General features: G+C 37.2%; 2 protein-coding genes across 2 annotated transcripts in view; both read left to right on the top strand.

Moving 5' to 3' along the window:
* hmgcs1 (3-hydroxy-3-methylglutaryl-CoA synthase 1 (soluble)) overlaps positions 1 to 7,346 on the top strand; it is an 8,207-nt gene extending 861 nt beyond the window's left edge. Inside the window, 9 exon segments of the mRNA XM_042732110.1 lie at positions 897 to 1,354; positions 2,456 to 2,581; positions 2,765 to 2,905; positions 4,457 to 4,649; positions 4,864 to 5,034; positions 5,128 to 5,231; positions 5,689 to 5,832; positions 5,907 to 6,064; positions 6,271 to 7,346. Coding sequence (XP_042588044.1) covers positions 897 to 1,354; positions 2,456 to 2,581; positions 2,765 to 2,905; positions 4,457 to 4,649; positions 4,864 to 5,034; positions 5,128 to 5,231; positions 5,689 to 5,832; positions 5,907 to 6,064; positions 6,271 to 6,360 — 1,585 coding nt within the window. The 3' untranslated portion in view covers positions 6,361 to 7,346.
* Positions 7,347 to 12,798: 5,452 nt separating this feature from the next.
* On the top strand, positions 12,799 to 97,785 carry tln1 (talin 1). The gene is made up of 60 exons (XM_042731971.1): positions 12,799 to 12,973; positions 42,949 to 43,111; positions 47,026 to 47,084; positions 48,303 to 48,432; positions 48,917 to 49,069; positions 49,435 to 49,577; positions 50,491 to 50,618; positions 51,132 to 51,192; positions 51,508 to 51,612; positions 51,702 to 51,857; positions 53,374 to 53,475; positions 55,531 to 55,607; positions 55,748 to 55,928; positions 56,114 to 56,227; positions 57,238 to 57,346; positions 57,481 to 57,689; positions 58,929 to 59,027; positions 62,731 to 62,898; positions 62,982 to 63,276; positions 65,163 to 65,329; positions 65,412 to 65,540; positions 67,511 to 67,624; positions 68,731 to 68,844; positions 68,931 to 69,065; positions 71,682 to 71,904; positions 72,299 to 72,308; positions 72,377 to 72,447; positions 72,772 to 72,980; positions 73,207 to 73,326; positions 74,325 to 74,522; positions 74,651 to 74,790; positions 75,895 to 75,988; positions 77,076 to 77,165; positions 77,264 to 77,384; positions 78,150 to 78,167; positions 78,213 to 78,318; positions 79,165 to 79,348; positions 79,443 to 79,583; positions 80,138 to 80,319; positions 80,556 to 80,688; positions 80,782 to 80,883; positions 80,960 to 81,130; positions 82,078 to 82,325; positions 83,292 to 83,412; positions 84,362 to 84,508; positions 84,592 to 84,758; positions 85,606 to 85,789; positions 86,548 to 86,673; positions 87,232 to 87,348; positions 87,487 to 87,662; positions 87,983 to 87,992; positions 88,104 to 88,219; positions 88,758 to 88,770; positions 90,314 to 90,419; positions 91,757 to 91,881; positions 92,245 to 92,370; positions 92,487 to 92,549; positions 92,812 to 92,994; positions 96,827 to 96,952; positions 97,575 to 97,785. The coding sequence occupies exons 2-60, from the start codon at positions 42,982 to 42,984 to the stop codon at positions 97,707 to 97,709; spliced, it is 7,680 nt and encodes a 2,559-aa protein (XP_042587905.1). The 5' UTR covers positions 12,799 to 12,973; positions 42,949 to 42,981; the 3' UTR covers positions 97,710 to 97,785.
* Positions 97,786 to 101,065: the final 3,280 nt, after the last annotated feature.

Raw genomic sequence — 101,065 nt, 5'->3', positions numbered from 1 at the left:
TATTTTATTTTTTATTTTTAAGGTAGTAATATTATTACAATTTAAAATAATTGTTTTCTATTTGAAAATATTTAAAATATATATATATATATATATATTCCTGTGATCAAAGCTGTATTTTCATCATCATTATACCAGTCTTCAGTGTCACATGATCTTCAGAAATCATTCTTATGTTGATTTGCTGCTCAAGAAACATTTCTGATTATTATTAATGTTGAAAACAGTTATGCTGCTTCATATTTTTATATAAATATTATGACACACTACCATACAGAAGTATGGGGTAAAAATACATTTATTCAGCAAGGGCATATTAAATTCAACAAATGTAACAGTAAAGATGTTTGTGATGTTACGTGAGATTTCTATTTCGAATAAATGCTGTTGTTTGAACTTTTCTTTTCTTCAAAGAATCCTGACAAACTATCATGGTTTCCACAAAAATATTGAGCAGCAAATCAGCATATCAGAATGATTTCTGAAGATCATGTAATGATGCTGATGATTAATGATGCTTAAAATACAGCTGTGTATCACAAATATGTATATTATATATTTTAAATATATTCAAATTGATAAAATGTTTTTTTTTTTTTTTTAAATTGTAATATTTTTTTACAATATTACTGGTTTCACTGTATTTTTAAATAAATAAGTGCAGGCTTGGTGAGCAGAAGATACATCTTTTAAAAACATTAAAAAGTCATAATTCAAACATTTGTCCAGTAGTGTATATCTGCATTCTATCTGTTATCCGTGAACCTGTTTTCTTAATATGAGTCTTGTCTGCTGAAGGGTCAAGCACTCAGTGGGACTGAACCTGTAATAACCTGGTTTATGCGGGTCAGTGTTAAGCAGACGTCGGTCTAAAAGCTTGCACGCTCTTGTCTCAGTCCGTTCAGGATGCCTGGATCACTCCCTGCTGTTTGTGAGGCCGCGTGGCCCAAGGATGTGGGGATCATCGCCATGGAGGTGTACTTCCCCTCCCAGTACGTGGAGCAAGCGGAGCTGGAAGAGTTCGATGGAGTCGGAGCCGGTAAATACACGGTGGGGCTGGGCCAGGCGCGCATGGGCTTCTGCTCGGACCGCGAGGACATCGGCTCTCTGTGCCTGACGGTGGTGCAGCGGCTGATGGAGCGCAGCGGCCTGTCCTACGAGAGCGTGGGCCGGCTGGAGGTGGGCACGGAGACCATCATCGACAAGTCCAAGTCCACCAAGACTGTCCTGATGCAGCTGTTCGAGGAGTCGGGCAACACTGACGTGGAGGGAGTGGACACCACTAACGCCTGCTACGGAGGAACCGCCGCGCTCTTCAACGCCCTCAACTGGGTGGAGTCCAGCTCCTGGGACGGTGCGCTTCTCAGACACACTCTACTGACACATACAAAATTATATATAAAAACTTACCAAAAGAAAAATTAGATTTAGAATTGGGTCAAAGATGTCTGCATCAAAAGTAATTTACAAAAGTGATTTTGTGTCCATATAAATCACATTAAATGTAAGTAAAGTGTCTGCTTTTAAGGTTTCGAATAAGTTTTTGAAGAATAAAATGTCAAAATTTGGTTGAAATAATGTTCTGTTGTCATTCAGTGTAACACTTATAGTTATGAAAAAATTCAAACAACATGCTTATTCTGACATGTACATATTAAAATATCTAAAAGAATAAGGGAGCATATTACATTTTATTGTGTTTTAAATTAGTAAAAAAAAAATCTGATATATGGGCAAAACCTAGGATAGTGGCAAATTTAAAAAAAATGTAAAATAACCAGTTAGTATTTGGGGTGAAAGTAATTAGTTTTTTAATATGTTATAAATTGATTTCATTGTAAATATGCCTGACAAGATTGTTACACTGAATGACATTTTACTGGGTGTCTTCTGTTATTTATTTTTTGTTTTATGTTTTATGTTATTGTTTTTTTAATATAAAATACAATTACATGAAACAGAAAACTTTAAAAAAAAAATTTTTTTGTTTTTTGAAAAACAACAATTGAAAGCAGTATTGTTTTTATGCTTAAACCCTTTTTCGTCTTTCACCCACTTACATTTTGCTTAAAGAAGATGGAGTCTGTTATATTTATTTATTTATTTATTACAGTTAAGCACATTTTTTTATGTTATATTATATTAAATATATACAAGTTGCATGGTAGCATTTAAAATACAATTATAATATCATTTTTTTAAATTACATTAGAGTAAAAATTACAAAGTAAAAAAAAAGTATTAATTATTATGTGAACAATGTTACAGTGCAAAAAAAAAAAAAACTGTAATGGTCCTTAAACACTTCATTATCTTCGATGCAAAATAACTTTTGGTGTTGTTTTTATTTAAGCTATTATTCGGTGAACATCAAGCACTAAAAAATATTGCTGCTTCATGTTGAATTGTTTGCCTGTTGAGTGTAGACTCGCTCTAATGTGATCTGATGTGGCAGGCCGGTATGCTCTGGTGGTTGCGGGTGACATCGCTGTTTATGCCACGGGCAGCGCCAGGCCGACAGGAGGAGCCGGAGCCGTGGCCATCCTCGTGGGACCCAACGCCCCTCTGGTCTTCGAGAGAGGTATGAGGCCTGCAGTAACCTCCAGCGTTCATGACCTTTGTCACAGTAACCTAGAGCACTCTAACAACACTGGGTTTGTTATCTTTGTGATACCAAGGTTAAAGACAACACTTTAATTTCCAACTATATTTACAGATATATATTGTATTTCATGAAGTAATAAGTAATCCCTTATTTTAACAGGGCTTCGTGGGACACATATGCAACATGCGTATGATTTCTATAAGCCAGATATGGTGTCTGAGTATCCAGTGGTGGACGGCAAGCTTTCCATCCAGTGTTACCTCAGCGCTTTAGATCGCTGCTACTCCTTCAAAATGAATAGCCTTTATTTAATTAATGAATTGATTGATTTATAATCTGAATCTAAAAGTTACATCATTCAGTTTCTTTAGTCTCATGTATTTATTTATTCATAATCGGAATATGAAAAAAACATCATTATTATTTAGCCATTTTGTGAAAGTCAGTATTGACACAATTCGCCAAACAGAAAAAAGGTTAAAACACATCATTAAAAAGTCTTGGCAGAAAATAAAAATTCTAGACACATTGGGATGAAAAAATAAAAAATCTGTCAGTATTATATTTTTTGATGTGATGTTTGGAAAAAACATACTATTCAACTAGCTGGTATATCCCAGTAGTTTCTCATAAAAGACAATCCTCAAGATCAAGAGTCAAGTTTTCCCGACTTTCAGCATGATTGCAAATGTGATACTGATTTTATACAACCGTAGTTCAATAAACAAAGAATATTAACTGACTTTTTAGACACATTATTGATCGTTTTTGCTCCATTTCACTAACGAAGATAGTTCTAAGCAAAGCCACAGCAGAACAGTTGCGCATCTCCGAGCTACACACAACAGTCTTTCATTACCGAATGATTCAGCATTTTTGAACGAGTCAATGATTCAGTGAGCCATTCATAAAGACTGTCACTTGCTTCATTTATTGAGTGAATCAGCCGTTTGAACGAATCGGTTGAATCAATGATTCACTCATCAAGACAGTGGCTTGCCACCACCTACTGGTGGTTTAATTTCATATTTAAAAGTATCATTGCATTTTTCCAACATTTCATATTTGTATGTCAAAAAAAGTAAAATATAATCTAATAACATTATGCATTTGCATTTTTGCTTATGATAATGAGAAGATAATGCATCTTCATTAAACAGTCTGAGTAAATACATCTAAATGGCACTTTCGAGGCAGTTTCTGTTTCCTCTGCAGTGAAAAGATGGAGTTTGTTGATACTGATTTCATTTGAATAGCAACAACCATATACTGTCTTATTATTATAACTTAATGTATTGATCAAATTTAAGAATTTGACATAAATGGTGACATGTACATTTAATCAGGTTAAGGAAAATAGTGTCCTTCATAAAGTTAAAAAGTGTAACAGCAATCAATTTAAGGCAAATATCACAAATATGCTGATTAAAGTAATACCTGATAGAGCACTGATGAGACTATTGCTTCAGAATAAATTACATTTGCGCCAAAAAAAAAACCACCTTTTTTCCCCCAGACAAGTGAATGACTGATTTACTTGTCCGAAGGACAAGCACATGTCAAAGCTTAATGTCGAGCCCTGTTGTGTTATAGCCAAATAAACCACCATCATTGATCATGCACATGTTAGTGTAATGGTTTGTGTCCACATTATCAGCCAGTTTTCAGAGACCAAACCATCAATGCATCTCCAGTAAATATGATTCATGCACTATATTGCAAATCTTCTGAAGCTACAGTAAATGACACATTTGTGAGGTGCAAACTGAAATCTAGGTTGCATCTTTCTTTTCTTCAGGGTCCATGAATACACAACAGTTATCTGAAACTTGCACAGTGTCTGATATTATGAGTTTGTTTTGTCTTGTGTTTCAGAGGGCCTTGAAAAGCATTGCAGTCTTGAAGACTTCGGCTTCATGGTGTTCCACTCTCCTTACTGTAAACTGGTGCAGAAGTCTCTGGCTCGACTAATGCTCAACGATTTCCTCTGTCATCCCAGTCCAGACACACAGAGCGGGCCCTTCAGCGGACTCGAAGCTTTCAGGTTAATTCCTCTTTAAGAAGGGTCTCACAACAGACAGTGACATCACAGCAGCCGCTTTCAGTGAATAGTTATTTAAATTTGAATTTTTATTTAATATTTAGAATTTTATTTGGAATGTTTGCAGATTCTTCTCACAGCTCTTTCCTGTAAAACAGCAGCTCACAGTGAGCACATCATGGTAAAAACCAAACATTCTCCTTCTCGTGTTTTGCAGAGATGTGAAGATTGAGGACACGTATTTCGACAGAGATGTGGAGAAGGCCTTTATGAAGGCCAGCTCAGAAGCGTTTGAGAGTAAGACAAAGGCGTCTCTCCTTATCTCAAACCAGAATGGTAACATGTACACACCATCAGTGTACGGCTGCTTGGCTTCAGTTCTCGCTCAGTAAGTGTCACATGTGCTTATTTTCATGAGTGTGTGTGTATTACAGCCTTTTTGCTTCTTAAAAAGTCATTTTTAAATGTTAAATCTCTACAGACATGCACCGCAGCAGCTGGCAGGACAGAGAATCGGTGTGTTTTCATACGGCTCAGGCTTTCCCTACACCATCAAATCCACAAAAGACACAAAACATGCTACACACACAAAAAAAAAAAACAAAACACACACACAAAAAAAAATGTTTCTATCAGAGTGTCATTACACTAAACTAGTGTGGGCGGTATGACCACACTCACAGTTAGGGTATAAGAACTTGTCACTTGTATAACAACACAGTTATTTTATCTGGAAAGTCAACCTAAAAATGTTTTAGATATATTGTAATATTATAAAATGCATTTCAATAGTGTGAATTAAATGAAAGGAACTTCATCTTAATTTAGAATTAACCTACTATTAACCAAAAAATTATTAAGCTGCACTTAATTTAAAAAGAAAAGACTTGTTTGGCCGTAGACACATGTTTCCTTCTTGTCTACAGTAAACACGAGCAGTGTGGTGTTCGCTCCCATGATAATCATCAAAGCTGCCTACAGTTATATAATCTAGTCGTACCGCCCATCGACTGATAACTCAGTTAATGTACGTCTTTCTGATCAGGATCTGCTCTGGATAAGCTGGTCTCCAGCCTGTGTGACTTGCAGGCCAGACTGGACTCCAGAAAGAAGGTTTCGCCCGATGTTCATTCAAATAACATAAATCTCAGACAATAAAACCACCATCAAAATACATCAAGCCTCAGCCCTTCGGTTCTTCTCTCAGTAACTGAAATCTCGGATCTGTTTGACATTGTGATGTTCCTCACATTTCCACAGCAAACTACATCCCTCAAGGCTCGGTAGAGGAACTCTTCCCAGGAACATGGTACCTGACTCGTGTGGACGAGAAGCATCGCAGGCAGTACGCCAGGCGCTCGATGAGCGATGACCGACCGCTGGAGGCCGGACTCATCACTTCCTGCATTGCAGCTGAGGTAGGTGTATGTCATGGTTTTCTTTGTTAAAATAGTTTCCTCCATCCACCTGTTTTTTTAACACAAGTGTGGGTGCAGCCTTCTGTTGTCGCTCGCTTCCAGTTATTATAGCGGAGAAAAAAACAGTCTGTTATATTGGCTAATATTGAAAACTGGTATTTTAATGTGTTGTCATCATCATAATAAACACATTGTGTCTTTCTCAGCATATTCCCAGCCCGCTTAAGAAGATGCCCCGCATCCCAACTACCACCGCTGGCCCTGAGGGGCTCGTCATTAGTAACGGGGACCATTAACTTTACCTCTATGAGGTGCACACAACGGCAGATCACACGATCTGGAAAAACAACACGCTAAAAAGGGCCCCAGGACTTCTGCAGCCAGATCACTTATCAGTGAGTGATATGAAACTCAAAGCTTTTTAATGTTCCAGGACAGACTCCGCTCGACCATCACTGTGTGGAAGATGGCAGACGGTAGTTTGGAAATCAAGTGGTGAGCTCCCACCACTGTCTATGCAGATATCCCCAACAGTTTAATCCTTTTAAGTTCAAATATCTACCTGTTGACATTTCACAAGCTCCATTTGGTCTTTTTTTAAGCATTAAACCAACCCTGTCATGTTTTAAGACGGAAAAGAACATCAAAACGTGAATGTCTTGAAGAAGAGCGTCCCTGGTTGTTTTTAATTGATCTGAACGCTGTATCGCTCGGTTCTCGTCAGCTGACGGCCGTCAGAACTCCTGTTTTTGCTAAATTGTTCTCTTATAAAACTCCTTTCTAGTCAGTCTTATCACCATGGATCACATGAGCCATTAACTTGAACTATATAGCCGCTGCTAAACGGGCTTCTGTTAGCATCCATGTCCTTCGAAATGAGAATCATTTATGTGACATTCGTTCTAGCCAAAGTAGATGTGTTCATTGATATGAACTCAGATGAGGAAATAAAGTCATGATTATTGTATAGAGGACAGAAATGTGATGGTAACTTAGTGGCAATGTGTTAAAAGCTATGAAATAATATCATGAAGTGATATAATATAATATCATGTCAGCTGTGTAATTTACTCGCCCTCATTTTGCTCCAAATCTGTACACTCTCAGAAAAAAAGGTACCTAATCTGTCAATGGGGCAGGATCTTTTCAAAAGATACACCTTGGCACATAAAGGGTCCATATTGGTACTATAAAGGTACATATAAGTACATATTAATACCTAAAAGATACAAAAGTGATAGCTCGGTCACTTTTTTTATGTGAGTGAAGGACTGACTGATTTTTTTTTTTTTTTTTTTTTTTTTTTGCAACATAAAGAAACATATTTTGAAGAATGTTGGCAACTAAACAGTTCTGGATCCCATTGTCTTTTATTGTATGGACCAAAAAAAAAAAAAAAAAAGTCAACAGTGAATGGGAAATGTAACGGTTTGGTTACTAACATCCTTCATAATATCTTTCATGATGCACAGAAAAAAGTCTGTAATGCCGGTTTGGAGCAACATGAGTAAATGATGAGAAAAATGTGTTTTTGGGTGAACTGTCCCTTTAACTCACTCTATATCAACTATATGTAGATCACAACTAACCCTAATATTTCTTGATCTGTTGAAAACTTGCAATCTGAAGAGATTTCATATTAATGAGAGCTTATATGATCAAATGTTCGGCCTGTGATTGTTCCAAACTACAGAGCACTTCTCAGTCTCTTATTTAGAGATTTATCCATTTCAGATTTATAGTGGGAGAGAAGCAATATTATTAATACTACGGTATTGTAAATGTTAGCACCTTAACACCTTGATGCTAAATGGTTTAGGGCAGATATACTAGGCTAAAAGCCAAAAAAAGATATTTTCAGAAAGAGATTGTTCTTGATTGCATAAACACTGATAGTAAGATGGTATTTCCTTTCAGAACATTCTTCAATCCGTGGGTCCATGTTAACATCTGAATAACGAGCACTTCTGCTCCGACTGCTTGAGAAGCCTTATTCTGGGCATGTACAGAACACACAAATATAATCTGAAAACTGTATGGAGAGATTTCTCTTTTTCATTCTGCTGCCAGGACATGTTGACTGTATAGAGTTATAACTTGAAGCAGCCAATGTTTACGTCTCCCTCAGATCAGTTCATACCAATAATTGGTAAGTAATGTACAGCGCTAACTTATATTTGTAGATGGACAAAAACTGGTATGTGATCAGGTGTAACTTGCAGAAAACAAGCTGTATGTGGGAATCTGATAATATATGAACTGAGGATTAAATGTTCATTTGCTGAAGTCTCTGTTTATTCTTTCTCTCTGGAGGTTTGGATTTGAATGCTTTGTATCCACAGAATTACTGCAGAGCTAAAGTAATGTGTATCACAAATATTTACATATTTAACACTGAGCTCTTGCCTTTGTCAGCGGTTTGGAGACAGTGCTATGGAAAAGAGATATCAATTGATAAATGGCCCTAGAATATCTATTACTTTTGATAAAACTGGGAATAAATCTATTTATGAATTTAAATATTTTATATGAGATTATAAAGTACAAAAATTCTGTGATTGAATCATTTCCCCAGTTTCAGACAGCTGACAGGTTATATGTACACAAGCCTTATCTCTTTACCTTTACCCCACAGAAAGGCTTTAGGACACTCCAGGATTGCACCATTCACAGTTTTGACTTCCTGTCTGCCAGCAGCCTGCAGAATGAATAGCTCCTCAACTACTCCCTGATTCACACCCACTCTGTGTTCTCTGAATCACTTCATCTTCCAGTTCCGCATGTGCTATGAGAATCCAACATTTTTGGGGAAGCTGATGTTTAATATTAACCAACCAATAAAAGATAAGCAAGTCATATATGTGTATATATATATATATATGCTAATAATCCTGGTCTTGTACCCAAATTTTATGGCTCACTCTCAAAATATGGTGACAAACCTGTCCAGTAACTTGAATAATTAAGTTTTTCAAAAGTAAAAACTATAAAGTTTATAATATTTTTTTTTTGCCTGAAGAACCCTTGTCCTCTTCATTTATAGTTATTATACTTATTTTTTTAATCATTTTGTTTTCTGGGGTAAAGCATATGTGAAAAAAAAGAAGAAAATCAAAATATGCTATTAATAATTTAACAATTTATAAATACTTGTTTTGCTTTTTGTCTTGATGTTTTGAAAATACAAAAGCTGTCGAGGTAAAAGTTCATTTTCCCAACATGTTGAGTAAACGTTATATTTAATTTTATTCCATTTAGTTCATTTTAATGTGTCGTCATGCTTTTTTGTAAAAAAAATATATATATATATATTTAATTTGGAGTGAGCTTTATTTGGAGTTCATATTGAAAATATTACTGTTTTATTATAATTTTGCAACTGTATTTTAGTTTATGGCACTTCTTATTCATTCATCTATAAACAGTGATTGACTGTTGCATTCCAACAGTCACATTCTGGCATTTTGCTATTCCAACAACACTTATTTCCGCCGTGCATATTCAACCCCAATTACAAAAAAGTTGGGACATTTTGTAAAATACAATACAAAACAGGAATCTGTGCTTTGTTCACTCTCTTTAACCTGTATTTGACAAAAGTACAAAGAAAAGATTTCCAGTGTTTTCACTGACCAACTTTACTGTATTTTGTACATGCAGTGTAACAAATCTTGATTTTGATGGCTGCAACACACTCTAAAATTGTTGAGAGGCATGTTTAACACTGTCATATTATATATCAATTGTCGCTTCCCCTGCTGCCATCTGACTATTTAAGAGCAATTTTTATAGAGAGGATTTTGTGCCAATATTCATCAAACAAATCCAGCGTTTTGCAAATAAACACAATCTGCTTTGCAAAGAAAAACTCGGCTTTCAAACAAACACAAAGTGATTTGCAAATACAAAACTCTATTGAGAGAAAATGCATGGACAATGTGTTGTGTGTTACAACAGTGAGACTCATTTGCCTTTTTATGAAGAAACTTGGCTTGATTTTCTCACAAATGCGTGCAGGCAGATTTTCTCACAAATGCAATTGAACAAATCAACTTCCCAAAAAAAAAAGAAGCAGATGTCGCTCAATTTAAACTAACCCCATTATACCCAAAACCAAAACACCTATTTTTGGTACACAATATTGTCGCTATCCATAATACATTTGCATTTTAGTATTACAATATTTTGTGACACAATATATTGTTACACCCCTGCATTGTTTTGAATGTTGAACACCTGTATCAACATATGCAGCCTATATATTTTATATCCCGCGATCCAACAGAGGATAAGAGGTACGAGAATGGACCAGTTTTTGTAGAGAAAGACTGCCTAGTTAAATGTTTAGCCATGTCACTACTGGTTTTTGAACTAATCAATCATGTTAACAACTTTACAGCACCTACTGTCAATTTCAGGTCGCTTTGTGAAAACATCTAAATGGTTAATTATAGATACAGATAGTTACTGTTCCTCACTCATACTCATGTTGGTCTGCTTTCCCTGAAAAGGGAAACAAGTGTTTCAGGTCTCGGGAGACTACTGTAGCTTAAATTGACCGACAGGGCCATCTACTCTTTTTGGAAAAGAAAGTTGCTCAATTGCATTTGTGAGAAAATCTGCCTGCACCCATTTGTGAGAAAATCAAGCCAAATTTCCCTTATGAAAAGGCAAATGAGTCTCACAGTTGTAACACACAATGTTTGTCCATACCTCTGCATTTTTCAAATAGTTTTTTTAAATTTGCAAATCACTTTGCATTTGTTTGAAAGTCGAGTTTTTATTTGCAAATCAGATTGTGTTTATTTGCAAAACACTGGATTTGTTTGATGAATATTGGCACAAAATTAGCTCCATACAATTTCCAGAGCAAATTTCCACAGCAAATTGAGAAATGTGATTTTTTTTTTCTTTCATGGAATTAGGCACAAAGTGGCTTTGCTGGCAAAGATTGAGATGCTCCTTTTATAACCAAACATGATCCCCTCATCTATTACCAGTTCACCTGCTTACTATGAACTGTTTCAAAACAGTTTAACTTGGATATTCTATAACCTTTTCACTTTTATTTTTCCTCTGTTCCAACTTTTTCTGAGTGTGTTGCAGCCATCAGCATCAAAATTTTCAAAATACAATTTAAGTTGGTCAGTGAAAACATTGAAAATCTTTTCATTGTACTTTTGTCAGTTAAATAAAGGTTAAAGAGAATGAACAAATCACAGATTCACTGCATTTTGCAGAACTTTTGGGAATTGAGGTTGTAAATAGCAGAAGGTGGTAACTGAAAACATGATGCTTTTCAATTCATCATGGAAGTGAAGGGGAAAGCGGTTTCTGTTCTTCTGCATTTAATACATTTTGAATTCCTGCTTTATTTGGAAATGACTCCTGTGATCCTTGAAAGGAAAGTGAAAGGAGCCCTTTAAAAGCAAGACTTGGATATGGGAGCTGCAACATAAAGAGTGGTGTAGTTACTGAGCTCAGAGACGAGTGCTTCTGTCTGCCTATAAATGAGAGACTTTCCAAACAAAATGTGTTGACCTTGTGTTCCCAGCCTTATATCAGCTGGTGAAAATATAAACTACACTATCAGTTTGCACAGCCACTTAAGCAGGTGAAGTCCAGACTGAGGAGTCTCTGAGGACGAGAAAGCATGATGATGTTTGGCATAGAGAGGGACATTCCTTTCACAAAGAGGACGTCCCAGCATCTTTAAACAGACGGTTTCCAACACAAGGTTAAAGGTGTGAGACCAAAACGTCAGTTCACAGTTCACCAAGCATTATGGAAAAACATACTAAAGCATTTATTAATCTTAGTTAAATGTTAATTTCAACATACATTTTTTTTTATAAAAAGTTGTATCTGTTAGTCAGTGTTGGGAAAGTTACTTTAGCACCTCTTTTAACTTTGAGATCGCTCTGAGGTCAAATACAGGTTTAACATCATAACAAGATATACTTTATTAGCTATGATGCTGTTTTTTAAATCAAATATTTGCATAGTTATGAAGGAAACACTGACATCTAACAATAAAAATAAAAAAAAAATAAACCATATGCATAAATCCAAATAAGAAATAAAACAGTTACCAAATAAGTGTCCTAAACTCCTAAAACACTGGTGTCTCATATTTTATAGCAGTCAATGCAATTTGAGGAAATCAAAAGTCAATCAAATCTGTATGTGTGTGAAAATATTCAGATGTAACCCCTTTTGTAATCGTTAACATTTTTAGAAGTAACTGTAATTTAATCACACATTTGTCACAGTAACTGTAACAGATTACAGTTACATTTATTTTGTAATTAAACCACGTAACTCCGTTATATATGTATCTATCTACTCCTTCCCTATCAAGAACAGTAGAGGGTTTTCATTACTGGGGTGTAAACTATATATTCAGCACAAGATGGTGCTATAATCATGATGCTTGTTCCGCCCCCAACATTTAAAGCTATATTAATAAAGTAATACCGTCTTCTGAATAAAAACACTCTTTAATTCTTTAAGCCTCTACATTAATAAAACCTGTCGAAAGGTATATTATATTGTCGTAACATAAACCAAAAATGTTACCGTTTTGGATCTAAATTTCCTACATTCTTACATTGTGTCGTTTTCCGACAGTAGTAAAGTAATTACAAAGAAGTATAAAACAAAATGTGAGTAAATAATTTGCGCGGACTGAGGCGAGTCAGTGATGTGTGCGTGCGTGCGCGTGTGCGTGCGCGCTCACTGCAGGGTGGAGTTTAACACAGCGCCTCAAAGCAACGGTGCAGAAATCACTTCTGTTCTGACATTACAGACTAGCATTTACTTAATACAGACTTTCTGCCGGGGGACAGGGACTGTTAACATATTGGTTATTGTCCGAAGGTGGACAACTAGTGATCGAAGAAAGCTGAGGTAAGAGCTAAAAACCAATTCGACGCACTTGAGCTAAAGCTGCTAAACTTTTTCAAGGTTGGGAAGTTTCTTTCCGATGCGAAGATCTTGAAAACTCAGATATGATCATCAAAACGACATTGAATTTACGCGTTAAAAGGAGGTTTGGGTCACAGTGGGATTTCAAGAAAACGCCTTGGTTTGGTGATAATTCTGGAGAAGCTGTGAATAAGGGTTTAAAGGAGACTTAAGCTCAGTTCACAAAAGTTCACGTTTTTTTCCTCCTCAGGCGAATATGCAGCATAGTTTATAACGGAAGAAACGGCGTTTAACGGTTAAAAGCGCTTTCAAAATAACGTACATTCTAAAAGAACACTTTTGTCTGTTCTTTCCTTTAAGTGGTTTATTATGATGGCCTACAGCTTTGTAAACTCTGAAGTGTAACAGTCGCACGTCACGGAAGGAATGAAGCCTTGAGATACTGTAACTGTAAAAACTTGAGGAGAAACGCGGCCTACAGCGACTGGACGAACCGTCACCAGTGCAGATGGGCTGTTAGTCCTCTCCTGGTTTTGCTGTGATTCATGCATAAACACACAGACGCTCCAAATGGGTGTCAGATTATTCCATATGTTTATATTCCCTGCGAAGTTGAGACCGTTCACAAGTGTGGCTTGCAGAAATGATATTTTCTTATGGAATGTGTCTGTGTTGGTTTGAATCATTTGGGCTCTGTCTTTTCTTTTGCGATGTGTTTGAAGTACAGAGTGCTCTGGTAGAGGAAGTTGTGTTGGAGGAATATGCGCCCTCGGGGCTGACTAAACAAAGACATGAAACTTGCAGGAAGAAACAGTTGTATGATATTATTGAAATTGTTATTGATTTAATCCAGGATTGAACCTAATCGTCCTCCCCTATTCTGTGGAATGACAGAGATGTTGCACTAGTGTCTGTGAGCTGCTGTGGTTTCTGCTCTTTGCAGCAGTGTGTTGGTGCTTGAAAGAGCATTCAGTTCAATTACATCTCAGAGGCTCTTATCTGGACATCCCATTCATTTCTGAAGTAGTAAATGGGTTAAAGGATGCCACACCAAGTGTTCTGCGTGCTAAAATCTGGTCACTTAGCTGTTTTAACACTAATGCATCACATGTAATAATAGTGAGAAAATGTGGCATATAAAAGTTCATTGAACCTTTAAAAAAAAAACAAAAAAAAAACCATTTTTTAAAAGTGTGAATGTGTCTTATGTCATATGTGATACATCTGGCTTATATGTTGTATGATGTAGTTAAAATATGAAGCAATTTTCAGAGCTGAAAGTATGAAATTCTGATAGCTTGGAATGTAAATCAATGAGATCTTTATGACTGCTTACATAAAATACATATGAATATTAGTTGCTACTCTATCTCCCAATAATCTTATCTTATTATTAATAAAAATATATTTTACTACTTAAATGCTCTGCAGTTTTATTTGTCAGGGATTAAACATATGATGCAGTGCAATGCAGTGATTTTTGAGAGATTAACGTTCCTCAAAATGTCTGATGAGCATTCATGTTTAACATAAATGGCCATCTTGAAATATTAATATGAATTTAAAAGTTATTCTTACATTTACTTTAAAAATTATAAGAGATTTCACAAAAAAAGACGTTATGAGACCATGATGTTTTTACAATTCTACATAAATTATACTATTATTTGCTCAAAAACAGTTTTTTTTGCGGAAGTTTTTATTTATTTATTTATTTATTTTTTGATCATGTTGTTAATTTAGACGCCTTAGAAATTCATATATAAAGGAAATACAATACAATACAGTATGTTTTTTTTTTAATGGTTAACAATATCATGTCATGACAATGTGGCACCAGGTGCGACGCAAATGTTTTTTTGCTAGTTTCAGCCCGACGCAGTTGTCATTTTCACGTCCTGCGCCACGTTGTTTAAATAGCAAATGCATTTGCACCCATTTGTGCACCCATGGGCGTGCTGGTCTGAAATTGAGGTGTGTTCAGGCGCATTGCTATTTTGAGGCAACTGAAATAGACTGCCACATTGACCAAAAAAAAACCAGGGGCCGGTTGCATATAGGTTAAGACTAGTCTTAAAAGTTAGTCAGCTTATTTTTGTCATCAAGACTGGTCACATTTTTTAAATTCTGTTACATAAACGCATAGATTAGTCCAAAGTTGAATCCAAAAATAAGACTGATTACACTTTGGCTACCTGCTAGCTGGTCAAACTTGTACTTAAGACACTGATTTGACATAGAGGCTAAGTTTATGCAGCTGGCCCCTGGTCTAAGTTCAACGTTAAACTAGCAGAAGTGGATTTGGACACGCCCTGAGAGCACCTGCACCGTGCGCTTCATACCATATTCTTAGAACATTAAAACACATACCATTCCTTCTCTCATGGTTTATTCGGAGAAGATGTCTGCCCATATGTTTCCTGCTATTGTTCTCAAGAAATCCCAAGACATGTCTGTAGTGTTCTTCTTTATTAAAATCGAGGACACACACACACACACACACACACACACACACACCCACACCCACACAGAGTCCAGTGCAATGTGAATGATGCTCCAGACGAGCTCAATGCGGCTAGCAGCGTGTGTCTCTGCTCCCACCCCATCGCGTAACAAGCCTGCCATTGAAGGCACACTGGGCAGAACTGTGGTGGGCTTCAGAGACATGAAGGGCCCCTTTGTGTTCAGGGGTCCGAGAGGGTGTAGAGACGGAGCGGATGATGACCTGTTCATCCTAACTAACTCAATCCTTCGCATCCAGCAAGCACATCTGATCTTCTGTTCACCATATATGTGGATCAGTCAATGTTTATATGTGAATAAAAGCCTGAATTAAATCTGTTCATTACAGAAAATGATCATGACTCTTCAGGAGAAGCATTTGGATTACTTGGATCACTGTGGAGTCGTTATGAAGTGTTTGTGGTGTCTAAGTTTTGGTGGAATTGATCTTTCAATGGAGGGACAGAAATCACAAGGATTCATTAAAATATCTTCATTTGTGTTTTAAAGATGATCAAAAGTCTTTTTAATTGTACTTATAATCTTTCCTGCCACCATCAGTGGCACTGGTGCAAATTCAGACTTGTGGTGTTGTGTTAGGTCATGTCACGTGTCATTGCATTGATGTCAAGTGTTTAAATGCACCGTATTTGGAAGGATATGAATACAATGAGAGAAAAGCACATTTCAGTCTGTTCAGCATGCAAAGACATTAAGAGTATTTTTATTATACTTCTTTAACTCTTTCCCTGCCAGCATTTTTGAAAGAAGTTGCCAGCCATCGCCAGCGATTTTGATGATTTTCACTAACATTTTATGGCCTCCAGTATATTTTGCTGTATGAATATTTGAATATGCAATACACCAAAATAAAAATCAAGTCCTATCCTTTTAAACAAAAAAATATTTTTTTAAATTTTTATCAAAAACTACATCTGGATAATATTCAGTACGATTATCAAAGCATAAATCCAGTAAATCGATTCCAACAACCCCCCCTCAAAGCTTGCACAGACATATACCACTTCCTAGATCAACATTTTACTGTGTAATATTATGCAGTTTTCATTTATATGCTGTCTGTTGCTGATGATTTCATTATTTTTAATATGCATGTTTACATTAGAGATCGCTTGTTTCTCCGTCCTGTTCATGTGTGTTTTTGTTCGGGAGGTTTTGTACTCATTCAGAAGATGTGTAATAGCGCCCCCGAGTGTATAACAATGAAAACACGAAAAGACGTAAATACGAATCAATGGTGTGGAAGCGTTGTCTTCTAAAAGACAAGATAACTCCTCAATGGCGGGAAAAGAGTTAAAAAAAAAATGTTGTGTCATTTTGAAGCTATGTTTCACTTACAGTATATGCAAATGAGTCGTCAATACATTCTTTAAAATTGCTCCTTTTGTGTCCCATGGAACAAAAAAAAAATGTGAAAGAAGGATGACATGATTTTCATATTTGGATGAAGTATCCTTTAACCAGGATAGTTCATGGTTAAAGGATAGTCAGTTTGGTTTGCGCTGCTTTGTCCTTTAGAAAATCAAAGAAATGGATAAACCCTGTAGTGATTGATGTGGCTTAAGAGTTGAATTGTATGAATGTCTTGGTGGTAGTGCGGAGTTCTTCTGAAGGAACAGGATGTGCTCTGTCTTTCCCCGGGGAAGAGCTGTGCTAGTAACACTCAGATCAACACACACAAGAGGAGCTTTTACTGGTGGGACAAAATGACAGTTCTGCATTCAATGTGGAGCATGTGTTTATCAATTTATATTCAAGTACTTTTAACAGAGGCGATCTGTCTGTCAGATGTTTAATGTCTGTTAATCATCAATGAAATTCATAACACTTTTATGATTTGTCGGTTTGAACAGGTGACAGGTGCTGGATTTATGTCCCTACGTTCACTCCTGTTTAGGAGATCTGCACTGCTGGTTTGTTTCTCTTGCCAGTATTTGGAAGCAGCCATATTTGGTCAAAGCAACTTGGTCTGTTATTCCAGTGGCAAACTTAAAACTCCAAATCCAATTCCTAATCCCCCAAAATATAAAACATAGACAGTTCATCCAATCCAATAAAACAGTGATGTCTTATAATATCAAAGAATAATTGGCTGGAACGCACATACTATCTGATCTACTCATGTGTAGTGCTTTAATAGGTAAGTTAGCTCATAACATCATAACTGGATCTGAATATTTATTCAACATTATTGACACTGAAGTGTTTTTTGTTGTTGAATAAATGTAAAATGTTTATAGTGTGAATGTGATAAATTTGGATTAGTGAATGTTAGTTCCTCCTCTTTATCAGTTAACATTTTGTCTGTGCAGTTGTTTTTCTTTATTATCAATTGTTATTATTATACAACCCAGCTATTGGGTTGTTTTGACCCAGTGGTTGTGTTACTACCCAGAAGGTTGGGTTAAACATTTAACCCAGCCACCGGGTCAAAACAACCCAGTTGATGGGTTTGTCCATATTTCACCCAGCATTTTTTACAGTGAGGTTATATTCGCCAGCCTATTAGTTTTTTGGTTGCCTTCAAATAGCACATTGTTTGGGCAAGATGTGGAATAAAAGTTTAGTAAAAATGGATTAAAATTAATTTATTTTGAAACAAATTTTTTTTTTTTTTAATAAAGCTGGTTAATCAAATAAATAACCATCAGATTAATCAGTTATCAAAATAATAATTAGTTTCATGTCCCACCTAATAGCCTAATACAACTCTTAACTGAGGAAAAGGCTGAATTAATTGTTGATTTATCATTGTTATAATGATTAGATCAAAATAAGTTATTGTTCATTGCAGTCATGCTTGAAGAAATGACTCAGAAGATCCACGACCTGCTGTATCTGGAGTTCATGACACTGCATGGATGGATGATGATGCTTCTGCACATCAGCAGTGGCTGCTGGAGAGGTTCTCATGTGTTGGTAGACTGCTTTGCACAAAGTGACATTAACAGTGTACAGAGCAGCATTCAGTGTCTGGATCAGGAGAGGTGTGAGATATTTGGGATGACCAAAATGTGATAACTGCAGTGTGAGCACATGCTTATTAAAGTGTGAGAGGAGAAACTGTTGAGTTCTAGTTCAAAAAGTGCTTGCTCCAATACAACATATATTACTGATTACTTTTATCAATACATCAATACTTTGTTTTTTCACTAATCTTGTTGAATTGTATTCATTTGGTGTGAAATGCAATGCGTCTTAAAAGGCATGTCCACATAAACCGTCTATGTAGACATCTTACTAAGCTTATGAAATAAACCCTTAAATCTAACATCTAAATCTCAGTTCTATAAAAACATCCATATCTTCTACCGTATTTTTAGCTAGAAGCTGTGACATGTAACGTTTGGCTCTCAGTGTTAGGAGATGAGCGCTGTGTTGTAGCAAATGGTTTTTGTGTGTTAGGGAGAGACAACAGCTGCGTTTCTTAGATAGCTGCATAGAAGTCCAGTACATGACGGAAGAGCGATTGAAGACTTCCTGTTTGTGTTGGAAAGTGACCAGAGGAATGTGGTTTCATATCACTGGGCATATCTTCCCATGATCCATGAGATGTCACCTCAGTCACTGCAGACACATCTGAGGACACAGATCAGTACAAGTTCTAGTTTCAATAGAGATTTGGAGTCCAGTTCTAAAATCTATTATATTCCTGACTTGCATTATTTTTGATTGAAAGGCAGATTGCAGTATGTTTTGTGTATTGTTTATATTTTTGAGGCAGTTTCTTCACTTTGGTCATTTGTTTATGTATTTTTAAAGTAAAAGTAGCACTATTTTGTCCTCAATAATGTGCAAGTCACCATTATTGGGATGATGTTTCTTCTAATGTTTCCTCCAAACAAAAGACGGACGGCGTTCAAATGTTTTATCTACAAGAGATTGTATTTCCTTTGCTATTCTGTTTTCAGTTCTAAAGTTTGTTCACAGCTGCTTTTCTGAATGCACATTAAGCATATTAAGCTCATATCAAGGTGGCAAGCTGACAAACATACACCTGCCTGTAGGGATTCACCCAAATGAAAATTCTTGGCCAAAGCCAAACAAAATGAAATTGGTCCAAAGGCCGAATACGAACACGTTGTTTTCCCCCATGTATTTTGCAATTTATTTATTTTTTTTACCATTGCATACATTAAATTGCCAAAATATGCTTTTTTTTACAGTTTTGTCTTGCTTTTCAAAGAAAAAATCAATTACAAAACAATTAAAAAAATATTTACTTAACACTGAACCTTTTTTACATTCTAGCAGACATTATACCAACAAAGCACAATTTAACTAAAAAATAACAAGTTAGTAAAATAATATTTTTTGGCCTCTTTTGAGACCTCCTTCTTGAATCAGGCATGTATTTTTTACTGTACAAATAAATGCAGCCTTGCTGAGCAGAAGAGACTTATTTTAAAACATTAGAAAATATTACAGATCTCAGTTTGAACACTGTGTGAAAGTTATAATAAATGTATTAATAGAGCTGCTGTTGTTATTGTTTTCTTTTTTATTTTATTTTACAGAACTACAGTAAAAGGGGGAAGTTGTGGCCTGGTGGTTAGAGAGTTTGACTCCTAACCCTAAGGTTGTGGGTTCGCATCTCGGGCCAGCAATACCACTGCTGTGTGTGTGCCCTTTGGATGAGTTAAATGCAGAGCACGAATTCTGAGTGTGGGTCACCATCTTGTCTGTATGTCACGTCACTAAAAAAAATTACAATACTAACATTTATGAATGTTGATGAAGTTGTTGCTTTTTCTCAGCTTTTATTTTGGCAGAAACTTGCAGGAAGACCTCCGTGTTTTTTGTTGACAACAGCAGATTTATAAATTACGTTTGTCGCACGTATCGCGTTGTCACATGCCTTTAAAAAAAAAATCATAAAAATGTGACTGAGCAACTGATTAGTAACACTGCTTCAGCGCAGATTTTCCTCGCGCTTTGGACTTTGAACCCTGGCGCTGTGAGGTCTTGCAGCACTGTTTGAACACATGCAATTCGTGCTTGTATTAGAAAGATACCATTCTGCAGTTTATTTACTAATTGATTAAGGCCATTTTGCGATTTTAATCATCATACAGTGCATCATACTGCGATGCAGTACTAAACCGTCTCTTGGTGTCAGTGCTTGTGATGATTGTTGTGTCTTTTTCGGACACTTTTAAATGCTTCTAAACTGCCGACATGTTTGCTGCCTTAGTGTGCAGATATGTTATTTGCAAAACGTGCAGTTTACAAGTGTACAAATTTTGTATTCTGTTTATAAATATGTCAGTTGTGATGGACGGTGTATAATTATGAAAGTTTAATTTTTCAGGCTGAATATAGCCTGCGGGAAAAAAAATGTTCTTGTGTCTGGCTTTTCTGGTGGTCAGTGCTCTGTAGTTACGACCAGAAGGCAACAGCTGGAAGAGAGAGTTGGTTGTGAGGGGCCCAAGGTGATTTTTTTTTTTAGCCCTTTTCCTCACTCTGGAGATGTTGGAGGCTGGGCAGAGGGGCACCAATGATCCTCTCAGCAGTCCTGACTGTCCGCTGTAGTCTCTTGATGTCTGATTTGGTAGCTGAACCAAACCAGACAGTTATGGATGAACACAGGACAGACTCAGTAATAGCAGTGTACTGTTTCAGCAGCTCCTGTGGCAGGTTGAAGTTCCTCAGCTGGCGAAGGAAGTACAACCTCTGCTGGGCCTTTTTCACAATGAAGTCAATGTGAATGTCCTGATAGATGGTGGTTCCCAGGAACCTGAATGACTCCACTGCAGTCACAGTGCTGTTCATGATGGTGAGTGGGGGGAGTGCAGGGCGGTTTCTCCTGAAGTCCACGATCATCTCCACTGTTTTGAGCGTGTTGAGCTCATAAATACACAGCATTTTTGGACTGCTTGTTTTGTTGCATTGCTGATGTTCAACTGTTACACAAATCTATAAATACACAGCATTTTTGGACTGCTTGTTTTGTTGCATTGCTGATAATAAAATGTTACACAGTAGTTCATGAGAAATAATGCTGATAATATGCATATATATTAAAATAGTGGCCTACAGCTACATAAAGCTGATAACAATCACAAAAAAAATGTGATGATACGTAGGCCTATACACTAGCTGTCATAAGTATGGAATAAGGCTTTGATAAGGAATAAGTGTGGAATATTGAAGCTTTTTTGGTTTGTTTTGTTTTTGAAAGAAGTGTCTTATGCTAACCAAGTCTGCATTTATTTAATCTAAAATTGTGATACATTATCATTCAAATGTTTGAAGTAAGTATAATTAAAAATAAACAATAAATACAAAATATGTAATAGTTTTATTTAGCAAAGTTGCATTAAATTGTTCAAATGTGACAGTAAAGGCATTTATAATAATAAAATTACTAAAGATTTATGTTTCAAATTATTGCTGTTCTTTTAAACTTTGTGTTCATTAAAGTTTCAAGTAAGTAATTGAGCATCAATAACAATTTATTGAAATTGAGCTGCAAATCAGCACAATATTACAAATCAGTAACATTTCACAATATCACTGTTTTTATTGTATTTTGGTTAAATAAATGCAGCTTGTGTGTATGAGGTTTCTTTCAAAAACAATTATTTCAATCTTTGTTTTGACCAGTCTTATTCCAGTTATATTAATTGATTAAACAACATCATTAACCAGATTAAAATATTTTATAACATGACACCCATATCTGCTGCTTGCCTAAAAAGATGAGTTTCCCCTGGAAATGGTTTACCCTTTGCCTATGATGAAGTTAAGAATTAAAATAAATTTTGTAATCTGCTGTCTGTGTTTTCCCAAGTCCAGGTTATTGTAGCACTAAACGTACACTATTATAGGGCCCTATGAAATCAGTTTTATTTTTTTCCGAATTCCGTTTTTTCCGTTTAAATTTTTCTGGATTCCGTTTTTTTCCATTTTAATTTTTCTCTAATTGTATTAATCAAAAAGCATGTCTAATAAATTAAAATCATGGAACATACATTTTCACATCAATTTATTAAAAGTTTAACAAAAATTACGTTAAGGGCCCTATGAAATGTTATATTTTTCCTTACCATATTTTTTATTGTTACCAAATTCTAGTCTAATTAACTTGATTAATTTTTTTCTTTCTTAAAGTAGCCTTATGAATTTCTTTTCCCTCAGAAATTCTGTGTTGTGTATTTAATTTTTTCTGGTTATCAATTGAAGGCATAAAACATTAATCCTTTACATTAATAAAACATTAAAAACATTAATCCTACATTTATCCTTTAATTATTGAAAATTAAGCAAACTTCATTTTTTGGCAAACAAAGGGGATTGACTATTAAAATTAAAACCTGGAGAAGAAATGTTGTGTGATTATTCCTTAAAATAAATTTTAGTAGTAGTAGTAGTAGGTATGTAGTATGTACATATATGTACGTTCTACTGAAAAATAGACTTCAAATCAAACAGGACTTTTATTTTGACGGGTTGCCGTGAATACCTTTACAGTTCTGTGTATGAGATATGACGCTAGTTTTACTGAAATCAAACAGTCAAATACTCATGAAGTGACTCTCAGAGTAGTTCTGGAGATGTTGTTCATGTGTTCACGTCCTCATTTAGAGAGACGGCAGACGCTGAAAACACTTCGAGTGTCACGCGTGATTCTGTGTGTGTGTGTGTGTGTGCGTGTGCGTGTGCGTGTGTGTGTGTGTGTTGTTAATGAATCCGCGCATCTGTGCCATTCATTAACAGAGACAACGCAGAACATACAGGATTCATATTCAGATTTCGACTTTTGCGGCTTAATAGTTATAGATACTAGTCCATATCGCGATTTGATTTGAATGTAAAGACCTACTTTTTATTAATTCATTAAAAAATTTGACAAATTCTGTGACATTCTGCGTTAAACGGTGAATTCTGTTTTTGTGAGTGGATTCCGTGATTCCATCCACGTTTTCTTCATCGCGGAAATCATAGGGCCCTAACTATACCTTACAAGTACAGTAGCACTTGAACACACATTAGTCACACGTCAGAGCAGATACGCCTCTCATCATTTGTAAATACCATATCTTTTATGCAAGATATCATCATCAAATGGTGTTTACACTAAACATGATTCAACCAGGATCAGTTTACACACACACACACACACACACACACACACACACACACACGTCTGCTTAGGTTATTTGTTCACATATTGGGCCTATTTTACGAGGCCAGTCTCTCAGTGTATGTCTACTTTTAAAGTGTAAGAGGAAGAGGAACAGAAATCCTCAGTATTTGCGCTCACATGTGTTGAGGCTTTTTGAAGTCTGACTGGCTTTTATCATGGTGCTGATATGACTTTAGAGAAAGCTATTCTGTGCTAATGTGTGCAGTAGGATTAAAGCGGCTGGATTTGTCCTGCAGATTACATGCCAGCAGATGTTCAGCGTTCCTACAGAAGTCATCAGATGGTCAGACCTCACACACCACTGTGGGAATTCAGTTTGATGGCACACCGAGCTGACCATCGGCCAATATCAGGCCATCATCGAGAGCCTGTTGACCTAGTTGTCGGCCTGTATATCCGCAGTCCCAGCTTTTCCGGTTTTTAATGACAAATACAGACTATTGGCATCTGCTGGTATGGAGAGTTATTTCCTCTCACGCAGAAGCAGAAAGCATGTGCTAGTTGGTTGTTGGCTGTATTCTCTGTGGTATGTTTAAATGCATCCTTTTGGCACAGTTTCTTTGCCGCTAGTTTTTGATGTCAGTTTGGTGTGGTACAGTGCCCTCCACTAATACTGGCAGCCTCTGTGAACATGAGCAAAACAAAAAGTGGAAAAATGTCTGTTGTTTGTCCCTTTGGTCATTTTCTCTAAAATATTTGTTGCCCCTTTTAAATAAAGAAAAAGAAAAGAAAAGAAAGAATTGCATGCAAATGAGACTTGTCATAACACTTGTATATCATTGCTCTTTTGTTGATTTTGATTGCTTCCATTGTCCTCATTTGTAAGTTGCTTTGGATAAAAGAGTCTGCTAAATGTAAATACTGAGCTGCATGCATGGTGTGCTTTACAGTTATTTCATGGAAAATAGTATGGAAAAAAATACCATGGAAGTCAATGGCTGTCATCGATTGTTTGGAACAACTTGAGGTTGAGTAAATTATGGCAGAATTTTCATTTATGGATAAACTTTCCCTTCAAGGTACATCTTAATTGTAAAAGGCACATTATCATCTTAATTTTGAATAATTCAGAGGACTTCAAAGGATGTATTCTGTTTCAAATGTAGAAGAAATTAAATCTGCAACACAGGGCTTGTGTGCTGTGTAAATACATGCTGATTTTCCACATGATTTGAATGTGTCTGTGTGTGTGTGTGTGTGTGTGTGTGTGTGTGTGTGTGTGTGTGTGTGTGTGTGTGTGACACTCACACAGAACACTTCATGTCTAATGGCCCATCAGACTCTGCCCCACATACATGATATTAATACAAACAAAGTTATCATGACAGCTGACTCCATCCTGTAGTGAACCGACATGTCACTCAGATCTGAGACGCTTCAGCCTGCCAACAAAGATAGAAATGGTGTCATGGACACACTGAACTCTACATGGTTAAAGCATTGTTATAAAGTCTTTGGAGCACTCACAGAGCAAGTAGAGACATTTTCACAGAGTATTGCTGACAGATCACACCTCACATGTGTTTTATGAAGTGCACATTAAAAGAGCATTCTAGATACATGAAGAAATCAACTGCGCTATATAAGTCAATTTTATTTGTACAGCACTTTTCACATTACAATTTGTTTCAAAGCAGCTTTACAGGAACACCTTAATGCCTCAGACTTAAGCCCGATACACACTGCACTATTTTCGGCTGTCCCAGACAAAAGATTGGCATTGTGAAACAATTGTTGTGATTTCTGTGATCGTGGCTCCTAATCGGTGGTCCTATGTCGTACAGTGAGAGAGGTTCAAAGATGGTCGTTTTCACGGTCTTGCGACCAAAGATAATCTGCGATAATTTTCTGGCAGTGTCAGAAACTCAGCATGTTCATCGCACAATGTGTTTGCAGTTACGACCCAAGTTTACTGACCAACCAGTAAAAATGTGACATGAAATCAACATGAATTCATGGTGCTAAAACATAAAACTGCTTACCTCAAGCTCTAATGTCTTCCTCTTTCGCCGCTCCCACTTTTTTTCAGCACACATAAAAACTACAATTGTCAAAGTGTGATTCATTATGCTAATGACGTTTTATTCTTCTATAGAAACGTGCGTCGTAGCCTACTAGTCGTTAGGTGTCATCATGGTACAGCCTACATGCATGTCGTACCCAAGTTTATTAGATCCATGTCACACAGTGTGACCAGCAATGATCTTATAGGATTGATAAAATCCATGTGTGTAGAAGGCTTTAGAGTCCACGCTGAGCAGTTTAGAGCAGCACAATAAGACCAGGCTTAAATATTCATTATATATTTGCAGTTATTCTCATGCTCTTTAAATCAGTTTCAGTGTTTGTTTGTTTTTTTTTCACTTGCCATTTCTTAAAAATAACCATTTTAGTAAAAATTCACAGAAGAAATTCACAGTAACCATTAAAATGTGTGACAGCAGAGACAGGAGGAGTTTTGGAGGAGATGCTGTTGAGGTTAATTGAGGATGCTGAGATGGATCATAGATCCAGTGCTCGGAGAGGGACTGTCTGCTCTGGGTGTGGAAGAAATGACATGCTGAATCATGCGGAAACTCCAGTTTCTCAATCTCCTGTCATGTTTAAATGTGTCATTGAAGGCTCTGGATGGGGATTTTTCTCTATAATTAGGGATGCAACGATACCATTTTTTCAGAACACATCCAATCTGATACCAAAAATTCTGAGTATGTGCCGATACTGAACCAACTCAAAACCATCTCAAAATCATCTTTAAAACAAATTTCCATTAGTCTGTGTGTTGGCCTGATCATCACTCTTTTGTGTGTTAAACACAATACACTAAATATAAACAACTTAATTTTAATTAAAAATAACAAATGAAAAAATATATAATCATAATCTATGACAAAAAATACTATTATAAACAAGGTTAGTGGATAATTCAGCAGCAAAAGATACTCTAGTCTAGAAGAATCATGAGTGCACAATAATTTCATAAAATCTGAACATTTAGTGAAACAACATTATTTAGTGGAGAACAAATAATGTGAATAAGTGTAGGACTAAATCTGGTAAAATGTTAGACATTGCTCTTTGTATTGTTGTGAAATACATTCATGAAAAACAAGTAAATATATTTATAAATGTATACTATAAATTAAAAGACATTTATTTTAAATGTATAGCACAGTAATGACGGCAGCAACATATGATAGATAGAACAGAACAAGAAAGACTATTAATAATCTTTCATTGAGTAAAAGTATTATACGAAATACGAAAGGGTATGGCTCCAATACAGAGCGGCACAAATCGTTTATGCGCATCCCTTGAAGCAACACGCACAGCATAGAAAAGTTCAAAGCAGAAAGGGAAGAGATATTGATGTGTAGTGTATTGTATCTGTGCAATAGTTGGAGCCTTTTCTTTTAACAGTTTGAAATCTCAGTTATTGAGCATTTGACTGTCGTAACTGAACGTGACACGCAGTTTGAATGCTGAATAGAGGATAACAGACAGCTGTAGCGGAGAGAAGAGTTTACATTAGCTTCAGAACACTTGAAATATAGTGCACAAGAACTTTATGAAGTTTAATAAATTTTTTGTGCTTTCATGGGGCTGTTAAGCGCCATTTTGGCAAATCTGAGCAGTAAGCAGGCGGCGTACGCTCTTCTGTACCAGCCACGCCACAAGAATACATTTTTTTACCTGTATTTAAGCTTTGGTTTGAAAGAAAACAGCGCATCAGCACAGCGCGGCTGACACAGAAGAGTGTACGCCGCCTGCGTACTGCTCAGATTTGACAAAATGGCGCTACGCTGATTTGGAGAGACACAGAGGAGAGGAATTATTTTGTGTACAAAAAGTATTCTCGTTGCTTCATAAAGTTACGGTTGAATCACTGATGGCAGTTTATTTGGCAGTCTATGGGACAGTTTTCATCCAAAATATCTTAAATTGTGTTCCGAAGACAAACAAAGCTTTTACGGGTTTGGAACGACATGGAGGTAAGTGATTGACAAAATTTTCATTTTGCGGTGGAGTAACCCTTTAAGTAACTATAATATAGGCCATACAATGAAGAGAACAGCATGTGTGTGCGTTCATGTACAAGGTCATATAATACGTGTGTTTGTGTGTGTGTGGACAGGGCCTGGACATTAGAATATAATTGTGAAAACGCATTTGCTGAGTGTTTATAGCTATATAAACACTATACTATAGTTTATATTATAGTTTATAGTATTTATAAATATGAATAAGGTTATGGAAGCTCTGAAATATAACATTTGTTTAGGGTTAAAAAATGTGGAAACAAAAATCTAATTTTTCACAAATATATAACATTGTGTTACTTTACACATTTATTCTGCTTTCTGTGGCAGGAACACATGCACGTGTCTTATCAAATACCCAGTTCTTGGGTTCTAGTCATCAACACACATGTCCGTGAGGAGACCACAGTGAGAACAGCCTCTGACCTTCCTCAAGCTCCTTCCGTTCTCTGCACTTGCTCAGTTACAGTCCTGGTCCTGTAGGAAGTGTGTGTGTGTGTGTGTGGCTGAGAGGTCATGTTCTCTAAAGCGGTCAGACAGATTGAATTACAGGATCTCTGACTGTGATCTGGTGCCTTCGTTGTCTGCTGTGACATCAAAGGACTGAGATTTCTGATGTGTTCGTGAGGACTTGGATTTTTTTTTTTTTAACCACATTGCCGCATCTGCAGTAACTTGGAGTAGTTTAGTGAAACCAAAACTAAATCTCAGTAGTAACATACCACAAAACGTGCTTGTGCATTCTGGAGCGAGAAGAAAAATCACATCACAACAGCTGTATGAATGCGTTTTACACAAGTGCGATCAGAAATGTAACAACACCTCTACTGCAGTATGATGCACATTATTCTGGTCACCATATATTTGGCATCAGGCTAATATTTGAAGCAGACAGTAAACTTTCTTTCAATACCAGTTATTTTTACATTACATTATATGTTGTAATGTTCAATTTCCCTTGATAACAAAAATCATGAACTATTGTACAGCCCAGACTTTCTGTTTTCATGTTTTCCTGTTAGCATGCATGTTTTGATGTGCTTTGTTTTGTCAGAAGTGTGATATGCATCATCTGTGACAATAGCATAATTATTCACTGTGTTCATTTACTGTGTTTTTACTCTGGTGTTTGCAGCGTCTCAGAGCAGCTCGAATTGCAAACTCCTTGTCTGCATCTGCATGTACATGGCTGTATTCATTTGGGAACAACCATCTTAAGGTACCTTCAGGCCAAAAAAAAATTATTTCCATATCAGTCCACATTGATAATTATCACAATAAACGTCAAATCTTTTTCTTTCAAGTTTAATGCCAGATTTTTGCTCCAAAGTGAAAGTTTTAGAAACCAGACCATTAATTTTCCTTAACAAAATAAATATTTAAATAGAAAAATTAATTTCTTAGTTTCTGCATGTTCTAATAAGTGATATTATTTCAAATCAAGAAACAGGTTTGAGTTGCCTGATAATATTATTATTATTATTAATAATAATAATAATAATATCGCTTTTTTGTCTCTTAGAAATGCACATTTGATAGTAGCTTGAGTTAGGATGCAGAGGTACATTTTTGTTCATTATCGAAAACAGTAACATCTGTAAAAATTGTAGCAACCTCAGTTTTACAGACGTGTAGATTGAAAAGCCTTCTGACTGTCTCGTTGCACACAGTGTTTCTCCTGTTTGGCTATGAACTAGTGTAAATCACAGGGTCATTTGTGTTCATCGCTGAATTCAACTGCTTCACATCTGGATCTCACAGCGCTGTTTAGTGTCGCGTGACCAAGTAAACACATCTGCTCTAGTCAGCTTGCGCTGCGTGGCTAGGGATATACCGGTATCAAATTTTCATGTTGTGATTAATTGCAAATGCTTTTATAACGGTATTCGGTATTATCACGGTATTGAAATTTAGTTTTAAAAAAGTGGTCATAATACAGTATAACAGGTTTAATAACTTTTTATCTTATAACAAAAATAACTGAACATTTAAATACAATAAAGCAATACAGAAAAATATATATAAAGTTAAACGTTTTACACAGATTAAAGTACAAAAGCACTATTAAGACCAATAGGTATCACTTTACAATAAAACCTCATTAGTTAACCTTAGTTAATGGATTAACATTCACAATAAGCAATAGCTACATTTGCTACAGAAGTTATTAATCTTTGTTAAAAAATACAAGTCTTAGTTCATGTTAGCTCATTAAATAACACAGTTGCAACTTTCGATTTTAACGTGTTATTAAATATTGGAATACGTAAGATTAATGAATGTTCAGAAGAATTTTTCATTGCCAGTTTATGTTAACTAATGAATTAACTAATGTTAACCAATGAAGCCCTAATGTAAAGTGTGAATGAGCAATAAAGAATCAAAACGGATGGAGAGAAGGAGGAGAGAGAGGGTGCATTAGTAGTTGTGAGGATAACTTCACAACTACTAATGCACCCTCTCTCTCCTCCTTCTCTCCACTCTCAGAGACGGACATTTCCAAACTTATCCTGTCCAGTCATCCTACTACTTGCCCACTTGATCCGATCCCCACTCACCTCCTTCAAGCGATTTCTTCTTCAGTTATACCTTCACTTACTCAAATTATCAACTCCTCCCTTCACTCTGGAACATTTCCCTCAGCATTTAAGCAGGCTCTCGTAAGCCCACTGCTGAAGAAACCATCTCTAAATCCAGCACTTCTAGAAAACTACAGACCGTTATCCCTTCTTCCATTCATTGCAAAGACACTTGAACGAGCTGTGTTCAACCAGCTCTCTCTACGTTTCTTGTGCAGAACTACGTCCTGGACAGCAACCAATCTGGCTTCAAAAGTGGCCACTCAACTGAGACTGCCCTGCTCTCGGTTACTGAAGCCCTGCGACTGGCAAGAGCAGCTTCAAAATCCTCAGTACTCATTTTGCTGGACCTGTCTGCTGCTTTTGACACCGTTAATCACCAGATTCTCCTATCCACCCTCAGAAAGATGGGCATCTCTGGAACCGCACTCCAGTGGCTTAACTCCTACCTTTCTGATAGATCCTTCATGGTGTCTTGGAGGGGTGAAGTTTCTAAATCACAACAACTTGCTACTGGGGTTCCTCAAGGCTCAGTACTTGGACCACTTCTCTTCTCCATCTACATGACGTCATTAGGATCTGCCATTCAGAAGCATGGCTTTTCCTATCACTGCTACGCTGATGACACTCAACTCTACTTCTCATTCCAACCAGATGACCCAAAGGTAGTTGCTCGCATTTCAGCCTGTCTGAGTGACATTTCTAGCTGGATGAATGACCATCACCTTCAGCTCAACCTTACTAAGACTGAACTGCTGGTGGTTCCAGCTAACCCATTGTTTCATCACAACTTCTCTGTACATTTGGGTTCGTCAACCATAACTCCTTCCAGGACAGCCAGAAACCTAGGAGTTGTGATGGATGATCAGTTAAGCTTCACCGACCATATTGCTACAACGACCCGGTCCTGCAGATTTGCCTTATACAACATTAGGAAGATTAGACCATTCCTGTCAGAGCAATCCACCCAACTTCTTGTCCAAGCTCTTGTTCTCTCCAGACTGGACTATTGTAATGCTCTCCTGGCGGGCCTTCCTGCATGTACTATCAAGCCTCTGATCCAGAATGCAGCAGCGAGGGTTGTCTTCAATGAGCCAAAAACAGCTCATGTTACTCCTCTCCTCATCAGGTTACACTGGCTACCAGTAGCCGCTCGCATTAAATTCAAGGTACTGATGCTTGCCTATAAGACGACCACTGGCACGGCGCCAACATACCTAAGCTCATTAGTTCAATCTTATGCGCCCTCAAGAAGTTTGCGCTCTGCAAGTGAACGACGCCTTGTGGTGCCATCCCAAAGAGGTTCAAAATCACTCTCACTGACTTTTTCCTGGACTGCGCCCCAGCTGGTGGAATGACCTCCCAATCTCAATTCGAACAGCTGAGTCTTTACTCATTTTCAGAAAACATCTAAAGACTCATCTTTTTTGCCTGCACTTAACCAACTAATAGTAGTACTTACCTTTTCTTTTTCTTGTCTATCATATTCATTTAAAAAAAAAAAAAAAAAAAAACCCTGGCTACGTGTTCTGTACTAGACTAACTGAGACTTGTCATAGCACTTGTATACCGTTGTTGTTCTGTTGTTGATCTGATTGTTTCTACTGTTCTCATTTGTAAGTCGCTTTGGATAAAAGCATCTGCTAAATGATTAAATGTAAATGTAAATGTAAAACACTTTCAAACAATATCTAGGGCATGTTGTAGTCCAAATTAAAATGGAAAAAAAAAAGTTTGAAAATGATTAGCCTATTAAGTCTAAATATTTAAGTATTTGGTTCTGTGATGAACACCATAGCAAATCCACAAATCTGAATGGCTATTTAAAATTATTTAAATTTATTTTAGAATGTAGCAGCTGCTTTATTTGCGTTGTTTCCAGGGTAAGAGCTGCATTTTCTGCAGTTTAGCGCCATCTGCTGTCAGAGAGTGAATGTGCTTTCATTCAGGGCGTCTCTTACGTGTTCCTCCACGTGCGTCTCGTGCTTTCTACATCACATCACATCGCACACGCATCTTTCAAGCAGCATACAGCAGTGTTGTGCATTTTGACCAGTTGATGGCAAAAGTATTCTTAAAATGCATCCCAAATTTTGAATAATTTGTAATGTATAATTATTCATGGTTTTTAGAAGTGCCCACAATAACAATATTGTGCAGATTCATTACCGTGTTATATCGCATTACCGAATACCAGCACATGTCTATGCGTGTCAGTTTGAACTTTGATCCGAGCGATAAACGGTCCGTGTGGCACGATTCAAATGAGTCACTCTGTTTTGTTCCACTTTTGGCACATAAACATGATATCAAACATTTATCAAACTCTTCATATTGTTTTATTGAGGAAAATCATATCACGATAATTATCTTTATCGAATTATCGCCCATCCCTAGGTGAAATCTGTTTTAGTTTTTCCCCAAATTCTGTTTGTTTGTTTGTTTGTTTGTTTGTTTGTTTATGTAGTTTTCTGTTTTAATTTTTTCTGGATTACTTTTTTTTCTGGATTAATTTTTCTGGACTACATTTAATGGATAATCATTAGTAATCATCAAACATGTCTGATTGATTGAAGTCCTAAAACATGCACATTTTAAAAACAATTTATTAAAAGTTACATTACCTGTGAAATATGTTTTATTTTTAACAAATTCTGTATTTTCCATTTAAATTTTTATGTATTCCATTTTAATGGTTTAATTTTGAATAATCAAAAATCATGTTTAATTAAATGAGTTGTTTTTTTGTAATATTTTTTATTAATATTATAGTACAAGTAATAATAATAGTAATATTTTTGTTGTGTTATATTAATAAAGATATTGCATAAAATAAATATTATAATTGTAATGTATTACTGTAAAATAATACATGGATGAAGCTTATAGTAGTCATAATAATAATAATAACTATTGTAATGTTTCACTGTAACATTAAAATTGAGCATTTAAAAATTTCATAAATATTATTATTAATTTTCTTATTGTGTAGTGACATTTGCAATCACAAATTTCAATCACAGTTTTTTTCTCCATAACATGCAGCCCTATTATAACACTTTTAAATTAGACTCTCCGCGATCAGTGTGTGCTGCGTTACTGAAGGGATTTTGTGTAATTCAACTGAACAGCAGAACTAGATGTTGATTAGGAGATTAGTTTTGGCTCTTAATATCAGATATGAGTGTTATGTAAACTGTTACCGGCTTTGAATCTCAGTAGCGGAAGTGAAGTTGTAATTGCAGATTAGGTCAGGAACTTCCTCATCTGGGCCTTTCTAAACACAGGGAGAGTTATAAGAACAATAAAACTCAAGCCAAGAAGTAACTCTGACCTGTGCTATATACTCTAAAAGTTTTCGGAATTTCGTTGAACTATAGAAACAGACATACTGTAAATGTCCTTTATACAGTTAACTCTGAGTTATGAAGATTTGAGTGCAGAAATATTTATAGACAGCTTAAAGTTGTTCACACGCACCAAGCTTGAGAAGTCCATACATTTGTTTTCTCTTTACATAAGTATCTGAACTCTGCTCATCCGTGTTTACTTGGGATTTGTATTCCCTGCTTTTCCACGAGCTAAACAGTCCCTCCCTTCCTGAGCTCAGCTGTAATTGCACAGGATGTGTGTGAGCACATGCTCCTCTGTGCCTGCACATAGCCGAAATTCCCTTTTATGGCAGTGAAGAGCCTTTCAAACAGGAAATGACATCACTGCATGCTGGGCTAGAGCGGGAGCTGCTACTGCAGCACTGCGTTCCACACTGAGAGAAGCCACATGCTGGGATCCAGAGCCGACTGTGATCGATTCGAGTGAGATCTGTGCTTAGAGTGAATGAAAACTTGTGAAGAATGGGCGTGAGACGAGTCTGTCTGTCTTCTGGAGGATTTGTGTGTGTTTTGTGTGAGGGACACATGGCTCTGCTGATGTCTGTCAGACGTTACTCACACATGAGTCAACAGACATCCTGTCACATTCACAGCCGCTCATGAGTGTTGGGTGCGTTTAGGAAATGAGCTGTTGGGAGCATTCACCACAGAAACATCGCAGCATGACTTCAGTGCCACTAATTGACCTATCGGTAAGCCCCGCCCCCTTAGTTACTGTTGCTCCCTCGGACAAACTAACGGAGCTGATCACAGCTGTCAGTGTGAAAACATTGTCCCCCGATGTCTTTGAACAGTTGTGGACACAGAAGGGCCACCATTCAAGTGGAAATTAAATATGGCATGAAGGGATATGTAAAAGATTTTAAAATAAATATAGTGGGTAACTCGAAGCCAGGGTTTACAGATCACAATGCAAGCAGGAGAAATATTACGGTTGTCACGATTGCAGATAACAGCATTCCAGATCAACACTGTTCATGTATCACAGGGTATGATTAAATTTTGAGTTTGAGGGGAGGGGCCTTCCGATAAGTCAAGTGTGTTAAACATTCAGTGAGAGGGGTGTCCAGCATCTGTCCACATGACAAAACCTCCACTACTTCTGTAATGTGACTTAATTTCGAGGGGAACAGGATGTTAAATAAAACATAAAAAAAACAGTGTAGAGTTGCACCTCTAAATGCAGTATGTAATACAAATGCTTTGAATCTGATAAGTTAAGGATCAATAAAATGACAATAGATAATAAACAAATCAAATATTGACTGATAAACATATGGTCAGTAATGATTAAATACACACAGCTGTTCATGTATTGAATGGCGCGAGGCAAAAAATGTTGTGAATATTGAGAAAACCGTGGCAGACAGAAGATTTGGTTTTCAAACTAAAGTAATGTAAAAGACAGCTTCTTAAACCAGAGAAGATGAACATGTTGGTATTCTTGTGGGAAAAACAAAAAACAAAAAACATGTAAGCACTGTCACTGACAGCCAGTTTAGTTTTTCTTTTGGTAGCTTGTTATCTTTGGTGTTTACCTCACATTACACTATGGAGGCTTTCTTTCTTTCTTTCTTTCTTTCTTTCTTTCTTTTTTTACTTTTTTTTTTTTTTTGATTCCTCAGGGTTTGCTAAACATTCTGTAATTTATTAGTTGCTGTATAGTACAGCATGTGGTGTATGCCATGCCTCATCTTATTCGTTTTTGTTAATAAACATTATGGAAGACAGTTTGTCATTGCAGCCTACATTAACAATAATACTAGCTGGGTTAACAAACAAAAATACTATCCTAACTTACATCCAAAATTGTAATATCAAACAATAACTCACAAAACACAACTAAACATGCACCAACGATTCAAAGAGAACAAAATCATCACTTCCTGATAAACTGGCACTATACATCACTAAGAAAAGTAGGAGAAGCTACTGAATATAATAATTTTCCTATACAATAAATAACTTGCACCTCAGAATGAGCCGGCGAAACGCAATGAATGTGGTTTTTGCTTTCGGTGGTGGAGCTGCTGTTTGGGAACACAGTCGTTTTAACAGTTCTGGGAGGCAATTATACAGAAATACCTTGATGACAGACTTTGCTCATGCATTTCTGAATGACGATATAACAACATTTCAGATGCTGTGGAACAGGATCGGTCCGCTGGTTAGTCAGGATTGATTGTCCCATAGCGCAAAGTCACATGACTTTTTTGATGCGCTTGGAGGAATTTGTTCACAAAATGCATTTCCGTCTCCCATTATTCGCATTGTTAAAAACCACCTCAAGCGAGCATAAAAGATTTTTGCGAATTAAGGCATTTTTATTCAAAATTCAGCGTTTCCATCATTCGATTCTGATGTGATACTTCAAAATGCACATAAAAGCAGGGTGATGGAAACCCAGCTAATGAATCTATCTCTTGTTTTAGTCTTAAAAGTGAATGGTATGTGTATATATATGCAAATATATGTTTTCTTGTAAAATATGATACCAAGATTGCAAATTGGAAAGTGAATGCGCACGATTGCTTATAACACAGCAAAACTCCAGTTCACAATATTCAAATCACAAATAATGCTACTGATGGAAAAGAGCAGGTTGGATGTTGAACACTTTCGTTACCATATAACTATAAACTATGATAAAAGTTCATCGCCATGCATTGATTAATCCCATGTTGTAGAAAAAAAAAAAAAAATTGCAATAAAATGATGTGCTCATGCGACCAACTGAGAAAGTTAGTTGCAAAAGAGCGACCAGTGGGAAGACTGAGTCTGGAGCCCTGTTTCCTGAAGTTATCAATTGCATTGCAGCAGTATGCTGTGCTGCGGCTCAGGATCTGAGCTGGTGACTAATGACACTGCTACGGTTCCTCTGTCTGTGGCATTTACGATTGCTTTGAATCCGCATCAGTTTCTCTAAATAGCCAATGGGCAGTTGGCCCAGTTATTGGTTAATGTGTGGCTCGATCTGTCAGCACCCGATTATCTCATCAGGCTCTGGAGTGAGCCTCAAGGCCTCGGCATGTCACTTCAGACAGGTGAGAACTCGTCTCGTCCCATTAAGACACACAGTGAACACAGCTCGTGTTAGGTGTCCTGAGGGCTAGTTAACGCTCTCATGGGTCTGTTTGTCTGAATGCTGATGAAACCTTCAGGACAATACTGAACATCACAATTAACATGCCTTCCCAGCTTTTGTGTGTCTGAAAGAGATCCTCTTTCTTCATCAGTCATCACACATTCTTGTAGAAAAGCACTTCTTGTGTCTGATCAAGACTAGCATAGACAAACTTAGGTTTATTGGGTCCAGACAAGAGCTGCCCACTCAGACAGGAAGAGCCCACCAGAAATGAACATTTTGTCATAGTTTACTCACCCTCACATCGTTCCAACCCCATAAGACTTTGGTTGATCTTGAAAACACATTTAATGAAAGTTGAGAGATTTCTACTCCTCCATTGAAAGTTGACACAACCAAAACTTAAAAATGAGAATAAATTAAAATATTATATTATAAACCAGAATTTCATTTTTGGGTGAACTATGCCATTATTTATTTGAAATTATGAGAATAAAGTGCAATATATTGTTAAAAACTAGTTGCAAATCTTTGAAGGATTGAATGTCATGAATTTTTATCGTGAATTTTCTGTGAAAAATGGGAGGTTAACACCCAGCACCAACCAAAGGGTTTGTGCATGTTTTTAAATTTGTACTGTATGTGATCTAGGAGCTGTAAAAGCCCATTCACATCGAGCACAGTAGCTGTAATGATAATTATAACTATAACATTTTAACTTTCGCTCTAACTTTAATTAGAATAGGGAAGTCCAAACCACAGCTGTAACATAAACAACACAAAGAAACAAAATTTTTGCATTTTTTTTCCCAGATCAATGTAAATATCGACAGCTAATCAGAATCCATGTGACTTTGAAGAGCTTGAGCATATAAAGCAGCAGACGACAAATGCACTGTGCATTTCAAATAAACAGAACCTGCTCAGCAGTTGTTGTGGATGTTAATGTAATCGTTTTATGTACTATTTTTGTATAAATGTGCCTTAAATCTGCCCCTCACACAGCAGCATTCTAATCGGAGTAAATTTCGCTGTGCTTTCTACACTCACTAAGGTCTATTTGTATAATTGAGTTACTCATCCATCCATCCTGTGTAGGGTCACGGAGTGCTGGAGAAACATCCGGGACAGTTGTTCAATCCACCGCAGGCTTGAGTTATTTTAGATCATGTAAATAGAGGCTGGTAAATTAGCTGTAATTGTGAAATGTGTGGCAGTCCAGCGTAGGAATGTGTTATTTTTAGTGTTATTCTGAGAGGTTGTTGTGGCTGTTATCAGTGGCAGAGAGTGTGACAGCGGGAATATGTTCCTCACACACATCATTCTATAGCTTTTCCACAGCTATTGCTTTTTTTACATGAGCAAATACTTCACTACTGACCTCCAGACAAACACATCACTTAGACTGTTTATTAATTTAGTAGAACAGGCTTCCTTTGTTCAAGGATTTCATTAACACATACACTATATTAACTCCTGTAAATATTGTATATGCATAACCTAATTAATATTCATAATCCTTGCTGTTTTATGACATCACTGGCTTAAATTGGTATGTTGAATGCCAGAAGGCTCTGCAGTAGGAGTAGTTTTGGGCCATTTAGTTGCCCTCCTGGGATGTACTGTATGCTTACTGTGTGTCTCACATGTCACACTGTAATTGTGTCAGCTTCAGACATGTGATGCTATTAAAAGAGGCATAGACAGAGTTTGTATATGAAGCAATAAAAAAAGCAACTACAGTGTGTTGTCTTGCTGCTGATGCACTTTATGCAGCGTTCAAGCTCGCTTATGTAAATTAATCTTTTCTCTAGTTCAACAAGTACAGTGTACATATAATAATTTCTTTCAGTTTGTTTCCTGTTGCATTGCATATTTGCCATGCCTTGTTACTGCTCTGTCTCTGGCAGCGTATATAGTTGTGTGCTGGTGTTTCATACGTCTGTCGCCGTTGCACTTTGACGCGTGTGGAAACATCAGTATAACGGCTGATGAAGACGTCTGTGACTCTAGCTCAGCGGGTGCTGGGTGTGTGGGACTCTTGCATTCTTCAGTTGGGTTAAGGTCACTGCCTTAAGTACAGGATTCTCTCTGAGGCCGTAAAATAGACTATACCACAACCTCACGTTGATTTTGGGCCAGGGTTTTTGTCCACTTGCTTTTTTTCTCCCTCTAGTGATGGCGGATTTAAATACACTGTTTATTGGCCCATCTATTACTTAGTGCAGTTTTGCCTTTTTATGAAATGAACACTCATCTGCTCTTTCTTAATGGCATTTAATGGCAAATAGACTCGGTACAACCAAACGTAAACAGCAGGTCTGTTGCTCAGCCATCACAAACACACCCAGTGGGTTTTTTATTAATAGATTTCCTTGTTCAGTTGTTTCGTTTCCTTCAGTCCAGACACATGCGTTGTTCTTGAGCGCTAACCTCACAAAAAAATGTTTTCAGATCATATAATTAAACCTTGTAATCTGTCAAAACTCTTTTGAAGATGCTGATATTATTAGGAAAACTGTCAGACTTGTTTCGGTATTTGTCAGTAGGTACTTTTGGAAACACTTTAGCAAAGAGACCAATTCTCACTATTAATTAGATGCTTATTAGCATGCCTATTATTAACATTATTGGCTGTTCATTAGTTCTTATAAAGCACATATTCTGCACGAGCATGTTCTACATCCCTAATCCTACACCATACCTAAACCTAACAACTACCTTAATAGTGGAATGGAAAAAGAAGAAAAAAAACGCAAACATCAGAACTTTAACTTGAGGGGCACATTGTTAGATCAGCATCTCTTGTGTGAGACGTTGCTAAAAACACCTGACCAGATGTGAATGTTCCGTCATCATTTACTCATTTATGTTGTTTAAATGCTACTTCGGGAACCAGCATATAAGGGGCATTTCTGCCACCTACTGGACTGGAGTATAAAGCACTGCAACAATGTCAACCATGTTTTTTTTCTCCTTGCTATAGGCACATCCTCTCGCCGCTCTCATACTCTGTAACACTGAAAACAGACAAGTGTAGTGATACAAACAGTCAGACCACTTAGAACAAACTGTTAAATAACTAAATCATAGGAAACCAGTTTGTTTTTCTACCAAAAGTGTAATAACTGTGACTTTGGCACACTTTCAAATCTTTGCTGTGTTCATTTCATTATTCCAACTTTCTCAACAAAAAAGCAACTCAGAAGAGTGAGTTTTGGAAAGGACTAACGTGGTTGTCCCATGAATAGCTTATGGAGGAGTGTTCAGTTTTGCAATTCTTTTTGGTGACTCTAGTGGCATGGAAATTACGCACATCAGCTTTAACACAGACTAGTCAAGTAGCCTTGTTTTATAGGGCTGAGTTTTGACACAAATTTCACAATTCGATTCTCATTCACAAGCTTTCGATTCGATTGCCGATTCAATTCAATATCAATTATTTTGGATATATATCAGGTACAGTACTTGCCAGATTTTCTCAAGAAAAAAAAAAATGAAAGTCATTTGGTACTACATTATTATAATATTGAAGGTTAAAATTAACTGATTTGTAACTGTTAAAATTACACAATGAAGTTTTTAAAATAATAAAGTTACAATTACATAATATTTCTTCTTCAGTTTGTTTTTTAAATATAATAATTTAAATGGTGGCTGTCATAAAAAAAATTATGGATTTATTCAAACATAAATTAAACATAAGAACAGTAAAAAAATTATAATTAATGTTACATGGTGCATAAATTTAGCAAAAGACCCCTCTCTACAGAGAAAATATGAATGAATGACCCCTTATTTTTCTACCTGACAAATGAGTTTATGGTCACCGAATATGTTTGTTTCTGAGGTAAATGTGACGTTACGTGTCTTTATATAGACGTCTTTGCACGGCTGACACACTGATTGAGCGATTACATGAGACAGGAAATGGATTGTAAAGTTGTACTCTTACTTTTAACTTACCTTCGGATGTTTAGTCATGACTCATGATTATTTTTTGCTGAAACTGGTATTAATGTGGAGGAGATGATCATTAATGTGCGCCTCGCGCTGCGGCGTCTGTTGATCGAGGCGCTACAGCGATCTGTCACTCCACATTAAACAGCCCCAAAACGGCATTTATTGTTTGAATACTGCAACACATAAATTGAAACCTGAGACTTTGTTTCATATTAAAAGCACCAAAGCACAATGCTTTTTGCGATTTATTGGATGAGAAGTGCCCTTTAATGTTCTTGGGATTTAAGAATCAATATTGTTCTGTAAAAAAGACAATCGATTAGTATCGAGATATCAATATTTTTTACCCAGCCCTATTGTTTTATATACCCATAGTCTCTTTATGCTAGGACTCTGTTGTTCTATCAGAATTGCATTGTTTTCTTCCTTCACAAGACCTTGTTTTGGTGGGAGTGTTACACTGGACTATGAAGGGAATGCTGGAAGTATGCGGAGTAGAGTCCCTCCTCAGCTCCTCCCCCAAAACACAGACACACGACTCGGATCGGGCAGCTGGAATGCTTCCCCAGAGAGAAGACTGTGTACTGATCTCCCAAAGAGAGCACACACACACACACACATACACACACACACACACACACACACACACACACACACACTCACCCTCCTCAGGAATGTGTGTCCATTCTCTGCACAGCTTATAAACACAGCTGACCTCAACACTGCCGTTCACACTAGATTTGTGACAGTGTTCTTACGTTAATCTTACAGGAAATGAGCTTCTGATAAAGCAGACCTGCCAACCTGTACGCATTTTGCGTAGCGGCTACGCATTTTGACCTCAAAGTACGCTGGTACGATTTGTCACTCTAAACTACGCAAAAATCTAGGGACACCTCTGTCCATGCGCAGTATTCAAAACAAGCAACAGAAAAAGATGAAGAAGAGTTCAACCAATCAGAGCGTTTTTTTTTTTTGCTTGTTTTGCATTTAAATAATTTCTGCATTTTATTTCTCTCCTAGTAGCCTATGGTTTGTAGTTTCAGTTCAAAGCGGCTCGCACTCGCCCGTCAGATGCTCTGACAGAAAGGCTCTGTGTGAGGCTGACAGAGACGTGCTGTTTAATGTGTTTGAGATGTGCTGTTTTCTTTAATGCAAAATAGGGCTGTGCGATTTGGGGAAAATATCTAATTGCGACAGATATTGCAATTGCGATTTGATTTTGCGATTTTAATTTTGCAAAGTCAAGCTTCAGCTTAATATTGTCAATAGTGTGCAGCACAGTATGAGTATTGTTAACCTGCTGGAAAAAAAAATAGAAACCATCAGAAATTCTTATGTTTTTTTGTTTTTGTTTTTTTTAATGGTGGGCGTTTACGCAGTTGGCTAGAGTAGAGCTTATTGGGGACAACAGAGTTGCGCTCACTCTATTGGTTAGTAAAACTGTCACTCAAGGCTGGCAGTCATGTATATGCTCTGGAACAGAGAAATATCGCTTTCACATTGCCCTAATGCATAACTTACATTTCACAGATATATTCTCCATCTATAAGTGTTTAAAAGCCATGGAAAATTCTTCATTTTGGTGTCAGAAGTGCATGAGCTTTTGCTCATTTATCCAAAAATTGAAGAAAAAAAAGTTTATTTAATAATGAATCAGTTAATCAAATTTATCTTAAGAATCCACTCAAAACTTAAATTAAAACTGTGCTGTATATAAACATTTAAATTTCACATTTATGTCAATGTTGTTGTTTTTTTAATTATTAGATAGATCACATTAATCATAGATCACATTTTCCATAGAATGTGATGCAGTAGATCACTAACAAGCTACGCAATACCACGTTCATTATCGCAGATGAATCGCCTTCGATAATGAACGAGATATTGCGTAGCTTGTCAGTGATCTACGGCTCTGTCTATTAAATGCCGCTCCATTTGAAAGCAGGTGATGGCGATTTAGCGGTACTCAGGGAACTGGCTTTACTGACTAAATGCGCGTGACAATCGCATGCGATATATCGCCCAGCCGTAGTTGCAGGGTTGCCTTCTAGTGGAGTCTCTACTAATGAGCTGATGAATCAGGTGTGTTTGATTAAGGAGACGTGCAGTGTTGGGGTGCCTCCAGGACCAGGGTTGGGAACCACTGGCCTAAATCATCAATAATGTCATCCTGTTAGCCTGAAGAGAGTGTTGAGAGTTTGTGTGCTGTTTGTTTTGCAGGAGTAGCAGCGGCACAGTCCCGTAGTGTCAGTCATGGTGGCGCTGTCGCTGAAGATCGGGGTGGGGAATGTGGTGAAGACCATGCAGTTTGAGCCCTCCACCATGGTGTACGACGCCTGTCGCATCATCAGGGAGAGAGTCCCAGAAGCACAGCTCGGCCAGCGTGAGTCCACCAGCAGACACTCATAACCCTGAAAAGTGACAAATTCAGACAAAAAGCATTGGAAGTTTTCATGTGAATGCAGTGCTGTTAAGCATTTGATGGCTGAAATATTCACAGCTCATGTCAGATTGATCAACTGTACAATTTAAAGCACAATTACTAACTTATATCATATTTCCACGTAATCAGATTAATTAAAAAAAAATTTTTGGTAACACTTTAGTATAGGGACCAATTCTGACTATTATCTAATTGCTAATTAGCATGCCTATTATTAACATTTTGGCTGTTCATTAGTACTTATAAAGCACATATTCTGCATGAGTATATTCTATATCTCTAATTCTACCCAATACCTAAACTTAATAACTACTAACTATTAATATGCAGCTAATTAGGAGATTACTGAGGCAAACGTCATAGTTAATGGTTTGTTAATAGCGAGAATTAGACCTTAAAATAAAAAAGTGTGACTAATTTTTTTAACTTTAATAAAAATACATACTCTGTGACTGACAGGTTTTGTTATACAATACACTTGTTTGAGCACACATTGGTTTAATTTAAATTATTTTCAAGATCTGTTAATTTATCCATTGTTCCTTTCATTATGGCTATCAAGTCATGCAAAAATGATATTCAATCTCCAATTTAACAATAATATTATTGTCCAGAGCACACAAGTACCTGAGAAAATCATGGAGCTGAATCCACCGACGCTTGTTACGTATCACCATCGAGGCTCGTTAGGACAAATACTGATCAACTTGGAAAAGATAACTTTCATCACATTCTGTGCTGTCGCGTTACATCTAATGTTACACTAGATATTATGATATTCATAGAATTTTTTGTTAGTTTTATTGCACATAAATTATGGCTTCAAATCAGATCCGTAAGAAATCAATTTGTCGTTCACTTTTAATCTTCCTCTATCCCACATTTCATAAAAACGCCTACAGCTGTCATGTGCAGCAAGACTAGTCAAATAATCCCGATTTGGCTAAAATCATAGCACTTAAAAATAAATTATCCACAACCATATAAATTGTCCATGGTCCCTTTCATCATTGCTATTAATATCATGTAAAAATGATACTCAATCTCCAGTTAAACAATGGTAATATTGTACAGAATGCACAAGTACCTGAGAAAATCACTGAGCTGAATTCATCATCAATCATCACATATCTCCATCGCAGCTCGTTAGGACAAAAACTGATTGATGAACTGGGAAAAGATAACTTTCATCACTTTGTGCCATTGCATCACATCAGATATCCATAGACGTCTTTCCACTCTACCACAATTAAAAAAAACTTCTCAAAAAATATAAATCAGATCTCAAAAAAAGCAACACAATCCAAATCAATCCCACATTTCAGAAAAACTTCTCAATACATAGCCTACAGCTGTCATGGGCAGCAACACTAGTCAAATTATCCATATTTGGCTAAAATCCCAGCATAATATCTCTGATTTTGGTTTCCTTTTTAGTGTTTGTTCCACCCAAATTCCCTTCCTTCCAAAGAGCAAAGAGAGAAAAAAATACCAGAGAAGCCAAAACATACCACAGAAATCAAGCGTAAATCTAGTTTGTGCTGCGGCGCTATAATGGGCCTGTATCGGGGTGCGGCTGGGTCCCAGCTGTTATGTAATAGTCCTCAGGACTGCTCTACATACTTGTCTTAACTTGTGAGTCATTCGTCTGTTTGACAGACTGCTTTCGTCCAAACTCAACAGCTTATGAGGAATGTGTAGTGGTCTTAAATAGCTGGTGTGTCAGGGTTGCCACATTACATTTGGAGGACACTATCCAATCCCTCAGAGAAAAAGGCACAAATTCTTTCTTGGCATCACCAATGAAAATTACAGTCAAAGTGTCTACATAAACCGAGCAGTAATCTGGGCCCAATTTTAAGTAAAATTTAAGTAAAAGTTTTTAGAAGCCAAACAGTGAGTCTGTTTACACAGACAATAATCCGATTTCAAAACGATTAAGACAATACTCTAATTAAGAATCTAACATGTAAAAAGAGATTTTTAATTACCTTAATCCGGCTAAAGTCATACTCGAAAGTAAACAGAAATCGAATGAAGACATGTGGAGTATTCTTATTTTAGTCGCATTATCAAAGTGCAGTTTAGACATGTACACACCTTAATCACATTATTACCGTCGTGTAGGACTTTTCGGCATATTTTGCGACAGGAAACACACGGCAGTGCTCAACCGTTTGACGGTAAACAAAAGAGCATGGCTTCAACAACATCGTCATCTATTTGCACAGCATGACAAATAATTAACTGCACTTGAAGCTACCAGTAAATTAAAAATTAAACACCCAAAACTGTACATGGCATCATAACGAACACAAACTATAAGTTTAAATATGAGAAATTCTGGAGGTGACGTAATGACGTGCCATTATAATCGATCTATGTACTATAACATGTAAAACAGAAACATGAAAGGAATATTTTAAAAGCAACGCATGTAAACACCTTAATCATAATATTGTCAGAATATGAATGTGATGTCGGCAACGCAGTACATTCTGTGATTTGGGGATTTAAAAACACATTAGAATCGAGAACGCTTGATGTGTTATGAACTGCCATATCTGCTCTCATGACCGGAGCAGAAAGCGGATCTGAAATTAAGCACAATTTTCTGCTTTTCAGTTTAGAAACAACACAATGATTGTGAATAACTCAATGAAAATAAACAACTTGACCAAAATTTCCCTTTGTATTTATTATTTATTACAGATTCATAAAAAAAAGACGTTTGGAAATGTTATGTATGATGCAAGCACTCTCCGTGTTCATAAAGCAACGCTCTTTCATTGTTCAGCGACACTTTGTGAGAAATTGTGTATTTGTTCTATTTAAGTACAGTAAAACTTTTTAGTATCAGAATACAATTCATTTCAGAGCTGCATTACAGAAGGTAGTAGGCATCGGTTATTTTATCCCTTAAAGCAACACTATGTAACTTTTTCTGTGTTCAGAATTTGCAAAATGTATATAATGAGCGAGTACATCATGAATTCATTTTCCAAACTGCCTTTTTGTCTTATCCCGAATCACTACGGTAGTACACTTATAATAAGTGCTTATATTCGGACTATTCTAGCCTGTTACACATACCTGCGTGAAACTTAAAGTAGCTCAGGTAAGAATGTTCTTCTGCGGTATGCGTGCTGTTCTGTTTATTAACCGCCGGAGCGCCAAAAGTTACATGGTGTTGCTTTAATGCTTTAACATTAATAAATTAGAGTGATATGATTATATAATTATCAACTGGCTGAAAGCTGTTGGTTTTGTGTGTGGTACAATAGAAGAAGGCCGTAATGATTTCTGTGAGTGTGTATGTGATCGTGCTCTGTCCACATGAGTGAGCGCTTGAATGAACGCAAGGGATTCAAATATTAGTCCGTTTATTATAACCAAGTGCAAGCAGTTATTAAAAATATTCATGCAAATACGGGCGTTTTTTCCTCGGGTGATTTGTATTTGATGTCATTGTAGGCTACTTAACATGTCCTAAAATTGAAAGCACCGGCACATGTCAACACCACATCAGATTAGATGACGTCTCATGTAAAAAGTCCACCGGATCTTTCAATCGGAATGACAAAAAAGTGTACATGTAAACGTGGCTAGTGTCTCTAGTGCTTGAAACTGGCGAAATTTGTTAAATCCAAAACATGTAATTTATGCAGGGCTCAGTGATAAGTTTTCTTTTTTTCTTTCTATGAGCCCAGTTGGAACAGTGGCTCTGCCACAAAATAGAAGTAATTGTTTTCATTGTTTTGTAACCTTGTTTTCTAATAAATAAGGTTTTGATGACTAAAACTTTAGATACCTGGGAAATTTTACTGTTCTTGTTTCCCATTTCATTACCACAGCAACAACTACTGCTTCAAACATTATTAAAGACAAGATTCACGACAGTAACTCTAAAAAAGTAAGTAGCTCAAATAAATACAATAAAACAAAGATGCAATAAAATAAACATTTGGGGGTGTGTGCACAGAAAACCGCCTCTCAAACAGCAGACGAGTACTGAATTGAGTTTTTTTCAACATAGTCTTGTGTTATTCTTTAAAGTTAAAGCTAACAATTTTGTTTGTCATTCTCACATAAATCCAAGGCTGTATTAATTTCTTTTTTAAAGACAAAAAGGATAATTTCCAATCTACTCATTCACAGCGGAAGTGGATAATGATTTATATTGCCAACTTCCATAAAGGGCAAAAAAAAAAAAAAAAAACACGTAAGGGGACGTTCATACAGAATGTGCTGCTTTTCCATTTTCTGTCTTTTTTTATTTTTATTAAAAATGCAAAACATTTTTTTTCCCCATTTCTGTTATTATCATTGCTGTTCTGCTGCTGTTTTGTGTTTTGTGTTAACCTTATGTTGTATGTTTTCCATTTTCTATCAACATGCATGAATTTTTTGACCATTGCACTTGCATCTTGATTGTTTAGCAGTGCTTGACATAGTGGTCTAAAAATGTGTCGCTCCAAATTAAAAGTAGTTCATCTTTAAAAAAGCTACATCTACATCATTACACTGATAAGCATCACACTTTTTTTACATGCAAAAATGTGCTCTGTGTGAATGGCCCCTAAAACAGTAAGCTGCTTATAAGCTACATTATTTCTGGTGTATATCTTGAATTATTTTCGGAATGATAAGCATTAGGAATCATGTATTTTTAAAATTCAGAAAATGATGGGAAATGCACCTTCTGATTTTGACAGTCTTATTAGGTTGTAAAACGCAATGTGACCACCCACTAACTCTTCTGTCTTCTTGCAGCCATTATAAAACACAGCATATCATGCACACTGGTGTTGTCTACTTTATCTTAAATATGTTTGAAATATTTGAAAAAACAAAATTAAAAGTAAATTAACACAAAAAAAACATAAAAAATTGTTGATTGCCAGTGTACTGACTGATAAAATGTAACTGTAAATTACTTTGGACCATCTGTCAAATGAAAAATTTTTTAAATGCCAACATTATTTGTAAAATCAGTGTTATATTGAAATTAAATAAACGTTATAGTCAGTCCTTAAAAACTGACACTTATTTAGAAAACATAATACATAAGCACAAATATCCGCAAGTACAATCTAAATTACAAAAAAAAAAAGGAACATGAATAAATTAGGACACTCTGGAGTACAAAAAGAAACAGAGACCCCTGAAGATCCGCATGTTGGATGGAACTGTTAAAACAGTCATGGTGGATGACTCAAAAATCGTCAGTGACATGCTAATGACCATCTGTGCCAGAATAGGTAAGTTAGTGTCCATATGAGGAGTGAAACTCCATTCTGCCTGCTTTTTAGTCATTTCTAGGCCAGATCTCTCCTGGTTTATATTATAGATGGATAACAGGTCTTATCAAGTCGTCTGGATTATCTCACTGTACTCACTGAGTGCTCTCACCACTGGGGTACCACAGGGTTCAGTGATCAGACCGCTGTTTTTCTCTATCTACACCATTCCACATAAGATAATCATCCAGTCACATGGGCCCTGTTTTCACTTGGTATTAAGATATTTTTTGGTGATCCAATAAGAAGTGGTCAGTGCTAAATATAGGTGGAAACAGGGTCTAAAACATTTTGTGATCAGATTACTAAAACTACATTTGGATGTAGTCAGTAGCATTTAAGATTATGAATGGAGGTCTGCAACAATACTTAATGGAGGTCTGATTATTACCCTTGAGGAGCAGTTTGAATGCATTGAGAGAGTAATACACTTCTGGTTTCTCAGGCATCACAAACTATGACGAGTACTCGCTGGTGCGTGATGTGGGAGAGGAAAAGAAGGAAGAGACCACGGGGACACTGAAAAGAGACAAGACCCTCCTGAGAGATGACAAAAAAATGGAGAAACTCAAACAGAAACTTCACACAGATGATGAGTGTATGTCGCTTCCTGCTTACCATGAATAAAATAAACATTGATGCATGTTGTTTGCTATTTTAGCAGGACTTCAAAACAATGCATACAGTGTATTCTCAACCTGTTCACTCCAGGGAATTTAATAGTGACAAAATGCATATTCTGATGTATTCTAGATTCTTGCTGAGTGAATTTCTTTACTCCGCGCTCTGGCTAATCCGTTAAAAATATATATATATAATTACATTTTTGGATTTGAAAAGAAATTCAGAGGTTTTTAAGATAATGAGAAATGAAAATTCAGTCAGGTGTTTCCAAGCTTTTACATGTGGATGATATTTTGGAATGTAGTTGAATTTACTGATGTCAGAGCTGTATTTCAACAGTGAATTGGTTGGATCATGGGCGGACGCTGCGAGAGCAGGGTGTAGAGGAGTCTGAGATGCTGCTTCTCAGAAGAAAGTTCTTCTACTCGGACCAGAATGTGGATTCCAGAGACCCAGTACAGCTCAACCTGCTCTATGTGCAGGTAAATACCACAGAACATCATCATAAACATGTCCTAATGTAATTTGTAAATTAAATGATATCTCTCTAGTTTTTGTCCTTCGTGACAAAGCATTCTGTCAGTTACTTCTGTGGCATTTATATGGGAGAAGCTACTGTACACTCACTTTGAAATCTCATTGGTCTAAAATCCCAATCTACATAACTGTATTTTAAAGGGATACTCCATTCCAAAATGAAAATTTTGTCATTAATCACTTACCCCCATGTCGTTCTAAACCCATAAAAGCTCCGTTCGTCTTCGCAACACAATTTAAGATATTTTGGATGAAATCCTGGAGGTTTGAGACTCTCCCTTAGACTGCCAAATAAATAACAGTGTTAAGGTCCATAAAAGGTATGAAAGTCGTCATCGAAAATACCATCTGCCATCAGACGTGCAATCTGGGTTATATGAAGCGACGGGAACACTTTTTGTAAGTGAAGAAAACAAAAATAACAACTTTATTCAATAATTCCTTTGTCAACGGTCTCCTCTGTGTCTCTCATTATCACCGTATGCTGTGTATGCTCTTCTGTATCATCCACGCCACAAGGATGCGCTGTTTCTACATGTATTTCGCTTTGATTTGAAATAAAACAGCGCATCCTTGTGTACAGAAGAGCATACACAGCATACGGTGATAATTGACGAACACGACGACGAACAGAGCTTTTACAGGTCTGGAATGACATGGGGTAAGTGATTAATGACAAAATTTTCAATTTGGAATGCAGTATCCCTTTAAAAATTAAAAATTGGCTGTAATTGTGATGCTTTGTGCATCGTTTCTCTTTTAGTGTAGACAAGTTACTTGTTGCTAGAAATGTATCATGCAGTGTCTGCTTAGTTATGTAAGGTTGTTGCTAATTTTGTTCAAATTCAATTGTCCCAGGCCCGTGATGACATCCTGAACGGCTCCCACCCTGTCTCCTTTGATAAGGCCTGCGAGTTTGCTGGATACCAATGCCAGATCCAGTTCGGAGACCACAATGAGTCGAAACACAAACCAGGATTCCTTGAGTGAGCTCAACACATTCTATTTATCCTTGCCTTACCAGTATCTGTGAGTGTACTGCTTTAGGTGCATAGAACCTTCTTTACTTGGGTTGTTAATGAATTAAAATGTTTAATCACAATTTAATCACCTAATTATTGGTAGTTAATGCCATCAGAGCCTTCAAAACCAACAGATTCTGCATTTCTCAAACTGCGTGAGAACAGAAATGCAAACACTAAACTCAAACTTACCTCTGTTTCTATGAATAATAACCATGTTTCATGTGTGCATGATATTTCACATTTCAGGTTTTTGACTAAATTACATACAGTACAAACAGAACACATGTGACTTTTGTTAAACTTCCAGCACTACTATTAATCAGCCGTCACTGTACTGGATTGAGTTGTAAAATCTTGTTTTATACATCAGTTCCCAGCACAAGCTACTGCTAAAATCACCAGTCCAGATTGCTTTAATTCTCTAAACATTAATTAAAATAAAATCACTTAATGCTTCCTGTCTGTCTCATCCAGTTTGAAAGAATTCTTGCCCAAAGAGTACATCAAGAACAAGGGTGAGAAAAAGATCTTCCAGGTGAGGTCATGCAGGTTATGTGTAATTTATTTTTTCATTTACATACATTTACATTTAGTCATTTAGCAGATGCTTTTATCCAAAAAAAAAAAAATTCAAAAAAGAAAAAATATACAAAAGCTCACATATACCAAAACACAACACACAAAAAAAGTTCTCTTTTTTTTAATAATATAATAAAAAAAAAAAAGAAAACAAATAGAATTTAAAATAAAAAAAATTAAAGAATAGAATTAGAACAGAGTGCATTTTTCATACCCATATTAGGACTATGCATTATATGAATTTTAATTTAATGATAAACTCGTCTCTTTGGCACACAAAAACTGCCAAAACATGACAGAGATTGAGGCCAAAGTCAGCTACGTCAAACTGGCCAGATCTCTGAAAACCTATGGAGTGTCCTTCTTCCTAGTCAAGGTAAAGATCTCACGCTTTATCTGAGCTCTAATATTAATAAATGGCGCCCTGCTTTCTTGTGTTAATGGTAATGTTTATTCTCTTCACAGGAAAAAATGAAAGGAAAGAATAAGCTTGTTCCGCGTTTGTTGGGCATCACTAAAGAGTGTGTGATGAGAGTGGATGAGAAGACCAAAGAGGTGATACAGGAGTGGAGTCTGACCAACATCAAACGCTGGGCGGCTTCTCCCAAGAGCTTCACGCTGGTACCAGCACACTCCTATAAATACACACGCTGTGTTCTGATAATAACTCACACCTGACACTGTGGATATGATGTGTACTAAGGGTGGAAGAGTTCCTATGGTTCGTTTCACAGCTCTGTGGTCACCGTTTCAGCTTGATTTGGTCCATTTTGGTGAAAAATAGGATTGTTTAGGATAATAATATAATTCACCCTAAAATGAAAATTCTGTAATTTTTCATAAAATTACGTCATTTATGTCCATCCTTTGAAAATCCACACAACCAAAATGTTTAATGTACCAAAAAGTACATAAAGAAGTCATAAAAATTCTGAAGATGAACCAAAGTCTTTGGAGTGACATGAGGGTGTGTAAACCGCTTCACCCCAGTACATATGTTTGCTTTCCAAGCCAGCCTTTGTGCAGAGCGTGCTGTCCTCTAATAGTTTTGGGATGTTGCTTTGGCAGTGAGTTTATTACTTTTACGATGACTTTGTTACTTAATTTTTACCTTATGATTCAGATTAGTGTCCACAGGAAGTTTGAGTCACATTATGTTTTTAGCTCTGACATCAAGGGCACAGTTATACACAATCACTATATATCATGTGATTTATGAAGTTCGTGTATCTGACATAAACTGGCTGTTTCTAACAGTAAAATGTTTTTTAATGTTTTTTTTTTTTTATTTTTTTTTTTGGAAAAGAACAGATCATCCTCTAGCAACAGATTCCCAAACTTTTGTCAGCTGAGCCTCTTTGAACTAAAATATTTACTTTTAAATATCTTTTGAGATTTACAGTTTATATTTCAATAATCTAACAACACATTTACATGTTTATGGTTCTCTGGGTTAATAACAACATACAGGTAAACACAGTATTTTGTGTTTTTAATAAGTGATGTATTTTTATTTTAATTGTACATTTTTATGATTTAATTCAGTATTAGCTTTTCATCAACTGACAAACCTCTTTGAGTTCCCTCACAAATCCCAGTTTAGGAAACTAATAATGCCCGATGATATTTTCAGACACAAGTAGGAATGTTAAAGCTGCGACAGACCTTTAATCAGTTCCTGTTTCTTGTAATAGACTGAAGCAGTAATCAATGATGAACATTGTTTATGCATCACGAAGCACAGCAGTAATTCAGGATTTAGACTCTGGCTGCAGACTTATTGATTACATTAAATTAATTATTTCCGTCCTCCAGTTCTCTGTTACTACACACTCAGACACACTCAATACATTTAGCTTTTTTTCTTGCTGCACAGAGATCTCAAACATTGTGAATTAGAGTGGACCTATTCCATGCCTGCTTTGTAACTTCACCGTGACAGCATTTCCTCATTTTATACAGCCTAATGTATGAATGCACAATTCACTGTTCAACAACAATGACAGCACCAAGTTAATTAATCATCCGAACTACTGTTTTACTATTTAGTGTTTTATAGTTTGCTGTATTATTTACACCGTTGCTGTTTTTGTTGCCCTTTAAGTGTCCTGTCATATGTTTAAACTTTCTTCTTCAGGACTTTGGAGACTATCAGGATGGTTACTATTCTGTTCAGACCACTGAAGGAGAGCAGATTGCGCAACTCATCGCCGGTTACATCGACATCATTCTCAAAAAGGTAACATGCCATGACCAATCTCATTGTTAAACTTTAATAAATCATGTGAAGCCTGACGACATATTTTTAATTTCACATATTTTTGGACTCACCATCAGAAAGGCATGCACTCAGGTTACAAATCATATATTTATACACAAAACTGGAAACTGGCAGTCATTAGGCAGCTTTTAGGAATAAGCCACATAGGTACAATTAATACAAGATTAATACAAAGAGTGCTTTTAAGGAAAAAAATAGTAACTGGATTTGATAAAGTTATCCAGATTTAGTGCATTAAATCTTAGAAATATGCTCTTGTTCATTTTGTGTATGCAGAAAGTGTACATGTGTTTTATGCAACCATTTGTGGAGACTGATAAATCATTTTAATTTTTTTTCCCATGATGGACTATTATTGTGCAATTAACTATTTTAATTGTGCAACAAACTCTTTAAGAAATCTCTGACGAAACCTTTTCAATTACTTCAAAGGATTTATTCAAGTAAAGTCAAATTTATTTGTCTAGTGCTTTTCACAATACGTTATTCATGACGTTAATATTTATAGCATCTTAGCAGATTAAAGTTGTGTAATATAGATAAATGCGATCATACAGGCAATCAAGGTTTAGAAATTATTAGTTTATATAGAGATAACAGTATATATTGGCCTACGTGATTGATATATATCAATCTTTAAATATCTTTACATATAGAGCTATGCAATAATACAGTTTACATTTTGTGATGATATACATAATCACACAGGCGAGATTTGCAATGTAGTATGTGTTAGATGAGTGTACTGTATGTATGCAGGTATAGTAGTATGAACTATATATCAAACTTTCAATATATTGCTGGGTGATGATATAGTTTAAATTTTTCAGTGATATAACAAACAAGCAGTTGCTAATGCATACTGCTTAATGTGAGCAAATGTATTAGGTTAAGATTGGATTTACGTATAATATTTGTATCATTTGTTATTAATTATTATAGTTATTAATTTGTTTTGTGGTGACATTAGCCAGGTTTCCATCTAAAGTTGCGAATTTAACTTATGCACAAAACTGGAATATCTCATAAAACTTTTGCGAACAAGCACAGTTTCCTTCCAACCGGTCAAAGAGAACAAAATCGTCACTTCCAAATCAAAAGTAAATTACTTGCGCCTCAGAGCGAGCAGATGAAACTTAATGAATTGTTTTTCGGTGATGGATGCTGCTGTTTGGGAACGCAGTCGTGTAAGACATTTCTGGGACATTTCTTAGACATCGTCTTAGACATATATGCTGTAGAATGAGATGGGTCTGCTGGTTAGTCAGGTTTTGCCGTCTCATAGCGCAAAGTCAGATGACTTTTGATGTGCTTTGAAGAATTTATTCGCAAAATGCATTTCCATCTGCCATTTTTTTCACATCAAGCCTTTTTCGCACAAGTGAAAAACCACCTCAAGCAAGCGTAAAAAAAAATCTATTTGGCGAATTAAGGGATTTTTATTCGAAATTTGGCATTTTCATCACTCGTTTCTCATGCGATACTTCAAAATGCGCATTAAAATAGGGTGATGGAAACAGCTATTGACACAAACGGTGGTGCATTGATTTCCATGTCTCTGCCTGTCTAAGAGGACATTTCCTAGACAGAATGACAAAGGTTTGGCTCTGCAAGTCTTCTGCTGATCACACATAATCTGCTACTGCAGGTATTCAGTGGCTCTTTTGAAAACACAGGGATTTTGCAATGGGCAGCACTCCCTGACATGAGCACACTTCGCAACCATCATGCTCCTAGTTTCACAATAACCCCGTGACCCAGAGAAGAGAGATTTGCTCTTTTCGGAGTTCAGTTATTAAGCAGATCTTTTTCTTATCATATCTGTCTAATTTTTAATGGTAGTGTGATGGGTCTTTGTGGAATTGCTGCTGCTGGTTCTCTGCGGTGAGGAATTCTTCAACAAAACAAAACTTCTCACCATTCCAACAAGTAACCAAACCTAAACACACAGCACCTGAAAACAACTATATCTTCACAAAAAAAACAAACATCACTTCGGCATTTTATCTGCAGAAAAAGAGCAAAGATCACTTCGGCATGGAAGGTGATGAGGAATCAACCATGCTGGAGGACTCTGTATCTCCCAAAAAGTGAGCGTATTTTCATAGTTCATAGTTCAACGTAATATGGTGTTACTCCATGTGCTTGCATATGTCACACATCGTTTCCTGTTATAAGTCTGAGTTATGGCATTAGATCTAATGGTAACCTGTGATGTATTATGCTCCAGGTCAACAGTTCTCCAGCAGCAGTTTAATAAGGTTGGGAAGGTGGAGACGGGCTCCGTCGCTCTGCCAGCCATCATCCGCTCTGGTGCCGGAGGTCCGGAGAGCTTCCAGATGGGCTCCATGCCACAGGCCAAACAGCACATCACCAGCGGACAGATGCACCGGGGACACATGCCCCCTCTGGTCAGATACTGTATACACACACACAAACACACCTCTGAGACTATAGGAACGACCACTGAATGTGTTCTGAAGGATGGGCTCTGCTCTGAATAGTAGACATGTCTATGTAATAGTAGTCCCTCTACCTGTCAGTGCTGTTTGTTTGGGCCGTACTGTGAGCTGTCTGTGTTCTCTGTATCTTGCAGACGTCAGCTCAGCAGGCTTTGACCGGCACCATTAACTCCAGTATGCAGGCCGTGCAGGCAGTTCAGGCCACTCTCGATGAGTTTGATGCCCTGCCTCCACTGGGCACTGATGCGGTGAGATGCATTATTCATATAAATATATATCTTTTAAATGTCTCAGTCACTTTTATCATTTGCAGTAGTTGTACTTAAACCTAGTGTTCTGTTTGGGTTATTTTTGACACAGGTGAAAAATAAAAATCCTAATCTTAAGTTAGTTTTTTTGTTTTTTCTAAATGCCTTTGGTTTCCCCACAACATTGTTCCAAAAATATATATATTATATAATGTTGTGTATATTTATGCAATTATAAAAATGATTCAGCAGAAACACAAGCAGCATATTTTTCAAACATTCATGACAGATGTTTTTCAAGTGACGTTTGCATAAATTTGACCATTTCTTAAATGCTCCATGCAAACCATAAGATAGAGAAAATATCTAAATTAGCATATTAGTTTTCATGTACAAAATTAATAGGATAGTGCTGTATATTTTTCCTTAATGAAGTTGAGTCATTTTTGAACTGAGCAATCAGGTGCATTTTTTAATCAGTTAAAATATCATCTTTAAAGTTGTTTTTTCTTCTGTCTTTTTCCTGGAGGTAAAAATATTTGGTCTTTTTTATATGGGACTGACATAGCAGTAACACTTCAGATCAGGCACACTATTCACTATTAACTAGTTGCTTATTAGCATGCGTATTACTAGCATATTGGCTGTTTATTAGTACTTATAAAGCACATATTAATGTCGTCTTCTGCATGACCATATTAATTAGATCTCTGAACCTACCCTATACCTAACGTAACAACTATAACAACTACCTTATTTACTATCATTAAGCAGCAAATTAGGAGTTTACTGAATGAACGTATTCCCTAATCTAAAGTCTTACTGAAACATGTGCCAGTGATATTGACATTTCAGCTTAAGAGACTTTGATAGGATTCAGAAATTATATTATATATGCGCATAATGTGTGGAAAGAAACATTTCTGCTGTAATCTGCTGTAGTGATGAATGTATATCATGTGCTCAGTACAGTATTGATCATCCTCTCTCTCTCTCTCTCTGATGTTTAGGCATCTCAAGCATGGAGAAAGAACAAAATGGACGAGTCCAAACATGAGATTCACTCTCAGGTGGACGCCATCACTGCAGGAACTGCCTCCATGGTCAATCTGACTGCAGGTGACACTCTTTATCAAAACTAAAAACATATTAAACATCAGCTAGTGGGACGCCGGATATAGTCACATGAAGCGTCATCCTTCCCACATAGTATGGTCATGTGGTAAAATTGTCTCACTGAACGTGTCTGTCAGGTGACCCAGCAGAGACGGATTACACGGCTGTGGGCTGTGCTGTCACCACCATCTCCTCCAACCTGACCGAGATGTCTAAGGGTGTCAAACTGCTGGCGGCACTGATGGAGGACGAGGGAGCAAATGGCCAGCAGCTTCTGAGTGCTGCCAAGAACCTGGCGTGTGCTGTGTCTGATATGCTCAAGACCGCTCAGCCCGCCAGTACTGAGGTATTATTACCCTGAGTGTTTGCAGTGCAAACATGGCATTGAGAATGTGGCAAATAGTGGATGTGGTTCATTCATCGGGGGGTTAGTAGTAGAATTGTAAGGAATTTAGTGGTTGTGTTTAAAGGACTACGCCACTTCCAGAATAAAAATTTCCTGATAATTTACTCACCCCCATGTCATCCAAGATACTCATGTCTTTCTTCAGTCACAAAGAAATATAATATTGAAGGCTAAAAATGCAGTTTCAGGGAAACTCAGCCGAGAAATAAGGGACTTATCTAGCGAAACGAAAAAAAAATATATATTTCCTATACTTTTTAACTTCAAATGCCCATCTTGTCTAGCTCTGCGATGCTCACTCTGTGCATTCCGGTTCAAGACAGTTAGGGTAGGTCTAAAAACTCCCATCTCATTTTCTCACTTCAAAATCGACCTGCATCACTGTTGCACCTTTTTATTGTTGTTGTATAAGGCGTTTGACCTTTGCATGTTCACTTTGTAAAAACTGGGCATTTCTGCAGCAATGTAGGGTGATTCTGAAGTTGGAGGAGAAAATGAGATGGGAGTTTTTCGACCTGGTTCCCTTACAGTTTTTTTGGAAGAAATCAAAGTTTAAAACCTAAACAAACTCTTCCGTTCAAAAGTTTGGGGTCAATAAGATACGTTTTTTTATGTTATTGAGAGGCATCTCTTAGGCTCACCAAGCCTGCATTTCTTTGATCTGAAACAAGATTAAAACAGTTATATTGTTTTCTATTTGAGTATATTTTGTGTGTAATTTATTGCTGTGATGCAGCGCTGTATTTTCAGCATCATTTCTCCAGTCTTCAGTGTCACATGATCCTTCAGAAATCATTTTAATATGCTGATTTTCTGCTCAAGAAACATTTATTATTACCAGTGTTGAAAACATTTTTGCTGCTAAATTTTTTGTTGAAACCATGATTAATTCTTGTCAGGAATTTTAAATGAACAGCATTTCTTTTTTAAATAGAAATATTTTGTAACATAAATGTCAATCTCTCGTTTGATCACTTGAATGAATCCTTGCAGAATAAATTAATCACTTTCAATAAAATCTTGTAGAACCCAAACTTTTGAACAGTAGTGTAGCTAAAACTTTAACACAGTTTATTTTGCTGCCGTGCAAGCTGTGCTGTGTCCTCTCTGTAAATCTAGATGTTATGAGCAAATACTGCTTTAATGTTGACTTTGCTGTTATGATGTGTTAATATTCAGCCGCGACAGAACCTCCTGCAAGCAGCGGGTAATGTGGGTCAGACCAGCGGTGAACTCCTGCAGCAGATCGGAGAGTCCGATGCCAATCAACAGTTCCAGGTGTGACACACACACACACACACACACACACACTGACACTGTGACTGTAATACATTAACCTGTGTTCTCATCAGTCTGTAGGTACAGCAGCGTTCACACGCTCCAGATGGACACGCTATAGTCAAATGCTGGTAACAACACATAGAAAGAACAATTCATATTCACCAGCCAATCATACTAATGAAACAGTGATCATTATAAAATCAGTTATTTACTGGTCACAGTTTGACCTGGATTATTAAGGAAATCATATAGTCACGCTGAGCCTGTCATTGTGCCGTCCTGTCGTAATTATAGTATGTAAGATCACGGTGTGGTGACGGGTCTCTATTCTCATCCATATCCACTGGAAATCAATCTTTTCATTATCCACTGTTTCTCTGCATGATAGATTTCATCATTTAATTCTATCATAATTCTGAACTGAACCTGTAACTATCAGTAATGAATTGGTGTTTTTTCTGGGTTGAAACATATCAAAGAGCTCATACATTTTTTAATATCTAAAAGCGTTTAGTTTGCTTGGTTGCATTTAAGAGCTTAAGACAGCCAATGTAACATTTTTCTAATAATTATCAGTTACTGTTACTGTGATCATTGGCACAATATTGAAAAAAAACTGGCATTATGATACTTTTTATTTTTCTGCTATATACAGTATATATTGCAATTTGAAAGAACACAGGAATTTTAGATTACAAATAGATAATAGAGTACTAGCTATATTTGGAAATATTTGATCATTTTAGAAGTATTGGGGTGATTTCTTTGGGGGGGGGGGGGTCATCTGCACAGAATAGGATAAAATCTGGAAAAATGACTGAAGAATTTTTGTGTGAACCATCCTTTTAAAGGGTTAAATGATTCAAGACAATTTTGGGTGGTCACATAGATTTAATAAGCCTTTGCCATTTGAAAATAGCACGGAGCCATATCACAATATCAATTTTAGTTTGATATATCATGCTGGAATAGTTATGTGTAATTTACGTGTGTCATTTATGTTGGTCCATGAACTGGTGTTGTCTTGTCTCGTCAGTGCTGTTATAATGTCAAGGCTGTCCAACCGTTCGAGATATTTGATCTCGTCCATAGTGATTTAAAACAGAATATCCTGTGTATCATTGAAATAGGTCAGATAATGTTGTGTTGTGTGATATGATATCAAGGCAAGCCTGATTGTGCAAATGATGTGCTCTGCAGTATCCTGGAGCACAGTGGTGTGTCACTTTTCCATTCGTGTGTCCAAACTTTAGACTGGTACTGTATATAGAATACAGTATATACAAAAACACATTTTTTGCAATGATCACTCAAATGAGTAATCAAACACTTATAATGACGTGACAGAGATATTAATGGAGGCAGGGCATTTAACAATCTAACAGTAAACTTTATTATCCAAAATGAGTTTGACATCAGTGCACTGAACAGTAAAGTTGAAGTTTATTCAACTTTAATTCAATTAAATTCCATTCAGATTTATTCTGTTCGGGACATTAATTCACGGATTTGCGCTACTGTCTTCACACACAGATGAAAACTGACAAAAGTGTGACATAATATACCTCTGTAAATAAATACAATTTAAATTCACACCTCGCACACTTTAATGCCCTTTGAATGTAACGTGTACGTTCCCTTGGAACTAGAATCATGGTGGAATATCACGTGAAGTCCACTTCGCAGAACACTTACAGTGCTTGAATGCTGCTGCCTGAACAAGAGCCCTCCTTACTAAAGTGAAAGTACTGGCTGGTGTCACTACCTCTCGAAAATAAAGCATTTCATCCAGGTCTCCAGTAGCAAACAATGGAGCACACTCTGCCTGAAAAACTAAGTAATAACACCATTTCAAGCATTTTATCTGCATTATATGTTCTGTAAAAAAAAAATTCATATCGGTGGCATATTCGCTGATACCGATATATCGGCGACAGGCTCAAATCGGCAGATAAAATCAGCAAAACGATATATCGGTCGGGCTCTAATTCACAGTGATGGGATGAATATTTAGTCAGAGGCAGGTGAATTAGGGGGACCTTCTTGTTGTAGAAAGCATTTCTCCTGAGCATTTTGAGTTTCTGGCTCTGTATTCCTAGAAAGAAAGAAACCTTTTTTTTTTTTTTAGTACATCATGTTTTCATGATGTTTGTATTGGTGTGGTTTGGGCTCATGGATCTTAAAGTTGAAATGGTTCTGAATGTCCTGAAGTCTTTTGTCAGCTCTTTTGTAATGTAATAATATTCGAAAGAAACTCCCTGTGCTTGGTTGAAAATGTCTTATCACTCTTCACACAGCCAACTGAAGGGGAAGTTTTGTGCTACAGTCGTGTGCCTGTTTGAATGTCCTTATTCATACAGAACGCTTATCAGAACAAGTTTAACGCATTTGGTAACGTTAAGTTTAACGGAAATCATACTGATCAGGACATTTCTAGTGGTGCCCTGCCCTCTTGTTATGTACAACACTGCTTCTTCTTTATTCCTGTTCTTTGAACGAGTGTTTATAATGATTCTAGTGCTGTATCTGACAGCTTTACTGCTCTCTGTATAGCAACTAGACCTTTCATATTGTTCATTATCAAATTTACCTCTGCTGATGTGGTAAACAGTAAATTAAAATTATTTATTAGAAACTTCACAACTACTTTGCTTTAGTATTATCTCAAAACACTGATCAAAGTCAGTGCATTATAACATTCTCTTTAGTTAACCCAAAAATTACATGATGAATCGTCTTTTTTTATTTTAAAAATCATTTTCGTAACAAACTCAAGGGACATGTCTGTAACAATATTTTGAGAATGACCCATATCCTGCATCTAAATGAAGATAATAATATATATAGTGTGGGTTCGTAGATCTATTTCTGTCTAGTAACTCTTCTGGTTACACTTCTGTGACATTGTAAAACAGTACAAATACATCTGAATTTCCGAATCCGCAATCGTCCTTCAGAATACACTGATTAGATGATGTGTCTCGTCAGAACTGGTAAAGTCACTCTAGTGTAACATGTTTTGTAGATCAAATTAACATCCATAACAAGAATGCATTTTAAAATATTCACAAAAGTAAAATGTTAAAAGTCAACGTGAAATAGAAATTGCAACCAAATTTTCTTTCCTGTTGAGACAGTGAAAGTGAGGGGAAATGGAATCAATAATAAGAATTAATACTATTTTAACCTATTAGAACATATAAAATCATATAAACAAACCAAATTTTCAAACCAAACTCTCATTGTGTGAGATGTTTTTATAAATGGAGCAGCTCTGGAAAAACTGTGGGATTGAAATTGTGAGGTGTATGTGATTTTCTTCTATGCTTTAATGTTGCAAAATTAGAGCGGTAATTAATTTGACTTTAGAATGTTTTGGAAATTCTAAAATTCATATGAAATTGTCTTTTGCACAAGAAGTAGCTTAATAAAATGATTAGTTTTGAACAACTGTCTAGCAGAAATCACTAAGCTCTGGTTTTGACCTATGCTGGCTCGAGTGCAAGCTGCCATTAAAAGGACACATACTAAATACTAAGAAATTCTAAAATTCATTGTCCAATTCAACTTTTTAATCAAATGTTTATTGATAAAATTGGTAATTTTAATAATTTCAAGTAAAATGTGTTTAATTTATAACTTATTTATCCATTTGTCTAAGTCTGTGTCTAATTCAGCTTGTGTGTGTGTGTGTGTGCAGGAGATGTTGATGCAGTTGGCGAAGGCTGTGGCTAATGCAGCGGCAGCTCTTGTTTTAAAGGCCAAGAATGTGGCTCAGAAATCAGAGGATTCAGCTCAACAGAACCGAGTGATAGCTGCTGCCACCCAGTGCGCCCTCTCCACGTCACAGCTGGTGGCCTGCACACGAGTGAGCATTCACACCCGACTCATCCACAGACGGACTCGCTGATCTCAGCTGATGCTCATGCGTGTGTGTTTTATCTGTTTCAGGTGGTGGCTCCCACCATCAGCTCACCCGTGTGTCAGGAGCAGCTCGTTGAGGCCGGGAAGCTGGTGGCTAAGTCTGTGGAGGGCTGTGTGGAGGCATCACAGGGGGCGACCAATGACGAGCAGCTGCTCAGACAGGTGGGCTCGGCTGCCACAGGTGTCACTCAGGCTCTTAATGAGCTGCTGCAGCATATCAGACAGTACGCCAGCGGAGGACAGCCGATCGGACGGCACGGAGAGGCCACTGACCGCATCCTGGATGTGACGGATAACATCTTCAGCTCCATGGGAGACGCAGGTACTAGAAACATGTTTAAGCCTTTTCTTTACTATATTTGAAGTGTATTTGGCAGTGTATTGTAAGATATGGATAGATTATATGTTGGTGTAAAAAAATCCATTCCAAAAATGTCCAGTTCCATTGTTCATATACATACGCATATACAGTACATACATATATACACATATACACTCTTAGACTATTTACCATACAAAAAAAACAGGATTCCACATTTAACTAAATTAAAATAAAGATAACAAGACTGATAAATAAAATTCACTTCAAATGTAGAAGCACATTGAATACCTAAACATTATGCATTTAACCTTTCAAATAAACATAATTAATTATACAACAATATAACTATTAATAATAGTTATATAGTTAATAAATAATTTTAATAAAATGATTTAAACTATTAAATAGGGATGCAGGATATTATAGCAAAGATATCAGAATCGGCCAATAATGGCTTAAAATGTAAACATCAGCATCGGCCAGATATGAAAAATTTTGTCAGTGTGCCGCGCCGAAGACGAATAACTTGTGTGTGCTCAGGATGTGCTGCTAGGGATAAGGTCACGTCACCAGTCTGGTCATTATTAAAGGGTTAGTTCACCGTTTTACTCACCCCTGAGGCATCCTAGGCGTATATGTACTAGGTGTACTTTCTTCTTATTAAATGTAAAAAATATTTCAATACTTTTTCTCGCAATTATATCTTTGGGTAATTATAGGCAACTCTATATAAATTACGGGCATCAGGGAGCCGCTGTTGAAACTGCTTTCGATTGCGTGCTCTCATTTTGCTTTCACTTTTGAGATTCGTGATCACAAGGACTCTATACTATGAAGCGACAGTACTTACCACACATTTGACAAGATTAGATGTTTGTCACTGGTGCTCAGGATCTCTTACTCTGAGTATGTGGTAAGTGAACTTTCATGTACTGTAATGCAGCAGGCTACCGCTAGTAAGCGGCTAACCTTTTAGTGGCTCGTAGAACGCGTTATTTGTGTCACACTTTGGGCACACACCGATTCCGTATTTTAAGAGACGGGTGGCAACCCTAATAACTGGCTATGTTTACATTAATTTTGTGTCATAAAAAAAAAACATTTTGAGACGCAAGTGCATTAAACCTTACACTGAGTTACACACAGCCGCATGCACGAACAGTCTTCACAAACAAAGCGGGCAACAGCATTTGAAATTGAAAGCAGCATCATCGCTCATCTGGTTAAAAACTGAGCTCAGAATCGATTCTGAATCGTTGGAGAGAGAATCGCGATGCATCGATTTTTTTCATCCCACCCCTGATGTTTACATAAAGTAACTTTTGTTTATTAGTGTGGTTGAAGTGCATCATCAAAGGTCAGCAGCAAAGACACACTGGTTAATAAAAAGTTGATTAAAAACATCAATGATTTTTATGTTATTTAACATTTAATTAATACAGGTTTGCATCATTCTGAATTTGCATTTCTCAGTTTTTATTCATTTTGAGGAATACTGAGTATGTTTTTGTGCAGGTGAGATGAGTAAATACATGCTGACACTTTACTCCTGATTTCTCTCAACATGAGGACAGGAGAGCTGTCAGTCAATACATGGGAAAACAACCTAACTGGAGTTACTTATTTGAAAAAGCAGCTCAGATGTTTTTCATGTAAAGTAAAGCTTTACCGATTACTTCTGGTTACGTAACTTGCGATACTTGTAATGTTACCTCCCCCGACACTGATTGTAAGTCGCTTTATATAAAAGTGTCAGCTGAATGTCAAAACAGGAACATTTAATAGTCTGTGTTTAATATAGCTTGGACTGATGTGCAGAGACTTGTTGATATGCATATGAATGATGAATGGAGCTCACGCACAGGCGCGTTCCTCTCTGTGTTCAGGGGAGATGGTGCGACAGGCTCGGATCCTTGCTCAGGCCACCTCAGATTTAGTCAATGCTATCAAGGCCGACGCCGAGGGCGAGACTGACCTGGAGAACTCCCGCAAACTCCTGTCTGCTGCCAAACTGCTGGCTGACGCCACGGCCAGGATGGTGGAAGCTGCGAAGGTGGGACAGAAGACACTCAGAGTGTGTTTTAGACTGGATAGCAGTGCATTCGGAGCTGAGTGTTTGTTGTGTGTGCCTGCAGGGTGCGGCTGCTAACCCGGACAGCGAGGAGCAGCAGCAGAAGCTGCGTGAAGCTGCCGAGGGTCTGCGCATGGCCACCAACGCTGCAGCACAGAATGCCATCAAGAAGAGGCTGGTCAACAAACTGGAGGTGAGGACTGAAGCGCACAATTCCAAACCTTCAAGAACTCCAAGATGTGATGACATTTTTTGTGAGGTCACATTCTCCTTTAAAAATAATAGCCTGCACTGAGATTAATTCTAGAAGTGTTGCCAACTATTACATCTCTTTGCTGTCCTGTTTGCGTAAAGTTATATGATGTTTTATTGCTCATGGAGTTAAATCTTGCCAAAGTCTACAGTGAAAAAGATTTATCACATTTTTAAAGACTGCGGTGTGTATAGCTCAGTGTTTCAGTTTCACAAGTAATTACTGCTTGTTGCAACTTGTGAGAAAGAAGAACTATACAAACTCCACAGACCTGTTTCTCTGTTTTATACTGTTTCAGCTTGCCAAATCTACGCATTAATTCTTTGTGATGTCTGTCCGTAATTCTCTGTCAAACCTTCACCCCCCTCCCAGAAAAACTCCAATAACCCTCCAAGAGCTCTCCAGCAGCCAGCCAAAATACTCCAGTAACTTGCCAGAAGACCCAAGAAGCCCGAGCGGCCAGCTAGAACAGCCTAGCAACTATCAAAAAGAAACTTAAACCAACTAAAATATCAGAACTACATAGAAACACCTAGTGAGCAGGCAAAAGACCCTAAAAACCAACTAGTCTGTCTGTCACTTATGCACACAAAGGATCTTACAGTTTTCTGTTCGAATTGATTTTAAAGTGTAATTTATTACTGTTATAAATTCAGTGTCCTTTTAAAAGTTAAAAATATATTCTAAGAAAACAATTATTTTAAAAAGTTATAAATTAATTTCAGTCCGGCTTTATATTAAGTGGCCTTAACTACTACATAGGTCCATCAAAAAAGAAGTACAGTGTACATACTGTTCATATTGCATTGTAAAACACTTCTGCTGTTATTGAGGTGGGATACGGGTAAGGTTAGGGACAGGTTTGGTGGTATGGGTAGGTTTAAGGGTGATTAATGGTGTAAGGGATCAGTCAACAGTGTAATTATAAATGCAATTATAGAAATTAATTACATGCAGGTTTTACACAATAAGTGCGTTTAAATGTAAGTACATAGTAGTTAAAGCCACTTAATATAAAGTGGGACCTAAGCTTCAACTTGGAGAGCAAAAGAGACTTGTTTTAAAAACATTAAACACTGTTCACTCATTTTACTGTGAATGGGAGAAAATGCAATGCACAATATGGCAGATTAAAGGCCCGTTCACACCGAGGACGATAACTATAAAGATAACGATCCGAGTCATTTTAGGAAGGGAGAAAATGCAACTCTACACAATATGGCAGAATTATAAAGATAACGATAAAGAGATAGATCTAAAAAAAGATACTGTGAATGGGAGAAAATGCAATGCACAATATGGCAGAATAAAGGCATGTTCACACTGAGGACGATAACTATAAAGATAACGATAAAGAGATAGATCTAAAAATCGTTTTCAGTATTAAAGAACAGCAGAGTCCACACCACAACTATAACGATAAAGACAAAGAAAAACGATATCACTGGAATCACTTTCAAAACGATTTTTTTTTTCCAGCTGATGAATGATAAAAAATTGACAGCCAATCAGAATCCATCCTGCTGTAACAAGCTCGAGAATTTAAAGCGGCAGACGAGCGTGCACTTAGAATAAACAGAAGATATTGTTCGCTGGTGTGGACGCTAATATCGTTGTCTTTATAGTTAACCTTCTTGGTGAGAACGGGCCTTAAGTCCTGCTTTCTTAAAAAAAAAAAAAAAAAAAAAAAAAGGGGCCAATCACAATTTTGAGGGTAAGAAACCACATTAATGGGTCAGTTGATGTCAGATATTATTGCTGATTTGAAAATGTGTTTAAATGTGAGTTTAACAAGCAGTTTTTGAGATTTCTGAATTTCCCAGTTCAGGTAGATAGAAGTTGGTCTATATCTACAGCACATAAAGCCGCCTCCTCCAAATAAATATGTTTGTGTCATTTCTGTTGGTCAGAATGCAGCGAAGCAGGCCGCGGCAGCCGCCACTCAGACTATATCTGCAGCGCAGCACGCCGCCTCCTCCAACAAGAACCCTGCGGCCCAGCAACAACTCGTGCAGAGCTGCAAGGTGTGTGTCTCTCAGAACCCACTTCCTGTTTCTCTCGGGTTAAAACTAGTTCACACAAGCACTGTGTTTGTGAATGACTGATGTGAACATAAACATAAAGCATAATTCTGTGCTTGACTCTCATCACTACAGTTTTCCTGCTTGCAGTTTGTTATGATTGATATACAGTCAACCCAAAAATGTATTCGGATACCTTTAACATTTCTCACATTATCACGATTTATTCACTATAGTTTAGAAAATGGTAATAAAATATGAAAAGAACTCAAGAGTTAAACTGTGTCAGAACAAATTCATCTTGATAATGTCAGATAACTTTGATAGAAAGGTATGTAAAGAATGCGACTGAATAGCTGTCAGCTGTTAAATTTACCAAGCAATGCTTCGTTTTGTTCAGTCTGTTTTGTAAAAAGGTTGCATTAGCAATTAAAGAAAAAACACTTAAGCAAAACGTGGTCAGGTCAAAGTGTCTGAATAATTTTTGGTCCCAAATAATATGTCACAGTTCACTTTAATTTGCTAACCTCACTTACATACATGAATAGGGATGAAATGATATCATCAATATCGCAATGGCAAAACTATCTTGATATTATCGTGGTCACATGACGATATGAAACTTTTGGTCTTCCGAGCAAAAAGTATAGTTTTTAAAATATATTTAAACTTCTTATTCTAACATAAAAGGTCTTTAAATGTGGGTTTTAGCACAGTATCTGTCAAACGATCTAAAACCGAAAGCACAATATGGCTTAATCTTTTCATCAAGTCTGTTTGTGCTGCATGTTTCAAAGTGAAGCACACACTGTTCAGGTGATTTCGTTTATCGCACATGGTGTGAGTTTAGCGATTAAAATGAGGGTTGAGTCCCCTTTAAGTCAATTCACTGACTTTTTTCTGACTTAGTTTTCTTAGATAAGAACATGGGTTAAATCCCAACAAAATTTTGTAAATTTTTCCAATTGTTCATTTGTCTTTTTGTTTTTTTAATATATCGCAATAAAGATTTTATCATGGACTAAATATCGCGACGAGACCTTAGATAATCACATAAGCCCTTGGCTAGCGACATAATAACTCGACACAAACTGCTGATTTGTTTGCAGGTGGTGGCGGATCAGATCCCTCAGCTGGTTCAGGGTGTGAGAGGGAGCCAGGCTCAGCCCGACAGCCCCAGCGCCCAGCTCGCCCTGATCGGAGCCAGTCAGAACTTCCTGCAGGTCCTTTCACTCTTCTGACCTTCACTTCCTGTTATAACGTGCAAATCTGCATCATTTGAGCTCATGATGTCTGCTCTCGTCATCAGCCCGGAGCGAAAATGGTGACCGCGGCCAAAGCTACGGTTCCCACCATCAGTGACCAGGCGTCTGCCATGCAGCTCAGTCAGTGCTCCAAAACGCTGGCCAGCGCCCTCGCTGAGCTGCGCACAGCCGCACAGAAGGTACCACAGCAGCGTTCTGCATTCAGTGTGACAGATCGTTTAGTTTGGGGAGAAGTTTTAACTTTTGTTTTCATGTCATAAAGTTTTTCTTTAAAATTATTTTTAATATTTTTATTTTTGTTTTTATAATTTACCGTACAGTAGATTGAATATAAAACATGTTATTTATTAGTAATTTTCTTTATTTGTTTAATTGTTCTTTAAAAAATTTTTTTTTAATATATATATTATTTTCTTTATTTGTTTAATTGTTCTAATTTAAGTAAAACAATTAAAAAAAAAATTATTATTGTTGTTGTTTCTTTATTTGTTTAATTGTTATAATTTAAGTAAAACAATTAAAAAAAAATTATATTTCATTATTGTTGTTGTTGCTATTATTAATATAAAACACTTGTTTTTATACTTTACAGTACAAGAGGTTATTGCAAAATAATATATTCATTTCTTTCTTTGTTTAATTGTTATAATTTAAGTAATACAATCTAAAAAATATTTTATTATTATTATTATTTTCTTTCTGGGTACAGATTCTCCACCAGTGCCCAGATAATGACACACTTTCCAGTTGACATTTAGAACCAAAAATTCAAAATTAATATGAAAATCATTCTACCACCCACACACAACAAAATACACTTCAGAGGTGGACAAAGAGGTGCTGTCATCCAAACTAAAAGTCATCAGATTCTTTTGCTTTGTTTAATTGAAGCCAGTTATAATTTAGAGAATACAGGATGATAAATTTTATTTAGAAAGTCATATGTCTGTTATTAACAGTACTGCTAGAACGTATTATTTCAGAATCTTTATTGCCAGGGGTACAGATTCTTTTCGTGACAGAAGCTCAGCAGTGCCACAGAATGACAGCGACAGAACACAAAACTTTAATAAAAGTTGAAAAATAAACCAAAATGAAATAACAGTATACAAATTGCAATTGTATGGCAGGTATTTACAATAGGCAGTTTTTGTATGACGGTATATTATGTGCAAAAAGTATAGACTAAGTATGGGTGTTAGATAAGTGTTTGTGTATAAATATAAAGCTTGTAGTGTCATCCACAGACTAGGAAAGTTCATTTCAGGAGGTGGAGCAAACTGTTCCTGTCATCGTTCTGGTGCTCAGTGCTCTGAAGCGTCGACCAGATAGCAACAGTTCAAAGAGGTGTGCTGGATGTGATCCAGCAGATTTGCCACCCTTTTGCTCACTCTGGATAGATTCTTGAAATACGGGAGGGTGTTAACCGATGATTCTCTCAGCAGTCCGGACTACCTGTAGTCTTCTGAGGGTCAGATTTAAGAACTGAGCTGGGCTGAGCGAACCAGTGTTACTGAAGTGCAGAGGACGGATTCATGACTGCTTTAGTAGAACTGTTTCAGCAGCTCCTGTGGTAGGTTTGAAGTTCCTCAGCTGGCGAGGAAGGTACAACCTCTTGCTGGCCTTTTTCACAATGGAGTCAATGTGAATGTCCCACGGTCCTGAGAGAGGGTGCCCAGGAACCTGAATGACTCCACTGCGTCACAGTGCTGTTTCATGATGGTGAGCTGGGGGGAGGGAGAGCAGGGGGGTTTCTCCTGAGAATCCACGATCATCTCCAGCGGGTTAAGCTCACCAGGTTGTTGAGAGTGCACCAGAACAGCCAGCTCTTTAAGTCTGTAAGCAGTACTCGTCACCGGTCCTGAATGAGGCCGAGATGTGTGAGGTGTGTCTGCAAACTTCAATTGGCAGAGGGGGTTTTAGATGTGCAATCGGTATTATTAGGGAGCAGAGCAGTGGGAGAAGAACGTGCCCTGGGGAGCTCCAGTGTGATTGTACGGTGGCTGGATGTGTATTTTCCCAGATCACTAGCTGCTGCCTGTTCTGTCAGTAAGCTGTTGGTCCATACAGACGAAGGTGGGCATGAAGAGCTAAGTAAGGTGTGGGCAGGAGGAGTGTGGGATGATCGTGTTAAAGGCAGAGCTGAATTGTCCCACATACACTGATCCTCACATAATTCGATCTGTCTAGATGTTGCAGAACAAAATCAGTCCAATGTGTTACTGCATCGTCCACATACCTGTTTTCTCTGTAGTGCAAACTGAAGGCTCCAGTAGGGTCCAGTAATATCCTTCAGGTGGCCAACAGTTTTCAAATGACTTCATGACCACAGCCGTTTAGAGCCACACCCCAAAAAGGCCTGTAGTCATGGTAGTCCTGTAATTTTGGATTTTTTTGGGGCGATGGGGATGATGGTGGAGCGTTTGAAAGCATGAAGACTTCACACAGCTCCAGTGATCTGTTGAAGATCTGTGTTGAAGATGGGGGGCCAGCTGGGTCAGCACAGGATTTCAGACAGACCTTGTTCAGGGCAGGTTTTTTCCTTTTCTGCTTCTGGAAGACCTGGCGCACCTCATCTTCGCTGATCTGAATTGCAGGTGTGGGGGGAGAGGGGGGTTGCAGGAGGTGTGAATGGTGTGAACGGTTGTGTGGAGAGGTGTTCAGGGCAGGTGATGGGTGTTCTTTCAAACCTGCAGTATACGCATGCATACAAAGTGAACATGACAGAGGCCTGGTGAACATATGTAGCTCTTTTGCAGTGTATTTCATACGATCTGTCTGTTTGTCTGACTCAGGCTCAGGAGGCGTGTGGTCCTCTGGAGATTGATAACGCTCTCACAATGGTACGGGGGCTGGAGAGGGACATGCAGGAGACCAAAGCATCAGCTGCCGAAGGCAAACTCAAACCCCTGCCTGGAGAAACGGTGAGTGTGTCAGCGCACAGTGTGTGTATGTGCTCTACATGCGTTTGTTTGTACACTACTAGTCACACTGAACATCCCAGCATGCATGCAGACTGTTCATAAAGCATCCCAGGACACCTGAGAAACTTGTGAGCAGAGCTGGAAACTAGTGTTTTCATCACTATGTAATTTCAAAACTTTCCTTTTGTGTTGCTTCGTTGTTTTTGCATTGACTTTATAATTAATCTAAATGTGGAACATTTTAATATAATGAAGAATGAGTATTTGCTGCTAGTGTATGTTTGTGCAAGTATGATTTCATTTGTGTCAGTTTTCACACCTATACCAACAAGTCAGGTGCTTCATGTCACAAAAACAACTGCTAGACAGAAGCCACTACACTGGTATTTATTTATCCTTTCAAGCACATTTTAGCTTAGAAACATTCTGTAACAAGTTTAGAGCAGCAGCATAGATCTGTATTGATCTTTGATCTTTTTGGGAAGTAGACTTCAACCAGTGGGCCTATGTGTGGTGTTCTCAGGATCTGGGCTCCAGCAACAAAACCCTCACCACTAACACCACAGCACTAAAGCCGTGAGCTCTGCTATTGCTCAGCTGCTCAGTGAAGCCACCCAAGGCAATGAGAACTACACAGGTAACCCCATCCTTCTCACATGCTGCCAACTCTTGGCTAGTTTCAGCATTTTGACTGTCTGTTCAGAGGTTATGATCAAGCCCATGTCCGATGGCATGTTATGCAGTGCCCCCTGTCTTTGGAATATATAATTCATCTGTCGCTGCTGTAACAAACACAGGCAGGCCCCCTGTCTGTGACAGATCCTTCTATAATACTCCCCCTAAATCTCCCCAAATGTCAAACCCTGGAAAGCTAGTAAGCGTTTTCAACCAATCACCCCTCGTTGGGCCCCCTGAATCTCTCCTAATGTCTGTTTGTGGATTGTTTATGTGTGTTTTGCAGGTATGGCCGCTCGTGACGTGGCTCAGGCTCTGCGTTCACTGGCTTCATCTGCTCGTGGAGTGGCCGCTAACACCGAGGACCCTCATGCCCGTAACGCCATGCTGGACAGCACCACGGATGTCATGGACAAATCCGCCAGCCTGATCGAGGAGACCAAGAGAGCCGTTGCCAAACCAGGAAGAGACTACACCAAGCAAAAACCGACCCAAGCTAAAACACTACATCAGAATGAATAAAGATGAGAATAGCTCAATAGACTGGGTTTAAATTCAGTAAGGAAACCTCCCTTTTAATTGCTGATGGGAGATTAGCTCTGCTGTAGGGTGAAGTGCCCATTATTCTGAAAAGAAAATTGCCTGTTATGTGTCTATGATTAGCATAACTGGAGAAGCATCTTAAATGATCTGCTGATGACGAGTGTGTGTGTGTTTGCAGGTAGCTAAGGCTGTGTCTCAGGCTCTGAACCGCTCTGTAAACTGTCTGCCGGGGCAGAGAGACGTGGATAATGCCATCAGAACTGTAGGAGAAGCCAGCAAGAAACTCCTGTCTGATAAAGTGAGCCCCCTGGCCATAAAGACACTCACAAAGTATTTTCCAGAATGCAATTTGCAATATTGTTGTCATCTGGATGGTCATGTGACTTACATCTAAAGTGCCTTATATAATGTAATTAATGTCAGCTCATCAAACACACTTGGTTACACAAAAACTGTCCAGCTCTAGAAGCCTGTTCACATCAAGACATGTTTCTTGCCAAAATTTGATGCGACAAACAGGTATCTACTATTAATGTGTCTGTTCAGACCAGAAAAACATTTACAGTTTTTATGGAGATGCGTAATATCCAACCAGTGAGACTCTTACAGGAACATGCCGGTAGTCTGTTGGAAGTTCTCCTAAACAGACTGTTTTGCAAAGAAAAAGTAAAAAGCAGAAGAAGAAAAAAAAGGCAGACACAAAAACAAAAGCAAAAACAAAAACATAAACATAAAAAAAAAAAAACCCGCAAATACTCTTTGACTTCCTTTGATGGTGTCAGAAACACAAAGCTGCACAGCTCTGCGCTTGTGTGTCGCTACATTTCTGTTGTTTCATAAGCGCCACCTACTGTCAGACAATGGATTTGCTTTTTTATTCAAAATATTGATGTTGGTGTGAACAGGCTTTAACATTTCTAAGTAGACCATTTCAGTATCATAGTCTGCTCATCATCATACTCAACCCTAACTAAAGCTAGAAAGGCTTTTAAGCTGAATTGAAATTATGTTCGTGAAATATGAGAAGAAAGACATAAGTCATACAGCAGAACATGAGTTTGGTGTCAGTGAGGAACTGACGTAAACAGGAAATTAATGTAAACCTCATTAAAGCTCATTTCAGCTCTCCAAATTGGAAATTTCAGGATTCTTTTGCATGGCCTTAAAACTTGCTAGTCAGGCTTGTCTCATTGTAATCTGGTTTCTCTTTTAGTGTTTATTTTGTCCCTGTTAAATATTTCATTGAGCCGTATTACAGTCACTGTTCCTATTCTAAGTAGTTGCTCTGATCTTCAGTTCCCAGTGAGCGGGAAGAGTTTCCAAGAGGCTCAGGCGAATCTGAACGAGGCGGCGGCCGGACTGAACCAGTCAGCCAATGAGCTGGTGCAGGCGTCACGCGGCACCACCCAGGACCTGTCCAAAGCCTCCGGGAAGTTCGGACAAGACTTCAATCACTTCCTGCAGGCTGGAGTGGACATGGCTGGACAATCCCAGGTATGGGCAGACACATTTATTTTGGCTATAGCACTCACACTCATAACCCTACTCCTGAATTATTCCTGAGTCATCTGACACTTCATTGATAGCTGAATGTTGTCTTCTCCTCTCGTCTCTTCCTGTAGTCTAAAGAGGACCAGACTCAAGTGGTCACCAACCTGAAGACCATCTCCATGTCCTCCAGCAAGCTCCTGCTGGCTGCTAAAGTTCTGTCCACAGACCCCAACTCACCCAACCTCAAAAACCAGCTCGCTGCTGCCGCTCGGTTAGAATCAGCCGTCTTCTGCTTTTCAGTTCATGCTTTGTCATCAAGAATCCGTATAGATTCAAATTATGAAATTAGGCAAAGAAATAGTGACTTGGTAACTTCAATAATATTCCATTTAAAACATAAAAGTAGAAGAAGGGTGTATTTCAAACAGTTTTTGCACCCTTGAACAGCATTTTGTACAAACGTGAGCAACCCGTTAATGAAGGGAATATGATGGACGCTTTTGGCAAACGGTGTTAAGGTGCAATAGTGCCACCTGCTATGATAGATGGCCAACCAGTTATCATGGTGCTGGATTAATTACAATATTGCCATATGTGCAGTATTCACATTATATCAGTATTTCATTTTTGAAATGTCATGGTTATTATTGCAACACCTTTAGCTTATAGCAAAGCATTCTGGTATTGGGAAACGTGATTCTGTTTTATGGCGCAATCACATTAGCAAAACTGCAGCAAAATTTGGCAAACAAAGAAGTCTCTGTTGTCTGTAGCACAGAGATGTATGAAGCACTGGATTTCACAGAGCAATGGCAAATGTGAGCGCATCTTTCAAATTTGGCCAAAAAAGGCCGTATAGTTATCCTAGCTACTATTTGAAACCATGTCAGGAGTGCATCTAAAATGCAGCTCGCTGTGATTTGGGTTTCTTTAGAGGATCGAGTCAGATGTTGTGATGTGTGGTGGCATGTAGCCTAACAGCGCCTGTGAAAGTAACTGTAGAAACTGTGCACTCAAGCACACACACTGCTCCTCTATTGACATACATTACATAAGTGGCACGCTCGCTTTTCTACACATTTGGCTTGGAATGAGCACAATTATGTAATAGGCATCTATAAAAGCAAACCTGTTTGTATCTCTGCTGCTCTCTGATGTGTGTGCGAGGGGAAAGAGGAAGACGCGATGAAACAACAGCAGCTAATGGCTTTACAGCGCTCGCTATCCAAAAACTCCCATCACTCCCTCACAGAGCATCAGAGAGAGAGAGAGTCAGTGTGTGGTAGCACACGTGTGGGTGGACTGTTCCTCACAGATCTCCTGCACTATTCCTTCCCTTCCTAGCAAACTCTAATGTGTCTCTCTCTCTCGATAGCGCGGTGACAGACAGCATTAATCAGCTGATCAGCATGTGTACCCAGCAGGCTCCGGGACAGAAGGAGTGTGACAACGCTCTCCGTGAGCTCGAGGTGCTTCTACTCTCTCTTTTACTTCTCATCTTCTGTATGTTCATCAGTTTGTTTGTGTGAGTGACTCGCTCACTCTCATATGCAGCGTTTGATTCAGCACTGATCTCAATCTGAACTCAACAGGGTTTTATGAGGAGAGATGATACCTTTTGTGTCACCAGTTGTCGCTTTTGTAGAATAATGTAATAAAATACTTCTAAAATATGTAGTTTTTGTATATACATGTTCTTCTGTATGCATATATGCTGCATGACTTGAAATGCTGTTTGATATCGAGCGGCAGTAATTTGTTGTGCTGTTTTTGCATGATATTGGAAATGTCAGCAAAGCAACAGAACACTCATACTTTGTATTTTAGACAAGTTACACTACTGTTAAAAAGTTTGGAGTCAGTAAGATGTTAAATGTTTTTGAAGGAAGTCTCTTCTGCTCATCAAGGCTGTATTTATTTTATCCAAAATACAGTAAAACAGTAATATTGTGAAATATAATTACAATTTAAAATAGTTTATTTCTATGTGAATGTTATAAAATGTAATTTATTCCTGTGATGCAAAGCTGTATTTTCAACATCATTACTGCAGTCTTCAGTGTCACATGATCTTCAGAAATCATTCTGATATACTGTTTGCTGCTCAAGAAACATTTCTAATTATCAGCCTTGAAAACAGATGTGCTGTAATAGAAAGCTCAAATGAACCGTTTATTTGCAAACCAAATCTAACATTAAAACCACCAATAATAAAGAAAAATTAATACCACTATTAATAAAATAAATTCTAATCTTACATAATTAAAACTATTATTATTATTCTAATCTTACTGACTGCAAACGTTTGAAAGGTATTGTTTGTTTTTTAATTAACTTGATACTTCTTAAGAAATGTAATCTGAACGTTGAAGATCGTTGCTCTAGTGTGGACATTAATTTGTTCCCATGTTAAAATGGACTTAAACAGTTAATAACAAACCAACTTTTGCTCTCTCTAGAATTTAAGGCAGAACTAAAGCCTAAAACCTGAACATAAAAACTTCAGAGCAGTATCTGTGTGCTGCATGTGTGTGCTAACAGTGAGTGTGTCCGCAGACGGTCGGAGGAATGCTGGAGAATCCCACAGAAGCGGTCAGTGATATGGGCTACTTTGACTGCATTGACAGTGTGATGGAGAACTCAAAGGTGCGACACAGATCCGCTTCACTATGAAACACTGTGTGACTCAGTCGCAGTGTTGAGCTAAAGCTGTGTGTTTATGTTTATGTTGATGTCATGTGCAGGTTTTGGGTGAGGCCATGGCTGGCATTTCCCATAATGCCAAGAACAGTAACTTACCAGAATTTGGAGACTCAGTCAGTTCAGCATCCAAAGCGCTGTGTGGTCTCACTGAGGCAGCAACTCTCTGCTAAATTAGTCGACCTAAAGAGGCGGTGCGTGATTGGTGTGTGTGTGTGTGTGTGTGTGTGTGTGTGTGTGTGTGTGTGTGTGTGTGTGTGTCTGTGTGTGTGTGTGTGTGTGTGTGTGAAACTCTCTGCTAAATTAGTCGACCTAAAGAGGCGGTGCGTGATAAAATGCACCAGGGCTATGATGCATCAAACATCTGGAGTTACAGGAGCGCATTAAATGAACAAACACATTTGCCTTCCTGCTCTCTCCTTTGCTGCCTTCTGCACTTTCACACACACCGTCATGCTTTTAATATTTACAGGCACAAAAACGCACTCTCACACACTTGTGTGAAAAGAGTTCATAATGGGTTAGATGTGCAGTGAGTCATATTTAACTGCTTCCTGTGTGTCGTCCTAAAAACAGCTTCACAAAAACACTCAGAGCTGCCATTTGTTTCAGAAGTGCTTCGTTTCATTTTTGTGTGCTTGAGCTGTGTTTTTTCAACTTAGGCTGTACGATTTTGATAAAAATCATAACTGTTGATTGCTTGCTTAAAGCTGTGAACAGAATTTTTCATTTTTGTCAATAGAATTTTCGTCAAAATAATTATTTTTTGTGGGGTATACCATATTGTTTATGGAGGTTTTGTTGATGTGTACTGTTCCTTTTATTGTCCAGAAACATTTATTTCTATAGCACTTCATACAGTACAGATTGTGTCAAAGCAGCTTCACAGGAATCTCCATAGAGAGCATGTTTGAATTGTGTGTCTCTCATAGGGCGCGTATCTGGTGGGTGCCAAACACCAAAACAATAACGCCTGTCAGAACCTACTTGTGGGTGTGTCTGACCAGAACAGTCACGCTGGGCAGAAGGGGCTTGTGGACCCCTCACAGTTCGCACGAGCCAAGCAGTCGATCCAGATGGCCTGTCAGAACCTAGTTAAAAGCATGGAGAAATAATTATTGAAAGTATAATACATATTAGATATTAGCATGGAGAGTGCATTATTAGAAGTAGATTACTGAGAAGGTATCTTAATGGCAGATGAAATTTTTTACGCAACATTTATAAAATCATATTTGTGACACGAGGAGGACTAAAGGTGTGATCGCATTTACAGTTGTTTGATGATTTTGCCAGACTCTCCTGCTTTTAATGCAAGTAGACATCTTTTTATAAAGTAAGCTTACTTAAGGACTTTTTATCATATGTAAATGTAAAACATCTTGTATTACTTTAAATGTACTCTCTTTCTTTTTCTTTTTTTTTCTTTTGTAATTGTATCTCTTTGTAACTTGTAATTTGTAACTCGGTTTTTGCCGTGAAGATAGCGTCAGATGCTGACAAGGCATTCAGATCTGTATTATTAACTACTACAAGTGGTTTGATGGTTTTTTGCTGGCAAAGTCCATTTATTTCAGTCTGCACTTGAGTGAGTTTTGTGTCAGGGTTAACAATTTCCTTACGCAGATTTTGCTTGTGTTGAAGTTGTTCACATTGTAAACATGTTGATTCACTGTGTTGACCAATAGAAAGCTGCCCTGTTTGAAAGTGACTGTTGGTCCAATAGATAGTGGACCTTTTTTGCTTACAAAATTCAGCAAAAATAATAATGTGATAATGTGCAATCCTTAAAGCTTCTGTTAAATGGCCTGATCGACTTTCACAACTTATTATATTTCACATCTGGATATTTCCTTTGAACTCACAGCTCAAAATAGGAAGTGAATTCTTAAAGGAACGCTTTGACCTAGTTTTTAAGTCATCACAAATAACCTGACAAAATAACTCCCGTGTTTTATGCACCCAAGGTCCTCTCTGCTGCCACAATTGTTGCCAAACATACTTCGGCCTTGTGCAACGCCTGCCGACTCGCGTCCTCCAAAACATCCAACCCAGTTGCTAAGAGACAGTTCGTCCAGAGTGCCAAAGAGGTGGCGAACAGCACCGCCAACCTCGTCAAGTCCATCAAGGTGAGTTTTGAGACTCGCAGGGCAGTCTGTTTCTGATCAGCAGTGTTGGTATCACTATGGTGAATGTAACTCTGTGTTTGTGCTGTAACCTCAGGCTCTTGATGGGGCCTTTAACCAGGAGAACAGACAGAAGTGTAAGGAAGCCACTGGGCCGCTCATCGAGGCTGTGGATAACCTGACTGCCTTCGCTTCAAACCCAGAGTTTGCTAGTGTACCTGCACAGATCAGCCCAGAGGTACCACATTATATCACAGAATATACTAACATTCAATAGTTTGGGCCTGAAAAAACATTTCAGTCTTGCCAATCCCATATTTTTTTTATTAACTGTGGTGTATATCACAGTATAGTAATTTTTGCTGGAAATTCAAAATATTTTATATTTTACATATCCAAGTAGGTATGTTTACTTTAATAATCTTGTAATAAAAAAAAAAACTTTAACAAGTTTGAAAATTTTAAGATTACTCGTAACAAATCAACACAAAAACTCATTATGTTGTTTTGCAATTATGTTGCAAAAACAAAAGACCATGACAAACACAGTTTTCTGCCTTGTTATATTTTTTAAATTGTGGATGCATATTAGAGCATATTCATTTCTTTCAGACTTTAGAAGCCAAAAAAAAGCTCTTCCATTTTTTTCTGTCTATATACAAATTGAATAGATCAGTGCAGAATTGACAGGGTTGTGCAGGGCTCAGGAGTGGGAACCAGACTCCAGGCTGAAATAGAAGACCCTGTTTAGACCATGCTGGAAGTTACAAGTTCTGTTGTGTTTGATTGCAGGGTCTGGCAGCGATGGAGCCCATCGTAGCGGCCGCTAAGACCATGCTTGAGAGCTCTACAGGCATGATCCAGACGGCCCGCTCACTGGCCGTCAACCCCAAAGACCCGCCCAAATGGTCTGTGCTGGCCGGACACTCCAGAACAGTGTCCGACTCCATCAAGAAACTCATCACCAACATGAGGTATTCACAGAGTTCAATCCACTAAAGACAAGACTTCAGTTCAGGGTTGGTTTAGTTTAGATCAATAACATAATCAATTCTATACAGCCAACATCATTCATAAATTTCAATTCAACACCATTATCAATTTCAGTGTTGTTTCATTTCAGTTCAATACCAGCATCAATGCTGCGAGATGTGATGCTATCATAATTTCCACGTATCATATTCATATACTCTCATGTAAATGTTTTCAGGGAGAAGGCTCCAGGTCAGAGGGAGTGTGATGACGCCATTGAGGCTCTTAATAACTGCATCCGTGAGGTGGACAAGGCGTCTCTGGCAGCCATCAGCCAGCAGCTCACGCCTAGAGACGACATCTCCCATGAGGTGATGAACTACAGCAGTATCCTCAGAGCTGAGGGCGCAGCTTTCATCTTCGTCATTAATGTAATGCAGCGGTATTGTAATATTGTGTTGCAGGCCCTTCACGAGCAGATGGCGGCGTCTGTGCAAGAGATCAGTAACCTGATTGAACCGGTGGCCATCGCGGCCCACTCCGACGCCTCTCAGCTGGGTCACAAGGTCTGACTTGTTTCTAAATGTGTTTCGGCGGGTCTCAGGGTTTATTGGGAGCTAAATGTGTGCCGTCTTCTCACAGGTGTCTCAGATGGTCAGTTACTTTGAGCCGCTCATCATGGCTGCCATCGGTACAGCGTCTAAGATCCTGAACAGCCAGCAGCAGATGAGCGTGCTGGATCAAACCAAGACTCTGACTGAGTCTGCCCTACAGATGCTCTACACGGCCAAAGAGGCTGGAGGAAACCACAAGGTAAGACGCCAGCAGCTGGATTCTGGGAGTTTTAATTATACACTGCCATTCAAAAGCTTGGGATCAGGAAGATTTTTAATGTTTTTTTTTTTTTAAAGAAGTTTCTTGTGCTCATCAAGGCTGCATTTATTTATTCAAAAATACAGAAATATTACAATTTAAAATAACATTTATCTATTTTAATATACTTTTAAATACTATTAATTCCTGTGAAGCAAGGCTGAATGTTCAGCAGCACAGTTACTACACTCTTCAGTTTCATTCTAATACGCTGATTTATGCTCAATGTTGACAAATGTTGCGCTGTTTAATATTTTTTGGGAGCTTTGATATTTTTTTCAAGATACTTTGATAAATAAAAAGTTAAAAAGAACAGTGTTTTCAGAAATTTTGTGTCACAACATACACTACTATTCAAAAGTTTTGGGGGCTGTAAATTTTTTAATTTCCTTTTTTTTTAAATTAAGGATGTGTTAAATGGATAAAAAGTGATAGTAAAAAATATTTCTATTTTGAATAAATGCTGTATTCTTTTTAACTTTTTATTTGTCAAAAAAACAAAGATAAAAGTATCTCTGGTTCCAAAAAAATATCCATCAGCACAGCAGTTTCAACACTGATATAATTCAGCATATTAGAGTATAATTCAGCATATTAGAGTGATTTCTGAAGGATCATGTGACTCTGAAGACTAGATTAATGATGCAGAAAATTCAGTACATCATCACAGAAATAAATTATATTTTAAAGTGTATTAACATAGGAAACCAATATTAGAAATTGCAATAAGATTTCACAATATTACTGTTTTTTCTGTTTTTTTATTCAAATAAATGCAGCCTTGATGAGCATAAGAGACTGCATTAAAAATTGTACCTTTTGAACGGTAGTGTATCTGTTGTAGTGCTCAGTCTCACAGTACTCTGTGTGTGTGTGTGTGTCCTCAGGCGGCTCACACGCAGGAGGCTCTGGAGGAGTCGGTTCAGATGATGAAGGAGGCAGTGGATGATCTGGCTGCGACTCTGTCAGAGGCGGCCAGTGCTGCAGGAGCGGTGGGCGGCATGGTCAACTCCATCTCTCAAGCCATCAATAAGATGGAAGACGGGCCTGGAGTCGAACCTGAAGGATCGTTTGTGGATTATCAGACCACGATGGTGAAGACGGCCAAAGCCATCGCTGTCACCGTTCAGGAGATGGTAAGAACTGGAGCAGTCTGAGTGACTGTAGAATTAAGAATGGTGGGGATGGGGAAAGCCACTGTGGCTGGTGGGCAAAACATGCAACATGCACAAACATGCACTGAAAACAGAATTAAGGTTTAGTACGGAATTCAGAAATGCACTTGACTTGTTACGAAAGACATGAACTAAAAAGTGTGTAAATGATGTGTTATAGTTTACCTGACAAGCATCTCTGAATAATCATCTTAAGAACATCTGATAAACTATATTGTAATATATTATAAAAACTTGTTAACAAACTAACTATTTTTTAAGTGTTCAAATATGAATAAACAGGAAAATATTTCAATCAAACTTTAATGATATCCATGAAAGCCGGTTAATTAAAGCCAGTAATGCTCTTATGAATTATTAATTATGTTTGGCTCATGAATTTGCTGAAAGACACAGGTGGGTTGTAATCAGCTTGGCTCCTGATTGGACACTGCCAAAAACTAGCAGACAATTAATAGAGATGCCTTCATTCTGTTACACAGCAGCAGACTTATTCATGCTTTTTCTGTTGAGTAGTCCGTAGAAGAGAAGTTAATTACACCCCCTGTCAAAATAAACCTTTTTTCCTATAGTACATTACACAACACATATTGTCAAAAAACATCCACACAGATAAAAAAAGGAAAAGCAGCATCAATAGTAGAAACTATAATAGATTTTATATAATTTCTTCTATTGGCGTCAGTAGAAGAGAAGGACAAGCAGCCGATTGCATAATAAAACATCTGCACCAGTATTATATAAATTAATGAGTTAGTTTTTTTTTTTCACAGTCACACCTTCACTTATAAATGCTCGCCTTGAATATGTTTTTCCATTTATTTTTGTTTTCGATGTTATGGTTCTAAAGAGTTCCAGAAGGGAGAATTATGCAGTATTTATAGAGAAGTAAAGGCTGACTGTGTGTTTTTAAAATGCTGTGTTGCGGTTACCAAATCCAACAACAACCCAGATGAGCTGGGCGGTTTGGCCAATCAGCTGACCACAGAGTTCGGTGACCTGGCGTCCGAGGCCAGATGTGCAGCCATGACTGCTGAGAATGACGAGGTATTGTGACACATGCTTTCCTCTTCTGTAGATTTTATGGCCTCTCCACATAATGTTATAATAATTTATATGAATGTGACTCCATTTACTGTTTCTGCATGTTACTGAGAACTTATTCTGAATATTTGCATTCTGAGTAAAGAAAATTTAACCATAAAAAGTTTGGGTTCAGCAAGATTTTTTTTTTCCTTTAGATCCTGCAGAAATCATAATATGCTAATAATAAAATTTGATGCCTCATATTTTTGTATACAGTTTTTTTTTTTTTTTTTCATTTTTTTTTTTTTTTTTTATTTACTTTAATTTTTTTTTTTTAGATTTATTTGATGAAGTTCAAAAGAACAGCATTTATTTGAATCAGAAATATTTTGTAATGTGATATATTTACATTAAATTAATTCTTGCTGAATAAAAAAAAATCGGTAACATTTTAGTATAGGGACCAATTCTCACTATTAACTAGTTGCTTATTAGCATGCCTGTTATTAACATATTATCTGTTTATTAGTACTTATAAAGCACATATTCTACATCTCTAATCGTATCCAATACCTAAACTTAACAACTACCTTACTAACTATTAATAAGCAGCTAATTAGGAGTTTATTGAGGCTAAAGTCATTGTTAATGGTTTGTTAATAGCGAGAACTGAACCTTAAAATAAAGTGTGACCAAAATTTCGATGACAACATAATTTTGCACAGTATTGCATTTTCTTTTACTTTCCTCCCCCAATCAGCTGTCAAATACAGACCACTTTTGATCATCCAGTCAATTCTCAATAAATATAATCAAATCCCACCCTTACCTAATATAATATTCCACTTCAAAATGAAACACATCACATAACTTAAGTTAAGCTAATCCTTTTATTTCATTTATTAAATCCAAACCACAACTAGATCCGGATTTAAGGTGTTAGTTAACGGTTAAGTGTTTTGTTCTTCAGATCGGCTCTCACATCAGGAAGCAGGTGTCAGAGCTGGGCAACAGCTGCACTGGTCTGGTCAGTAAAGCAGGAGCGCTGCAGTGCAGTCCAAACGACTCCTACACCAAGAAAGAGCTCATCGACAGCGCTCGGAAAGTCTCCGAGAAGGTAAACACTAGTTCTTCTCTTACTGGACATATGGGTGTCATTTCAGTGTTGATGGGATTCCTAATATCTGTATTCTCTCTCAGGTGTCTCACGTGTTGGCGGCTCTTCAGGCGGGCAATCGTGGCACTCAGGCCTGCATTACTGCTGCCAGTGCTGTTTCTGGCATCATCGCTGATCTGGACACCACCATCATGTTTGCCACCGCAGGCACTCTCAACCGAGAGAACGCAGAGACCTTTGCAGACCACAGGTACTCCCTCCACCAAACTGCCCAGTAGACATTTGAGTGACCATGAAAAGAAAAGGTGTTTGAAGGGTCACGAAACACGACCGCTCTCACCAAACACCTTGCTCTACTGTTTAAGCTGCAGGGACACAGCTGTTTGCAGGTCAGGTCAGAAGCCAGGGATGTTTTGTTAATGAAACCATTAAAGAACCAGGATCATTCAGTTCCTAATGATTCCAGGCCCTATATGTGACATTTACACTGTGGCTCCAATCGGCTTCAGCAGATCTGATCACATTTTAGAAATCACAGAATTAAACTGTTTTAATGTCAAATTGAAGTAGACAGATAAAGTTTGAAGACAAACGTTTAAGTTTAGCTTGAAAAGCCTGGCCTGAAAGTGTGAAACTGTTTTAAAAGCTTGAGGTTTGAAGATTTTATTGTCAGATAGACTGAAAGAAATTCAGATGAATCAAATTTCAAACAGACCATATTTGACCACTTCAAACCCTGTTTGACCTCATTAGACTGACAAGAAACCATTTTAAACCAGTTCAGTCCCCACTTAACCTTTTCAGATCCAATTAAACCTCAAAAGACCACAAAGAAACAATCAGACCACTCTGACAAACAAACTTGTTTTTACTACATTGTCAATTTAAGTAAAAAAAAAAAGACTTCACTTATTACGTTATTATTAGAAGTAATCACAACATGATGTACTTAAAGCAAATTACAAACAATTATATAAACAAAAAATTTCCCCCCCTTTATTTTAACCTTATCCTTTAGAGTCAGTATTATTCTGTCTGTTAGTGTCAATATGTTTCATTGTGATATTAATAGTTTAGTGTATCCTGTGGTTTGTCAGAGAGCACATCCTGAAGACGGCCAAAGCTCTGGTGGAGGACACGAAGCTGCTGGTGTCTGGAGCAGGAGCGAGTCAAGAGAAACTGGCTCAGGCTGCGCAGTCGTCTGTTAACACCATCACCAAACTGGCTGATGTGGTCAAACTGGGAGCGGCCAGTCTGGGTGCTGAAGACCCTGAGACACAGGTACTGACACCCACTTCCTGTCCTGTCCGCTGTAACAGGAAACAGGAAAAACACAACACAAAACACACCTAAACTTAAACACAGAATTAAACACCACAAAACACTGCATTAATGTGTGTGTGTGTGTGTGTGTGTGTGTGTGTGTGTGTGTGTGTGTGTGTCCAGTGCTTGGCAACAATTCTTGGGTTTCTGCTGTTCCTATGGCAACACTTAATAATTCATGGCATATTCGCAAAGCTTGTTATAACTGTATTGTTCAAGGAAATTCTGCCATTGTTAATTACACTTCAATCTCCTTTCAAGTTCATGAACATCATATAAGCGTTATCTTCAAACCCACTGTATTTGTAAGAGGTGTGTTTTCACTTTCCACATGCAGCAGCTGTTTTTGAGTGGATTCTAGTGAGGTCTTTGTGTGCAGTCTTTCTAGTCACTTTTGAACTTCTTATTGCTAGTCAGGATAATATGCTGTTATGTAACTGATACTTTATAAACCAGCATTAATATTTACAAAACAGCTTTCAATTCTGTTATATAACTTTATATTTGCTGTGAGTACAGTTCTTGTACTAACGCATCTCACTCATGGCTACATGTTTTGTCTCATGCAGGTGTGAGATTATGCCCATGTCTGTGGTTCAGTGATGCATCTGTCGATGTAGGCAACACCTAATATAATGATTCTGATGCATAATCTCATCCAGAACTTAAAAAATCCTACAACCACCTGACAAAATCTCTGTTTTACCTTATCTCAGGTGGTTCTGATCAACGCGGTGAAGGACGTGGCTAAAGCTCTGGGTGACCTGATCAGCGCCACGAAGGCTGCAGCCGGCAAACCTCACGATGATCCCGCCATGTTACAGCTCAAGAGCTCTGCTAAGGTAAAGACACTCGGAGCAGGATCATCTCATTCATCCACCTGAGGCCTTTAATAACTGATCTCAATCAAAATGACAGTCCTGATTATTATGGGCTGCCAGAAAATATTAGGTGACCTGAAATCAGGAGTCAGTGTAGTTTACACTCAGACTGATGGTGTTATTGTTAACTAAAACTAAAGCTAAAACTGCACGAAAATTTTTTTAAAGAGTTTGTAGGTTATTATTATATTTTATATAAATCCTTAAATAATATCCCATAATACAACTAACATATTACTAACAATAATGCACAATAACCACATTACCAATCATTATTATCATAATTATTATAATTATTTTTATTTGTTTCTTTTTAATTCATTAGTCTGATTTGGCTCACCCAGGCAACTCTTTTTCTGTGCCAAGCTATAAAAATGTATAATACTGGCTAACCTTCAATATTATCAGCATTTCTGTATTGTTGCGTTCATATATTATTCTCCTTTGATTCTTCAATCATAAAGTCATAATGCGTAAGTGTGTCAAGAGTTCTGATGTGTGCTGTTTCTGTGGGATCAGGTGATGGTGACAAATGTGACGTCTCTACTGAAGACAGTGAAGGCGGTGGAGGACGAGGCCACTAAAGGCACACGAGCACTAGAGGCCACCATAGAGCACATCAAACAAGAGCTGGCTGTAAGAGACGCGCTCCCACTGAACTGTGCTGCAGCCATTTAAATCACTACAATACAGTGAAAAAGTGTATTATTAGACATAAAGTCCGCTGGGATAAAGAAGAGCAAGTGAAACATAATATGTTTTGCTGGTGTTCAGGTGTTCAGCAGTCCAGATCCTCCTCCAAAGACCGCCACTCCAGAGGAGTTCATCCGCATGACCAAAGGCATCACGCTGGCCACAGCGAAAGCAGTGGCTGCTGGGAACTCCTGCCGTCAAGAGGATGTGATCGCCACCGCTAACCTGAGCAGACGAGCCATTGCTGACATTCCACAGTAACAAATGCACGGTCACCTCAACTTCATAAGGGTCATATCATGAGGAATCTCATTTTTCATTAATAATTTAAAATGCATGCACTGCAGTTCAATTGGTAGTTACAAAACTATAAAAAAAAATAATACTCTAAACTGAAAAACATTTTTAAGAAAAAAAAAAATACTTATGAAAAATAAAAATAATATATTATAAAACCAAATGATTAAATTTAGTGAGTTTAATCTTATAATAAAAAAATATAATTATTTTCAAAGAGAAAACATCCATTTAGAAACCATATATAAAATAAAATAATTTCCATATCGTTTGAGTTTAGGAACTTTACTGTTTTTTAAAAACACAGAAAATAGTCATGTAGAATGAGTGCTCAGACTGTGACTTCTTTAAAAACACAGAAAATAGACATTTAGAATGAGTGTTCAGACTTTGACTTCTAGTGTGTGTGTGTTTGTGGAACTCATTTTTCTGCTGTTGTTCAGCAAGCGGCGTTCCACCCGGAGGTGAAGCGAGACGTTCAGTCTCGAGCGCTGCGCTTCGGCTCTGAGTGTGCCACGTAAAACTAGCACACAATAGAGTAAAAGCTGAGCGATGTTACTGACCCTGTCACACACACACAAACACACACAATCCCCTATACCACTCTATCAGACATAAAACTGTAAAGCTGAATTAAATTAACTCATCCATTGTTCCTGTGATTTTAGGGGCTCGCTGAAATGTCAAATATTTCACAAACTCACAGTATGTTTGTCACTCAGTGGGTCAGTGACTGAAATATTTGTCTAAAATGTATTGAAAGGTAGTTAAAATATGGTAAAACATTAGATGTAGTTAAATATTTCAACTGTGTGCTATCCATATAATAGATATAAATTACAGAACATTCGTTGATTAAATAATGCAGATCTGAGAAATTAATTTCATAGCTTACCTTCATGTGTTTTTTCTCTCTCATATCCATTTATGTGTGTGTGTGGGTTCGCTGTGATAGCCGGTGAGTTACAGGTGACTGATTGTGCATGTGAATGTGTGCTGAACTGCACAACCTCTTAACATGACTCAAAAATGACATTATATAATGTGTGCTGCAGTGCTTCTCAACTGGTGGGTTGCAGATATTTATTTATTTCCATTTTCATTTTTTTTCCCAGATTTTTTAAAAATTAATTAATTTATTTGTATTTTTTTGCACCATGAACTCTCGTGTCTTAAAAAAAGTTTAATATAATTCAGATTTGTCATGTATATCTAAAAATGCACCAGCCAACAAAGCTTGGTACAAAACTTAACCAAATTTTATAAAATTCAAATCATAAAAAAATAAAACATCCAAACAACCAACAAACCATGCCCACCAGCCAAAAAAAAAAAAAATCTGGTACAAAAGAAGCAGAAGCATTTAACATTTTGCTATTTGCCACATTTTAGAGTTCACTTTGATCACGTATAAGTATTTTCCTTTGTATGTATTAACCTTTCGATAGGAGGCCAAAGCAGAGTGTGTGTGTGTTTATGTATTAAAGATAGAGAGAGAACACCAAAAAATGTCTAATATACATTAAAATATGATAGATAAAAAGAAACAAAACTCACGTAGTTATATATTATATTTAGAAAGAGACAGGGCTCCCATAGTCACATTGTTAGACTACACCAACATCCTTCCAAGTGCGGCAAAAATGTTAGATTAAAAAAAATGTAATCCTTGAAATTGAGTTTTCTCTAACATGTGAATACAAATATACCTTCAAACCATGAAATCATAGCAAGGGGAAAATAAAAAAAAATGAATAAATTATACAAAAAAATGAATAAAAATAACCAAATAACAATAAATAAAAATATAAAAAATAAAAAAAAAAAACAAAACAACAAACAACACACATATTTAAACCCTAAAAAAACAACAGTAGAAAAACCATTAAAGAAGATAACAAACAACACAGTGTGTGTGTTGATTCTGTGTAGTGTAAGCCTGAAAATGTGTGTGGGAATTTTGTACGCACGTATGATTTTTAAAGGCTTGGGCAGTTTAATCTATAAACTTCCTTGAAATTTTAATATTTTTTTCTTAGTTTCTCCTCATACTTAAATATGTTTAAATGTAGGCTAGTCACCTGAGTCTGTCGGTTAAAGAGTCATGCACCCCAGTCTCAAAAAAATCTAGTCAAAACATGGGGGCTCTGAAGAGAGAGACAGACTGTCTTTTGTGCTTCTGTAGGGTTTGTCTGAAGAGAGAGACAGACTGTCTTTTGTGCTTCTGTAGGGTTTGTATAGACAGACAGCATATGTTTGTCTGTGGGTGTGTTCCTGGTATTGTCTGTGTCATTCCCAGCATTCCTGCTCATGGCCAAGTCTTTTCTTAGCCACCTGTCCTCAAACGAACAGCTCTGCTAATGCCACGCACCTGTTCCACTGTCACCAGCACCACCCTGGAGGACACGCTGAGGACACACACACACACACACACACACACACACAACTCAGAAAGCACTAGATTCATTTCTACTAGTGAACTGCATGAGTGTCTGACAGCAGTCAGCTGTCTGTGAGGAGTTGAATATGTCATCAGATTGATTTAACAATCTCTTATTTAGGATGTTTTAATGCTCTCATGTGTTTGAAGTCATGCGGTCTCTATCCACAGATCATTCAGAAACCAAGTCATGACCTTAAACAGCAGCTGGCACACTTCTCCAAACGTGTGGCCGGTTCAGTGACGGAGCTCATCCAGGCCGCGGAGGCCATGAAAGGTACGACATGTTTCTCAGTACACACACTCTACTCTCGCCATCCAGCGTTCAGTGCATTATCTTCTGGCTGCAGGGCTCTAGATCTAGGGCTCCTCTCGTACTTCTTGCCCTCTCCATCAGCTCAGGTCAAGTGTCCTCTTCCAGTTCTGCATCACGAGCAGGGAATCCAAGCAGGATTTATCAGGATAATCCCTGCAGCCCATCACTGAAAGTGATCTGAGAGCTCGGGGTGATAATACCCAAACAAAAATTATGATTTATTCTATAGACAAGGAGAATCTCAAGAGAGAGGGTGTGTGTGTGTGTGTGTGTGTGCGTGTGCGCGTGCGTGTGTGTGTGTGTGAGAGAGAGAGAGAGAGAGGAGTTAAAAAAAGATGATTCATACTGTAGGTGCCGATCTGGGTAAAAAAAGAAAAAGAAAAGTAATAATAATAATAAAATGAAGGTCTTTCTACCCATCTAGTGTTTATGAGTACACATATATATTTTATATAATGAGATACAGTGTCTGCTGTTGTCTTTGTCCTTCAATTTTATTGCACACAAAGGAAAATATGTTCCTTTATGAATTTATGATTTTTTTTTTCTTTTTTATTCAGCAAGGATGCATGAAATTGAGCAAAAGTGACTGTAAAACATGTAAAATGTTATAGAAGATTTCTGTTTCAAATAAATGCTTTCCTTTTCAACAAAGAATCCAAAAAATGTATCATAGTTTCCACATAAAATCAGTATATTAGAATGATTTCTGAAGGATCATGTGACACTGAAGACTGGAGTAATGATGCTGAAAATACAGCTTTGATCACAGGAATAAATTACATTTTAAAACATAGTATAATAAAAGCCAGCTATTTTAAATTGCAATACCATTTCACAAAATTACAGTTTTTGGTCATATAAAGGCATCCTTGTGAGCACAAGAGACTTCTTTCAGAAACACTTTAATAATCTTACTGACCCCAAACTTTTGAACTGTTGTGTATATTCTTTCTAATACTAATAATTCTGAAGAAGTTTTGTTGTTGTTGAATATTTTTCTTAAATGAGCAAAGATTGCATTTTGCATTCTGATACTACTATAATTAAACCAACAATAAAATAAATCACAAAAAGATAAAAAAATCAAAAAATAAAAATACAACCAAAGAAGTAAAATTATTCACACACCAATCAGAAGCTCAGGATTTATAAAAAGAACCACAGATGATCGAATATCCAGTGTTTAAATCAGAGGAGAAGAAAGGAGGAAGGTTAAGATATAGCACTAGTTTTTTATTACAGGTACACAGCACAATCCTCCACATGAGTTTGATTGGTTACGATGCTTTCTTTAGGTACAGAGTGGGTGGACCCTGAGGACCCGACCGTCATCGCTGAAAATGAGCTGCTGGGAGCCGCAGCTGCCATTGAAGCTGCCGCCAAGAAACTAGAGCAGCTCAAACCCCGAGCCAAACCCAAGGTGAGGAAATGTTTACCCATGTCCCTCAGGAGCGGCTTAACTGCTTGACATTTTACATTCAGCTTGGAAAATCCCACTCAGTGCTCATATATTCTGAAGCTAATGTTCCTGATTGTTATGTGACATTTGTGTAACTATTCCCGTTTGCATTGCCAAGTTTGGATTTGGATTTAAGGTAACACAAATCACATGAAATATGAAAGCAGCATGAATTGACATCATCATCATCATCATCATCATCATCATCTGTACTGGAATGAAGAGCCATTGTGATGATGTGTTCATATGCATGTGAAAACCTTTAAGATCAGTCCCAGTGTTCAGACTGATGGAAATGAATGTTTGCTCTGTTCTGTTCAACAGGAAGCTGATGAGAGTCTAAACTTCGAGGAACAGATTCTGGAAGCAGCCAAGTCCATCGCTGCAGCCACCAGCGCTCTGGTCAAAGCTGCATCTGCCGCTCAGAGAGAGCTGGTGGCTCAAGGGAAGGTATGAACGTGCCTCGATGAACATGCTGTTGAAGAAAACTTCATCCAGAATGCCCGGAAATGATGTACTTTGTTCAGCTTTGCTCAGTCGGTAATGCATTTCTCTCTCTCTGTCAGGTCGGGGCGATCCCAGCGAACGCGGTGGATGATGGACAGTGGTCACAGGGTCTCATTTCTGCTGTAGGTCACTGACACAAGTAGAGCTAGAAGGGTAGTTCACTCAAAGATAAAAAATTCTGTCATTATTTAGTCATATCATACTCTCATATCTTTATAAACAAAATTGAAGGTGTTTTGAGAGTAGATGATGACAGAATGTGAACTAGCACTTTCTTCTAAAATATATTTAGATGCAGAGGTTTCAGATATCTATACATACATGAAGTGGTTTTTGATGAGGTGGATGTTTAACATATTTTGTCCATGAATTCATTGACTCTAGGCCCGTATGGTGGCTGCAGCTACCAACAACCTGTGCGAAGCGGCTAACTCTGCCGTTCAGGGTCACGCCAGTGAGGAGAAACTCATTTCTTCAGCCAAACAGGTGGCAGCATCCACCGCTCAGCTGCTGGTGGCCTGTAAGGTCAAGGCTGACCAGGACTCCCAGACCATGAAGAGACTGCAGGTCAGCAAGTGTGTGTGTGTGTGTTTGTGTTCTTGTTTATGGTACCAAATGTCCCCGCAAGGATAGTAAAACCTGAAAATATTAAGTAGTAAATGATGCTTTTCTGAAAGTGTACCAGTGCAAACAGGTTTTCTGTGAGGGGTAGGTTTAGGGTTAGGGGACAGAAAATATTGTTTGGTCAGTATAAAAACAATAGAAGTCTATGGAACGTCCTCACAATTCACAGAAACCTCACGTGTGTATGTGTGAGTGTGAGACTAGCATGAAGTAGTTTTTCAGTGGCATGTTTTAAAAGACCCTTGTATTAGGTTATTAAAAATGTGTATAATAGTAATAATGGAAGTCAGGTTGATCCTAATTGGATTCAATACAATTCACAAAAAAAAAACTAGGCCATGAAAAAAAAGAATCCAATAATAATAGTAATTTTCAACAATGTACTGACTCTTCTCACATAAAAAAATAGAAAAACATGAAAACATATTTTAAAACTGTATTTGGTTATCACAGTAACTGTGAAAAACATAAACAGTATTGTCTTTTTTTTCTTTCTGTTTTTTGTTTTCAACAATGTAGCACAGCACTATTAAAAATCTCTCTCTCTCACACACACACACACACTCACTCTCTCTCACACACACACACACACACACACACCATATATATATGTGTGTGTGTGTGTGTGTGTGTATATATACCTTTATTGTAGTGCAGTTTTTTTTTAAGATAAAAATGTCTGCCAAATGCGTAAATGTTTGATCCCCCAACATCGTAATAGTAATAAAAATTTTGTAATTTTCTATATAAAAAAGCCACTAAATTATAATATGTATATTGAATATTGTAGGTTACCCAGTATTTCAGACAGCTCCAAATGGGCCAAACTGACCCGCATCCTAACCTGAGTGTTTTTAAAAACCCATCTTTTCCTCCTGCTGTGGTCTGACACAAATAAACAATGATGAGTTAGTTATTGTGTGTCCGCCTCTCAACAAAGCCTTTAAATATTGAGTGACACAGTGACACCCACTGCACCCCTCCTGCCTCCAGTCAGACAGCTGTCGCCATCCACAAATTTAAAAAAAAACAAACCCTTACATTCAAAACATACACCACATGAGATCACCAATATATCTTACACTCAATACACCAAAATTAAAAAAAACACACCATATTGAATTTGAACACATATGAAACCTATAAAAAGCTGGTTCTGAGTAAATCAGTAACATGATTAGTTAGCTGATGCTGCATACAGTGACATTCAGACATACAGTTTATGTATATCTATGGTATCTGATGCCATTTTCCATTTTGCAGTCTCCTGTGCTCTGTCCTAGACTGAGGAATCTGTGGTAAAGCTCCATGTTTAGTTTAGCTGTGTTTTAGCCTTGCAGCAGTGAGATGAATGTAATGCTGGAGCAGGAATAGATGCAGTTCCATCATCTTGTCTTACACACTCCAGCTGTCTGATGTGTAATGTGCACTGATGAGTGCTTGTGATAACAGCAGTGCTGATGAGGCGCTGTGGAGAGCTGCTGGGAGGCTTCTGCATTTTATATAAATGGTCCTCCGTCTCAGGAATGCAATACATGAATTAGATTTATTATATCGATTTACTGTTCTAAAAAAAACAATGTACGTTTCTGTTTATTAATCTTTGGAACATTAATAACAAAGTTCTGACAAGCAAGATATTGAACACATTTGGATAATTTGTCACATTCTGTTAGAAACATTAATTTACTGTTGAACACACTGAGTGCAAATCAATAATTATAATATATATATATATAACTAACCAATAAAATATATATATATATATGAGTGCAAATCAATAATTATAGATTATAACTAGTTATGAATGGATCGAGAAATTTCTCAAATATAGAATGCTGTCATTAACCAATAAAGATTGTGTCATAGTTATTTTAAAATCATTAGTATGTACCCAACCATTCCTTTGCTGCCGCCTACATTACTTTGACCAGTCATAACTTGCTGCTGACTTCAAACCAATCACATTTTGTTTTACAGTCAGAGTAACAGATGACAGTATTTTGACTGATCTTTTGATATATGAGTTAGTGGCGCTCTCAGAAGATCAAACTGATGTTGCTCATCCACTACAGTTTTATTCACAGAACTGCACCCGCTCTGTTTCTATCTGCCTTTCTCTGTAAAATAAATTCATAGTTGGTCAGTTTTTCCAGATACAGCACGTCTGTTTTTACCTGTGATATACTTCCCCTTCTGTGTCATCCCATTTCTGCTGTTATCAGCCTGTCCATGAGAAAAGTTTTCTTATCTACACAAAATAACGTCGCACCAGCAGTATTTGGTTATAAGATGTGAACCGAATTGTTTCAGTTGAGCTGTGCACAGTAATGTAAAATATCTTCTGTGGCAGCAGTGCAGAATCTCTTGGCTAAGCTAGTTTGTGTATAAACTGCAGGCCAGTCCTTCCTCTTACAGAAATACATCAGACTCTTGACAGCTGAACACACTCAACCCTAAGTCACACCTTCAGCCGTGTACAATGCCTCAAAAGGCATAAAAAAGAAAACGAATATTCCTGGAACGTTTGCCAAAGGATCGCCGGAGATGTGTTTGGTTCAGGCTGCTCTCTCCACAGCTGCATTTCCTTATAAAGCCATCACTAGAATCCAAACACATGCAAGAACCTTCCTACAAACATCTTGACTTCAAACCTCTGCTTGTTCAAATTTACTTCACTGGGTTCACACATAACTGTCATGATTCATCTTTTGATAATGTGAAAGGTCCGATATTTCCACAGGTTTGTGTTGCCTTGTAGTTGTAGTCGTACGTCTAGCTGCTAATTAGCATTTGTTTTTGTAGAGTACTTGTAGCCACAAATTATAGTTGTACCTGTAGATGTAATTCTAGCCACAAATTAAGGTGGGTGTGCTTGTAGTTGTACTTCTACAGTAGCTACAAATTAAAGTTGTTGTGTTGCAAGTATTTGTATTTATAGTGTACTTGTAGCCACACTTTAAAGTAGTTGTTGCCACAAGTTGAAGTTGTATTTGAAATACAACTTCAAGTCATGGCCACAAATTAAAGTCATTGTGTTTGTAGTGTACTTGTAGCCACAAATTAAAGTAGTCAACAACACAAATTAAAGTCGTTGTATTTGAAATGTACTTGTAGCCACAAATTAAAGTAGTAATGGCCACAAATTAAAGTCATTGTATTTGTAGTGTAATGGTAGCCACAAAATTAAAGTAGTTGTATTTGTAATGTACTTGTAGCCACAAAGTCGTTGAATTTGAAGTGTACTTGTAGCAACAAAATTAAAGTTGTATTCATAATGTATTTTTAGCCGCATTTTAAAGTAGTTGTAGCCACAAATTAAAGTCATTTTATTTGTAGTTTACTTGCAGACAAAAAAAAATAGTTGTATTTGTAATGTACTTGTAGCCACAAATTAAAGTAGTTGTATTTGTAGTGTATTTGTAACCATAAATTAAAGTAATTGCGCCTGTAGTACTTCAAGCCACAAATCAAAATTTCCACAGGGCTGCCATGTAAGAATACAGTGCACATGTAAATGTGCCATGATGAACACCAAGACAAGAGCAATAATCGAATGCTTTAATACTAGGAATCAGCCGTGACCTTGGCATTACTGCAGTATCCCATATTTGATCAGTGACAGTCATCTTTAGATATTTCAAAGTGAGTTTGATGAGATTCAGTGTCTCAGCCTTCCTAAAGCAGAGATTTTGTACTTGTGAGCAGAATGTGTGTTTCATTGGATTTTGTTGAATGCTATGTAAAATACTCTGACATGTCTTTTTTTCTTTAGGCCGCAGGTAATGCTGTCAAGAGGGCATCAGATAACCTGGTGAAGGCAGCACAGAAGGCTGCATTTGAGGCTCAAGATGATCAGGCTGTGATGGTGAAGAGCAAGATGGTGGGCGGTATCGCTCAGGTAAAGAGAATATCAGTTACAAGTCAAACACTAGCACATGTAGATGCATATTAACTGTGTGTTTGGTAAGAGAATTTCTAGCATAACAATAGACTTTTTTTCATATAGTGAATTGAAGCACGCAGTTCATTACCGTGTCACTTTCATGTTTCCTGTCAAAGTTCATGGACACATGCAATGTCATTTAAATGTTATTAATATTCATTTGTTAATTACTATAAACAACCAATTATTTGTAACACATTTATTCAATTCGAGATTGTAACTTCACTGTTTTGTGGGTAAATATAGAAATATATTTTTATGGGTTTATCAAACATCATTTGCATTCTTTGTATGGAATTAATTATTTAACAAATTAAATATCACTTATATGTACTTTATGTGGAAAACCATCGTTAATAGAAATGGAAACGGGAAAGCTAGCAAAAGACTTGTTTGCATGTCTGAGGCAAAAATAGCTGTACATAATGGGCGGCAAAGGTTTTATTGTTAAATTATTGCATTTCCTGTGCATTTTGATGCAGTTCGTTGCACCTGTCTTTCGTCTTTATAAACTTTAGAGGTTTTACATCTAGATCTTGCATGCATTGTGGAATTTCATGTGTGTGTGTGCCCTCAGATCATTGCTGCTCAGGAGGAGATGCTCAGGAAGGAGAGAGAGCTGGAGGAGGCCAGGAAGAAGCTAGCCATGATCAGACAGCAACAGTACAAGTTCCTGCCGTCAGAGCTCAGAGAGGATGGACAGCATCAGTGAGCCGCATCAGAGACTAATCAATGAGAAAAGTAATTAATGATATGCAATGAGTAAAAAGTGAACTTTTAAAAATGATTTCTATATTAAAATCACTTTTTTTGATAACTGCCACTCCATCTTTTTTTTTTTTGCCATGCCAGCTTTACTGTTTTGTTGTATTTGGGTAATATGCCGCATACACAAATCCTTTTTCATTTCTTCTAATAGATCTAATAGATTTTTTTGTTCATTACTAGATGGATTAGATGAGCAGTGTGTGTTTGAAAGCTCATGATCATGGCAGGGGCCAAACAGTGTTTGTAAGCTTTTCAAGACAACTTTTGGACTTTTTATTTTTTATCTTTTTTTTTTTTTTTGGCAGTTTGGACCAGTGGTGCAATGATTAACTTTGCGTTGAAACAATTCATAGAGAAAACATATCATTTTCTAAATAAAAGAATAATAAAGCTTTGAAACGTTACAAATAGTACTTCCTGTTAATGTTTTTGCAGTGTCAATGTTTGCTTTTGTGACAACTTGGTCTACTGGTATTTCTATCAAAATTATATCTTTTATAAAGCATAAAAGCCATATTTCCAGTTTTGCTATTATAATGTGTTTTTTTTTTTTTTTTTTTATCTTTTCTTGCTGTTGTACAACAATTTACTGTTGTGATTTACTGATGTGATGCCCACACAGATGTAGACGATAATGTTAGATTAAAAAAGATTTGTAACATGAATTGGTTGATTACAATGGTTGTTTATCAAATAATAATCAGAGTTATTATAAAGAACTGTTTTTAAGAAATTATAAAGACTGTTATTAATAGATCAAATACATAAACAGTTTAAGTTTTCACCATTACTGCCTTTCCTATTGCATTCAGTATATTCTGAAACTTGCCTGCCTTTATATTTTATAATTGTGTATTTATCTGTTAACAGTTTCTCACTTAAAATAAGCAAACGCACTTAGCAAATGTGTTGAACTAAAACTCATAAAATCATTGTTTTGCAAATATTTCCTATTGTATTCGTGTGTGTGTTGTGTTTTTAACACTAATAATTTTTTATACAAAGACGCTGGTGTTGGAGGGCTTAGCGTTTACTTACATAGGCCGGTAACACTAATAATTTATTTATGAACATTTTGTCATACTTAAAATTTCCGTACTTCATATGCTTATAGCTACAGAGATTATTATTTAATCTAGATTTACACTGAGTGTATCGGAGTTCAAAACATGTCCTCCTGTGATGCTATTCTAAAATTGAAATGATATTATCAGAATTTCTATATGAACTGCTGCATTTGAACCACATGAAGCTTGTTTCTGGAGACGGTGGGACATCCAGTCTGCACTGTACATTACAAAAATCCAGTCTTCCGGTGATAACCCATGAATTAGCTTTCTCTATAAGGGACATAGAAGCAGTAACAGAAATATTCCAGTAGAAGAATGATTTCTACAAAATCAGAAAAGTGGTTTTAAAAAACAATTTGCTGCCAAGTGTGACACTGTAGAGAAGGTAACAGCAATCATCTTATAGATTACATGCTTACAGCTTATGTTTTTTAAAAAAAAATTGCGTCAATTATTCCTCTTTGTTTTGTTTTTTGTTTTTTTGCCACAAATTAAAAAAAAAAAAAGCTTATTTTTATCTTGATACTGCATGTAATATCCTCTCTCACTTTCAAATTAAGTAGCTATAGTTCATGATTTAAACTTAGAAACTGTGCCTTAGATGTCATTCCATCTCATCTTCTTTTAAAAGTTCTAGATGTTGTTGGCCCAATGATAGTATGTATTATAATGAAAAATATTAGTCTAGCCAATGGTATAGTTCCATCCTGCCTAAAGCACGCACCCTCTTTTCAAAAAACCTATACTTGATTAAATAATTATTGTCAGATTTTTATAAATTTTATAAAAAAAATATTTTCTCACAACATCATATCTCTCTTTTCCTCTTCCTATTCTTATTCATTTTTATTTTTTTTTTTGATAAATTCCAGTCTGGTTTTAGGTCAAAATACAGAAACTGCCCTTTTAAAAATAAAGAATGACTTGATGCTTGCTGCTGATTCAGGAAAGGGTGCCAGTTTGAATCTCCTTGACCTTACAACAGCATTTGATTTGATACAATTGATCACTATATTATTTTAACTGGATTAAGACGATGGGCATGCATTAAATGAAATTAAATTAAACCATTCCAATCTAAATTAAACATATCACACCAAAAAACAAAAAAAAACATTATAATGAAATGTGTTTATGCGGTTTAAGTTTAAAAAAAAAAACATTATTTTCCACATACTGTAAATTATTGTTTCTCCTCTATGCCCGGCCTTTCTGAAAAATGTAGTTTTTCATAAAGCTTATCGGTCTGAAAAGCGAGGTGTGCTCTGATTGGCCAGCTATCCAGTGCGTTGTGATTGGCCAAATATGTGTGACGGAAATGTTACGCCCCTTAACATACTGTGATGCGTGTCCTGGTCAGAACACTGGCGTGACAAGACAATAACAATAACACCCATTACAAAGAGGCATTTGTAGCATCCAGTGGAGACACATTTACGGATTATAATAACTTATACTGTCTTTTTACGCGTTGCTTTGCATCGTGCCACGTAAACATAAAACCATGTCTGCATTTGTGATTGGAGAAACCACACAACAAGCTCAAGTCTACACTACTCAAAACTCACGTTTGAATCATCAGTGGCAAATCCTTTACATATGAAAACATACTTACAGTCTGTGAGACAGAAGCGCCGGGATAGTAGTCTTCTCTCCCAGGATCAGGAAACAGTACTCCATAAAAAGCACAACACACAAATATATAATATTTGAAACAAATAATATTAAATGAAGCTCAATCGAACCTTAACCACTGATTTCTAGTTGTGTCCTCTTTTGGAAGGCCAAACAAAGTACTTTCGCCTTCACAATGAAACACACAGCGTCTCCACAACATGGCGCTGGCGGCAACAATACTACAGCAAGAATCAAAGGTTACTCCTTTCTTTGCGTGAATATTTGGGCGGTGTTATGCAAATCTTCCCACATCGTGATGTAGACATGTAAATTGTGTGTTTAAACGAGGCGTTTTAGGAGGACGTGGACAAGTTTTTTTTGCATCATATGACCCCTTTAAAGGACAGAAGTTCTGTAATTCAATTGGGAAAAAATATCCACAAACATCCAGTAAAACTCCAAAGAGAAAGGAAAACTTTGAAATTCAATCATAAAACAACTTCAAAGACACAACATCTTGTTTTTGTGGGGTTCCCCAGGGATAAAATTTGATGCAAATGGAAATAATTTCTCTGATTCTGCAGTTTGTTTTTGTGGGGTTCCCCAGGGATCA

This window comes from Cyprinus carpio, chromosome B10 (genome assembly GCF_018340385.1).
Source record: "Cyprinus carpio isolate SPL01 chromosome B10, ASM1834038v1, whole genome shotgun sequence".
Lineage (NCBI taxonomy): Eukaryota > Metazoa > Chordata > Actinopteri > Cypriniformes > Cyprinidae > Cyprinus > Cyprinus carpio.
Note: the sequence above shows the minus strand (reverse complement) of the source record. Positions and strands in the feature narration are given on the sequence as shown.

Coding starts and splice junctions, on each gene's coding strand:
- tln1 (XM_042731971.1), top strand. CDS start 42,982: ATGGTGGCGCTGTCGCTGAAGATCGGGGTGGGGAATGTGGTGAAGACC. Junction 59,028..62,730: donor ATGCCAATCAACAGTTCCAG/GTGTGACACACA, acceptor GTGTGTGTGCAG/GAGATGTTGATGCAGTTGGC. Junction 67,625..68,730: donor AACTCGTGCAGAGCTGCAAG/GTGTGTGTCTCT, acceptor ATTTGTTTGCAG/GTGGTGGCGGATCAGATCCC.